At 42.7% G+C, this 144,179-nt stretch overlaps 3 protein-coding genes, 1 long non-coding RNA gene and 1 pseudogene across 17 annotated transcripts in view; 2 read left to right on the top strand and 3 right to left on the bottom strand.

Moving 5' to 3' along the window:
* The window catches only part of RLF (RLF zinc finger), a 75,660-nt gene extending 57,839 nt beyond the window's left edge, over positions 1 to 17,821 (bottom strand). Inside the window, exon 1 of the mRNA XM_032160403.2 lies at positions 17,572 to 17,821. Within this exon, the coding sequence (XP_032016294.1) occupies positions 17,572 to 17,808 (237 nt within the window). The 5' untranslated portion in view covers positions 17,809 to 17,821. The remainder of the gene's footprint in view (positions 1 to 17,571) is intronic.
* Positions 17,822 to 17,973: 152 nt separating this feature from the next.
* Positions 17,974 to 22,970, top strand: LOC131383962 (uncharacterized). Its single transcript, XR_009214377.1, has 3 exons — positions 17,974 to 18,127; positions 21,382 to 21,486; positions 22,856 to 22,970. It is a non-coding gene; the product is annotated as an uncharacterized LOC131383962 (long non-coding RNA).
* A 14,800-nt stretch (positions 22,971 to 37,770) lies between these two features.
* On the bottom strand, positions 37,771 to 41,051 carry LOC116472422 (ornithine decarboxylase antizyme 1-like; annotated as a pseudogene).
* Positions 41,052 to 77,443: 36,392 nt separating this feature from the next.
* PPT1 (palmitoyl-protein thioesterase 1) lies at positions 77,444 to 102,450 on the top strand. Its single transcript, XM_032160402.2, has 9 exons — positions 77,444 to 77,590; positions 82,215 to 82,324; positions 82,550 to 82,677; positions 83,327 to 83,397; positions 85,240 to 85,342; positions 94,323 to 94,413; positions 96,141 to 96,239; positions 97,906 to 97,977; positions 100,976 to 102,450. The coding sequence occupies exons 1-9, from the start codon at positions 77,467 to 77,469 to the stop codon at positions 101,096 to 101,098; spliced, it is 921 nt and encodes a 306-aa protein (XP_032016293.1). The 5' UTR covers positions 77,444 to 77,466; the 3' UTR covers positions 101,099 to 102,450.
* Positions 102,451 to 102,511: 61 nt separating this feature from the next.
* Positions 102,512 to 134,765, bottom strand: CAP1 (cyclase associated actin cytoskeleton regulatory protein 1). Of its 14 annotated transcripts, none has more exons than XM_032160397.2 (13): positions 134,513 to 134,765; positions 116,273 to 116,394; positions 115,561 to 115,664; positions 113,926 to 114,003; positions 111,395 to 111,538; positions 111,206 to 111,291; positions 109,451 to 109,556; positions 108,048 to 108,225; positions 105,592 to 105,776; positions 105,186 to 105,309; positions 104,955 to 105,037; positions 104,492 to 104,635; positions 102,512 to 103,708 (listed from the first exon to the last, which is right to left on the bottom strand). In XM_032160397.2, exons 2-13 carry the CDS (start codon positions 116,382 to 116,384, stop codon positions 103,625 to 103,627), a joined length of 1,428 nt encoding a protein of 475 aa, XP_032016288.1. In that variant the 5' UTR covers positions 116,385 to 116,394; positions 134,513 to 134,765; the 3' UTR covers positions 102,512 to 103,624. The 14 variants fall into 14 exon arrangements, with proteins under 14 accessions (XP_032016288.1, XP_032016286.1, XP_058298363.1 ...); XM_032160395.2 differs by having other exon boundaries at positions 116,273 to 116,397; positions 134,513 to 134,570; XM_058442380.1 differs by lacking the exon at positions 134,513 to 134,765 and adding an exon at positions 134,197 to 134,421 and having other exon boundaries at positions 116,273 to 116,397.
* Positions 134,766 to 144,179: the final 9,414 nt, after the last annotated feature.

Below are 144,179 nucleotides of genomic sequence, written 5' to 3'. Positions count from 1 at the left end.
CATCACTGTTGCAGTTCAAGAAAATTTTTCATATATTCCTTTAATAATCTAAGCACCTAATTACTACAGAGTTATCCATAAAAGACACACAGACCAATGGAATCTAACAGAAAGCCAAGAAATAAATCCTTGTATATGTGGTCAAATGAAAATGATTTTCACCTAGGGTGCGAAGACCACTCAAACGGAAAAAGACAGCATTTTCTTTTCTTTTTGAGATGGAGTCTTGCTCTGCTGCCCAGGCTGGAGTGCAACGGTGCCATCTCGGCTCAATGCAACCTCCACCTCCCAGGTTCAAGCGATTCTCCTGTCTCATTCTCCCAAGTACCTGGGCCTATAGGCACGAGCCACCACACCTGGCTAATTTTTGTATTTTTAGTAGAGATGGGGTTTTGCCATATTGGCCAGGCTGGTCTCAAACTCCTGACCTCAAGTAATCCATCCACCTTGGCCTCCCAAAGTGCTGGGATTACAGGCATGAGCCACTGCAGCTGGCCAAAGACAGCCTTTTCATTCAACAATGTTAGGAAAACCAAATATTCACATACAATAGACTGAAGCTGGACCTTACCTTACACCATATACATAAACCAACTTGAAATGGATCAAAGATCTAAACATATGAACTAAAATGATAAAACTTCAGGAGAAAACATAGATAAATAGCTTCATTACATTGGATTTGGCAATTATTTCTTGACTATGATACCAAAAGCACAAGCAACACAAATAAAAATACATAAACTGGACTTCATCAAAATTAAAAACTTCTGTGCATCAAAGGACACTATCAAGAGAGTAAAAAGGCAACCCGTAAAATGGGAGAAAATACAGCAAATCATCTATCTGTTGATGGATTAATATCTAAACAACACATAAAGACCTCCTAAAACTCAACAACACAAAACAAACAAGCCAATTAAAAATTGGGCAGAAGACTTGAAAAGACATTTCTCCAAGGAAGACGTACAAATGGCCAATAAGCACATGAAAAGATGTGAAACACCACTAATTAGGGAAATCCAAATCAAAACCACAATGACATACGACTTCACACCCATTAGGATGACTATTACCTAAAATAAAAGAGGTCAGGCCAAGTGGCTCACACCTGTAATCCCAGTACTTTGGGAAGCCAAGGCAGGTTGATCACTTGCGGTCAGGAGTTTGAGACCAGCCTGGCCAACGTGGTGAAACCCTGTCTCTACTGAAAAAAATACAAAAATTAGCCAGAAATGGTGGTAGGCGCCTATGATCCCAGCCACTCAGGAGGCTGAGGCAGGAAAATTGCTTGATTCCAGGAGGCAGAGGTTACAATGAGTCAAGATCATGCGACTGCACTCCAGCCTGGGTGACAGAGCAAGACCCTGTCTCAAAAAAAAAGGAAAGAAAAGTAAAGAACAGAACAAGTGTTGGCAAGGGTGTGGAGAAACAGGAACCCCTGTGCATTGCTGGTAGAAATGTAAAATGCTGCAGTGGTTTGGAAAATGGTATGGTGGTTCCTCCAAAAATTAAACAGAAATACCATATGATCCAACAATTTCATTTCAGTGTACACATCCCAAAGAAGTGACAGCAGATCTCGAAGAGTTATTTGTACACACGCGTTCACAGCAACATTATTTACAATAGCCAAAAGGAGGAAGAAACCCAGGTGTTCATGAACAGACGAACAAGTGATATATCCATAAAATGGAGTATTATTCAGTCTTAAAGGGGAAGAAAATTCTGACACATGATACATGATGTATCTTGAGGACACTATATTAAGTGAAATATGGCAGTCACAACAAGACAAATACTGTACAATTTCACTTATATGAGGTACCTAAGAATAGTCAAATTCATAGAGACAGATAGTAGAATGATGGTTGCCAGAAGGTGAAGAAAAAAGGGAATGCGGAGTTAGTATTTAATGGGTATATAGTTTCTCTTTGGGAAGATGACGAAGTTCTGGAGATGGATGGATGGATAGAGGTAATGGTTGCACAACAATGTGAATGTACTTAATGCCACTAAGCTGTACACTCAAAAATGGTTAAGATGGCAAATTCTATGTTATGTATACTTTACCACAATAAAAGTACTCAAAAAAAAAAAGGAGTTAACTTTAAGTCTAGAAATTTTAGATTAGAAATTTTCAAGAAACTAAAGTGGATGAGCATGCAAAGGGAAGACGACGGGGGCCGGGGGCAGGGAGGATAAATTCAAACTATCCTCCATTTCTGCATTAGCGAGCCATTATTACTAAAAGCACTGATTTACAATAGTTCTTAAAGTTGGAGATTGTAAAGTTCAAACTTTATCATGCTGGGTAAAAGTATTAGAATTCTGAGGTAGTTGTGTAACAACAGAGGGAAATAACAGGCATTCTGGCTACAGTTTCTTTTTTTTTTTTTTTTTTTTTTGAGACGGAGTCTCGCTCTGTCGCCCAGGCTGGAGTGCAGTGGCGCGCTCTCGGCTCACTGCAAGCTCCGCCTCCCGGGTTCACGCCATTCTCCTGCCTCAGCCTCTCCGAGTAGCTGGGACTACAGGCGCCCGCCACTACGCCCGGCTAATTTTTTTTTTTTGTATTTTTAGTAGAGACGGGGTTTCACCATGGTCTCGATCTCCTGACCTCGTGATCCGCCCGCCTCGGCCTCCCAAAGTGCTGGGATTACAAGCGTGAGCCACCGTGCCTGGCCAGTATTTATATAAAATTCTTAAAAACGCAATCTAATTTATAGAGACAGCAAATCAGTAGTTAAGTGAGGATGGGAGGGTATGTATACAAGAGGAGGGTAAGAAAGGGAATACAAAGCAGTAGGAAGAAACTTCTAGGGATGATGGATATAATCATAACCTTGATGGTTTCATGGATATTAAGATATGCCAAAGCTCACCAAATTGTACTTTTTTTTTTGAGACGGAGTCTTGTTCTGTCACCCAGGCTGGAGTGCAGTGGCACATTTCTGGTCACTGCAACCTCCACTTCCCGGGTTCAAGAGATTCTCCTGCCTCAGCCTCCCGAATAAAATGAGAACTATTATTATTTTTTGAGTCAGAGTCTCGCTCTGTCACCCAGGCTGGAGTGCAATGGCTCGATCTCAGCTCACTGCAACCTCCGCCTCCCGGGTTCAAGCAATTCTCCTGCCTCAGCCTCCCAAGCAGCCGGGATTACAGGCACCTGCCACCATGCCCAGCTAATTTTTGTATTTTTAGTAGAGACAGGGTTTCACCATACTGGCCAGGCTGGTCTCGAACTCCTGACCTCATGATCCGCCTGCCTAGGCCTCCCAAAGTGCTGGGATTACAGGCGTGAGCCACCGTGCCTGGCCAGAATGAGAATTTTAAGTGAAATCTTGTTAAGTTCAAATATACATATATGTTCTCCATTTCACATGACAGTAAAACACAAGATTGATCCAAATGTGATTTTTTTTTTTTTTTTTTTTTTTGAGACAGAGTCTTGCTCTGTCGCCCAGGCTGGAGTGTAGTGGCGCAATCTCGGCTCACTGCAAGCTCCGCCTCCCGGGTTCACGCCATTCTCCTGCCTCAGCCTCTCCGAGTAGCTGGGACTACAGGCGCCTGCCACCACGCCCGGCTAATTTTTTTGTATTTTTAGTAGAGACGGGGTTTCACCGTGGTCTCGATCTCCTGACCTCGTGATCCGCCCGCCTCGGCCTCCCAAAGTGCTGGGATTACAAGCGTGAGCCACCACGCCCAGCCCAAATGTGATGTTTTATGCACATTTACTGTTAGGACTTTAGGGGAACGTCTGGTCTAGATTTAACTCCCCCCCCCACCCCCACCATAACAGAACAGAGTCTTGGTTCTCCTGCTCAGGCTGGAATGCAGCGGCACAAACACAGCTCACTGTAACCTCAAACTCTTCAGCTTAAGGGATTTCCTGCCTCAGCCTCCCACATAGCTAGGACACCACAATGCCCAACCAACTTTTAAAAAGTTTTTGTAGAGACAGAGTCTCACTATGTTGCCCAGTCTTGGTCTCGAACTCCTAGCTTCAAGAGATCCTCCCGCCTTGGCCTCTCAAAGCACTGGGATTACAGGTGTGAGCCACTGTGCTTGGCCCCTTGATTTAACATTTTCACTGACAATGTCCTTTAAAGATCGAAATCAAGATTTCACTAAGAAGAAAAAACCAAATAAAGAGAGTGAGCATAACTAATGCAAATACTTCCAGTTCTAATCAGTAGTTTCCACTGGGATGGGCATTTATTCTGCAGGGGCAAATAATAATCCATCAGAGAGAAGGAATATGGTATTAATACTTATATTCAAATGAGTTTTTAAAAATTTCACCCCTTTTATGTATTTCTGTGTCTGTTTTATACAATACATAGGTATGGTACAAATAAAACATACTTTTAAAAGATTAATTTATTTTGATAATAATATACAAGACAAATATTTGGAGATGACTTAGAAAATAAATCTTCTATAGCAAACATTTTTCAATAGAGTTATATAATTTTGGAGCAGAATTAAACCTTAAAGAGCATCTCATTTAGGGAGCAATATGAGGCCCCCAAATAACAAGCTGACTTGCCCCAACGTCATACATCCATTTGGTGGCACTCTATTTGAAAACATATAAAGGTCACTTTTTTTTTTTTTTTTGAGACAGAGTCTCACTCTGACACCCAGGTTGGAATGCAGTGGTGCAATCTTGGCTCACTGCAACCTCTGTCACCCGGGTTCAAGCGATTCTCCTGCCTCAGCCTCCTGAGTAGCTGAGATTACAGGCGCCTGCCACTGCGCCTGGCTAATTTTTGTAGTTTTAGTAGAGATGGGGTTTTACCATCTTGGCCAGGCTGGTCTTAAACTCCTGACCTCATGATCCACCCGCCTCAGCCTCCCAAAGTGCTGGGATTACAGGCGTGAGCCATCGTGCCCGGCCAGGTCACAATATTTTTTAAAGTTAGCTAATAGAAAGCACTACAGTCTTTCCAGTTATTCAGCTATGACTTAGTCTTCCAGAGTTTAGAAGAATTGATTATAAGAGATCAATAAATGATCAATAAATGACTACACTGACAAACCTCTCACAGAGCCACCATCAATCACAAAAGTGTATCACACATTCCAATGACTTCAGGTTAGGCTATAGCTCTAATTATAATTCTTTGAACATGTTCTGCTTCATGAGCACTTCAAAGAGACCTAAAATCTCAAGATTACAGGATCAGCCTGGCACGGTGGCTCATGGCTTTAATCCCAGCACTTCCGAAGGCCAAGGTGGGCGGATCATTTGAGGCCAGAAGTTTGAGACCAGCCTGGCCAACATGGCGAAACCCCGTCTCTACTAAAAATACAAAAAATTAGCTGGGTGTGATGGCGCACACCTGTAATCCCAGCTACTCAGGAAGCTGAGGCATGAAAATCACCTGAATCCAGGAAGCAGAGGTTGCAGTAAGCTGAGATTGTAACACTACACTACAGCCTAAGCAACAGAACAACACTCTGTCTTAAAAAAAAAAAAAAAAGATTACATGATCATAATGATTGGACAAAATCTAGTTTTAATGACTTTTAACAACATTTTTAAATAGTCATAATATATGAAAAAGGTAAACCTCACAAGAAAAAAATTTAAATGTCTGATACATATAAAAATACCTGAATATAGGCCAGGCGCGGTGGCTCACGCCTGTAATCCCAGCACTTTGGGAGGCCAAGGCGGGAGAATCACCTGAGGTCAGGAGTTCGAGACCAGCCTGACCAACATGGAGAAACCCTGTCTCTACTAAAAATACAAAACTATCTGGGCGTGGTGGCACATGCCTGTAATCCCAGCTACTTGAGAAGCTAAGGCAGGGGAATCGCTTGAATCCGGGAGGCAGATATTGCAGGGAGCCGAGATCGCACCATTGCACTCCAGCCTGGGCAATAAGAGCAAAACTCTGCCTTAAAAAAAATAAAAAATAAAAAAAACCCTGAATGTTATTAAAATGCAAATTAGTGTAACAATCTGATAATTTTTTCCTATCAGATTGTCGAATATTAATAAGTTTAAAAATACAAGCATTGGCAAGGATTTAGCAAAACGGGGACTCCCAAACACTACTGGCGGAAGTACATATTCAACTTTTTGTAAGCAAGTATCCATCAAAACTTAAACATTCTCTCAATCCAGTAATTTATTTTTTTGAGTCGGTGTCTCGCTCTGTTGCCCAGGATAGAGTACAGGCAAGTATCCATCAAAACTTAAACATCCTCTTTAATCCAGTCATTTTTGTTTTGAGTCGGCATCTCACTCTGTTGCCCAGGATAGAGTGCAGTGATGCAATCTCGGCTCACTGTAACCTCTGCCTCCCGGGTTCAACCAATTCTCCTGCCTCAGCCTCCAGAGTAGCTGGGACTACCGGCTAATTTTTGTATTTTTAGTAGAGACAGAGTTTCACCATGTTGGCCAGGCTGGTCTCGAACTCCTGACCTCAGGTGATCCACCCGCCTCAGCCTCCCAAAGTGCTGGGATTACAGGTGTGAGCTGCCGCACCCGGCCTAATCCTATAATTTCAATTCCAGGAATTTATGTTATAGATAGAAATAACCAGCACTTAATATTTAAAGAAGTTCATAGGACACTGTTTATAATAACAAAATAACACAAATGTTTAAATTATGGTGCATGCTCCAAATGTACTGATAAAGGGTCAACATATCAAATTAAAAAGTAAATTACATAAGGACACACAAGACTGTTAACAGTCATTTCCGCTGGGAAGTGACTGGAAAGATTGAGGGCAGAAGGAAAGAGGCTTTTGCTTTTCCTTAAACCTTCTGTACTGTATTTTTTGCCACAAGAAGTGCTTTTATAGTTCAAAAAATTTTTTTTTTTAGTTAAGAGTGTTGAAGGTGTTGCTACCTGTAGAATTTAAAATCAATGCATGCCGGGCGCGGTGGCTCACGCCTGTAATCCCAGCACTTTGGGAGGCCGAGGCGGGCGGATCACGAGGTCAGGAGATCGAGACCATCCTGGCTAACACAGTGAAACCCCATCTCTACTAAAAATACAAAAAATTAGCCGGGCGAGATGGCGGGCGCCTGTAGTCCCAGCTACTCGGGAGGCTGAGGCAGGAGAATGGCGTGAACCCCGGGGGGCGGAGACTACAGTGAGCTGAGATCGCGCCACTGCACTCCAGCCTGGGCGACAGCGAGACTCTGTCTCAAAAAAAAAAGAAAAAAAATAAATAAATAAATAAAATAAAATCAATGCAATTTCTGATGGAATACCATGCATTTATTTCTTAAATACAGTAAGTCTACACATATTCAACGTGAAAAGATGTCTACAATAATAAGCAGGTTTTAGTATATAAGCTTGAAACCATTTTTTTTCTAAAAACAGTACATATATATGTACACATCATACAGAAAAATTATATAGATATGCATTCCTAAACTGTTAACAATGGTCTACCTAGGAAAAGGTAGTACTGGAGTACATAAGAGTGTATATGACAGGAGCTTTTACTTCTTATTCTCCCCTTTTATACTGTTCTAATTTTTAACAATTAAAATGTATGCATGAGTTGTTTGCACAATTAGAAATTGTAATTTATATAAACGCACATTCTATATGTATTTTTCCAAAAATCTGATAAATACACCAAGCTATTAAAAGTGAGTTTATATGGTACTTTCACTATCTAATTCATCTATTTGTAAATCTTGTTTTAAGTTTCTAGAATGAGCATCCACTAGTTTTGAGTCACAAAAACTAAAATATTTACGTCTGCTTTATTACTTTAGGATACCTTATAATTTTAAACATATCTGAAAAAAGCAAAGACAATAGAATCACAAAAATATGCCTATTTTATAAAATTATATATCATAAAAATGCAATTCCCAAGCAAGGATATACATTTTATCATATACAATAACAATTCTTATAACAAATGTCCACATTAATAAGAAATTGTGCTGGCTAATGTGACACATTCAGGTTATTTCCTTGGGAGTAAGAATACGAGAAATCAGGCTGGGAGTGGTGGCTCACGCCTCTAATCCCAGTGCCTTGGGAGGCTGAGGTGGGAGGATCACTTAAAGCCTCAAGTTTAAGACCAGCCTGGGCAATACAGTGAGACCCTGTCTCTATAAAAATTATTTTTAAATTACCTGGGCACTGTGGCATGCACCTGTAGTCCTAGATATTTGAGAGGCTGGGGTGGGAGGATCACTTGAGCCTAAGAGTTTGAGGTTACAGTAAGCTAAGATTGTACCACTGCATTCTAGCCTGAGCAAGGGAGTAAGATCCTGTCTCTAAATTAAAACAAACAAACAAACAAAAAAAACCACTATCAAATCAAATGTCAGCATCATAAGCTGCTGGATCCAAATAATACTAACAATAATAATAATAATGACAAGAATAGCACTCAAAAAGACAGTAATCAGACTTAGCACATAAGTGGGGAGAAATAAACAAATACATGAGTAATCCTGGCCTAGCTATGTTGCAGCAATATAGGTAAACCTGTAAGAATAAATCTTGACTCAAGATACATCTGAAATATAACTCATTCTCAACTTTCCCCAAATTATAATACACTAAAATATTTTTCATATGTAACAATACACATAATTTAATCCCTGCAAAACCTTTGGAGGAGAAATTTTTTCATAAAAAGCTCAGTCAGAGTCAGCCGGTTTTACAAATAAATTTTAGCAAGTAGGCTAATGCACAAATACAGTATCTGCAAATAGTGAGAACAAACTGTATATTCAAAGAACTGAAGGAAACATGCCTAAAGAATGAAAGGAGGCCAGGCAAGTTGGCAAACACCTGTAATCCCAGCACTTTGGGAGGCTACTTGAGCTCAGCAGTTTGAAACCAGCTTGGGCAACGTGGCGAAACCCTGTCTCTACAAAACACAAAAATTAGCAGGGCGTGGTGGCACGCGCCTGTGGTCCCAGCTACCAGAGAGGCTGGGTTGGGACAACTGCCTAAGCCTAGGAGGTTGAGGCTAACAAGGCTACAGTGAGCTGTGATTGCACCACTGCACTCCAGCCTGAGCGACACAGCAAGACTCTGTCTCAAAAAAATACAAAAAACAAAAAAATGCTCAGGATCTGAGGTGGGGGGAGGGGGGAGGGACAGCATTAGGAAATATACCTAATGCTAAATGACGAGTTAATGGGTGCAGCAAAACAACATGGCACATGGATACGTATGTAACAAACCTGCACATTGTGCACATGTACCCTAAAACCCAAAGTATAATAATAAAAAAATTTAAAAAATGCTCAGGATCATGTTTTAGGCTAAAACTAAATAATTAAAACTAGTGGCAGGCAGAAAGACAAGGCAAATCACCTCTGCACTTTATTATAGTGGAAAAAAAAAAGCATGTGACTCTTGAGCTAATAAAGGATTTAGAATATGGCAAAATGTTCTAGACCTGGTAAGTTTGGCAAATGCTGCACAATATGTAATGTCTCTCTTGGAAATTCACAAAGTATTTTAAAATTTAAAATGTTTATCCCATGGCCGGGCGCGGTGGCTCACGCCTGTAATCCCAGCACTTTGGGAGGGTGAGGCGGGTGGATCACCTGAGGTCAGGAGTTCAAGACCAGCCTGGCCAACCTGATGAAACCCCATCTCTATTAAAATACAAATAGCCGGGTGTGGTGGTGAGCACCTGTAATCCCAGCTACTTGGGAGGCTGAGGCAGGAGAATCACTTGAACCCAGGAGACGGAGGTTGCAGTGAGCCGAGATCACGCCACTGCACTCCAGCCTGGGCAACAAAAGCGAAACTTCATCTCAAAAAAAAAAAAAAAAAAAAAGTTTATCCCAACTTATATGAACATAGAAGCCTTATTTCAAGAAGCACTTATTAATAAATATATCATATGGAGTGAAGCACAGTTTAGGAAGTTCTGATATAAGAAAAAAGAACATAGGCTCTACAGTCTAAAGAACTCATCACCACATGCCAGCTGTGTGATCCTGGGAAAGTTACTTAACTTCTCTGGACCTCAGTGTTCTATCTGTAAAATGAAAAATCACACTACTCACCTGAGGGCTTGGCACACAAAAAGATCCTCAATAAATTATTCAGTCCCTCAAATTTTTCATATAATGGATTGTATGTTGGCCTTGTGCCAGGAATGAAAGTTTTATTATATAAATTTTTATTTATGTTAAAACATATATATATATATTTTTTGAGACGGAGTTTTGCCCTTGTTGCCCAGGATGGAGTGCAATGGCATGATTTCTGCTCATTGCAACCTCTGCCTCCCAAGTTCAAGTGATTCTCCTGCCTCAGCCTCCCGAGTAGCTAGGGTTACAGGTGCCTGCCATAACACTCGGCTAATTTTTTGTGTTTTTAGTAGAGATGGGTTTTCACCATGTTGGCCAGGCTGGTCTAGAACTCCTGACCTCAGGTGATCCATCTGCCTTGGCCTCCAAAGTGCTGGTATTACAGGGGAGAGCCACCATGCACGGCCAAAACATATTATTTATATAAAATTTAATGCATTTTATATGAAACATTTTATATTATATAATAAAAATGAAGTTCTACTCTTAGGTGATCAAGATACAAAGAACAATAAGGTGTGATCCCTGCTGGGAAGCAGGATAAACTAGTTGACAAAAAAATGTCTCTTTCTTTCTTGGCCAGGCGCAATGGCTCACGCCTGTATCCCAGCGCTTTGGGAGGCCGAGGTGGGCAGATCACTTGAGGCCAGAAGTTCGAGACCAGCCTGGCAAACATGGCGAAACCCCATCTCTACTAAAAATATAAAAATTAGCTGGCGTGGTGGCACACACCTGTAGTCCCAGCCACTCTAGAGGCTGAGGCACGAGAATTGCTTCAACCCAGGAGGCGGAGGTTGCAGTGGGCTGAGATCTTACCATTGCACTCTAGCCTCTGCAACAGAGAAAGACTCTGTCTCAAAAACAAACAAACAAAAAGTATCTTTCTATTTATTTATTTATTGAGACAAGGTCTCACTCTGTCGCCCAAGCTGGAGTACAGTGGTGTGAATACGGCTTACTGCAGCCTCAACCTCCTAAGCCCAAGTGATCCTCCTGCCTCGGCCTCCTGAGTAGCTGGGATCACAGGTATGCATTACCACACCTGGCTAATTTTAAAATTTTTTTGTAGAGAGTTGCCCAGGCTGGTCTTGAACTCCTGGGCTCAAGGGATCCTCTCGTCTTGGTCTCCCAAAGTGCTGGCTGGGATTACAGGCGTGAGCCACCACAGCTGGCTGGGATTACAGGCGTGAGCCACCACAGCTGGCCAAATGTCCCTATTTCTTGATAAAGACAGTTAAGACTTGCTTATTACTCTCAAAAATTCAAGTGGGAGATACAGGAAAGGGAGGAGATAAAGATCAACAAGCATTTAGTGAGTACCCATTAAGTTTTAGAGACTAGGCACTAGGTAAATAAAAGCCAACACCTTCATGGCACTTACATCCCAGTTGGGGAGACGGACATACAAGATTAGTAGTGATTTGAAGAAAAATAAAGCAGTACTTAAAGAGGTGAAAGGCAATGGCGAAGTGCTATTTTAGATAAGACAGTCAAGGAAGGTCACTGGGAAAGGTGACAAGTATCTAGACCTGAATGAAAATAAAACACGTTTTAGTCTTTGCAGTCTTGCAGTAAGTTGTACTTTCTATTCAGTTTTTGTCAACACTATTCAGAAGAGTATGATCCATGGAAGAAACAGAAACCACTAGAGGTCACATTACACAGTAAGAGACAAGATGGTACCACAGTAAATGACAGAACCCAAAGTTTTCACTGCTCCACGGGGCACATTTATACTATGTTTTTGTCATGTGCATTACAAAGCTAGCTTTTGCTATGATAACTACTTGTCATGTAGTTTCTATTTAGATATCGCTAAAAAGAAGGCAGCGCAAGAAGAGAAGCTAATGCATTAAAAACTTCTTGCAACATATGAAAGAGGTAAGGCTCAAGAGCCTTCATGGCCATCAACCTCAAGGTAAGGGGACCGATTATATCCATCTTGGCATCTCCAAACTATTGTCCTATTAGGTGACTAACTCTTCTTCAATACTAGGCCTCTCATTTTCTCTCTCTATCAATGCTATTCCTCACTGCACACACGTAAATGTGTACATTATTATATGAATGTAGGCTTAGATTGATAAATAATGTCTCCAAGAAATGGCCAAAAGCTCCTATCCTGTTACTTTATAGTAATTTCTTTTTTTTTTTTTTAATTATACTTTAAGTTCTAGGGTACATGTGCACAACATGCAGGTTTGTTACATATGCATACATGTGCCATGCTGGTGTGCTGCACCCATTAACTCGTCATTTACATTAGGTATATCTCCTAATGCTATCACTCCCCACTCCCCACACCCCACAACAGGCCCCGGTGTGTGATGTTCCCCACCCTGTGTCCAAGTGTTCTCACTGTTCAATTCCCACCTATGAGTGAGAACATGTGGTGTTTGGTTTTCTGTCCTTGGAATAGTTTGCTCAGAATGATGGTTTCCAGCTTCATCCATGTCCCTACAAAGGACATGAACTCATGCTTTTTTATGGCTGCATGGTATTCCATGGTGTATATGTGCCACATTTTCTTAATCCAGTCTATCATTGATGGACATTTGGGTTGGTTCCAAGTCTTTGCTATTGTGAATAGTGCCGCAATAAACATACGTGTGCATGTGTCTTTAAAGCAGCATGATTTATAATCCTTTGGGTATATACCCAGTAGTGGGATGGCTGGGTCAAATGGTATTTCTATATTTCTAGTTCCAGATCCTTGAGGAATCGCCACACTGTCTTCCACAATGGTTGAACTAGTTTACGGTCCCACCAACAGTGTAAAAGTGTTCCTATTTCTCCACAACCTCTCCCTTTATAGTAATTTCTTACAGTAAATTTGCTTTTTTACATACTAGATTTTACATTAGGGGTTCCCCCTAAAGTACTGTTTTAAGTGTCTATCTCATGTGCGTATAATGAACTCCCTACAATTGATTTAACAAATTAGTTTTGTGCCAGGCATCGTACTAATTGCTAGGTACTAAGTATACAAAAAAGAATAAACAAGATCCCTGCTCTTGTTGATTTACAAGTCAATACAAAAGACAAACATGGAAACAAATTATGTAGGCACCACGTTTATGTACTGGAAGCTAACAGAATGCATTGGAGAAAGAACCACCTAATTCTGCCTGCTGAAATCAGAAAAAGCTGAAAGACCGTAATATTAGAGCCAGGTCTTGAAGGATAAATAGGTAGATGGGGAAAGGAAGACCCTGGGTTATTCAGGCAGAGTGAGAAATGGACACAGTGGTGAAGGTGGGATCAAACCAACTTTTTTAATGAGGCTGAGAAAATGAGAGTTGGTGGTCCAGATTCTAAAAGGCTTTGTATACCAAGCTAATAAGTTTGAACTTTATCTTTCCTTTGCGGGGGGGAAAATTGAGGTATTTTAGGGAATAAAGTGACTAACAAGATTATATTTATAATTTAGAAAGAACACAAAGATGAACTGCAGATAATGTCAGTCAGAAAACAAGAGATTAGTGAAGAGGTTGCTACAATAGGAGAAAGCCTGAACGAAGACAGTGACAGCAATAAAATTAAGAGCTAAAACTACAGGTATGTACAAAGTGTCCAGAAAAAAAAAAATCCCAAACAAATAAGAGGAAACCTCTCTGGTGAATCAGGAAAAGCTTCATAGAAGGCATGACATTTATACTGGGCCCTAAAGAAGAAAAATCTCCCATGCAGAAAATGAGAGAACCACACAATGAAAGGGAAAGACACGGCCTGAGATCTTGTTAACATAGTTAATATGTCTATTGGATCTTGAAAAGTCAAATGAAAATTAAAATCATCTTTCCCAAAATTATGTGCTTGGAAACTTACAGACAAAATTTTAATCACAGGAATAACTGCAATCACATGTTGGTCCATGGACTGACTCTAAGTAAAGAACTCCTGAATAGGAGTAAACAAGTTGGATTCAGGTGATGGGACTGACAAGGGGAGGGCCGAAAAGCATGCTGAGACCAAGGTTGTGAAAACTTTTTACTACAAAGCTAAGAAATCTGGATAACACAGACAATTCTGGAGGCATTTTGAAAAATAGATATTTTCTTATTAAGTCCTTACAACAATGAATTTGCATACAAAACATAAGTACTATTATCCATTTGCAAAAGAATTAACGTTTAAAGAAAATAACATGCCCAAGGTCACACAACTATTTCAATAGTGAAGCCAATACATAGGCTATCTGACTCAGAGCCCTTGTACTCCCCATCACTAATCTAGGAAAAATGGAAATTTTAATGCAGTACTTAATTATTTTAGCCATCAAAAATCTACGAAGTCAGTTAGTCTTGAACCTAAAAGTGTCTCATATAAACATGGTTTACTCATAAAATTACTTTGCCTAGTATTCTCAAAGTGTAATCACATAATCACCCAATAATTTCAACTTTGATAATGAAGTTTACTAAAAAAAAGTCTTCAAAATTTGTTACAAATAGAAACACCAATTGTAAAACTTAAGGAATCTTGGTCCCCAAAATACAGCAAAAACTTGAGAAGACATCATCAATTTTTCAGGAAAACAAAGAAAGACTGTTTTCTAAAGTTAATCTTATCCACACTGTCTGGCAGTGGTTTCAGAAAAGGAACTGAAGGAAAGAGAAAAACAAACCACATCCCATAGTCACTTAATACAAATTTTCACTGAATACAGTTTGACCTAAGTATCATTTTCTTAGTAACTATTACTTTCAGTGTTTCATTTTATCATCTTCACAAACTTATGAAAATTGAAAATATGCCCAGAATGAGACAAGCTTCTCTATTCACTCATATGTTAGTTTATTTCTTGATTTGGTGCAATTCCAAAGATAGAGCCATTTCTTTTAAGTGCTGCAAGAGTTGGAGAGAATATGGTCCCAGGATGTTGCAAAAGGGATCTACTTGGTACAATCTAAGTCTCTAGGACATTTCTAACTAAATAACTGATGAAAATACATTTGTAGTATTAAGCATCCCATAAGCAGGGGTCAGACCTTTATGATAATGTAAAAATGCCTACTACCTATCTTTATATATTATGTGCTCCTCTCCTAGAGTCCGAGAAAACTGTCTTAACTAGGCTCCCATCTTCAGAACTGTCACACAATCAGTGTTCCTTAAGTAAATGAATGTATCTTATTCTTCTTTTCAAATGTGCAACCAAGAGCTATTCAACAAAATTTATTGATGGTGAAAATTCTCCTGCTTCTTCATACAATTTTTACTTTTTCTGTATCTGGTCATCAAGGACATAGTTGATCTTATCTGGACTACAGGGGAAAATGTGTCAAAAAATATGACAAATTTTGTGAAGACTTGTACACAAACTTTCTATTCTGATTGTATAAAGCATTATAAGGAGATAAAGGTCAGAAAATAAGATAGTTTTGCAGACATGGTTACCCAAGGTTATTAGCTAAGAAGTGGTAAAGACACAGTCAAGACCCAACTAACTCCCAATCCCATGTGCTTTCTATTACAATACAGTGTTACAGGAATACTTGTTCTTATTTCATTTATTAGTCTAAAAAACATTTTTTGGGAAAATTTTAGGTAAAAAAAAAACTTCATAGAAAAGACAAATTACACATGCTTTCTTTTAAAAATTCTTCTGGGCCATCACATCTCTGGTGTCACCAAGACTCAAGACATTAAAATATTACGTTAAATAAAACTGCAGTTGCAAGCACTAGACATAAAGCAGAATACATATATATGTGATCCTTTGACAAGCTTCAATGTGACTGGTTACATTCATTCTTGTCATCTTTCCAAGGAGACAACTCAAGCTTAGAAGCCTTACCCAAAACCCACAGTTATTTTCCTGCACCACCCCTCTCCTTCCATTAGTTTCCCCTCCTCCCATAGCATTCTGGGTCCTTACCAATCTCTACCTTTGGCACTGGGATGCTTTCCCCACCCCAGACCTTCACGTGACTCATTTTCATCCTTGCAGCCCATAGGGTCTTACTAACTAAAGTGGCCTCTCCCAGTTACTTCTTTCTAAGCACATATTACACTTTATAATTAACCTTTTTACTTATTTTTACTAGTTAATTGTCTTTCCCATCAGGATATCCCATGAGGGCTCTCTCCTCACCATTGTCTCTACAACACCTCCTTTTCCATCATTACCAAAACCGCACTGGAAATACTGTCATTCCTACCACCTCCCACCAACTGTAAGTTCATCAAGGCTAAGTGCTGTCTTACTCATGTTTCCCCAGCACTTGGTAAAGTCCCTGGCACTATCCTATGAAGTCAGTAACAATTTGTAAAATAAGTTAGCTTACTAAACAAGGATGATTACTACTAAGGAAGCAGAGAACAACACGCTAACATTTGATAGTACAGGGCAATGTTGCAGGTTGTACACACAAAAATTGGAGTGATACAATCCATGGAAAAGCCCATTAGTAAGGACAAAATTCCATTCAAAGAGATGAGGTGCTTCTGCCTCGGCAGAGAGAGTGAAGAAAAGCAATCAAGCAAGCTAGCTTTTATTCTACTCCGGACCAACAGAGCAAATTGCCCCCCCCAAAATTATTATTTTAGAACGCCGCAATTTATTCAGCATACTGGACTACTTATTAAGACTCCAAGTACCAACATACTACGATTATTTTGCATTTTCTAAGGTACAACAGATAAGGAGCCGAGGGATGCCTCTGAAACCTGACAGAACAAACACTGGAAGCAGAAATAATAATGGCCAATATTTATATTTGTAAAAGACTTGAAAACATACAGAAAAATCTCGGAGTGGTCATGGAGACTAAACTAAACACACCCATAAATATGTAATCATAGGTTAGGACCCACCACCACCATGGCACAGAAATGATGATACGACTGCCAAAAGAGGCCACACTCTACATCCCTCTTCCCATCCTCTTCTACTCAGAGTCAGCCTTACTCTCGGTAGCACAATCCTCTCAGAGAAGTACAGAAAAGACGAAAGAACGGCTTAAACGTAAAAAAAAAAAAAAAAACAAAAACCAAACAACCAACCGGCTCCGCAATCCCTAATCAGAAAGCCCTAGACGCCTTTCGAAGCCAACTGTCATACCTTTCAGGAACTCAGAAGATGTTAACTCCAAAAATAAGTCTCTGGCCCCAACACACCTCTCTGGATTATTCAGAAAAACCCGGGTTTACCAGTTCGAAGATCTGCACTCCACTCAAAAAAGGATCTCCTGGCAGGGACAAGCAATCAATCCCTCAGGGGGCAGTGGCGCTCCAACCACTCGGCCAGGACACAGGCAACGGCGACAGACCCGCCAGGGCCCTCCGGGATCTCAATAAGGCTCAGAGCAAAACGCCCCAGCGGTGGCCAAAGTCGGGCAGTGGCGCAGGGGGGCCAGCGGTCGAGCTTCCGAGCTGGGCCTTCCCGGCCCGGGGGCGCGGCGAGTCACAGAGGTGGCGCCTTTCAGTTCGGACCCAGCTGCTTGCAGAGGATCCAGGGCCTCTTTCCCTGACTTCCCCGCCCCGCCGCCCTCAGCCAGCCAGTCAGCCCCTCACCTGGCAGAAGCTCCGGCAGTAGTTCAAAGATGAGACCTCCGACACCTCTTGCTCCCTCAGCTCTGTTTCCAGCTGCCACAGACACGGTCGCAGTCCCGAGGCTCCCGGCGCTGGAGATACGGGGCGATGACCCCGAACTATGGACTCAGTCTCCGCTCCATCTCCGGCTCCCGCTACCGCCGGAGCCTCAGCCCCAGCCCCGGCGACAGCGGCGGCGTCTCCCTTTCCGTCCGCCATCTTCCCACGGCCCACCAGCGCGTAGGCAACCAAGCCACGTGACTCAGCCCTGGCCCTGCCCCCGGCCGCCCGCGCACGGTGACGCACTCCTTAGCGACGCGGGCGCCCGCCTGATTCCGTCACTCGGACTCCTGGTGCTCCCCCTCTCAGTGGCCTACGCATCGCCAGTCCTGACAACAGCCTAGCAACAACTGGCTAGAGGCTATGCCCACCTAGACCCCTTTGAGGTCACGGGAACACGGAGCCAGAAATGCCTGTAGAGCAATCTAGATTTGAGGGGGATGACATTTGAACTGCGATCTGAAGGGACAAGAGGAAGGTAGCCCTGAAAGGAACATAGCGAAAAGCATCCCTGGTAGAAAGAAAATAAGCAAAGATTGTGAGGCCGAAATGAAGAGTAACATCAAGGGAACTTGGTTTATGATAAAGAAGCATTACAAGTCAGTGGGCGAAAGGACGGACTCTTCAATAAATGGCGATGAGACATTTTTTCCAAAAGGGAAATAAATAGATTTCTACCTCAAACCGTATCCAAAAATAAGGCCGAGATGGATTAAAGACCTGAAAACATTTTTCAGAAAATAAAAATAGCTTTATAATGTCAAAAATAGGGAAGATTTTTTTTTTTTTTTTTATAGGGAGTCTTACCCTTGTTGCCCAGGCTGGAGTGCAATAGTGCTATCTCGGCTCACCGCAACCTCCGCCTCCTTGGTTCAAGCATTCTCCTGCCTCAGCTTCCCGAGTAGCTGGGATTACAGGCATGCGCCACCATGCCCGGCTAATTTTGTATTTTTAGTGGAGACGGGGTTTCTCCACGTTTGTCAGGCTGGTCTCGAACTCCTGACCCCAGGTGATAACGCCTGCCTCAGCCTCCCAAAGTGCTGGGATTACAGGCGTGAGCCACCGCGCCCGGCTAAGAATTTCTTAATAAGACCGGAAAAGCACAAACCATAAGGGAAAATATTTAGATTTGACTGTATTAAAATGCGTTACTTCTGTATAACAAGTTTAAAAAGATAGCACACAAAGACAAGCCACAGACTAGATGATATTCCCCATATATATAACCATTGTTTATTGTTGTTGTTTTTTGAGACAGGGTCTCACTCTGTCACCCAGCCTGGAGTGCAGTGGCACGATCTAGGCTCTCTGCAACCTCTGCCTCCCAGGTTTAAGTGATTCTCGTCCCTCAGCCCCCGAAAGTAGCTGGCACTATAAGTGTCCCTACCATGCCTGGCTAATGTTTGTATTTTTAGTAGAGGCGGGGTTTCACTGTGTTGGCCAGGCTGATCTCGAACTCCTGGCCTCAAGTGATCCGCCCGCCTTGGCCTTCCAAAGTGCTGGGATTACAGACGTGAGCCACCGCGCCCTGCCATAACCATTGTTTTGATTAGTATCCAAAACAGTTTCCCGGGCTGGGCGCGGTGGCTCACGCCTGTAATCCCAGCACTTTGGGAGGCCGAGGCGGGCAGATCACGAGGTCAGGAGATCAAGACTATCCTGGCTAACACGGTGAAACCCTGTCTCTACTAAAAATACAAAAAATTAGCCGGGCTAGGTGGCAGGCGCCTGTAGTCCCAGCTACTCGGGAGGCTGAGGCATGAGAATGGCGTGAACCTGAGAGGCGGAGGTTGCAGTGAGCCGAGATCACGCCACCGCATTCCAGCCTGGGTGACAGAGCAAGACTCCGTCTCAAAAAACAAACAAACAAATAGTTCCCAAAATCGAAAAAGGCAAACAATCCAATAGAAAAGTAAATTAAAAAACCAGACGTTTTGGCTCATGCCTGTAATCTCAGTACTTGGGAGCCCAAGGCGGGAGGATTGCTTGAGTTCAGGAGTTAGAGACCAGCCTGGGCAACATAGTGAGGCCTTGTGTCTACAAAAAATGAAAACAAAACTAGCCAGGTGTGGTGGCATGCGCCTCTAGTCCCAGCTACTTAGGAGGCTGAGGTGGGAGGATCGCTTGAGCTCTGGAAATCAAAGCTGTGGTGCAGTGACCCAAGGTGGCATCACTGCATTCCAGCCTGAGGGACACTAAAAAAAAAAAAAAAAGGAGAGAGAGAGAAAGAAAAGTAGGTAAAGAGGCAGTTCACCGAAAAAGAAAACTGAATGGCCAATAAACCCAAGAAAAAATGTATAACTTTGCTATAACTATCAAAGTACAAGTAAAACAACAATGAGATACAGTTTCATATCCATTAGATTGACAGGAATTTTAAATTAGTATAGGAAATAGGAAAATGGAACTTATATACCCCTGGTGGAAGCATAAATTGGCATATCACTTAGGAGAATAATGTGTAATATTTAATGAAATAGAAGATTTACATGTCCTGTAATTAAGCAATTCCTAATAATAAGGGTAATAATAATAATGGTCAATATTCATTGAGATTTAATATGTGCCAGGCACTTTTTGAAGTTCTTTATATGTATTAACTCATTTAATTCTACTAACAATATCATGAAAATTTATTGCCATCATTTTACAATTAAATAAACTAGAGCACAAAGAAGTAACTTGCTCAAAGTGACACAACTAGTGACGGTGCTGAAATTCAATCCTGGGTAGTCTGGCTCTAGAATCCACCCTCTTAACTGTCATGTTGCTCATATTCATTGCAGCACTATTTGGAATAACAACATATTTGAAACAACCTAAATGTTCAACAGTAAGAAATAGATAAACAAATTGTGGTATGTTCACACACTGAAATATACAGCCAAAAAACATATGAAAACTGCATATATCAACATAATAGGCATAAAGCATGATTTAAAAAAACAAATTGCAAGGGATATTTAATGTATTATTCCATACTGTAAATTTTGAAAACATAGAAAACAAATGCTCAAGTAACAAAATATTAAAACTAGGGATATTATAGGCATGGCATATATCACCTTTAGAATGGTAAGTGGTTCTTTTGGGGAAACAGGGAGGGAAGGAGGTATAAGGAGCATTCACTGTATCTGTAATGTTTTACTTATTTTTTAATGTGAAGCAAATATTCAATTATACCAGATGCATCGAGCATATATTATGTGTTAGGCACTTTTCCAGGTAATAGAGATTCAGAAGAGAACATGTAGTTTACATTTTAATGGTACATGTAGCTAAGTATTAATGTATTAGATCTGGGTGGTGGGTACATAATCTATAATATTATTATATAATATCTATAATATTATTCACTATTGGCTGGGCTCGGTAGCTCACTCCTGTAATCCCAGCACTTTGGGAGGCTGAGGCGGGCAGATCACGAGGTCAGGAGATCAAGACCATCCTGACTAACACGGTGAAACCCCGTCTCTACTAAAAAAATACAAAAAATTAGCCAGGCGTGCTGGCAGGCGCCTGTAGTCCCAGCTACTCGGGAGGCTGAGGCAGGAGAATGGCGTGAATCCGGGAGGCAGAGGTTGCAGTGAGCCGAGATCGCGCAACTGCACTCCAGCCTGGGCGACAAAGCGAGACTCTGTCTCAAAAAAAAAAAAAAAAAATATATATATATATATGTATATATAAATATTATTCTCTATTTTTTTATATATTTGTAATACAAATAATTAGGTTTAGGCCAGCATGTCTGGAGTATGGTGCAAGAGAGAGAAAGAGGTGAAGACGAGATTGGAGAAGGAGCAAAGAGCCAGATCATGTAGGACAGTATAGCTCAAGGTAAGCAGTGGGGATTTAAAGTGGACTGAGTAATCATTGTTTTACTGAGTAATCAAAGCTTTAAGTGGAGGTGTAACTTCGTCTGATTTGCACTCTTGCTGCCATACGAGAATAGGTGGTGAGAGGCGAGAATGAAAGCAGGGAACCTATTGTAGTACTCCAGATGATCAAGTTAGAGATGTATTTTGGAAGTAGAACTAACAGGCTGATGCACTGTTTGTGAGGAAAATGAAAGAATCTGGACTGGCTACGTGGCTTTTGGTTTGAATGGCGGGCAATGATGTTTACTGAGAAAAGGAAGGCTTAGGAAAGAACAGATTGGGGAGAGAGTGAGGGAGAATCAAGAGTTCTATTTGGAATAGGTTAAGTTTGATTTTCCTATGAGTTCCTATGAGACATTTAAATGGAGATGCCAGATAGGCACTTGGATGTGTGACTGTGGAGCTTCAGCTGAAGATGTAGGGCCATCAGCTGTTCCACCTCTATTAGGCAAAAAGAAAAATAAATCTCTGGTGACTCCCACCACATCTTCATCTAGCTTACATCCCACTTCTTTGCTTCCTTTTATAGAAAAACTTCTCTAAAGAGCTGGCCAGACCCTCTGTTTCTACTTACCCTCTTCTCATTCTTACTTGAACTCTTCTCAGTCAGGTTTTATCCCCACCACTCACTGAAACAACTCATTTTAACACCACCAGTGAGTTCTACTTTTTTGTGTGTCCAAAGGTGAATTCTCAGTCCTTGTTTAGTCAGTCTCTTAGCAGTATTTGGCATTGTCGATAATTCCCCAACATTTAATTTCACTTGGATTCCAAGTCTGCACATTCTCCTGGAGTTTTTTTTTTCTTGATTTCTTTTTTTTATTCTCTCTTTTCTTTGCGATTTCTAAGTGTCCCAGGCATAGTCTGTCAACTTCTTTTCTATCTACACTCACTGCTACACTCACCCAGTTCTAATACATGTATGTGCTTATGACGATACCACCCTAAGCCCAGGCAAGAAGGGCCCTGCCCTGGGTCCCACACTTTAGAGGACTACACAAACCTCTCTCTCTCTTTCTTACACACACACACACACACACACACACACACAGTAACTATAACTAAAGAACACATGGGCACCCCTATCATTTGAAATCCAGCACTCAGCACAAGTACAATCTTAAATATTTGCTTTCTTGAGGTAGGGTCTCACTCTGTCGCCCGTGCTGAAATTCAGTGGTATGATCACAGCTCACTGCAGCCTTGGCCTCCCTGGACTCAAGCAAGCCTCTCACGTCAGTCTCTTGAGTAGCTGAGACTACAGAAATGCACCAACAAGCCCAGCTTTTTTTCTTTTCTATTCTTTTCTTTCTTTCTTTCTTTTTTAGATGGAGTTTCCCCTCTGTCACCAGGCTGGAGTGCAGTGGGGTGATCTCAACTCACTGGAATTTCTGCCTCCTGGGTTCAAGAGATTCTTCTGCCTCAGTCTCCTGAGTAGCTGGGATTACAGGTGTGCACCACCACACCCAGATAAATATTTGCTTGCTTTACCACTACTGTTCAGGCTTTAGGGAGCCTTTTTATCACATCTCTTGCTCCATATATTCAAAGCTGAAAGGCACCAAAAGAATTGAAACCAGGCACGTGAACAAATATTTGTACATTTATGTTCACAACACTGTTATTCATAATAACCAAAAGATAAAAAAGGCCCAAATGTCCATGAATGAATGAATAAATAAATGAATGTGGTATAGACATGCAATGGAATGTTATTCAACCTTAAAGAGGAAAGAAATTCATTCCTGAAAAAGCAGGGGGAGGGAGGAAATTCTGACATGTGCTACAACATGGATAAATCTTGAAGATATTATGCTAAGTGAAACAAGCATCATAAAAAGACAAATGTTGTATGAGTCCACTTATATGAGGTATATAGGGTAGTCAAATTCATAGAGTAAGAAAGAATAATGGTGGTTGCCAGGAGTTGGGGGAGAGAGAGGCCGGCGGAGTTATTGTTTAATGGATATAGAATTTCAGTTTGGGAAGACGAAAAAGTTACAGCGATGGAGGGTGGTGATGCTTGCACAACAATGTGAATGTACTTAATGCCACTGAACTATACACTTAAAAATGGATAAAATGATAAGCTTTACCTTATGCATATTTTACCACCATTAAAAAAATGGAAGGCAACTGCCTCCTAATGTCTTGAAGGTTTTGGGTTGTGCTACTTAAGAGAAATAGGCACATTGTTTTTGAAATGCTACGTAGGGAGTGTTCGAGCTACAGAAGCACTTAGGTAAGAGAAAACACAAATTAGCTTGTCATACTCTTCCTCTTAGATAGCAGAAATGCAATTTTCTTGCATAACCATGTATTGTTTCTTGGTAGTGGCAGATGTTCCTTGTTTTAATTGTCTCCGTACACACATATGCGTATACACGGATATATACATGTATCTGTCTAGATGTAACATGAGTAGAGAGTGAGACTGAACATTTACATAATCATAAATAGACAATGAATATTAGCATTGGGAATAACTATTTGTACAAAAATATTTAATAAGACTGAATTGTTTCTTAAATGAAATTTACAATTCTAGCATTATTTACTTAATTTTAATTTAAAATTGTGAAAGAAAATAGTCAATTTTGGTCTTCTAAAAGTTGTTAGGCCCTAAGCAAGGTTGACTTTGGAGACTGAGTCAGAAAGCATGACCTCTTGTTTACTGGAATTTTTGTTTGTTTTTGTTTTTTTTGACACAAGGTCTTACTTTGTCACCCAGTCTGGAGTGCAGTGATCTCAGCTCACTGCAGCCTCAACTTCTGGGTTCAAGAGATCCTTCTGCCTCAGCCCCTCAAGTGGCTGGGACTACAGGCACACGCCACCACACCAAGCTAATTTTTGCATTTTTTATAGAGATGGGGTTGTTGGTCTCAAACTCCCGGACTCAAGTGATCTGTCTACCTCAGCCTTTCAAAGCCCTGGGATTACAAGCATGAGCCACTGTGCACGGCAGCCTTTTGTTATAGATTAACTTCCTTCCTTATTTTCTTTTACTTGGCTCAAACAAGAAAAAAAGACCCCTTGACTATTACATCCTTAATGTGAAATGTGAAGTATACCCTTCCCCCAAAAGAAACACGGCATATAATCAATCAAATTGCTGTATGTATGCATTAATCTTGTATGCAAAATGTTGAAATCCTGGTAAGCTTCCCCAGACTTTGCCTATTTAAGCGCCCTCAAACCTCTCCATTTCAGAGCACTGACCCCATCTTTTTGGAGTCTATATCCTCTCAGATGGCCACCCTCAAATTTACACTCGAATAAACTCAATATTTAATAATGTTGCCTGAATTTCATCATTAAGGTTGACATTTTGGCGACCATGAAGGGACCTAAGGCAAATCTTCTCTCCAGTGATTCCTGTCATTTCACTAACAGCCAAAATCTTGATACCAGCATGAACAACTTTTGTTCATCCACCCTCAAAGGAACTAATGGGGATCCCTGGTAAGGCTCCTCTCAGGTTGTAGTCCTCTTGGCTTTGATGAGGATTCAGACTTTATTCCAGCAATACACTCCTAACTGGAGGGAGTAAGAATTAAAGCTCTGCTGCAAGATAGGAGTTTCATTTGTTACTCTCTAGAGATTCTGCTGATCATAGATTTGTGACTTTCAGTCGGGTGCAGTGGCTCACACCTGTAATCTCAGCACTTTGGGAGGCCGAGGCAGGCGGATCACTTCAGGTCAGGAGTTCGAGACCAGCCTGGCCAACATGGTGAAACCCCGTTTCTACTAAAAACACAAAAATTAACTGGGTGTGGTGGCACATTCCTGTAGTGCCAGCTACTCAGGAGGCTGAGGCAGGAGAATCATTTAAAGCCAGGAGGCAGAGGTTGCAGTGAGCCGAGATCACACTACTGTATTCCAGCCTGGGTGACAGAGCAAGACTACGTCTCAAAAAAAAAAAAAAAAAGTGACTTTCACTTTTCTGTGAGGTTAAGACTTTTGTGTCGAATTACTCCTTAGAGTTTTTACAACTTTTTCTCTCATTCAAAATGTTGATAAGGTGAAAAACAGTTTATTTTTAAAAAGAGGAAGTAAATCTTTGTGGTTTAAGCAAAAATGTTATAATATTTAAAGCTAGCCATGTTCTGAGGCTTGGTTCAATTGACAGATTCAAACTTGCTTCTTGAGTGCCCAAAATTACGAAATACTCTGTATAAGGATGAAATAAGTCCTGAAGATAATAGACACTGTTTCTCCCAGCTAAAAGGCACCTTAAGCAACGAAGGTCTAGTGTATCTGAGTTAATCGCTCCTGATAAGTAACAGTCTCACAGGAAATCCCTTAAGTGGAACTTAAAGGAAACCTTGCTTAATCTGGTGAGCACACATAAAGGATTGATTACCCTGTATCTTAAGCATCCAAGTTTGTTGGTATCATTGAGATTTGTATGTGGGAAGAAGTGACTCAAGGGTGACACCTTGAGGAGTTATTTTCACAAGCAGCACACTTGATCTCAAAACAACTTTCCCTAAGTCTTTTGGTCTTAGGGATCTCAAAACAACTTTCTTGATCTCAAAACAACGTTCCCTAAGTCTTTTGATGCACTATGGGCAACTGTGCATCTAAAACTGAACCTTCCTCCTTAAAGAGAGACCCACTATTAGAAACTCCAGCTGGATTTATAGTTAACATATATGACGCCTTTTCAGGTAAGTATTTAGAAAATTGCTTATGAATAACTCACAATGACTCCAAATTATAATGGCCAAAATGGGGTGCCTTTGAAATGCCTAGTTTACTTATATGCTCAATTAGAATAAGCTGGCTCTAAAATAAAACAGAGCAATTGGAAAAGTTATTTTCAATGGCATTTAGAGTCTTCCAAAAGAGGTTTTGATAAAGTTCTTTTTTTACAGAAAGAAAACAAAAGATTCTCTGAAACAATTTCTGAAACAAAAAAGATGCTGAAATTTCTCCTCCTCCCTTAACTCCTCCTTCTCTTTATCTTTCATTATCTCAACTACTTTTTCTTCCTCCTCCCACTTCTACTCCCATTGTTCTGGCTCCATTTTGTGAGTAGCTGGTGTCTGGTAGGGGAGAACCTACCTTGGTTTATGAACCAAGGTGAAATCTAAAGGCATAGTTAAAGAATTCCCTGACTCTCACCTACTCATTTTACCAGAGAATTTGAATGGAATATTCAAGCTTATGATCCTGTTGTTTTTTTTTTCTAATTTATAATAACTAGCTCACATGTTAACATCAAAAAGTAAAGCTAAAGGCGGGGCTTGGCGGCTCATGCCTGTAAATCCCAGACCTTTGTGAGGCCAAGGTGGGTGGATCACATGAGGTCAGGAGCTCGAGACCAGCCCGACCAACATTACAGGCGTGAGCCACTGTGCCCGGCCTAAGGAGTCTTATATCTCAGTCAGGACTCAGTCAAGGAGATTTATATAGACTCAGTCAAGGAGTCTTATATCTCAGGTACCATCTGCGTCAGGTACAAGAAAATAAGAAAGGAAATTAATCTATAACAAAAAGTCAAGATTAAGAGGTCATGCTCCATGACTCGGTTTCCAAAGTCAATCTTCCACAAAACCTAAGCTTTTAGAAGCCCCAAATAGACAGACTATTCCTTTTCTTTCACATTTTCCCCTTTTCTTCAAGATCTTTGAAGAAAGCATTACAGAAGAAGCATTTGTTAGAGAGTAGTTATATCTCACATCACTAGGAAGTCTCATTCCTAGACAGTCATGTCCCACAGAGAGGGGAAATGTTTAATTCATAAGCGGAAAGCAGCTAAAGCCTAATTATAAACAACAGAAGGAAAGTATAATTTAGCGGTCTGATTCTGGTCGTGTGACTTATTTTCAATTAAGGCAACTTTTTAAGCAATTATTATTCTAGTTTTAGTCATTGATCACAAGCAAGCTGAAACACGAATCATGAGTAATTTGATAACTAGGAAAATGGTAACTATACTTATGATTATGATAACAATTACTTGAAGACCAGAATGAAAAAATGAACTTAGCCCTGAGGGTAACCAGCTAAACAAGTCATTTAGCATTTAGAGAATCCATTTTCTTTTCTTTCTTTCTTTCTTTTTTTTTTTGAGACAGAGTCTTACTCTGTCACCCAGGCGGGAGTGCAGTGGCATGATCTCGGCTCACTGCAACCTTCGCCTCCTGGGTTCAAGTGATTCTCCTGCCTCAGCCTCCTGAGTAGCTGGGACTACAGGGGTGTGCCACCATGACCAGCTAATTTCTGCATTTTTAGTAGAGATGGGGTCTTGCCACTTTGGCCAGACTGGTCTTGAACTCCTGGCCTCAGGTGATCCACCTACCTTGGCCTCCCAAAGTACTGGGATTACAGGCGTGAGCCACCACGCCAGCCTAGAGAATCCATTTTCTAACATCTTATAACCATTAGTCTTTTGAGTTTTATTTATTTATTTATTTTTGAGATGGAGTCTCGCTCTGTCTCCCAGGCTGGAGTGCAGTAGCGCAATCTTGGCTCACTGCAACATCTGCCCCATGGTTTCAACCACCAGTGCCTGGCTTTTTTTTTTTTTTTTTTATGGAGTCTTGCTCTGTTGCCCAAGTTGGAGTGCAATGGTACAATCTCGGCTCACTACAACCTCCGCCTCCCAGGCTCAAGTGATTCTCCTGCCTCAGCCTGTTGAGCAGCTGGGATTACAGGCGCCCACCACCATGCCCAGCTAATTCGTGTAGTTTTAGTAGAGATAGGGTTTCACCATGTTGGCCAGGCTGGTCTCAAACTCCTGACCTCAAGTGATGTGCTCACCTTGGCCTCCCAAAGTGCTAGGATTACAGGTGTGAGCCACCACACCCAACCAAGTTATTCTTTTAAATTGAGTCTGCACTTCTCTAGAGGTGTTAACATAGATACAACAAGTGATGTGTGCTACTGCACAGACACCTCCTTTTTCAGCCAATACATAGTCAAAGGCAATTCTGTTATCTAGTATTACCTGGGCTAAGGAGGTCAAACATTTTTGGTGAGCTGCAATGCTTCTTGCATTGTCTCCAGCTATCTGACCAATATGAGCTGATAGGTTTTTATTCATCTCTATTAATATGAACTCCTAGCACTCAGGATTAGTATTCCCAAATATGTAATTATACATTTAAATATTCATTTATTTGTTTAATTCTCCGCTAGACTGTAAACTTGCAGTATTCATGTCTATTTGCTCCCCACTCTATTTTTCAGTGCCTAGCACAGTGCAAAGATGTAAAAAACATGAATATTTGCTAAATGCATAAGTGATTGAATGGGTTATAGTGCATAGAACTCATGGTCTGTCATCAGCAAAATCCTATGTTTCTCGATCTCTTCTCTGCTTTAACTTAGACCTAGCTTTCCCCAAAGAACACCATTTCTCCCAAGTGACATCTTTTCTCTTTTGTTCACTTCATAGATTAGTGCCTGGCACAGAATAGGTGCTCTGCAATTATTTAATTGCTGTTTACTGGCTGTGTTCTTTTCCCTTTAAGCTAATGAATGGTTAGGAAGATAGCTCAACAGAATGAAAAGAAGCCATTCTGGAGGCAGACAGGCTGAGATTGAATCCTAGTCCTGCTGCTGACTAGCTGGTGATTTGACCAAGTTTGTTAACTTCTCTGAGCCACAGGGTTCATCTTTACGTGTAATAGAATTTTAACTTGGGCGGAGGTACTTTATTAGGTTGGCCCAATGAGTTGATTCATACTGCCCCCTAGAGGACTTCTGTTTCTAGGATAACAGACTCCAAACCTCAGGAATGTTCGAGGATCTTTGTGAGCTACTCAGACACACCTGAGGGAGAGGAGGGCTCCACATCAGCCCTGTGGGAGTTGGCCCCAAATCAGCCCTGCAGGGGTTGGCCCCAGATCAGCCCTGCAGGAGTTGACTCCAGATCAGCCCTGCAGGGGTTGGCCCCAGATCAGCCCTGCAGGAGTTGACTCCAGATCAGCCCTGAAGGAGTTGGGCCACAGACAAAAAGTTAAGTGGTCTTGGAGAAGGCAGCTCAGACATGGAGAAGGCAGCTCAGACATTGACAAGGTCAGCAGTCCTCGAGCAGCAGTGACAGTGGGAGTTTTAATGATTTCTGAGAATCAAGGAGGGGACTTGGTTTGCAAAGCCTACCTTTATTGCTACTTAAGCATGTGGTGGGTTATCCAGAGCTCAGAGATTTAGAATATTGCTAAAGGCGAGGTCCATTTGTGTTAACCATAGTTGAGGTCAGGGGTATTTCAGAGTCACATGTAAAATGGAGCATCCTTAATAATAAGTACCTGCCTTTCAGGACTGTTGTGAGGATCAAATGAGAAAAGAGTCATGTAACATGCTAATATGGTACCTGATACATAATAATTGCTCAATAAATGACAACTGCTATTATTGTTGAAGCCTCCCCACTTTCCTTTCCTACACTACATGCTAAATTTATTCTCTAATAATAAAGAGTCAGGAAAAAAATGGAACAAAAATGTGATCAAATATGCACTTTCTTGTAGGCAGTCTTTTGCTTTTTTTATTTCATAATAAAATTATCCTATTAATAAATTAAATGTGTATAGTTAAATCTATTTAAAATCCATTCATAAATGGTAAAGTAATTATTATGTGGTTGCCAGTGGCCAGAGTTAGAAATGAGGTAGAAATTGATGGAGAAAGGGCAAATGGAATCTTTTGGGGGTGAAAGAAATGTTCTATATCTTTTTTTTTTTTTTTTTGAGACAGAGTCTCTCTCTGTCGCCCAGGCTGGAGTGCAGTGGCACGATCTCGGCTCACTGCAACCTCCGCCTCCCAGGTTCAAGTGATTCTCCTGCGTTAGTCTCCTGAGTAGCTGGCACGCCACCATGCCCGGCTAATTTTTGTATTTTTAGTAGAGACGGGGTTTCACCATGTTGGCCAAGACGGTCTCAATCTCCTGACCTCGTGATCCACCCGCCTCGGCCTCCCAAAGTGCTGAGATTACAGGCGTGAGCCACCGCGCCCAGCCCATTTAATACATTTTAATTTAACTTGACTACTATCTGCAGTAGCAATGGAAATGAGTCAGTGGGGAAAGATAAGAGAGACAAAGAGCGTAAGCACCCACATTATAACTCTGACCTGGACACAGAGCTGGGCTCTTGGAATACAAACTGAAATAGACCTGGTTCCTGACCTCAAGCAGCAGCTGTCTTATGAGGAAGACACACACGTAAACATATAATTTCTCCTTAAAAAATTAAATATTCTTGAATAATTACAATATGTATTTGGTTTTGAAAAAATCTGTACAAATAATAGTAAAAATAAGTCTCCCTCCCACCCCTGTCTCTTGGTTGAAAGCAACCACTGAAAACAGTTTATTTTACAGCCATTCAGAGGCATTCTATTTACATACAAGCACAATTTTTATATGGTATGTGTATTTGTTAGCTTTGTATATGGTAGCTTTACTCTCTCTGCGTTTTCCTCCTTTAAACGAACAAACAAACAAACAAAGAAACAAACACTTAACATTCTACCCTGTAGATGAGTCCATAACAAAACCTATCAAACAGATGGTTTGCAATATAAGACAGTAAGAACAATGGGAAAGAAATGAAAAGAATGCTATGGTGTGGAGACTACTGGCATCTAGCAAGGGAAAGCTTCCTGGAGGATTGATGAGGCTGCCTTATCTCTTTTATGAGTATTCCAAGATAGAAATACAAGAGCTAATTAGTAAACCAAACGCTCTAGTTGTATAGTAAACTGTGTTGTCTACAACTCTGTTGTTTAGAGGGGAGCAAAAGCAGTTTGAGCAGGCCAGGGGTGGGGAAAAGGTATTGCACAGAAAGTGGGACTGCCGAAATATGAGGTAATAGGTCTTGGTACAGGAAGCACTGGGAACCCATTGTTTGCAGGGAGGTCTTTGGTTACAGACTTGAGTATAGTATTTCAGATGACCCAGGGACTGATTAGAAGGATTAAAGGATGCTTACTTGTAGTTCTTTTTTTTTTTTTTCGAGACGGAGTCTCGCTCTGTCGCCCAGGCTGGAATGCAGTGGCGCAATCTCAGCTCACTGCAACCTCTGCCTCCCGGGTTCAAGCAGTTCTTCCTGCCTCAGCCTCCTGAGTAGCTGAGATTACAGGCACCTGCCACCACGCCCAGCTAATTTTTGTATTTTTAGTGGAGACGGGATTTCACCATGTTGGCCAGGCTGGCCTTGAACTCCTGACCTCAGGTGATCTGCCCACCTCAGCCTCCTAAAGTGTTGGGATTACAGGCGTGAGCCACCATGCCTGGCCGCTTATTTGTAGTTCTAACTAGCATTGCCAGATTTAGCAAATAAAACCACAAGGCATCCAGTTAAGTTTGGAGTTACATAAACTATAAATAATTTTTAAATATAAGTATGTATGTCCCATATTCAACTTAACTGGGCATCCTGTATTTTATCTGGCAACCCTATCTTTAACCCAACCATGTGAAAAAATCAAATTGACCACTCAACATCAGGGAGTTAAAAACAATGACGAAGTGGGCGTTTTTAATTGGAAGAATAGACAAACAAGAAAATGTGTAGGGCTGGGGCCAAGATTTGTTTAAGTGAATTTAGGGCTGGTGGAGCCTGGGCCAAGGAGACAACTCTGGTGATCTGGGATGGCAGGTCTGGGGCTGAGGTAGTAGCTTACAAGGTCAGGACAACTAGGTTCAGAGCCAAATAAATGGTTCTCATGGTCAGGAATGGCAGGGTCATGGCAAAGGCAGCAGCTCAAGGTCAGGGTCAGTGAGAATGGGGCCAAGGAGATGGCCCATGTGGTCAGGAGATTGAGCAAATAAGAACATATATTGAGAATAGTGAGAGCCAGGTTTCTTACTCTTGGAGACAGTAAGTACGAAAAGGGGAAAGACTAGAACAAACCCTGTAATTAGAGTCAGAGGTGTGAGTCTATGGGGGGTGTGTGTGTGTGAATATTATATATTATATACAAAGAGAGACAGAAGGGTAGATGTGTGTGTTTATGATATATATAGTGGCTTTCTGATTTTTCAAAACACACTAATTTGTAGCATTTGCTGATTTCCATGGTGTAAATACTCCCAGCATGAAATAATACCAGTTTCACAGCCACCCGCAAAGTTCCTGAATATTTAACAAGCAGCTTTTGCAAGTCCATATGAGCCAACTCCACTACAGTACTTCGGAATGTACATCATATGTATGTTGTGTGTGTGTGTGTGTGTGTGTGTGTGTGTCCAGACGTATTTTTCCTAGTTGATATCTTGTTTCCTTGTCCTACTGAAAGGACTTGCAAGACCGACACGCCCGTAGCAATGAGTGCACCTAGCATCTACATCTTGACTTCCAAATATCATTCTTCACTAAAAAGAAACCGAAAGTTCTTAGAGAAATGGCTGATTTCGTGACTAGGGCAGTGAAAAATCTTACTGGTTCAGGAAGAAAGGAAGTATTCAAAGAATGAGGATGTAGTAAGCTGAGTGATGGCCCCTGAAGCTCTAATCTCTGGAATCTGTAAATATTATCATATACAGAAAAAGGATCTTTAGAGATATGATCAAGGAACTTGAGATGGGGAGATTGTCTTGGATTATTCAAGTGGACTCTAAATGCAAACACAAGTATCCTTGTAAGAGAGAGGCAGAGAGAGATTACGCAAAAGGAGAAGGCAGGAGGCAGAGACTGGAGTGGTGCAGCCACAAGCCAAGTGCCAGCTGGAAGCTGGGAGAGGCAAGGAACGAATTCTCCGCTAGAGCCCAGAGGAAGCATGGCCCTGTTAACGTTCCTGATTTTGGCCCGGTGAAGTTGATTTTGGATGTCTGGACTTCAGAACCATGAGAACTGCAGCTGTTTTAAGCCACCAAGTTTGTGGTACACTGTTACAGCAGGCATAGCAAACTAATACAGATGGGAAATGTCAAAAGAACACAGGAGCCAGTGTAAAGAGGCTCCCACTGGCCAAATCAGGGACAATCTAGTCATCAAAGTAAATTATGATTGTAAGGAATTATAACTTATTGAATAAACTGGGAATCCTTAAGCCCACACTAATATAAATAAAAAATTAATTAAAAAGGATACAGGAGGCCAGGCCCAGTGGCTCATGCCTGTACTCACAGCACTTTGGGAGGCCGAGGCAGGCAGATCACTTAAGGTCAGGAGTTTGAGACCAGCCTGGCCAGCATGGTGAAATCCCATTTCTACTAAAATTACAAAAATTAGCTGGGTGTGGCAGCGTGCATCTGTAGTCCCCAGCTACTCAGGAGACTGAGGCATGAGAATCTTTTGAACCTGGATGGCGGAGGTTGTAGTGAGCCGTGATCTCACCACTACACTGCAGCCTGGGCAACAGAGCAAGACTTGGTCTCAAAAAAAAAAAAAAAAAGGATACGGGAAAGGAAATGATACTTTACTATAGAATTCAAATAATAAATATAGAAGAAACAATGGACATAGGAAAATCTCTATTTGATGGCCATTATAGTAATAATCCAGGCAAAAATCATTAATGGATGCTGAAACTACTAGGTGTAAATTCGTGTATATTTATGTATATATATATATAGAAAGAGAGAGAGAGAAATAAAGAGATAAGGAGGCAAATATAACAAAATGCCTCTGGTGGAGATTCTTCAGGATTCTTTGTAGTAATCTTGCAAATCTTTTCTAAGTGTGAAATTATTCAAAACCATTTTTTAATTGTGACAAAATATACATAAAATAAAATTTACCAACCTGTCCGTTTTTAAGAATACAGTTCAATAGTGTTACGTACATCTGCACTGTTGTGCAACCAATCTCCAAAACTCTTATCTTGCAATCTAAAACTCTATACCCATTAAACAGCAACTCCCCATTTCCCTTCTCTCCAGCCCCTAACAACCACTATTCAACTTTCTGTCTCTATAAATTTGACTACTAAGTACCTGATATAAGTAGAATTATACAGTATTTGTCTTTTTGCGACTGGCTTAGCATAATGTTGTCAAGGTGCTACATCCATGGTATAGCATATGTCAGGATTTCCTTCCTTTTTAAGGTGGAATAATATTCCATTGTATGGATATATCATATTTTGCTTATCCATTCATCTGTTGATGGACATTTGGGTTGCTTCCATGTTTCAGCTATTGTGAATAATGCTGCTGTGAACATGGGTGTACAAATAACTCTTCAAGACCTTGCCTTCAATTCTTTTGGATATATACCCAGAAGTATCAGTGCTGGATCATATGAAAATTTTGTGTTTAATTTTTTGAGGAACTGCCATACTGTTTTCCATAGCAGCTGCACCATTTTTCTCTCTTTTCTTTTCCTTCTTTTTTTTTGAGACAGAGTTTTGCTCTTGTTGCCTAGGCTGGAGTACAATGGTGTGATGTTGGCTCACTGCAACCTCTGCCTCCCAGGTTCAAGCGATTCTCCTGCCTCAGCCTCCTGAGTAGCTGGGATTACAGGCACCCGCCACCACGGCCAGATAATTTTTGTATTTTTAGTAGAGATGGGGTTTCACCATGTTGACCAGGCTGGTTTCGAACTCCTGACCTCAGGTGATCCACCTGCCTTGGACTCCCAAAGTGCTGGAATTACAGGTGTGAGCCACCGTGCCCGGCCAACAGCTGCACCATTTTTCATTCCCATCAACAGTACACAAGGATTCTGATTTCTCCACATCCTTACCAAAACTTGTTATTTTCTTCATATTTTTGATAGTGGCCATCCTAATGCATATGAGGTTGTAGCTCGTTGTTTTGATTGGCGTTTCCCTAATGATTAGTGATGTCAAACATCTTTGCATGTGCTTTTTGGCCATGTGCATATCTTCTTTGGAGAAATAACTATTCAAGCTCTTTGCCCTTTTTGGGGTTTTTTTGTTTTTTTTTTTTTGAGACAGAGTCCTGCTCTGTCGCCCAGGCTGGAGTGCAGTGGCGCAATCTCAGCTCACTGCAACCTCCACCTCCCAGTTCAAGCAATTCTCCTGCCTCAGCCTCCCATGTAGCTGGGATTACAGGTGCACGCCACCACGCCTGGTTAATTTTTTTTGTATTTTTATTAGAGACAAAGTTTCACTGTGCTAGCCAGGATGGTCTCGATCTCCTGACCTCATGATCCTCCCGCCTCAACCTCCCAAAGTGCTGGAATTACAGGCGTGAGCCACTGTGCTCAGCTTCTTTGCCCAATTTTTAATTGGGTTGTTTGTTTTGCTGTAAGAACTCTCTGTATATTCTAGATATTAATCCCTTATCAGATATAGGATTGCAATTATTTTCTCTCATTCTGTGGGTTGCCTTTTCAACCTAATCAGGTCCTTTAGAGCATAGTTTGTTTGTTTGTGTGTTTGTTTTTTGAGACGGAGTTTCACTCTTGTTGCCCGGGCTGGAGTGCAATGGCACGATCTCAGCTCACTGCAACCTCTGCCTCCTAGGCTCAAGTGATTCTCCCATCTCAGCTTCCTGAGTAACTGGGATTACAAGTGCCCGCCACCACACCCGGCTAAATTTTGTATTTTTAGCAGAGACAGGGTTTCTGTATGTTGGTCAGGCTGCTCTTGAACTCCCGACCTCGGATGATCCGCCTGCCTTGGCCTCCCAAAGTTCTGGGATTACAGGCGTGAGCCACAGCGCCCGGCCTAGAGCATAGTTTTAAGTTTATCTATTTTTACTTTTGTTGCCTATGCTTTTGGTGTCATATTCAAGAAATCACTGCTAAATCCAACGTTATGAACAATCGTTATAAACAATGTTATGTTTTCTTTTAAAAGTTTTATAGTTTTAGCTCTTATTTGAGGTCTTTGATCTAATTATTTTAGGTCTTTGAATTCATTACTGTATATGGTATAAGGTAAGGTTTTAACTTTATTCATTTACATGTGGATATCCAGTTTTCCTAAAACTGTTTCTTGAAAAGACTGTCCTTTCCCAATTGAATATACTTGGCACCCTTGCCAAAAGTCATTTGATCATATATAGGAGGGTTTATTTCTGGGCTCTATTTCTACTCCATTAGTCTATATGTCTGTCTTTATGCCAGGAGCACACTGTTTTAGTGACTGTGGCTTCATTAAAAGTTTCAAAATCAGAAAATGTAAAACCTACAACTTTGTTTTTCTTTTTAAAGATTGTTTTGACCATTCAGGGTCTCTTGAAATTTCACATAAATTTTAGGCTGGATATTTCTATAAAACAAAAAGTTTTAAAAATGCTTTTCTGTAGAAGCAGATGGCACCACTACCTATTCTTATAATTCAGGGTGTCCTTAAAATAGTCATGACTGGCCACAGACATGAAATTAGGGGCACTTTTGAGATATGCCTTAATAGTACTGGAATTCTGTCCAGAGAAAGTTGAAAAGCCCAAGACAATGTTTTATGAGATTTTTTTCCTTCCCTGTTTGTGCCAATTAGAGCAGGCTCAGCAGCTTTCTAGTCTACCTCCCCCAAGGCTATTACATCAGAAAAGAGGGCTCATCTCTCACGGGTTTATTTGTTCCACAGGCCTTTTGGGGGTCATAAAGAGTTTAGTGGTTTTTGATAGGATTGCTGTATCTTATTCAAAGATAAAGATAAAATTTAACAAGTACTGCATAGTCACAACATCTTTTATGGCCATGTATCATTCAACAGAATAAAATGATCTTTGATTCATTTGCTCAATGTACTTGAAATCAAATCATTCAATATGACTCTTCTCTTTCTAAGATAAGAAAAATAATAATGTATATTTTTAAAATATATGTACACAGATGCTGGCTCTGTACTTACTAGGTAAGGCTGTTAAACTCTTTGTGTCTCAGATCTTTAAAATTGAAAACTAGTAGAAACTACATCATAGGGTTCCCTGAGGATCAAATGTGTTAATATATGCAAAATGTCTAGAACAATGTTATGTAAATATCAGCCATTATTATTCTCTTATTAGGTGTTGTGAGGATTAACGTAAATGAGATAACCCTTGTGAAGCTCATAGTACAGTGCCTGGTGCATACAAACTGCTAAATAAATATTGGCTATCATTATAAACAGATATTTCTGTGTTTTCTTGTGAAGCCCACACCTTCATTAGGTACATCTTACCTTTCTTTACAACTTGGATACATGGGGAATTTGTTATCACAGTAAGCATGGATTGAGTCTTCCTCTGTCATCCAGGCTGGAGTGCAGTGGTGCCATCATAGTTCATTGCAGCCTCAAACTCCTGGGCTCAAATGATTCTCCCACCCCAGCCTCCTGGATAGCTGGGACTACAGGTGCACACCACCGTGCCTGGCAAGCAACTCATTTTTCAGGCCCTGTGGTTGCGTTGTCCAATATGGTAACCTGTGGCCACATATAGCAATATGTCTGTCTTTATGCCAGTATCACAGTTTTAGTGAAATATGAGTAATACAAATTGAAATATGGCTAATACAAACTGAGAAGAGCTGGCCGGGCATGGTGGCTCACGCCTGTAATCCCAGCACTTTGGGAGGCCGAGGTGGGTGGATCACCTGAGGGGAGTTCGAGACCAGCCTGGCCAACATGGTGAAACCCCATCTCCACTAAAAATACAAAAATTAGCTGGGCCTGGTGGTGCACGCCTGTAATCCCAGCTACTCAGGAGGCTGAGGCAGGAGAATCACTTGAACCCAGAAGATGGAGGCTGCAGTGAGCTGAGACCACACCAGTGCACTGCAGCCTGGGTGGCAGAGTGAAACTCTGTCTCAAAAAAAAAAAAAGTAAAATACACACCAGATTTCAAAGACTTAGTACGAAGCGGGCATGGTGGCCTATACCTATAATCCCAGTGCTTTGGAAGTCCAAGGCAGGAGGATTGCTTGAGGCCAGGAGTTCAAGACTAGCCTAGGCAACATAGGGAGATTTTGTCTCTACAAAAAACATAAATATTAGCCAGGCATGTTGTTGTGCACCTGTAGTCTCAGGTACTCAGGAGGCTGAGGTGGGAGGATTGTTTGAGCCCAGGAGTTCAAGACTGCGGTAAGCTATGATTATGCCAGTATACTTCAGCCTGGGTGACAGAACAAGACCCTGTCAAAGAAGAAAAGAAGAAGGAAAAGGAGAAGGAGGCAGAGAAGGAGAAGGGGAAAGAGGAGGAGGAGGAGGAAGAGGAGGATGAGAAGGAGACCTAGTATGAGATTCAAGTGATTCTTAGTATGAGGAAGAAGAAGAGGAGGAGGAGGAGGAGGAGACCTAGTATGAGATTCAAGCGGTTCTTCTCCCTCAGCCTCCCGACTAGCTGGGATTACAGGCGGCTGCCACCACACTCAGCTAATTTTTGAATTTTTAGTAGACATGGGGTTTCACTGTGTTAGCCAGGATGGTCTCGATCTCCTGACCTCGTGATGTGCTTGCCTCAGCCTCCCAAAGTGCTGGGATTACAGGTGTGAACCACCGCCTCACATTTTTATTTCTATTGGACAGTGCTTCCTTATATGGTAATAATTGTGATTGTTTACTTAAGTCATGACCATAGCTCTAAGGTGGAACTTTCATAATATGACTTAATAAATAATATTCTCAAATGTTTATAAACATATATTGATAATTTACTTCTACATTGTAACTATATTTTAACCACATCTCATGTTAACATCTCTTTATTTTATATTATCCTAGATTCAGGGCGTATATATAGATTTAACTTGTTCCAGTTGATTATAGGCACTGATTTCCATATTCAACCTGTCATGGTTTGACTGTCTCTGGGTGTGAAAACTTTCTTCTCAAACCTTCCTGTTTGACTCCTGCAACCACCCTGTTTGCCTCCCCCAACATTATACTTGAAATCCCCAAAAAATTCCTCCTTCCCATCAGTAACAAAATGTATCAGGCATTTCTCTGCCTGGAGATTTGGCACTGGCCACTCTTTCTATGAAGGCTAACATGGAGGACTTAGGCACCAGGGCTGCAATGTATCATCTTCAGTGACCATAGGGTGTCAGTGGGGCCAAAAACAAAGCAAACATTTAACCATTTCATTGGCTGAATGAGACTTTTCAGAGTCATGGATTCAATTTAACTCTAATCTCATTATTTTTATCTTACTCTAATACAAATAATAATTCTAAATAAAATTAAAATTCTACATCAAAATCCTAATTATTTAACATTACAATCCTCCCTCTCCAACATTCCTGATCCCTCTTATTCTGCTCTATTTCATTAATGGCACTTATATCTTCCAACGTATCATGTCTCAATTTTCTTTTTTTTTTTTTGAGACGGAGTCTCGCTCTGTCGCCCAGGCTGGAGTGCAGTGGCGCAATCTCGGCTTACTGCAAGCTCCGCCTCCCAGGGTTCACGCCATTCTCCTGCCTCAGGCTCTCCGAGTAGCTGGGACTACAGGCGCCCGCCACCACGCCCGGCTAATTTTTTTTGTATTTTTAGTAGAGACGGGGTTTCACCGTAGTCTCGATCTCCTGACCTCATGATCCGCCCGCCTCGGCCTCCCAAAGTGTTGGGATTACAAGCGTGAGCCACCGCGCCCGGCCTCAATTTTCATTTCTTTTTTTTTCTTTTCTTTTTTTTCTTTTTTTTTCCTTTTTATTTTTTATTTTTATTTTTTGAGACGGAGTTTCACTCTTGTTGCCCAGTCTGGAGTGCAACGGCACAATCTTGGTTCACCACAACCTCCGCCTCCTGGGTTCAAGCAATTCTCCTGCCTCGGCCTCCCAAATAGCTGAAATTACAGGCATGCGCCACCACGCCCGGCTATTTTTTTTTTTTTTTTTTAAACATTCATTTGCAGTTACAACATGTGGACAAACCCAGGCGAGATGAGCTAGTCTACGTTCCCACCCACCCGGCAGACGCCGGGGCGGCCCCAGGAGCTCGACGCCCAGCCCCGCTGCGGCCGCTACCACTCCTCGCCCAAAGACTCTTCTGCCCGACGTGTGGGCCATGAAGCAAGCGTCGGGTCTCTTGGGGACAAGCGGGGGATGCCCCGGTCTCACAATCTCAAAGCCGCAAAAGCTGAAGGTCCGGAGCAAGGCGGCTCTGTCCTCGTGGTTCTTGTGCAAGCAAATGAAGACATGGTCGGTGCTCAGCTGCTCCTCGGCGAACTGCTGGAGAACTGCAAAGCTATCCTCGCTCCCCTGGGGCAGCGCACCACCAGGGATCTCCCATGCAGAGGCTGCCGCCGCTCAGCACGGCTCGCCAGTTAATGCGTTTGGCATCTGTGAGCCCGGAATGGACGTTGAGAATCCTCGTCTTGTCGTTGGACGTTAGAGTCTCTGCTACATTCAGCCGATCACAGGAGTAGAGTAAGTTAGCTGAAAGATTGTGATCCCTCTGACGATTCCCTCGCCCACCTGGAATCTTCGGGGGTGGGCGAGGGGCATCAGGGGTGCGCGAGGGGCATCAGGAGCACCACCGAGACCCCGGACCAGGTTACTACAGCAGCGGAGGGAGACCCTGGAACTCTTGCTGCTGCGGCCGCTGCGGCCGTGCAGGCTGAGGAGCGGCCTGGTGCGGCTGGCGTGGACGGTGGCGCTGGCTTTGATCCCCTTTCTTCTCTCTGGCAAAGCAGTGGCTTTTGAGGATTCGCTGCAGGGAGGAGTTCCCCATCCGGCCCCTGGGATCCGAAACCAGGAAAACCTCTGCTGCGCCTCTCTGCGCCGTGCACCCTTAAAGCACAAATTGAGACGTCCCATAAGTTATCGAATACCTTAAATTTATATTCATTGTTATAATAAATATAAATTTTATATTTATTGTTATTTATTTTTATAATAAATATAAATTTTATATTTATTATTTATTTTTATAATAAATATAAAATTATTTATTTTTATAATAAATATAAAATTTATATTTATTGTTATTTATTTTTATAAATAAATACCAAAATAAAATTTGAATTTATTCATCCCCCTTTGAATTTTTACATCCATTGACACTGGTTAAGTGATCTTGTAAAAAAAAATCTACTTTATTTCCTCTCAGTAGGGGAAAAATGGCTTCCTTTGCTCATATTTTGTCATAAACAGCTTTGACAATAATTTTAAAAAAACCCTAAGCAAGAAAGGAAATAAATTAATTTATATAAATTATAATTTATGGTTTGGCTTTGCTCTGCATAATTACATAGTCAATAGAAGTGGTCCCTGCTGATTTCAACTTGGAATCAGCTTATAGACAAAGCACAAAAGACTGAATGTAAATGTTTTCCATCTTGATCATGTAAAAGTGAAACTACACATGATAGAAGTTGGAGGGTGAACGTGGGGAAGAAAGCTGAAAGGAAAAGGAAAGCTTCTGATATTTGCATTTTAAAAAAACGAGGAGTCCGGCTGGGCGCGGTGGCTCATGCCTGTAATCCCAGCACTTTGGGAGGCCAAGCGGGCGGATCATCTGAGGTCAGAAGTTAGAGACCAGCCTGACCAACATGGTGAAACCCCGTCTCTACTAAAAATACAAAATTAGCCGGGCATGGCGGCACATGCCTGTAATCCCAGCTACTCAGGAGGTTGAGGCAAGAGAATCGCTTGATCCTGGGAGGCGAGGTTGCGGTGAGCCGAGATCGGGCCACTGCACTCCAGCCAGGGGGACAGAGCGAGACTCCATCTGAAAAAAAAAAAAAAAAAATGAGAGAGAGAGAGGATCTAAAACAGTCAGTCCTGTAACTGTATTGAGAGAAGAGGAGGATTGTGTTAGCTTAATCCAAAAATAGACAAATCAAGGAATGGTGGCATAGTATATTATTTAGAAATATGAAGGTAAGCACGAGAGAGAAAAAACGTCTTTCAATAGAGTTATTTTTAAAAAGCTTCCCATTGGGGAATGGGTCGGGGAAGAAGGTGAGGACGGGTAGAACAGAGCCTTGTCTCGGGCAGCTACAAGACAGTGGACACCTGCACCTGCCCTCCAGAAAATATCCTTTATATAGCAAGTTTTTTTTGGTAAAACGTGCAGTTAGTCATGTCTCAGACACTCTTGCAAAACTCATGACCACTGGGGAAGTTAGATAAGCATCTTTATGAGGGGTTATCTATGCTACAGGCATTGTTTCTCTGGGACTGCCTTGGTATGCAGGAGTCAAATATGGGTCATTATGTAGGCTTTGCTTGAAAATGGCATTACTCTTGCCATGCAACAGGCTGTTCTCCAAATGAAGAAAACAATTCCATGTACAATAACATCAAGAAATAATGTATTCAGGAATAAATGTAACAAAAGAAGTGCAAGACTTGTACAACGGAAACTATAGAATACCATTGAAAGAAATTAAAGCAGATCTAAATAAATGGAAAGGCCTCCTATGTTCATGGATCAGAAGACTTATTATTAAAATGGACATATTCCCCAAATTGATCTACAGATTCAATGCAATTCCTGCAAAAATCCTAGCTGGATTTTTTTTTTTTTTTTCAGAAATTGATGAGCTGATTCTAAAATTCATATGCAAATGTAAGGGAACTAGAATAGCCAAAACAATTCTGAAAAAGAAGAGCAAATTTTGGGACTCTCACTTCCTGATTTCAAAACCTACTACAAAGCTCCAATAATCAAAACAGTGTGGTGGTAGTGTAGGGATGACATATAGATCAATGGAATAGGAATGAGAGTTCAAAAATAAATTCTCCTATTACGACCAATTCATTTTTGACAAGGGTGCCAAAACAATTCAACCAGAAAGATAGTCTTTTCAACAAAAGGTGCTGTACAACTGGATATCTACATTCAAAAGAATGGAAATAGGGAGTGACTGACTGATAATGGGTCCAAGATTCTTTTGGGAGTGATTACAGCATTCTAAAATAGATTCTGGTGGTGGCTGCCTAACTATGTACACTAAAACCCATAGATTTTACCCTGTAGGTGAATTTTATGGTATATAATTATATATCAATAAAGTTGTTTTAAAGCATGTCAGATGTCACTCCTTTACTTACAATTCTCCAAAGGCTTTTGATATTATATAGGCTAGTTGTTCTTGACAAGGGTCAGAGGAGAGGAGGATTTTTCTGTAGGGGACATTTAACAATGTCTGGAGACATTTTTGGCTGTCACACTGGCAGAGGACTACTAGCATCAAGTAGGAAGAGGCCAAGGATGCTTCATTTTTTTTTTTCTTGAGTCAGAGTCTTGCCCTTGTCACCTAGGCTGGAGTGCAGTGGTGCAATCTTGGCTCACTGCAACCTCCACCTCCCAGGCTTGAGCAATTCTCATGCCTCAGCCACCTGAGTAGCTGGGATTACAGGTGTGTGCCACCATGTCTGGCTAATTTTTATATTTTTAGTAGAGACAGCGTTTCACCATGTTGGCCAGGCTTGTCTCGAACTCCTGACTTCAGATGATTCACCTGCCTCAGCCTCCCAAAGTGCTAGGATTACAGGCATAAACCACCAGGCCCAGCCCCAAGGATGCTTCTTAATATTTTACAATGTTTTGAGCTAGGCAATCCTCTACAAAAAAGGATTATCTATCCCAAAACGTCAATAGTGCTGAGACTGAGACACCTTGATCTAGAGAAAAAGCAAGGTCCTTACAATGGCCTATAAAGCTCTACCTACTCTGGCTCTGGCTGCCTCTATTGTCATCCCCCTCCACTCTCCTTATTGTTCACTCTTCTTCAGGCACACTGGCCTAGTCGCTGTTTCTCAAACACACCAGGCTCACTTTTTCCTTGGAGCCTTTGCATGTGTTATTCCTCTTGCTTAAGAGCCTCTTCCCCCATTGACCACATGGCTAAATCCCCTAACTTTTTCAAGTCTTTGAACAAATGTCCCTTCTCAATGAGACCTACCTTGACCATCCTATTTAAAATTACAACACTCCTGGCCGGGCGCGATGGCTCACACCTGTAATCCCAGCACTTTGGGAGGCCTAGGTGGGCGGATCACCTGAGGTCAGGAGTTCAAGACCAGCCTGGCCAACGTGGTGAAACCCCGTCTCTACTAAAAAATACAAAAATTAGCTGGGCGTGGTGGCAGGCATCTGTAATCCCAGCTACTTGGGAGGCTGAGGCAGGAGAATCACTTGAATCCGGGAGGCAGAGGTTGCGGTGAGCTGAGATCACGCAGCAGAGATCGCGCCATTGCACTCCAGCCTGGGGAACGAGGGAGAGACTTCATCTCAAAAAAAAAAAAAAAAAAAATTACAACACTCCTGTAGTCAGTAGCACTCCTTCCTGTCCTGTTCTATTTCTTTTTTTAAATTCCCTGTTACTTATTGCCTTAGAATCTACTGTTTACTTTGGTTATTTAGCATGTCTATTGCTATTGTCTGTCTTCCTTAAGCCTCACAAGGGTCCTCATCCATTTTGCTCACTGACCTGTCGCAGTGCTTGGGATATTGTAGCTGTCAATAAATATTTATCGAATAAGTTGAATGAATACACCTGATTATTTCCAAAGCCTTTAAAAACATTTAGGCATTCCCTATTCAATATCTATCCCAAATTTCCAAAAGTCATTTTAAAACCAAGTATTTATTAAAAATCTAAATTACATACTGTAAATTATACCTAATAGCACATTCTTTCTTTTTTTTTTTTTTTTTTTGAGACGGAGTCTTGCTCTGCCACCCAGGCTGGAACGCAGTGGTGAGATCTCGGCTCACTGCAACTCCCGCTTCCCAGGTTCAAGCGATTCTCCTGCCTCAGCCTCCCAAGTAGCTGGGATTACAGGCATGAAGCCACCACACCTGGCTAATTTTTGTATTTTTAGTAGAGGCAAGATTTCACCACGTTGGCCAGACTGGTCTCAAACTTCTGACCACAGATGATATGCCCACCTCGGCCTCCCAAACTGCTGGGATTACAGGTGTGAGCCACTGCACTCGGCCAATAATATACTCTTAACTCTAGATAAGACTTTTTGAAAATTCATAGATTATTCTCTTACACTCCTGACATCCTCCATCTCTGACTTTAGTTTTCAGTTTTTGGTTGAGACAGGTCTTGCTCTGTCACCCAACCTGTAGTGCAGTGGTGTGATCGTAGCTCATTACAGCCTCAAACTCTTTGGCTCAAGCAATCCTCCCGTCTCAGCCTCCAGAGTAGCTGAGACTACAGGCGTGTGCCACTATACCTGGCTTTTTCTTTTTTGGCGGGGAGCAGGGGTAGATACAGGGTCTTGCTTTGTTGCCCAGGCTGGTTCTCAACTCCTGGCCTCAAGCAATTCTCCCACCTCAGCCTTCCAAAGTGCTTGGATTATAGGTGTAAGCTGCCACACCTGTCCTCTTGAGTCTGAGAGGCAGAGGTTGCAGTGAGCAGAGATCACACCACTGCACTCCAGCCTGGGCAACAGAGTGAGACTCTGCTCAAAATAAATAAAGTAAGTAAGATAATTAAAGATTATTATTATTATTTTAGAGCAGGGTCTCACTATGTTGCCCAGGCTGGAGTTCAGTGGCTATTTACAGGCATAATCACAATATGTGACAGCCTCAAACTCCTGGGCATAAGTGATCCTCCCGCTTCAGCCTCTGGAGTAGCTGGGACTACAGGTGCACGCCACCACGCCCAGATATTCTACTGTTTTGCTCAATACATGGCTCCTAGTTAATACAACTAGTATGGCACATTTATATTGTCTTGAACTGAAATTTGAGTATTTTCTTTTCAGTATCTAAATATGGAGATGTTGCCTACAACTTTTAATTTAAATTCCCAGATATGGTACAATTTTCTTTCCTGTCCTTTTTAGTGGTATTCCTTTAAAAAAAAAAAAAGAAGCAGGGAACTATTAAGTTATATTGATAAATCTGACACCATAGAAGCACAGAATCTTGGAGCTGAAATAATTGCCAAAAAGAAGCAGGGAGTGGCGGCTCACACCTGTAATCCCAGGCCTTTGGGAGGCAAAGGTGAGCAGATCACTTGAGGCCAGGAGTTCGACATCAGCCTGGCCAACATGGTAAAACCCCATCTCTACTAAAAATACAAAAATTAGCTGGGCATGGTGGCATGCTTATAAGCTTATAATCTCAGCTGCTCTGGAGGCTGAGGCAGGAGAATTGCCTGAACCCGGGAGGGGAGGTTGCAGTGAGCCGAGAGCATGCCACTGCACTCCAGCCTAGGTGACAGAGCCAGACTCTGTCTCAAAAAAAAAAAAAAAAAAAGAATTGATAAAAATAATTTATTCCATCACTCCTTACCCCCATTTGTTGTTGTTGTTGTTTATTTTTGAGACTGAGTCTTACTCTGTTGCCCAGGCTAGAGTGCAGTGGTGCAATCTCGGCTCACTGCAACCTCTGCCTCCCAGGTTCAAGTGATTCTCCTGTCTCAGCCTCCCGAGTAGCTGGGATTACAGGTGCCTGCCACCACGCCCAGCTAATTTTTGTATTTTTAATAGGTGAGTCACCTCACCTGACCTAGACTTGTTTATTTATAAAACTGGGGGTATGGCCGTAATCCCAGCACTTTAGGAGGCCTAGCCAGACAGATTATGTGAGTCTAGGAGTTTGAGACCAACCTGGGCAACACGGCAAAGCCCTGTCTCAAAAAAAAAAAAAAAAAAGCTGGGCTCAGTGGCTCATGTCTGTAATCTCAGCACTTTGGGAGGCAGAGGACGGTAGATCACTTGAGGTCAGGGGTTTAAGACCAGCCTGGCCAACATGGTGAAACCCTCGTCTCTAGTAAAAATACAAAAATTAGCCAGGTGTGGTGGCACGTTCCTGTAATCCCAGCTACTGGGGAGGCTGAGGCAGGAGAATCGCTTGCACCTGGGAGATGGAGGTTGCCGTGAGTCGAGACCACACCACTGCACTCCAGCCTGGGCTACAGAGTGAGACTGTCTCAGCTAAAAAACGAAAAACTTATAAGATGATCTGGCTCCTACTCTTGGTCTCTTTATGCTGCACTCATTTCTCATAAGTAAAGATTTTTATGTCAATAATTTATGACTTATTAAATAGATTTATTTGTGTTCTAATTCATAAAAAACAAAGGTATTTGAAGCCACTTATGTCAAGAACACAAAAAATAAAGTAGAAATGAAGATGGGACATTATAGTCGTTGAGAAAACCAGGCACCCAGCTTTGGGTACAGAAATCTGCAGTCCTTGGACACCTTGACCTGATTTATCTTCTTTTTGTTTCTATGTTTCTTTGTTTTTCTTTCTGTAATATTATACAATCTCCTCTTTGCAGTATGGAGAATTGTTGGAAAACGTTCTCAGAATTTATTTTCTCTTGGTATATTGCTAAATATTGGGGAAGGAACAGCCTTGTTGTATGTGGTATCGGGTGTTCTTTTTATGTCTTTATTTTATTTTATTTTTTAAGAATATTTTTTAAAAATAAAAATAAAATTAGAGACGGAGTCTTGCTGTGTTACCCAAGCTGGTCTCGAACTCCTGGGCTCAAGTAATCCACCCACCTCAGCCTCCTAAAGTGCTAGGATTACAGGCATGAGCCACTGTACCCAGCTGGTATCAGGTATTTTTGAGTGTCCATCTGAGAGCATTACCAAGGCTTATGGGAAGATGCTACGTGTTGCATTCCAAGCAACATGTATTTGCTTGGAATGTTTGTTCCAAAACATTCCAAGCATCAAGATCTCACAAGAAGGTAAGGCAGCAAACACCTCTTAATTTGGACAAAATGTCTGCCTCTTCCCAGCTCTCTCAGTCAAAAATATCCTCCACCCACTACTGCTTATAAACTACTGATTATGGCACTTGATTGTGATGGAGGAGGGGCATTGGACTGGGATGGAATGGTTTAGTATGTGCAGGCTGAGGCTATTAAAATCCTCTGCAAAAGTTGATTCCTCAGAACTGTGTCTGACCCCGCGATGCCATTGTGCCTCATGAGCTCCTGAAGTCTCCTAAGACCTTGCAAGCTGTATGTAGCAGCCAGGTTAGGTTCTTTGGCTCTGTAGTCAGAATTACTGGCTTCAAATTCTGTTTCTTACTAGTTGTCTCACTTTGCCCTTAACTTCATGTCTTGGTTTCTATATTGAAAATTGAGGATGATTGAGCTCACTTCATAAGATGGTTGAATTTAATTAACTAATTAAATTAGTTAATTTCCATAACCTCTAAGAAAGTTCATGATTCCTAGTAAGTGCTCAATAAACGTTGGTAATAATTACTGGTCTTTTCTCCCTGGTAGGTATGGCTACTAACAAATACATAGCTTTCTGGTGGTTTTGATCTGATCCGCAGTGTTAAGAGCACCAACATGACAGGTAGATTCTACACTTACTCCTCCCACAGGGCCTCCTCCTTCTGCCTACAATACTCTCCTGTTCGTCTCCAATCCCAGTTGTGTAACCGCCCAAGGAGTTCACCTTGCCCACTGTCTAGACAGAGCCGATTCATCAAGACAGAGGAATTGCAATATAGAAAGAGTAATTCAAGCAGAGCCGGCTGTGCGGGAGAACAGAGTTTTATTATTACTCAAATCTGTCTCCCCGAGCAGTTTTTAAGGATAATTAGCTGGGAGTGGCGGTGGCTGCCTGTAATCCCAGCTACTCGGGAGGCTGAGGCAAGGAATTGCTTGAACCCGGGAGGCGGAGGTTGCAGTGAGCCGAGATCGCACCATTGCACTCTAGCCTGGGCGACAAGAGTGAAACTCTGTCTCGAAAAAAAAAAAAAAAAAGAAATTTATGACTCCCAAATAAAAGGCATATTTGAGACAAGCTACATTCTCTAAAAGTGTTCTGTTGTGTTATTTTTGCATAGGCTGATCAAACATTTAATGCACTTATCCAATTATTTCTTTTTCTTTTTTTTTTTTTGAGACGGAGTCTCGCTCTGTCGCCCAGGCTGGAGTGCAGTGGCGCGATCTCGGCTCACTGCAAGCTCCGCCTCCCGGGTTCACGCCATTCTCCTGCCTCAGCCTCTCCGAGTAGCTGGGACTACAGGCGCCCGCCACCACGCCCGGCTAATTTTTTGTATTTTTAGTAGAGACGGGGTTTCACCGTGGTCTCGATCTCCTGACCTCGTGATCCGCCCGCCTCGGCCTCCCAAAGTGCTGGGATTACAAGTGTGAGCCACCGCGCCCGGCCTTCCAATTCTTTCTTACCTGTGGATTTTTTTTTTCTCTGATGGCTGTAATCATATAATTTTACTAAGGGCCATTGATCATTGTAATTTAGCTTATCTGTTTATTACAAAATGCCATTTAACTATTACTAAGTCATCAAATTCTGGTAGCTGGCATAAAAATAACTCTGGGGCAGCCAGCAAGCAATCAGGAATTGCTGAGGCCTGTATAGTTCAATTACTTTGAGTAAAGTCTACACATTTCGATAATTGTTATAGTGAAATAATCTTGTGTGCATTTTTTATTTTATATGGAAATAAGAGTTTTCTTTTTTCTAAGTAAATAATGAACTGTGTCCGCTTGAATAGATTCTCTTTTATTCTGATGGCCTAGTGTTGCTAGCCAAAATGCAATAAAGCTGAGCTTCAGGATCTTAGTGCTTTTCAGGCCTGAATTGCTAGCATTTTATTTTGCTTCTCAGAAGAGAAGAGCACTCTCATCAAAGAGCATATTTATTAATACACTGGCATATTCCATTCCTGAGTGAGACAAGATAATTAAGGATAGAAGAATTTTCAGTTCTTTCAAATCCATCCACAGGAAACAATTGAATGGAGCCCTCCTAACATGAGGCTATTTTAAGAAGGGGAAGGATGCTTATTTATTGGGTACCGATAGACAAAGGAGTAAGCAATGACCCAACAGCCTCATTCTCCCTAATTGCCCATCCTTCTCCTAGCAGTGTTCTCCCTCATTCTCCCTAATTGCCCATCCTTCTCCTAGCAGTGTTCTCCCTCAGGATGGAGGTACCTGGAAGTGCTGCTAGTGGCCACTCCTGAACCACAGACTATCCTGGGTTAACGTCTTCAGTTGTATATTCAGAAGGAAAAAGCCAAGGAGTCATCTTTGGTCTCAGGGTACTATCTGAACAAGCAATATACATCCAGCGAAGAACACTCTGTCCCCTTAGACAGTTTCCAGTCCTTTCCCACATAAACAGACTAACACCTGTACTCTTTTCCTCATCTTCAGTGCATGTCTGTCACAAACAGAACTTTCAGAAATCCTTTATGAAGGTATAGACTTCAAACTCCTGTGAGTTTAGTTATTATGAGTCTACTCTTTGAGCCTAATCCTCTTTGGGCACACTGACAGAGCTCAGACCCTGGGCTAGGAAGTCCCTGTTTGGCCAGCTTGTCAGCCTCTATTGCTGTCATCTCTAGTTCACTTAAATGGAACTGCAAGAGTTACAACATTCTGTATATTTCAATTAACATTACTGTACTAGGGAAAGTAGTGATGCTTTCTTTCCAGTTGGAGATTTATTGTCTCTAAATTGGGGGTCTTCTCAATCCAAGTTCACCCTGTGAACATGTTGTGAAATTGTCGTCTGAAGCAGGCCCCTCAAATATGGTTGAGAAGCCTTGCATTTTCCCGAAGAGCAGAGGACACTGTTTATCTTGGCAGAATTCCAAGCCTAATCAGTAGATACGAAGAGCAAGAAGAAAGGAGCATGTGTTCAAAGCTTTTTCTTATCAAGTCTTTAGGGTGCAGGCCCTGGGAAAAATGCTGCAGGTACATTAGGATGGAAAGACTATGTTGGGAGAAGGCCCTTGGCTAATAAGAACATAGGTCTAGTAGAATATTGAGGAGCCCTTTAAGGAGAAAACAATTAGCTTTTTCGAAGCTTTCCTTTTAGAGACCAACTCACTATTATTAGTAAATTAGACATACTAAGAAATAGATTATTCAAGAAAAAGAACTTCAGCCACAGAAGTAAAATGGGCAGAGTTAGATCAAGAGAGAGTAAATATTCAATAGGAAGCAAAGAGTAAACAAAACATGCATTCATTGCCAGTAATAAGGTAAAAAATGCTAGCAATAAGGTAAAAAATGCAAGAGAAAGCACATTAAGGATTCTGTCTGACCTTTCTCAAATAAAGAAAACTGTATTTAAAATAGTAGCCCCCATTTCTGATGAGATTGTGACAAAATTGAGGTGAGAATAGGAATGAAAACAGGAATACCATTTGGGAAAACAAAATAGCCATAATTAGCAACAGGCTTTTATTGAGTGTATAGTTCAATGACTTTTAATATATTTGCAGAGTTGTACAACCATTACCACAATCTAGAAACAGTCTTGAAAATATTAATATCCTTGAAATTACTCCTGGATCAAGAATTAATAATAACAGCAGTTGTTATTCTGTATTGAGTACTAACTCAGAACCAAGCACTTTACATGTAATTTATTCATTTCAATTTTCACAACAATCCTATGAGGAAGGTGTTATTAGTGACCCTTCTTGATAAATGAAATACTGAGATATACAGAAGTTAAGAAATTTGCCCAAACTACCATGGACAGTGTTAAAAACCAGATCATCTCTTTCCAGAACCTATATTCATAACCAACCACTACACTATAAGGAAATAATACAACAAAAGTAAAAAGCTCCATGCAGGAAGAGTTAATTACAGAATTCTGTAAGATCCAATAATGGGCATAAGTTAAATGCTCTACAACCCAACAAAGAATAGGTTTAGTAGATTTTGATGTGTCTGCTACTCAGCCATAAAAAGGAAAATAGTAGACCCTGTAGAAATAAGGAAAATATTTATGAGATTCAATAGCAGAGTATAGTAGTTGTTGGATGAATGAATAAGCCAGCACAGACCTTGCCTTCTTCAATATCTGTCCTTCACAAATGATCATCAATTGCTGTATACCCAAGGCCAAGCCCAGTGTCTTCAATGCATGGGGCTCTCCAAGTGGCTGTGGGGTTGTAAGATCTCTTCACTGGGTGAGCCACAGGAAATGACTCCAAGAGTCAGGCTCCTTCTGAGCTGAGACCCGGCTGGGCATTGGAGATGTTCTCCAAGGACAAACGTATTTGTTTTTGTTTTTGTTTTTGTTTTTTGAGATGGAGTCTCTGTCACGCAGGCTGGAATGCAATGGCGCAGTCTTGGCTCACTGCAACCTCAACCTCCTGAGTTCAAGCGATTCTCCTGCCTCAGAGTAGCTGAGATTACAGGCACGCGCCACCACGCCTGGCTAATTTTTGTATTTTTAGTAGAGACAGAGTTTCACCATGTTGGCCAGGCTGGTCTCAAACTCCTGACCTCAAATGATCTGCCTGCCTTGGCCTCCCAAAGTGCTGGGATTACAGGCATGAGCCACCGCGCCCGGCCCCCAAGGACAAAGTTTCGATGGTGTCCTCTGTGTCTGCAAAATATTGAAAAGACACCTGCATGTGAGCAAAATCTGGAAGACAGTATGCAAAAAATTAAAACAGTTGCAATGTTTGCTGGAAGAACTGTAGGAGTTTACTTATTTTGAAAATTTTTTCTGCAATGCTGTTACACTATCTTTTTCAGCAAGGTTTTGAAGAAAAGGGATCTCCTTGATCTTCATCTTGATGTTCCTAAGACAAAAGCCAAATCAATGAATGACTCATTGCTGGCCACATCTGACCCCAACGTTAGACACTGACAAGACTCCATACTCCAAAGAATATCTTAGTTAGAAGTATTTAATTGTTTTAGGATCTGGAGATATGGCAAAGCATAAGTTTGAATCCCTGCTCTCTCAAAGCTTACATACTAGAACTGTGTTGTCCAATACAGTAGCCACTGGCCACATGTGGCTATTTAAATTTAAATCAGTTAAAATAAAATTAAATTAAATTAAAAATTCATTTACTCATTCATACTAGCCACATTTCAAGTGCAGAGGAGTCATATGGTAACTAGTGGTTACTGTATTGGACAGCTCAAATGTAACAATACTTCCATCATTGCAGAAAATTCTACTGGTTAGTCCTCTTTTAGAGAGAAGAGTTTGATAATAATCAAGTAAACAAAAATGGACAAGAGTAAACATTGCTCTGAAGAAAATAAAAAACAGTGCTGCCTTGTATTGTAGACTGATGGTCTTGGGAAGGCATCTCCGAGGGACTCACATTTGAGCTGAAAAACGAAAGACAAGAATGAGCCAGTCATGCAAAGATTTGGGTACAGAATGTCTTAGGAAGAAGGTGAGGCAACTGTAAATGCCATTGAGGTAGGAGGTGAAACTCATCTCTAGAGGCAGGGCTTGAACCTCGGACCAGATAGAGAAATAGCTAAAACAGGGAAGAGTCCAAAGCACCTCCCTGTAAGACACTCCCACTAGTGCACCATGTCAGTTTACCATTTCCATGGCAACACCTGAAGTTACTGCTCTTTCTTTTCTTTCTTTTTTCTTTTCTTTTTTTTTTTTTTTTTTTTTTTCTGAGACGGAGTCTCCCTCTGTTGCCTAGGCTGGAGTGCAGTGGCATGATCTTGGCTCACTGTAACCTCCTCTTCCCGGGTTCAAATGATTCTCCTGCCTCACCGTCCTGAGTAGCTGGAACTACAGGCACGTGCCACCATGCGTGGCTAATTTTTGTATTTTTAGTAGAAATGGGGTTTCACCATATTGGGCAGGCTGGTCTTGAACTCCTGACCTCGTGATCTGCCTGCCTCAGCCTCCCAAAGTGCTGGGATTACAGGTGTGAGCCACCACGCCTGGCCAGTTACCACCCTTTCCATGGCAATGACCTGACGACATTTTTTCTAGAAAATTCTGCATAATATTCCCCTTAATTTGCACATAATTAAAAGTCGGTATAACGATGACTCCAGAACTGCCACCGAGCTGCTACTGTGGGCACACTGCCTATGGTGTAGCCCTGCTCCTCAAGCAGCAATACTACTGCTGCTGCTGCAGCTGTACACGGCCACTTCAATAAAAGTTGCTAACATCACTAGCTCACCCTTGAATTCTTTCCTGGCAAAGCCAAAACCCTCCTGGGCTAAGCCCCAATTTTGGGGCTTGTCTGCCTTGCATCACCATGAAGTGGGAATAAGCCTGGGGTATTTGAGAAACAGAAGAAGATCATTTTGGCTAGAACTTTGTAAGCAAAGAGGAGAGGGGCCTGAGATGAGTTTGGAGAGTGATAGGTAGGAACAGACTCTGCAGGGCTTCCAAGGTCACAGTGTGGGGTTTGGAATCATCCTCTTTCTGTTTTCAGAGGGTGGTTAACCAGACGCTGTCTTGAGGTCTACAGATAAGTTTATACTTCTTGTTAGGTTTTTTGAGGCCATGAATTAGATATTCAGGCGCCTGAGACCCTGGGGCAGAGCAGAGTTGCAGAGCCTGACAAGGTTTTGGAATTGAGCAGAAGATGGTGTCAGAAAAGTTGGGCTTGCCAAAGACAAATAGGAAGAATTGGGGGATCAGCTAGCAGCATCCACAATCCCACTATTAGATAAGGCAATAGACTCACTCAGCCAAGTCAGTGCTTTCACAGGGTGACGGAGAGCTCCTCTGTGCTAGCTCCTAAAGGCGTGGTCAATACATGGTTATACCTATTTTGTTGGTCCCACCCTAAGAACGAACCTTTGAATATTAAAGGGACACAGCATGGTTTAGGCCAGCACTAAGCATAGGAGAAACTACGGGTGGGGAATGGGAGAGTAACATCCCCTCATCCTGGAATGTTCAAAAGCAGAGCCATCTTCCACCTTTATCTAAGACCCATCCATTCGATCATTTATTCCCTCAACAATTGTTGGTTGTGTGCTTCTGCTCTGAATTGTTTTAGTTGTCAGAAACATAGTATTAAACAAGACAAGTTCTTTATGTCACTTACAAAGCAGGTCATAAACAAATGGATATATAATATAATGTTAGGTGGAAAACGAAATGGTAAAGAGGATCAAGAGTGACAGGAGCGTATACAGCTGGCCCTCCATGTCTGCAGGTTCTCTGTCAGCAGATTCAACCAACCGGGGATGGAAAATATTTGGGGAAAAAAAGAAGGTGGTTGTGTCTGTACTGAATATGTATGGACTTTTTTTTTTCTTGTTATTATTCCCCAAACAATATAGTATAGCAACGATTTACACAGCATTTATATTATATCAGGTATTATAAGAAACCCAGAAATGATTTAAAGCATATGGGAGGATGTGTACAGGTCACATGCAAATACTATGCCATTTTATATAAGCGACTTCAGCTCCTTGGACTTTGGTATCAGAGGAGATCCTAGAACCAATTCCCCACGGATACTGAGGGATGACTATATATTTCTTGGGGAAAGCGCTAAGGAGGTGACCTTTGAACAGAGATCCGAATGAAGTGAGGGTGAAAAACATGCAAATACTTGGAGGAAGAGCAGTTCAGGCAGAAGGAACAGCAGATGTCTTGAGGTGGGAGTCGACCTGGTGGCCTCATAGAAGCCAGTGTGCTAGAGCTCAGTGAATGAGGGGTAGCGGGGTGAGGGATGCAACCAGAGGCATAAGGCTGGGGGTGTGGATGTAGTTAAGGAGTTAAGGGCCTTGAAGGTCATCCTAAAGATATTTGGTTTTCTTCTTTTTTTTTAGGAGTCTCACTCTGTCTCCTAGGCTGGAGTGCAGTGGCATGATCGTGGCTCACTGCAACCTCTGCCTCCTGGGTTCATGTGATTCTCCTGCCTCAGCCTCTCCAGTAGCTGGGATTCCAGGTGCCTGCCACCACGCCTGACTAATTTTTGTATTTTTAGTACAGATGGAATTTCACCATGTTGGCCAGGCTGGTCTCGAACTCCTGACCTCAGGTGATCTGCCTGCCTCTGCCTCCCAAAGTGCTGAAATTACAGGCGTGAGCCACCACTATTGTTTTTAAAGTCATGGCACCAGAGGACATTATCTAGGGAGTAAGTATAAACAGAGAAGAGACCGCAGGACTAAGGGGTGACACTCTAGAGGTTAGGAACAGGAGAAGCAAGTAGAACGAGAAGGCAGAATAATATTTCATTGTATGCATAGAATGCGTTTGTTAACCCATTCATTCTTCGATGAACACTTGGGTTGTTTCCACATTTTGGCTATTGTGAATAATACTGCTGTGAACATGGGTGTTCAAACATTTCTTCAAGACCCTGCTTTCAATTGTTTGAGTATATATCCAGAAATAGAAATGCAGATCATATAGTAATTCTATTTTTAATTTTCTGAGGAAGCACCATACTGTTTTATCCAGCGGCTATACCATTTTACATCCTCGCCAACAATGTACGAGGGTTACAGTTTATCCACATCCTCACCAACACTTGTTATTTTCTGTGTTGTTTTAATAGTAGCCATCTGTGAAATAATAATAAATAAAAACCATTAAGAAATAAGAAATATGTCTCTGCCCCAGTTCATGAGGCAGAGCTCCTAATACCCCTGCTGATAGGGGTGCCAGGAGAATCTTTTCTTCTAATATTCGGTCTTTAACTCAGTTCCTGACACAAATCTCCTTAGACTTTTGTAATTTCCAGAGTGATAGGAGTGTCTGACACAGAGTTCCTAAATTACTTGGAATTCCCTAGGGATGGGAGCACTGTTTGTTCTAACGAGGTGACTCTTGATAGACTTCTGTGTAAGGACTGGTCACCAGAAAGATCGAGATATGATTAGAAGCTTGGAACTTTCAGTCCCATCTGCATACCTCTAGAAGAGGAAAGGTCTGGAGATTAAGTCAATAGTTGACCATGCCTACGTGATGAAGCCTCCATAAAAAAATCCCTGAACTACGAGGTTCCAAGAGCTTCTGGATTGCTAACACGTATAAGTGCCTGGAAGGTGGCACATTAAGAGAGGACATGGAAGCTCCATGCCCCTTCCCAAAAGCCTTGCCCTGTGCATCTTTTCCATCTGGCTGTTCATCTGTATACCTCATAACATTCTTCATAATAAACTAGTACATGTAAGTACAGCACTTTCTTGAGTTCTGTGAGCTGCTCTTACAAATAATCAAACCCAAGGAGGGGATCAGGGGAATCCCCGGTTTACAGCCAGTACATCAGAAGTTCCAGAGGCCTAGACTTTTGACTGGCATCTGAAGTTGGGGGGCAGTCTTGTGGGGCTGAGCCCTTAGCCTGTGGGATCTAACTCCAGGTAGACAGTATCAGAATTTTTTTTTTTTTTTGAGACAGAGTGTCTGTCACCTAGGCTGGAGTGCAATGGCGTGATCTCAGCTCACTGCAACCTCCACCTCCTGGGTTCAAGCAATTCTCCTGCCTCAGCCTCCCAAGTAGCTGGGACTGCAGGCAGCTGCCACCACATCTGGCTAATTTTTGTATTTTTAGTAGAGACAGGGTTTCACCATGTTGGCCAGGCTGGTCTCGAACTTCTGACTTCAGGTGATCCACCCACCTCGGCCTCCCAAAGTGCTGGGATTACAGGCAACAGCCACCACACCTGGCCAGTGTCAGAATTGAATTGAATTATAGGACAATCAGTTGGTGTCTGCTGGAGAACTGATTTATGGGGGGTAGGAAAAAAACAACCCAATCCGGTGTCGGAAGCATTTTGTCCTGCATTGACTGTGAGATTAGGAAGAAAAATTTGTTTTTTTCTATGTCAAACACCATCCTAATAGGTGTCAGGTGGTACCTCATTGCGGTTTTGATTTGCATTTCCCTAAGGATTAGTGATGTTGAGCATCTTTTAATCTACTTATCTGCCGTTTGTATATCTTCTTTAGAGAAATGTCTATTCAAGCCCTTTGCCCATTTTTGAATTGCTTTGTTTGCTTATTTTGCTGAGTTTTAGAGATTCGCTATATATTCTGAATATTAATCCCTTATTAGATATATAATTTGCAAAAAGTTCTGCCATTCTGTAAGTTGCCTTTTTTACTCTGTTTATAGTGTCATTTGCTGTGCAAAATACTTTAATTTTCATGAAATCCAGTTTGTCTTTATTTTCTTTGGTTGCTTTTGTTTTTGGTGTCATATCCAAGAAATTATTGCCAAATCCAATGTTGTGAAGTTTTTTTTTTTTTTTTTTTTTGAGACGGAGTCTTTCTCTGTCCCCCAGGCTGGAGTGCAGTGGCGTGATCTCGGCTCACCGCAACCTCCACCTCCTGGGTTCACGCCATTCTCCTGCCTCAGCCTCCCGAGTAGCTGGGACTACAGGCGCCCGCCACCACGCCCGGCTAATTTTTTGTATTTTTAGTAGAGACGGGGTTTCACCGTGTTAGCCAGGATGGTCTCGATCTCCTGACCTCGTGATCCACCCGCCTCGGCCTCCCAAAGTGCTGGGATTACAGGCTTGAGCCACCGCGCCCAGCCTGTTGTGAAGTTTTGTCCTATGTTTTCTTCTAAGAATTCTATAATTTTAGGTATTACATTTGGGTCATAAATCCATTTTGAGTTAATTTTTGTATATAGTGTTAAATAAGGATCCAACTTCATTCTTTTGTGTGTGAATATTTAGTTTTCCTAGAACTATTTGTTGAAAACATTGTCTTTTCCCGGCCGGGCACGGTGGCTCACGCTTGTAATCCCAGCACTTTGGGAGGCCAAGGCGGGCGGATCATGAGGTCAGGAGATCGAGACCACGGTGAAACCCCGTCTCTACTAAAAATACAAAAAAATTAGCCGGGCGTGGTGGCGGGCGCCTGTAGTCCCAGCTACTCGGAGAGGCTGAGGCAGGAGAATGGCGTGAACCCGGGAGGCGGAGCTTGCAGTGAGCCGAGATCGCGCCACTGCACTCCAGCCTGGGCGACAGAGCGAGACTCCGTCTCAAAAAAAAAAAAAAAAAAAAAAAGAAAAGAAAAGATTGTGTTTTCCCCATTGAATGATCTTGGCACCTATGTAAAAAAATTATTTGAACATATATGCCCGGATTTGTTTCTAGATTTGCTATTCTACTCCATTGGTCTATAACTATCTTTTTAAAAACTAAATTATTATAAAATTTATGGAAATATCATAGTTGTACATATTTTATGTACATATACACAGATAGTTGTACACATATCTATCTTTATGCCAGTACCACTACACTGTTTTAATTACTGTAGCTTTGTAGTCAGTTTTGAAATCAGGAACTGTGAGTCTTCCAGCTTTGTTCTTCCGTTTCAGGATTGTCTTGGTTATCCAAGATCCTTTGAGATGCCATATGAGTTTTTTTATTTATGCAAAAAAGTCCTTGGCATTGTGATAGGAATTGCATTCAATCTGTTGATCTCTTTGGATAGTATTGACATCTTATAATATTAAATCTTTGGATTCATGAACAGGGGATGTCTTTTTATTTATGTCTTCTTCAATTATTTTCAGAAATGTTTTGTAGTTTTCATTGTCCAAGGCTTTAATCTCCTTGGATAAATTAATTTCTAAGTATTTTATTCTTTTTGATGCTATTATAAATGGGATCGTTTTCTTAATTTTTTTTCCAGATGGCTTATTTTTTTTTTTTTTTTTGAGACGGAGTCTCGCTGTCACCCAGGCTGGAGTGCAATGGCGCGATCTCGGCTCACTGCAAGCTCCGCCTCCCGAGTTCACGCCATTCTCCTGCCTCAGCCTCCTGAGTAGTTGGGACTACAGGCGCCCACCACCACGCCCGGCTAATTTTTGTATTTTTAGTAGAGACGGGGTGTCACCGAGTTAGCCAGGACGGTCTCGATCTCCTGACCTCGTGATCCGCCCGCCTCGGCCTCCCAAAGTGCTGGGATTACAGGCGTGAGCCACTGCTCCAGGCCCCAGATGGCTTATTGTTAGTGTATCAAAATGCAACTGATTTTTGTGTGCTAACTTTGTATCTTGCTACTTTGCTGAATTCACGTATTCGTTCTAACAGGTTTTTTTTCTTGTTTAATCTTTTTTTGATGTTTAACATCAGAGGGTACATGTACAGATTTGTTACAAAGACATTTTGCATGATTCTGAGGTTTGGAGTATGAATGAATCTGTCACCCAGATAGTGAGCATAGTACCCAATAGGTAGCTTTTCAACCCTTGCTCCACTCCCACACTTCCTGCTCTTGTATTTTTGTTTTTCCCAGTGAACAGTATTTCCCATTGTTCCCATCTTTATGTCCAAGTTTACCCAATGTTTAGTTCCCACTTATAAGTGAAAACATGAGATATTTGGTTTTCTGTTTCTGCATTAGTTTGCTTAGGATAATGGCCTCCAACCACACCCACATTGCTGCAAAAGACATGATTTTATTCTTTTTAATGGCTGCATAGTATTCCATAGCATATATGTACCACATTTTTTAAATCCAATCCACATTGATAGGCACTTGGGTTGATTCAATGTCTTTGCTATTGTGAACAGCACTGTAATGGACATAGATGTGCATGTGTCTTTTTGGTAGAATTATTTATTTTCCTTTGGGCACATACCCAGTAATGGAATTGCTGGGTTGAATGATAGTTCAAATATTAGTTCATTAAGAAATCTCCAGGCTGGGCATGCTGGCTCATGCCAGCATAATCCCAGCACTTTGGGAGGCCGAGGTGGTTGGATCACTTGAGGTCAGGAGTTTGAGACCAGCCTGGCCAACATGGCAAAACCCTGTCTCTACTAAAAATACAAAAATTAGCCAGGCATGGTGGTGTGCACTTGTAGTCCCAGTTACTCTGGAGGCTGAGGCATGAGAATCGCTTGAACCTGGGAGGTGGAGGTTGCAGTGAGCCAAGATTGCACCACTGCACTCCAGCCTGGGCAACAGAGCAAGACTCTGTCTCAAAAAAAAAAAAAAAAAAAAAGAAATCTCCAAACTGCTCTCCACAGTGGCTGAGCTAATTTACATTCCCACCAACACTGTATGAGTTCCCTTTTCTTTGCAGCCTCACCAACATCTATTATTTTTTGACTTTTTAACAAAAGCCATTCTGACTAGTTGAGATGGTATTTCATTGTGGTTTTGATTGACATTTCTCTGATGGTTAGTGATGATGAGCATTTTTTCATATGTTCATTGGCCATTTGTAAGTCTTTTTTTGAGAAGTCTGTTCATGTCCTTTGCCTACTTTTTAATGGAGTTATTTGTTTTTGCCTATTGATTTAAGTTCCTTATACATTTTGGATATTAGACCTTTGTTGAATTCATAGTTTGTGAATATTTTCTCCCATTCTGTAGGTTGTCTGTTTACCCCTTTGATAGTTTCTCTTGCTATGCAGAAGCTCTTTTGTTGAATTAGGCCTCACTTGTCAATTTTTGCTCTTGTTGCAATTGCTTTTGAGAACCTAGCCATAAATTATTTGCCAAGGCCAATATCAAGAAGGGTATTTCCTAGGTTTTCTTCCAGGATTTTTATAGTTTTAGGTTTTACATTTAAGTCCTTGATCCATCTTGAGTTAATTTTTATATATGGTGACAGGTAGGGGTTCAATTTCCTTCTTCTGCATACAGATAGCCAGTTATCCCACCACCATTTATTAAATAGGGAATCTTTTCCCCATTGCCTTTTTATTTTTATTTTTTTATTTTATTTTTATTTTTTTTTGAGACAGAGTCTCGCTCTGTCTCCCAGGCTGGAGTGCAGTGGCGCAATCTCGGCTCACTGCAAGCTCCGCCTCCCGGGTTCACGCCATTCTCCTGCCTCAGCCTCTCCGAGTAGCTGGGACTACAGGCGCCCGCCACCACGCCCGGCTAATTTTTTGTATTTTTAGTAGAGACGGGGTTTCACCGTGGTCTCGATCTCCTGACCTCGTGATCCGCCCGCCTCGGCCTCCCAAAGTGCTGGGATTACAAGCGTGAGCCACCGCGCCCGGCCCCCCATTGCCTTTTTAGTTGTTGTTGTTAGATAGGACCTCACTCTGTCACCCAGGCTGCAGCGCAGTGGCATGATCACAGCTTACTGCAGCCTCTTCCTCCTGAGCTCAAGAAATTCTTCACCTCAGCCTCCTGGGCGGCTGGGACTACAGGTGTGTGCCCCCACGCCTGGATAATTTTTGTATTTTTTCTAGAGATGGGGTTTCACCATGTTGCCCAGGCTGGTCTTGAACTCCTGGGCTCAAGAAATTCTCCTCGCCTCAGCCTCTTCAAGTGCTGGGATTATGGGCTTGAGCCGCTGCGCTTGGCCCCATTGCTTATTTTTGTCGATTTTGTCCAAGATCAGATAGTTGTACATGTGTGGTTTAATTTTTGAGTTCTCTGTTCTGTTTCCTTGGTTTATGTGACTGTATCTGTACCCATACCATGCTATTTTGGTTACTGTAGCCTTGTAGCATAAGTTCGAAGTTGTCTAATGAGATGTCTCTGACGTTTTTATTTTTGCTAAGGATTGCTTTGGTGATTCTGGCTCTTTTTTGATTCCACGTGCATTTTAGAATAGTTTTTTCCAATTCTGTGAGAAATGATGTTGGTGGTTTGAAAGGAATAGTATTGAACTTGTAGATTGCTTTGGGCAGTATTGCCATTTTAATGATGTCGATTCTTCCAGTTCATGAGCAGGAATATTTTCCCCTTTATATGTATCATATCTAATCTCTTTCAGCAGTATTTTGTAGTTCTCCTTGTAGAGATCTTTCACCTCCTTGGTTAGGTATATTCCTAGGTATTTGATTCTTTTTGTGGCTATTATAAATGGGATTGTGTTCTTGATTTGGCTCTCAGCTTGAATGTTATTGGTGTATATATATGCTACTGATTTTTGTATCCTGAAACTTTACTGAAGTCGTTTATCAGTTCTAGGGGTCATTTGGCAGAGTCTTTAAGGTTTTCAAGGCATAGAATCATATTGTCAGTGAAGAGATAGTTTGACTTCTTCTTTCCATATTTTGATGCCTTTTATTTCTTTCTCTTACCTGATTGTTCTTCCTAGGACATTCCTGTCTTCCAGGACATAGTGGACATCCTTTGGATATCCTTGTCTTCTTCCAGTTCTCAAGGGGAATACTTCAGCTTTTGCTGGCTCAGTATGATGTTAGCTGTGGGTTTGTCATGGATGGCTCTTACCATTTTGACATATGTTCCTTTGATGCCTAGTTTGGTGAGAATTTTATCATGAATAGATGTTAGATTTCATCAAAAATTTTCCTGCATCTATTGAGATGATTGCATTCTTTTTGTTTTTAATTCTGTTTATGTGGTGAACCACATTCATTGATTTGCATATGTTGAACCAACCTTGCGTCCCAGAAATGAAGTCTACTAGATCACAGTGGATTAACTTTTTGATGTGCTGCTGGATTTGGTTTGCCAATATTTTGTTGAGGATTTTTGCATCTATGTTCATCAGGGATATTGGCCTGAAGATTTTCTTTTCTTCTTTCTTCCTTTTTTTTTTTTTTTGAGACAGAGTTTCATCCTTGTTGCCCAGGCTGGAGTGCAATGGCACGATCTTGGCTCTCTGTAACCTCTGCTTCCTGGGTTCAAGCGATTCTCCTGCCTCAGCCTCCTGAGTAACTGGGATTATAGGCATACATCACCACGCCCCGAAAATTTTTGTATTTTTAGTAGAGACAGGGCTTCATCATGTTGGCCAGGCTGCTCTTGAATTCCTGTCCTCAGGTGACCCACTCGCCTTGGCCTCCCAAACTGCTGGGATTACAGGCATGAGCCACCGTACCCGGCCGTTTTGGTTTTTTTTGTTTTTTTCATTATGTCTCTGTAAGATCTTGGTATCAGGATGATACTGACTTCATAGAACGAGTTAGGGAGGAGTCGCTCCTCCTCGATTTTCTGGAATTGTTTCAGTAGGATTGGTACCAGCTCTTCTTTGTGCATCTGGTAGAATTGGGTTGTCAATCCATCTGGTCCAGGGCTTTTGTTGTTGTTGTTGAAGTTTTGCTCTTGTCTCCCAGGCTGGAGTGCAGTGGCAAAATCTTGGCTTACTGCAACCTCCACCTCCCAGGTTCAAGTGATTCTCCTGCCTCGGCCTCCCAAGTAGCTGGGATTACAGGTGCCTGCCACCATGGCTGGCTAATTTTTGTATTTTTAGTAGAGACGAGGTTTTGTCATGTTGGCCAGGCTGGTCTCGAACTCCTGACCTCAGCCTCAGCCTCCCAAAGTGCTGGGATTACAGGCATAAACCACCATGCCTGGCCCCAGGGCTTTTTTTGATTGGTAGGTTTTATGTTACTGATTTAATTTCAGAACTCCTTATTGGTCTGTTCAGGTTCTCGGTTTCTTCCTGGTTCAGTCTTGGGAGGTGTATGTTTCTAGGAATTTATCCATTTCCTCTGGAGTTCTTTACTTATGTGCATAGAGGTGTTCATAATAGTTTCTGAAGCTCTTTTGTATTTCTGTGGGATTAGTTGTATTGTCATCTTTGTTATTTCTGATTGTGCTTATTTGGATCTTCTCTCGTTTTTCTTTGTTAATCTAGCTAGTGGTGCATTACATTGATCTAGTTTCATATGTTGAATCATCCTTGCATTCCAGGAATAAATCCTACTTGGTCATGATGTATAATGTTTTTAATATGCTGCTGAATTTGGTTTGCTAGTATTTTGTTGAGGAGTTTTGCATCAATGTTCTTAAAAAACATTGTTCTGTAGCTTTCTTTTTTTAATCTGGCTTTTAAAATTAGGGTAATTCTGTCCTTATAGAGTGAGTTAGGAAGTGTTCCCTCCTCTTCCAGGTTTTGGAAAAGTTTGAGAAGGATTGGTGCTCGTTCTTTAAATATTAGGTAGAATTTATTGGTAAAGCCATCACGTCCAGGGATTTTCTTTGTTAGGAGACAATGTCAGGGTTTTTTTTTTTTTTTTTTTAGACAGAGTCTTGCTGTCACCCAAGCTCTGGAGTGCAGTGGTGTGATCTTGGCTCACTGCTACCTCCACTTCCTGGGTTCAAATGATTCTCCTACCTCAGCCACCTAAGTAGCTTGGATGACTGGCATGCACCAACACACCTGGCTAATTTTTTGATATTTTTAGTAGAGATGGGGCTTCACCATGTTGGCCAGGCTGGTCCCGAACTCCTGACCTTGTGATCCACCTACCTTGGCCTCCCAAAGTGCTAGGATTACAGGCTTGAGCCACTGCGCCCAGCCAAGATTTTTTATTACTGATTCAACCTCTTTATTAGTTATAGCTCTGTTCAGATTTTTTTTTTTTTTTTGAGACAAGGTCCCATTCTGTCCCCCAGGCTGGAGTGCAGTGGTATGATTATAGCTCACTCACTGCAGCCTCAAACTCCAGGGCTCAAACGATCCTCCTGCCTTAGCCTCCCGAGTAGCTGGGACTACAGGCATGTACCACCATGCCCACCTAATTTTTATTTTTTTGTAGAGACAGGACCTCACTATGTTGCCCAAGCTGGTGATTTGCATTTTTTAAACTTTAACCTGTCTAGTGCCTATGCCCAACTTTCTTCCTGTGCCAGAGGCTACAGAGCTTCAGCCTGGGCTTCTTCAGTAGCTGCAGATGGGTAGACTGCAGGCTCCCTAGATCCTCCTTCCATGGTTTCCTTAGACTAGATTCTGGAACTGTTGTCCTTTGAAGGATTTGTGTATTTGCAATGTCTGCCTTTGGTGCTCATTCAATTATTAAACAGGAACTTGTCGAGCACTAAACTTGTGCGAGATCCTCTGAACACCAAGTGAATTAGACCTAGCCTCTGCTGTTGAAAACTTGCTAGTCTAAAGGTGAGACAATGAGGTAAATAGATGGGTGCAGACACTCTGAATAAGTTGAGGACGGAGTGGGTAAGAGAGAACACAGGAGTAGGTATCTAGGAAAGAAATCACGCTTGAGATGAGGATTAGAGGACATGAGCAGTTCTTTTCAGAATCAACAAATTTTAGACAATCAAAAGTGAGATTTAAGTTAATTATCAGGTAATTTATTCAAGTGTTACATTAAAAACAATTTAAGAAACCAATTGGTACAAATGAGTCTTTATTCTTCCACCCTTACAAAGGTACCTGGTACTGGTACCTTTTGCTCTAATGCTAAAGTATGAGAATGTCTCTCTAAAAAAGTAGTGATTTGCCTGGGGAGGACTCCTTGAGAGAACATTTAGCTTGAGAGAAAGTAGATCAGACTTGCATAAAAAGAAGGATGGGATAAAAAGAAAAAAGTGGCAGCTTCACTTAGGAGTAATTCATGTAATGCACTTCACCCTCATGGTGGAGTCAGTTTTGGGGTCATCAGACTGCCTGACTACTCCCCACCCATGCATTCTACAAAGCAGCCTCCCTGATCATGTGGTTCTCCTGCTCACATAGAGCCCATGATTAAGGAATGGATCTAGAGGAAAAATACACATGTAGAAGAAATTCATGCCTCTCTCTATATAGGAATCTGAGTGGGCAGCCAAACATTCAAAGAGAAAAAACAAACAAACAAACAAAAATAAAATAGGTTCCCTAAAAAGCAGTAAGACTTACCATCATTAAAAATAAATGTTTGGCCGGGCATGGCAACTCACACCTGTAATTCCAGCAGTTTGGGAGGCCGAGGTGGGTGGATAACCTGAGGTCAGGAATTCGAGACCAGCCTGATCAATATGATGAAACCCTGTCCCTACTAAAAATACAAAAATTAGCCAGCATAATGGCATGCACCTGTAATCCCAGCTACTTGGGAGGCTGAGGCAGGAGAATCGCTTGAACTCTGGAGGCGGAGGTTATAGTGAGCCGAAATCGCACTATTACACTCCAGCCTGGGCAACAAGAGCAAAACTCCATCTAAAAAAAAAATACAATAAATGTCTTCAAAATTGGCTGGGCGAGGTGGCTCATGCCTGTAATCCCAGCACTTTGGGAGGCTGAGGTGGGTGGATCACCTGAGGTCAGGAGTTCAAGACCAGCCTGGCCAATATGGTGAAACACTGTTTCTACTAAAAATACAAAAATTTAGCTGGGCATGGTGGTGGACTCCTGTAATCCCAGCTACTCAGGAGGCTGAGGCAAGAGAATCGCTTGAACCCAGAAGGCAGAGGTTCAGTGAGCTGAGGTTGCGCCACTGCAGTCCAGCCTGGGCAACAAGGGCGAAATTCCGTCTCAAAAAAAAAAAAAAAGTCTTCAAAATTGTAAAGGAAAAAGAATAGGACCCTAGAATTGTTGCAGAGAAACAGAGCCAGACACCAGTTAAAGGTAGTAAAGACCAAAGATAGACTTTAGCAAGATGAAAATGGAATCTAACAAAGAGGACCCTATGGGATATAAGTAATAGAGGTATATGACCCAACAAAGTGAACAAAAGTTGGGGGGAAAATATAAAAGATCTATTAGATCTTTTTTTTTTTTTTTTGAGATGGAGTCTCATTCTGTTGCCCAGGCTGGAGTGCAGTGGCTCAATCTTGCCTCACTGCAACCTCCACCTCCTGGGTTCAAGAGATTCTCTTTCCTCAGCCTCCTGTGTAGCTGAGATTATAGGTGCACATCACCACGCCTGGCTAATTTTTGGATTTTTAGTAGAGACAGGGTTTCACTATGTTGGCCAGGCTGGTCTCGAACTCCTGACTTCAGGTGATCTGCCCACCTCAGTCTCCCAAAGTACTGGGATTACAGGCATGAGCCACTGTGCCCGGCAATCCATTAGATCTTGATGTGTGGAAGGCTCCCTTCTGAGTTACAAAGTCTTAGTGACCACAGTAATATATTTCCATTACTAAGGGTTTAACCACACCTGTTGGCTCTACAGCAAATATATAGAGGATTATAATATGGTAAATTCTGGGTTTGAGTTTTTAATTTTTGTCCATCTGTATACAAATCACAAAATATTTTATTTAGTCCCAGAAAATAATACAAACATTACACTTTTTTCCCCCCACTGACATGGGGTTTTGCTCTGTGGCCCAGGGTGGAATGCAGTGGCAGGATCTTGGCTCACTGCAACCCCTGCCTCCCAGGTTCAAGCAATTCTCCTGCCTCAGCCTCCTGAGTAGCTGGGATTACAGGTATGCACCATCATGCTCAGCTAATTTTTGTATTATTAGTAGAGACAGGGTTTCACCATGTTGGCCAGGCTGGTCTCGGACTCCTGACCTCAAGTGATCCACCCGTCTCAGCCTCCCAAAGTGCTGGGATTACAGGCATGAGCCACCACGCCTGGCCAACATTACACATTTTTATAATATTAACAAAAATTTAGAGATGGAAAGGAGAGGTGGAAAGAAAGATAAGTTTTCTCATTTCTGTATCTTTCACTATGGGGAGATACAGTTTAAAGGTGGTAAATCAATAAATAATTAAATTAATTGAATCAAATTAAAATAATTATATTAATGATAAACATTAGGAAAACTAAAAAGCAGAAATTGTTAACAGAATTGCCTCTGGGGTGTAAGACTTAATAAGAAATGTGTAGAAAACAAAACAAAACAAAACAAAAATAAATGTGGAGGAAAAGAGACTTTATTTTCTCTTCATAAAATGTTAATATTGCATGTGTGTATGTATATACCTGGTAAAAATTTTTGAAAACTTTAAAAGTTGTCTTAATGCTAAGAAAAAAAAATATTCTTTTCCATTGGGCAAGAAAATAGATGAAAGCAGCCAGTCCTGGTGGCTCATGCCTGTAATCCAAGCACTTTGGGAGGCCGAGGTGGGCAGATCACCTGAGGTCAGGAGTTCGAGACCAGCCTGGCCAAAATAGTGAAACCCCATCTCTACTAAAAATACAAAAATTAGCTGGGCGTGGTGGTGTGCACCTGTAGTCCCAGCTACTCAGGAGGCTGAGGCAGGAGAATCTCTTGAACCCAGGAGGTGGAGTTTGCAGTGAGCCGAGATTGAGTCACTGCACTCCACCCTGGGCGACAGAGTGAGACTCTGTCTCAAAAATAAAAAATAAAATAAAAATAAAAAAGAAAGAAAGAAGAAAGAAAAGATATATAAAAGCATTTTCTCAGAAGCTTTTACTATAGATGGCATGTCTAATATAATTTACCCACTTTTATGATCAGTTTTGTAGCCCTGAACAGTTAACAAACCAAGAAGTCTTTTTTTTTTTTTTTTTTTTTTTTTGAGACGGAGTCTCGCTCTGTCACTCAGGCTGGAGTGCAGTGGCGCAATCTCGGCTCACTGCAAGCTCCGCCTCCCGGGTTCACGCCATTCTCCTGCCTCAGCCTCTCCGAGTAGCTGGGACTACAGGCGCCCGCCACCACGCCCGGCTAATTTTTTGTATTTTTAGTAGAGACGGGGTTTCACCGTGGTCTCGATCTCCTGACCTCGTGATCCGCCCGCCTCGGCCTCCCAAAGTGCTGGGATTACAAGCGTGAGCCACCGCGCCTGGCCAACAAACCAAGAAGTCTTAATGTTGCTTTTACCCATTGCTGCCACTAGGTAACGGCACCATAGGATAATAGAAGTAGGTTGTTTTTCAGTCCAAAAGTATTTAGTATTAATATATTTAGTCACTTGGTGAAATTTCTGCTCATTTCATTGAAAAGCCAGTAAGTCTCTAGATCTTGCTTATTCATAAGTATGCTTTTTAATAGCAAGCAACTTTATTAAAAATTTTAATCTGTAAAAAGTGTTTTCATTTCTCATGTCAAAAAAGAAAACTGAAACAGATGAGCATTCAGATACTTCTCTATGTTCCCATTGTTCCTTGAATTATAGTCTATTCAGGGAACTGATATGCATCTTATTAACTTTCAGTACTAGTTAGGTCGAAATTCAGGCTTTGCAATTTCTCACTTCTTATTACTATATTAATAAGCTTCAGGGGCTGCTTAATAAAATAACAGTCAAGAATTGACTTACACTGAGAGAACTTATTTGTCTCCCACTAAATGGTTCCTCTTTAAACCAAATCCAGAGGAAGTAGGAACTCTGTAGGTATTTTTCTACATGGATACTTTTAACTATTTGATTTGAAAATGTTGTGGGGCTCTGGGAGGTCAATGGAAGAGATGGATCAGGACTTGCGCTTTGTGGGGTGGGTTGCATTTGTTTAATACAGATAAAGATGGCAAGCCTGTTCCAGATGGCAAAATGATTTGGGCAAAGGAACAGCAGCAAGAATTTTCAGGGAAAACTCTTTATATTAATAGATTAATTGCGTTATTATTAAATGTGGGAAGTAAGTTTGGGAAGATAGTTTGGGTTCTTATTTTGAATACAAAAGCTTGAACTACATCCTGAAGACTAGGGAGAAGTGTTGAAGGTTTGCTTTACGCTTTATTTTAAGAAAAATCAACTTATTGTTCCTGTGAAAATAATATGTTTTCACTGCAAATCATTTAAGCAATGCAAAAGAAAAAGAAAAAACTCCCTGAAATCTCATTATCTGATAATTATACCTCAATAAAGCTGGGGGAAAATATTTTTTTAAAAAAACAACTCCTAAGTCCCACCATCTAAAAGTAGTCATTATTAACATTTGATTAACATCATTCTAAATATCTTTTTATGCTTTTATATGGATAGAATGATAGCTAAATAGGTATATAGACATAGGTACTTTAAAAAATTGTATCATAAGGTGTGTTATTAAAAAATAAAAAGTATTAAATTCAAGTTTACTTGAAATTAACAGAATTGAGTTCAAGTTAATTGAATTCTGTTAATCCTGAATTCTAATTTAAGTTAATTGAGTTAAAGTTTCAAAAATTCAAGTTTACTTGAATTAAATAAACTAAAAGGAATAAAAAGGAAAAAAGGAACAAGTATAAAAAGAAACTGTTAAAATCTGGACTTCAAATAAGGGTTAGGAAAAGTGATTTTGACATTATGTTGTTTTGTTTATTTGAAGATAATTTAATTTAATTTTAATTTTAATTTTAATTTATGAGACAGGGTCGTGTTCTGTCACCCAGACAGCAATGCAGTGGCATTGCAGCCTTAAACTCCTCCCACCTCAGCCTCCCAAGTAGCTGGGACCACAGGTATGTGCCACTACACCCAGCTAATTTTTTAATTTTTATTTTTTAGGAATGGGGTCTTGCAATATTGCCCATGCTGGTCTTGAACTCCTGAGCTCAAGCAAATCCTCCTGCTACAGCTTCCCTAGTTGCTGGGATTACAGGCCTGAGCAACTGCCCAGCTCTGGTTTTTTAAGATTCAAGCATTTTCTCAAGAAGAATTTGAGAGAGCTTTTTTTTGAGATGGAGTTTCACTCTTGTTGCCCAGGCTGGAGTGCAAAGGCGTGATCTTGGCTCACCACAACCTCCGCCTCCCGGGTTCAAGTGATTCTCCTGCCTCAGCCTCCCGAGTATCTGGGATCACAGGCATGTGTCACCATGCCCGGCTAATTTTGTATTTTTAGTAGAGACGGGGTTTCTCCATGTTGGTCAGGCTGGTCTCAAACTCCCAACCTCAAGCGATCCGCCTGCCTCGTCCTCCCAAAGTGCTGGGATTACAGGCGTGAGCCACCATGCCCGGCCAAAGAGAGCTCTTTCCTGTGCATTCTTTTGTATTTGTGGGACTCTGCCTAGTATCTTTATTTCCAAATGACATCTTGGCTGGGTATAATATTCTTGGATCATACTTTTGTTCTTTCAGAATTCTGTAGCCAGCGCTCCACTGGCTTCTGTCTCTGGAATGTTACTGTTGAGTAATGTAAGGATAGCCTGAGTTTTTCTCCTTATAGGCATTCTACTTTTTCTGCCTGGTTATCTGAAGTTCAATAAGTTAATTGCAATATTTTTCAGGACAGAATATTCTGTATCAAAGTGCTTTCTGTCTTGACCTTTCAAGCTGTAGATTTGTACTTCATTTTGGGGCAAACTTTTGTTTTTATATTTTTGAGTACTTCTGTTCCATTTAATGAGTTCTCAATTTGAGGGACACCAATAACTTCTGTCTTCCATATCTATTGATTTCTATCTGATTGTTTTAGTATCTTTGTGTTTTCATCTACCATTATTTTGATTATTTAAAACCATTTTCCATACCAATAATTCCATTTCTAGGGGTGTAAAAGTCTTTAAAAAAGAAAAGAAAAAACTAATTCCACTTCTAGCCATGTCTATTTGGTTCCTTGTTTTGAGGTATTTATTAGTCTTTGGATTCTCAAATGTGCAATTTCCCTATTCATCTCCTTCAGTTGTTTTATTATCTTGGTTTTGAGTTCTTATTCTATTGAGTTCATTTTCTTCTCTTTTTTTTTTTTTAGAGACAAGGTCTTGCTCTGTTGCCCAGGCTGGAGTACAGTGGCACAATCATAACTCACTGTAACCTTGAACTCCTGGGTTCAAGAAATTCTCCTGCCTCAGGGTCCCAAGTAGCTAGGATTACAGGTGCCCACCACCATGCCTGGCTAAATTTTTTATTCTTGTAGAGACGAGGTGTTGCTATGTTGCCCAGACTGGTCTTAAACTCCTGGCCTCAAGCAATCCGTTCACCTTGACCTCACAAAGCACTAGGATTATGTAGGTGTTAGCCACCACACCTGGCCTGAGGTTATTTTCTTAATAAATTGTTCTACAACTCAAAGCACTTGGGCTGAAGTTTTTCTGTTTTTCTATTTGTCTCCAGAATTGCTTTCCACTTTATCTGAAACTTGTTTTTTTTTCTACTGAACTGCAGTCAGAAGGGTTTTATTTTATGCAGTATGCAGTTTTTCTACGATTTTTATGCTTGTCTGAAGAGGGGAGAGGGCTGCTTGTGTGCAGCCTTTGTTAGAATACCTAAGTTCTGCAATCACTTCTGAGGTTTTTTTAAGTGTCTATTCCAAAGTTCACCCCACTAATGGCTGGTGTAGTCCATTTCCATGGAAAAGATAGCTTCACTTTTTGGAACTTCTCCAGTTCAGCATGTTTTCCTGAGTCTTTACTGCCACTTTAAAGATTTGGTCTATTCCAAACTTCCCATTTCAAGTTTTTCTCCCCAGTAGCCATTTTCAATTTTCCAGAGATGGGAGGGGAAAGAGAAGGAAAGTGTTTACTTTTCTTCTCTCTTGTAATGTATGTGTGTATGTTTGTGTTAATTGTCAGGATTTTGTGGATCTAATTGTATGAGTTTTGATGGAATGAAGGCAGGACTGGAAGCCTTGACATGCTCTAGCCCAGAATCTTCTATTTACTTCCTTGACCACCACTTATTGACATTTAAGATACTGACCCTTTTTTTGACGTGGATACAATTTTAACTTTTTAAACTTCCCCAGATATTGGTCAAAACAGAGTCTGTGAGATAGTTTTTTCCATTTTCTTAATCTAGAAGTCTAATAATTTTTAATGTGTGTATATTTTCAATTTTTATTATAAAAATTGTATATCCTGGCTGTAAAATTTCAAACCATACACAAGTATATAAAGTAAAAAGTGAAAGTTCCTTGTAATACTGCCCTCAAGAATATTACTTTTAACAGTCTCCAGATCTTTTTAAATATTTATTTTCTTTCTTTTTTCTTTTCTTTTTTTTTTTTTTTAAGATGGAGTCTCGCTCTGTCACCCAGGCTGGAGTGTAGTGGCTCGATCTTGGCTCACTGCAACCTCCGCTTCCCAGGCTCATGCCATTCTCCTGCCTCAGCCTCCCGAGTAGCTGGGACTACAGGCGCCCGCCACCACGCCCGGCTAATTTTTTGTATTTTTTAGTAGAGACGGGGTTTCACCATGTTAGCCAGGATGGTCTCGATCTCCTGACCTCGTGATCCACCCGCCTCGGCCTCCCAAAGTGCTGAGATTACAGGCGTGAGCCACCGCGCCCAGCCTCTTTTTTCTTGACAATGCTTTGACCTTTCAGTGAGAATGTACAAATATATAAATACATAGATGTCTTCTTTAAAAAAAGAACAGCTTTATTGAAATATATTCCACATGCCATAAAAGTCACTCATTTTATGTCTACAAACCAATGATTTTTAGTAAATTTATAGAGTTGTACAGCCATCATATATGTATGTACATAAATACATAGTTATTTCCTTAGGCCCTATTTAACTTACTCTCCCAGTTCTAAAATGTGCTTACCTACTTACCTATGCCCACAGCATGCCCACATGGCTAGAGGCTGCTTTTCAGAACTCTTGGGTAGCTCTGTTCCTGTCAATTGAGCTACTGGCTTACTAAATGCGTTTGGGCTTATTTTATTTATTTATTAATATATCAGTGATATTTGCTATCATAATTTGTTAAATTTTTGAAAACATGAAATATGAGCATACAGAGAAAAGAGATGTTTCTATGAAAACCAAGTTGAATGCATTGGAAAGGCTTGTTAAAGGCAAGTTGTTAAAAAAAATTGTTAAAGTAACTCTCGGTCAGAAATCTGAGAGTGGAAATTCTTCCATCTAGAATAATTTCACATCCAAACACTGTGGCTCACACCTGTAATCCTAGCACTTTGAGAGGCTGAGGCGGGAGGATCCCTTGAGCCCAGGAGTTCCAGGCTGCAGTAAGCTATGTTTGTGTCACCGCACTCCAACTTGGGGAATAGAGCAAGACCCTGTTGCAAAAAAAAAAAAAAAGTCATCATAGCACTATTCATAACAGCAAAGACATGGAATGAACCTAAGTGTCCATCAACAGTAGACTGAATAAAGAAAATGTGGTAGGTATACACCATAGAATACTACACAGCCACAAAAGAAATGAGGTAATGTCCTTTGCAGCAACATAGATGGAACTGGAGGTCATTATCCTAAGCAAACTAATGCAGGAAAACAAAACCAAATACCACATGTTCTCACTTATAAGTGGGAGCTAAACATTAAGTACACATGGACACAAAGAAGGGAACAACAGACACTGGGGCCTACATGAGGGTGGAAGTGGAAAGAGAGAGAGGATCAAAAAGTCACCTATTGGGTACTATGTTCATTACGGCGGTGACAAAATAAAATGTACACCCAACCTCCTTGACATACAATTTACCTATATAGCAAATTTGCATATGTGACCCTGAATCAAAAATAAAAAACAAAAAGAATTTTGGCCTGGCACAGTCGCTCATACCTGTAATCCTAGAACTTTGGGAGGCTGAGGGGGGCGGATTGCCTGAGCTCAGGAGTTCGAGACCAGCCTGGGCAACATGGCAAAACCCTGTCTCTACTAAAAACACAAAAAATTAGCAGGGCATGGTGGTGGCATGCCTGTAATCCCAGCTACTCAGGAGGCAGAGGCACGAGAATTGCTTGAACCCAGGAGGTGGAGGTTACAGTGAGCCAAGATCACGCCACTGCACCTCAGCCTGGGGGACAGAGCAAGACTCCGTCTCAAAAAAAAAAAAATTGCATTCGATTGCTTCACAACTGTCTTTCAGTTATTGCTCCAGTTTAAAGAAACCTTTAAAGAAATCATAAATAGTTCATTAAAGGCAGGAAACTTCATTGAGAGGGCTATATTCACGGAAAAATCCTGAAACTACTTCAATTTGTAAGTCTTAAGTTAAAATAAAATGCTTATACAATAAGCTTATTTTTCTTAAAACAAAACTCTATACTGTACTGTATAATGCTTTATGATTCTGCATTTTTTTGTCTTTGAGACAGAGTTTCGCTCTTGTTGCCCAGGATGGAGTGCAGTGGCTCGATCTTGGCTCACTGCAACCTCTGCCTCCTGGGTTCAAGTGATTCTCCTGCCTCAGCCTCCTGAGTAGCTGGGATTACAGGCACCCACCACCACGCCCGGCTAATTTTTTGTATTTTTAGTAGAGATGGGGTTTCATCATGTTGGCCAGGCTGGTCTCGAACTCCCAACCTCAGGTGATGCACCTGCCTCGGCCTCCCAAACTGCTGGAATTACAGGTGTGAGTCACTGCACCCAGTGGATTCTGCACTTTAATCGACTTTTCAACTAACAACTTACCTCTAGTCCCAACGGTATCTAATAGAAGAGTTTCCCATGGGTTTGTAATCAACTTTTCTTTTACAACATATTAAGGGCATTTTTCATGTCACTTTATGTAAATTTACCTCATTTTTCTTTTTTGAGAAAGACTGGGTCTCACTGTGTTGCCCAAGGGGTAGTGCAATGGCGAGATCATAGCTCAATGCAGCCTTGAACTCCTGGGCTCAAGTGATCCTCCCACCTCAGCCTGCCCAATATCTAGGATTACAGGAACATACCACCACCCCTGGCTAATTTAAAAAAAAAATTTTTTTTTTTGTAGAGATGGGGTGCTATGTTGCCTGGGCTGTACTCACTTTTTATTTATTGTTTATTTTTTAGACAGAGTTTTGCCCTTGTTGCCCAGGCTGGAGTACAATGGCTCAGCTCACCGCAACCTCTGCCTCCTGGGTTCAAGCGATTCTCCTGCTTCAGCCTCCTGAGTAGCTGGGATTACATGCGCCACCACACCCGGCTAATTTTGTATTTTTAGTAGAGACGGGATTTCTCCATGTTGGTCAGGCCGGTCTCGAACTCGCTACCTCAGGTGATCTGCCTGCCTTGGCCTCCCAAAGTGCTGGGATTACAGGAGTGAGCCACCGCGCCCGGCCCTATACTCACTTTTTATGAAACTGGCCTCATATTATTCCATTGTATAGTGGATACACTCTAATTTCTTTACAAATTCTTTATTTAAACTATTTTTTGATGTTCTGTTGAAAAAAACTTGAGCAGGGAACTGAGATTATGAAGGTGGATTGAGGGATGAATCTGGCAATAGAGCATAAAATGGATTAAAGAGGAGAGAATGGAAAAGGAAATGGTTGATGAGAGACCCTTGAAATAATCCAGCTGAGATTAGGCCAGTTAGTGGCCGTGGGTTTTCCCCTCACTCTTATACATCCAACATATGCTTTCGTCCCTCTTGAAGTCCCGACATTTCTAGAAAACACAGCTGTCTTTCTCGTCTCTACCTTAGCTCATTTCAGTCCTTCTGAATTTCATCTTTGCTTGTTGAAATCCTACCTCTCCTTCAATATGTAGAACAAACCCCACACCTTGCCATGATTGGTCCTGGCTGGAAATTGTCCCTCCTTTCTTCCTTCCTCGATGCATGTTTCTTCCAAACGCAGTACAGGGCAGTGGTGAATAGCAACGACTTTGGAACCACCAATTTGCTATCTCTGTGACCTTGGGCACCTTACTCAGTGCCAATTCTCAGTGCCTCAGTGTCCTCACCTGTCAGGGGGAGAAGTGCATAGAGCATTGTTATGATGAGTGAATTAGTTAAAGGTTGTAAGAATAGTGCCTGATAGCATCTGATCAGCGCTGAATAAATGTTAGCAATTATTTTGATTCACCGCAGAGGGCGGTCTACGAGAGCGCAGAGCCCCACTCGGCCAGCGGGACCTCGCTGGGGACCTGTTGCGCTGAAAGCTCCAGGGTAGGGCCGACGCCCATCAGGCTGGGCATCCCTTCCGGGATGCGCAGGTTACCGTCTGCAACCGGCGGCGCCACGCCCAGGCGGGCGGAGCGCGGTTCCCGGAGTCTCGCGCCCGCGGTCATGTGACACACTGAAGATGGCGTCGCCCCGCTGCCTGTGGCTCTTGGCTGTCGCTCTCCTGCCATGGACCTGCGCTTCTCGGGCGCTGCAGCATCTGGACCCGCCGGCGCCGCTGCCGTTGGTGATCTGGCATGGGATGGGTGAGTGAGTGAGAAGTTTAAAAGGGTTTGGCGATTCTCTCTCCTCCTAGCCTGGGTTCGCATCTGCAAAATGCGGGTGTAGAGGGCAAGGACCTGGTCCCACAGCACGCGGCTGCCTCGACATTTTAGGATTTGAAGGATTTGAAGGATCTCCATTGGAAAGAGAGAAGGGGAAGGAGCCATCCCCTTCACTGGAAAGAGAGAAGGGGAAGGAAAGAGAGAGCCGCGCACGGCGTTGAAGTTTCACATGCTGTCCTTGATTAATCCTTACAGTAGTGGCGTCAGGATGCAGCATCTCGCACTTGGTCAGGCTAGGTGAGCGGCGGCTGGCTATATGACTGGCGCATCTACCCTTTTATTTATTCCTTCACACATTGAACAGAGATTTGTTGGGCACCTACAGTTCGTTTACAAGTTGAGTAACCCTTATCTGAAATGCTTGGGACTGGGAAGCATTTCGGATTTTTAAAAAATATTTGCATATATACAAGATATCTGGGGGGTGGGACCCACAGGAAATTCATTTATTTTTCATACACATCTTATACACGTAGCTGGAAGGTAATTTTATGCAATATTTTAAATAATTTTGTGCAACCCATCACATGAGGTCAGGTGTGGAATTTTCCACTTGTGGCATCATGACTGCGCTGAAAGCTTTCAGATTTTGGATTTCGCATTTTCAGATTAGGATGCTCAACCTATATTCATTTAACACAGTTATTGAGCACCTACTAGGTGCTGAGGATACAGTAGGGAACTAAACAGACTAAATTCTTTGTTCTTTTGGAACCTACTCTCCAGTAGGAGAAGCAGATTGTAAAGAAATTAACAAGTAAAACATAACATATCAAATGGTGATAAGTGCAATGGAGAAAAATAGAGTAGGGTGTAGGATAAAGACGGGAGGTGGGAGCTTGCACTTTTAATAAAGCAAAATTGGGAAAGAATTCTTGAAAAAGTGACATCTGAGTACAAAACTGAGGTGGATGAGGACGGTTGCCATTTGGCTCTCTGGTAGAAGGAACAGTAAATGGGAAAGCCCTGATGTGGAAGTATGTCTGGTGTGTTCAAGGGACAGCATTCAGATCAGCATGGCTGGAAATGAGTAAGCAAGGGGTAGAAGTTAGGAGTTTAGTTTGGAAGGGAGGGGCAGGTACAGAAGTTATTGGGCCTAGTAAGACTAATGCAGAGACTTTGGCTAGAGTGTCATGGGGAACTTTTTGAGCAGATGAGTGACATGATCTGACACATTTTTAAAGAATCACTTTAGTTGCTGTATTGAGAATAGATCATAGGGGGTCATGGATAGTCACAGGGAGACAGGTTAGAAAATTATTGCAATAATTTAAGCAAGAGATGATGATGACTTGGAACTGTAGAGTAACAGTAGAGATGTTGAGAAGTGGTCAAAGTTTGGATAGATTTTGAAGGTGGATTGCTAACAAATCAGACTTGGAATAAGAGAGAAAGAAAGGAGCCAAAGATTACTCCACAGGTTTTGGCCTGGACAATTGGAAGGGTGAAGTTTTCACTTTACCAAGATGGGGAAGCCTGTAGGACAAGCTGACTTAGGGTGGGGGAAAGATCAAGAGTCTACTTTTGGGCTGACTAAACTTGAGATCCTCAGGAGACACCCAGGAGATGTCGTACAGGCATTTGGAGCGTGGAGTCTAGGACAGAGATGCGGGCTGGAGATTTAAGTGGAGAGTCTGGCATACAGCTAGTAGTTAAAGGCTAGGGCCTGGGTGAGACCACCTAGGAAATGAGTGTACACAGAGGACTGAGCCCTGAGGCACTCCATTCAATTGGAGGTGGAGGAAATGAGGAGAAACTAGCAAAGGAGACTGTAACCGAATAGCCAGTGAAAGTGGAGGGGTCAAGAAAGTGCAGTGTCCTTGAAGCCAAGTGAAGAAAATGTTTCAGGAAGAAGGGCATGATCAACTGCATCAAATGTCGATAGGTCATGATCAACTGTATCAAATGTTAATGGGTCAAGGAAGATAAAGGCTGACAACTGATTGTTGGATTTAGCAATATAAAGATGATTAATCCTGAGAAAAGCAGTTTTGGGAGAGTCGTGATAGTGAGAGCTTTATTGGGATGGGTTACAGAAAAATATTCAGAGTAATTAGAGTCAGCAAATACAAACACTTTCAAGGTTCTGCACCAGGCCCTGGGGCTACTACAGTGGGGTCAAAAGAGGACACAGTTACAAGGGAGGCAGAGGCAGTTAAGTAACCTACAATTACAGCTCAGTGTGGAGAACGTTGTTTTCAGAGAAATAAAAGGAATAGACGATTCTCCAGGCAATAGCCTTTTCTTCTTCTAAAATTGGTGCTTAAGCTTTCTCGCAGGTTGAAAATGGAATGAGTAAGTACAAAATGGGAAATGATCTCAGTCCACTTCTCCTACTCAGTAGCCAGTTTGCTTCCTGTTCCTACTTCTGGTTCCTTGAAATAGAAGAAACAAGTCTGGGACTAGGACAAGATGAAGAGGCTCCTGAAGTGCAAATTTAAGGAGGCACTCACTCTCAAATTCAGGGTCAGCACTTACATAAACCTGAGAATGAGTGCCTCCTTAAATTTTGTGCCCTAGAGTAGGGGTCCCAAACTCCCTGGGTCTGTGACCTGTTAGGAACTAGGCCACACAGCAGGAGGTGAGTGAGCCTGGAGCCTTACTGCCATGAGCTCTACCTCCTGTCAGATCAGCAGTGGCATTAGATTCTCATATAAGCTCAAATGCTGTTGCGAACTGCACATGTGAAGGATCTGGGTTGTGTGCTGCTTATGAGAATCTAACGAATGCCTGATGATCTGAGGTGGAACAGTTTTGAAAAATTGTCTTCCACAAACCTGGTCCCTGGTGCCAAAAAGGTTGAGGACCGCTGCCCTAGATGCTTAATTTGCCTCACCCTAGTCCTGGCCCTGAAGAGAAAACTTTGCATCTGTTCACCCCAAATATCCCCTGTGATAGGGAAAGGGAATGTGTACCTCTGCTTATTTTTCATTTGTAAATTTGGTGTCTTAATTATCCTATATGGGCTTTTTGGTTTTTTTGAGACAGGGTCTCATTATGTTGCCCAAACTGGTCTCAAACCCTTGGCCTCAAGCAATCCTCCTGCCTCACCTTACCAAAGCGCTGGGATGATCAAGGTATGAACCACCGTGCTTGGCCTATATGGATGTTTTTTTTTTGTTTTGTTTTGTTCTGTTTTTTTTTTTTTTTTTTTTGAGATGGAGCCTTGCTGTGTTGCCCAGGCTGGAGTGCAGCGGCATGATCTTGGCTCACTGAAACCTCCACCTTTCAGATTCAAGCAATTCTCCTACCTCAGCCCCTCAAGTAGCTGAGACTACAGACATGTGCCACCACACCCGGCTAATTTTTGTATATTTAGTAGAAATGGGGTTTCACCGTGTTGCCCAGGCTGGTCTCAAGCTCCTGACCTCGTGATCCACCCGCCTCGGCCTCCCAAACTGCTGGGATTACAGATGTGAGCCATGACACCCAGCTCCTGTATGGACTTTTGAAGCTTATTACTACTTGATAAACAGGAGCTAAGCAAAAAATGTTCTTTCTTCTATTTTTTAAAATTGAGGTAAAAATTCATATAAAGTTAACCATTTAAAATTGTACAATTCAGTGGCAGTTAGTGTATTTGCAATGTTGTGCAACTAACACGTCTCTCCTTTTCAACGCCCCAGAAAAACACACATAGCCATTAAGCAATCACTCCCTATTCCCCCTCCTACTGCTTCTTGATAATCTCCAGCTTGGTTTTCTGTATCTCAGTGGATTTGCCTATTCTTTATTTATCCTGTGAAAGGAATCATGCATTATGTGGCCTTTTGAGTCTGGCTTATTTCACTTAGTATAATGTTTCTGAGGTTCATTCAAGTTGTAACATGTGTCAGCACTTTGTTCCTTTTTTATAACTCAGTAATATTCCATTGTGTGAATATACCACATTTTGTTCATTCATTCATTGATGGACTGCTGGATTGTTTCTCCCTTTTGACTATTACAAATACTGCTGCTGTTAACATCTATATGCAAGTTTCTGCATGGACATGTGTTTTTATTTCTTTGGGGTGTATAACTGGGAGTTGAATTGCTGAGTCATTTAGTAATTGTATGTTTAACTTTTTGAGAAACCACCAAACTGTTTTTCACAGTGGCTGCTTATTACATTCCCACCAGCAATGTCCGAGGGGTCCCATTTTTCTACATCCTTGACAATACTTGTTATTTTCTATTAAAAAATTATTATTAAAGACATCCTAGTCTGTGTGAAATGGTATCTCATTGTGGTTTTGGTTTGCATTTCACATGCTTTTCACATGCCAGTTGTTAGCCATTTGTATATCTTCTTTGGAAAAATATCTGTTTAATTTCTTTTCCCGTTTTTAAATTAGGTTATGTTTTTGTTGAGTTGTAAGTAAGTTATAAATTCCTTGTATATTCTGGGTATTAAGCCCTTATCGGATAACTGTTTTGCAAATATTTTCTTCTATTCTATACATTGTTTTCACGTTCTTGATAATGCTCTTTGAGGCCTCAAAGTTTTTAAACAATAAATAATATTTTGACTCATGAGTTTCCATCATTGTTTTTTGTTGGCTAGGAGACAGCTGTTGCAATCCCTTAAGCATGGGTGCTGTTAAAAAAATGGTTGAGAAGAAAATACCTGGAATTTACGTCTTATCTTTAGAGATTGGGAAGACCCTGATGGAGGTAAGGTACTTCACAGCTGTTCCTTTGAAGGGTTGCTTACTGATTTCATAGCATATACTGTTAAAATGCTTTGCCTTGTGTTTTTAGCAGCAAATCATACAATGATACTTTCACCCTTGAGTGGCTCATGTGAGGATACCAACCTAAATGAGTTTACCTCTTAGAGAAGATGTCAGTGGTTGTTTTCACTCCCATCCTCTCACTTCTCTCTGGCTTCTTTTTTAGGACGTGGAGAACAGCTTCTTCTTGAATGTCAATTCCCAAGTAACAACAGTGTGTCAGATACTTGCTAAGGATCCTAAATTGCAGCAAGGCTACAATGCTATGGGATTCTCCCAGGGAGGCCAATTTCTGTAAGTTCCTTTTTGTTATATTGTACCACTTATATGGAATTGATTTTTTTTTTCTTTTATTCAGATAAATCCACTCCTCCAATTCAAGATTGTCACCTATCTTGGAAGGGAAATTTCCTAAAATGTTCCTGTGTAAGAAGCTTTATGGAACTTAATTTCTTTTCTTTCTTTTTTTTTTTTTTGGAGACGGAGGTTCTCTCTTGTTGCCCAGGCTGGAGTGCAGTGGCGCGATCTTGGCTCACTGCAACCTCCACGTCCCAGGTTCAAGCAATTCTTCTGCCTCAGCCTCCCGAGTAGCTGGGACTACAGGTGCTCACCACCACACCTAGCTAATTTTTTGTATTTTTAGTAGAGATGGGGTTTTACCATGTTGTCTAGGCTGGTCTCGAACTCCTGACCTCAGGTGGTCCACCCACCTCAGCCTCCCAAAGTGCTGAGATTACAGGTGTGAGCCACCGTGCCCGGCCCTCGCTTAATTTATTTTCTATGAAAGTTGAAAGAAATATTTGCATTTGCCCATATCAGGAAAATCCTGAAACTCTGCGGTTTTGGGGAGTCACAGAGGATGACTAGCTTAATCTGTGATGCTGATTGTGGATGATGCATTTCCATCTGACAGTCGGAGCTAAAACTCCCTTTTATTCCGTAGGAGGGCAGTGGCTCAGAGATGCCCTTCACCTCCCATGATCAATCTGATCTCGGTTGGGGGACAACATCAAGGTAACTTTGCCTCTTTGCTTTCTTTTTTCTCTATTCTAACCCACATGACCACCTGATTTTTAAAAAATCTAGGAACTGTATTTGCACAAGACATCAACCATCCTTGCAAAATCCTGTTTCTCTAGCTTTTAACAAACTAGCCAGCATTGCTGGAGACATAGGAAGATACTTAGGATTCCAGAGGCCTGGATCGCTAGGTTGGCATCTACTTCTCTCCAATTTCACTGACACGATTGCATGGAAGTGAGATGGTTATAGCCATGTGGCAGGTGGTGGTTGAGGAGTTAGGAAAATTGAGTGACCTTTTCTGTTCTCTGACTTGGTGGTATCCTCTTGAATTTAGGCTTAGGCAAAGAATAGTGTGTAAGCTCTTGTGTCTATAAATTTAAACTCTTTGAGAAACAGCAGGTTTTCTATTTAGACAGAATTCCATACTATTGGGGAAGGATGTGTCATTAGAATGGAATTTCATCTCTGTTGTGATGGGTATAGCTATTAGCTGGTATAATGTGGGAACAGAATGATTCTCCGTCTAATCAGGAAGCCTGGACTCACTCAATTAACTATTACTCCTAGGCAAGTAATTTGGTATCTTAGGTTCCACTCACAGATGGAGGAAACCAAAATATGGCCCTGCCTGTCCTATGGGAATTTTTCAGAGGATAAATAATAGGTAGGAAAATACTTTTTAAAAGTATAAGGATTATACAAATGCAAGTTGGTAAGAACAGCTTTATTATTTATTCATTTAACAAATATTTTTTGAAAACCTATTATATGCCAGGAACAAGACAGACAAGGTTCTTGCATTCATGAAATACACACACACACACACACACACACGTGCACATATATACACATACATACTTAGACATATATATACACATACATACATACATAGATATATATATACACATATGCACCTATATACACACACACATATATATACACACATATATGCACTTATATACACATATATACACACACACACACATATATATATATATATATACACGATAAGATGGAGGATATCTGGGCACTTGATGGTGTATACCTGTAGTCCCTGCTACTTGGGAGGCTGAGGCTGGAGGATCATTTGAAGCCAGGAGTTCAAGGCACTGTGACGTGCTATAATTGAGCCTGTGAATAGCCATTGCACTTTAGGCAACATAGCAAGACCCAATCTCTTGGAAAAAAACAACAAGAACAACAGGATACTGTTTGAAGGACACACTAGTAGTTGTAGTGCTTAAAGGAGTGGGCTCTGGGGCCAAACTGCCTGTGTGTGAATCCTGGCTTATCCCTTATTGTCTAACCTTGGACAAGGTATTTAACTTCTCAGTTTTACAGTTTTCTATCTGTGATATAGGGCAAATAATGATATCTACTCCACAGGGCGGTTGTGAGGATTAAATTAATTGTTGCCAATATTTTGCTTAGAACTATTCGTGGTACTCAAAACAATGTTATTGATGAGGATGCTAAGGATGAAGTATAACTGGGGGAGGGGAAGGAAATGGGGGTGGGTACTATTTGAGATATGGTGGTCAGATATGACTTGCCTAGGACCAAGACCTGAGAGCTGAAAATGGGTCCAGCCATGTGATGCAGCACATCCTCCAGGGATGAGCAGGTAAAAAGATCATTAGGCGGGAAAGAGTGTAGCAGCACCAGGAGGAAGCTGGTGATAGTATTGGTTCTCTGCGCTTTATTTTCATGAGGAGTAAGTGAATGAAATCAGAGTTTGGTCCTGTTCATTTTGTTTCTCACAGTGCCTTGTGCATAGTGGGTATTCGATACATGATTATTGAAGGAATGGATATTTGTCATGTACCACTGTAGGTGTTTTTGGACTCCCTCGATGCCCAGGAGAGAGCTCTCACATCTGTGACTTCATCAGAAAAACACTGAACGCTGGGGCGTACTCCAAAGTTGTTCAGGAACGGTATGTATGGTTAGCTGAAAAGATTACAGACCTGTCATCATGTGAAAATATCATGCTGACTTTCATGCTCACAGTGATTCCAGCAGTAGTTCCTTATGATATTCTAATGAGATTTTTTTTTTGTTTTTTGAGACGGAGTTTTGCTCTTGTTGCCCAGGCCGGAGTGCAGTGGCGTGATCTTGTCTCACCACAACCTCTGCCTCCCAGATTCAAGCGAGTCTCCTGCCTCAGCCTCCAAATAGCTGGGATTACAGGCATGTGCCACCACGCCCGGCTAATTTTGTATTTTTCAGAAGAGACAGGGTTTCTCCATGTTGGTTAGGCTGGTCTCCAACTTCCTGACCTCAGGTGACCCACCCGCCTTGGCCTCCCAAAGTGCTGGGATTACAGGCGTGAGCCACTGCACCCGGCCTTCAAATGAGATCTTTTTGTACTATCTGCTCAATTTTATTGTAAACCTAAACTTGCTCCAAAAAGTCTATTAATTAAAAAGCAAAGAAAGAAAAACAAGGGCATTTTTCTACGTAAGAAGAATGTAATTATAACAATAAATCTCCATCCTTAAAAAACAAACAGAAAGCCTTTAGAAAGTACTAAGCTCAAGGAATTATTGTTGGTATTTAGAGGACAGATTCTTTATGATGTTAGCTACTCCCTACGTCACTGTCCCTGACTACTCAAATGTATTTGGATGTTTAGCATGGCCAGCCTGGCATAATGGCTCACACTTGTCATCCCCGCTCTGTGAGAGGCCAAGGCAGGAGGATTGCTTGAAGCCAGAAGTCCACAACCAGTCTGAACAACATAGTGAGACCCCTGTCTCTATTAAAATCTATTTAAAAAAAAAAAAAAAGATGCAGAATTACTTTTGTAGTGTGTGCTTGTTCAATTGTTTCCAAACTTGATCGTATATCAGAACCACAGGGAAATTCATTAAAAATGGATTCCCAGGCTCTATCCTTAGAAGTTGTGAGCCAGGCGCGGTGGCTCACGCCTGTAATCCCAGCACTTTGGGAGGTGGAGGCAGGTGGATCATGAGGTCAGGAGTTCAAGACCAGCCTAACCAACATGGTGAAACCCCATCTCTACTAAAAATACAAAAATTAGCTGGGCGTGGTGGCGTGTGCCTGTAATCTCAGCTACTCAGGAGGCTGAGGCAGGAGAATCGCTTAAAAAACCCAGGAGGCGGAGCTTGCAGTGAGCCGAGATTGCGCCATTGCACTCTAGCCTGGGCAACAGAGGGAGACTCCGTCTCAAAAAAAAACAAAAAAAAGTTTTGATGGTAGGTCTGACGTGCTCTTGATGATAGCTGGAGTTTGGGATCAACTAATACCCTGTGGGTTTTCCAAGTGTCTCATTCTTGTCAAATAACAACTTTTTATTACAGTATATTCTTGAAGCCATTTTCCAGGATACAGCCTTGTGACTGACTCATGTTGGAACCACCTACAGCTAATAGCTGTCTTTTCTCTTCCCACGCGTTGGCTACACAAATAGCCACAAAGCTGTTTTGGGTCAGCAGTACCACCTGATGGTTATTATAGAAAACTAAGATACTCTGTACCTCTATCTCCTTTTTTTACCCTCAGGCTACACCAGGCTTTCCCCTTTGCCTGGTTTGATTGGCTGTGGCTAATTACAGCTTAATTATTTATATTCTACATATTCTCTGTTCTCGTGGATTTGCATGGTGTTTAAACTTCATTCTTCCTCCTTTACTCTTTATTCTCACTGTTGCCCAGTTGCCTCCAAAAAGCCTATACTTTTCTTTCTTTGTGTGAACCAAAACAATCCTTGGCGATCAGAATTCTGTTAGTGATGCTAAGTGAGCAGTCTGCCTGGGGGTGACAAGTGACACCTAAATACTGATTAAGCCGGGGTGCGGTGGCTCATGCCTGTTATCCCAGCACTTTGGGAGGCCTTGGTAGGCAGATCACTTGAGGCCTGGAGTTCAAGACCAGCCTGGCCAAAATGGCAAAACCCCATCTCTACTAAAAATACAAAAATTAGCCAGGCGTGATGGCGCACACCTGTAGTCTCAGCTACTCCAGAGGCTGAGGCTAGAGAATTGCTTGCACCCAGGAGGGGGAGGTTGCAGTAAGCTGAGATCGTGCCACTACACCCCAACCTAGGTGACAGAGTGAGACTGTGTCTCAAAAAATAAAAATAAAAAATACTGATTAAAAGCGATAGATTGATGTGTTTATCTTCACTTCCTCCTTAAACTTTAATGAAGTGGTAGCAGAAGAATAAAAAGTGATAAACCCACAAGGGCAGAGAGAACAGGGAGAGAGGAGGTAAGAGATCGTAAAAAGTGGCAACATGTTTTTGAAAGCAAGCAAGCAGATGAATGAGTGTGAGAACTGTTTTAGCAGAGCAGATGGTGAAGGCTTAAAGTAATAAAGAGAAATCATTTTGTCTTTGTGATACTGTCCCAGGTTGCCCCTGGTATTAGGGAGGATTAATTCTGGTTGCAAGAAGAAACCCATATCAAGCCAAAGTAAATTTTAAAAGAAAGTCATACTCTGTCGGTGCCTAAGGCCTCATAGGGCCTAGAATCAAGAATTGGGAGCCATGAGGAGCCAGGGTATTCTTCTCCAGTGCCACTGTTGCTTCTGTCTGTGTCGCTGCTGCTTTCTCTCCTTGCAGACCAGCTTCCCCTGCCACTCACATGATGGAAGGTGGCCTCACACGGCTTCCAAATGTTTAATCTTCTGTTAGGAGATTGTCTCAGTCTGAGGCTAGAATCTCTTTGTCCCGATTCAGATTCTTCAGGAAGGGACCATGCCCCAGCTCAGGTCAGGTCTCCACCTCTGCTCTCATTAGCTGTGGCCAGAGAAGTGGGACAGTGCATACTAACCATACCCACCTCCCTGTAAACCAGTAGGCGGGGCAGGAAGAGTGCAAGAGTGACTTAGGCAGAGACCCCAAAAGATGTCTTCCACATTCTTCAGATAACTTAACCTTAGCAAAGCAAACGTGATATCCTAATATGCACAGTAACTGGTGAAGAAGCCCCCAGCTTGGCATGGTGAGGGCAACAAGGAATGGTGTAATAGTTCTCTCTCTCCTTCCTGGATGTAAAACTACCCTCTAGTTCCCTTTTGCCTTTGCAGATGCTGTCAGCCCTTCCTAGCCTTCTCCTTCCTCCAGTTTGCTCCCTGCCATCCCCTGCCCCATGCTCTACCCTCCCACCTCTACACTCCCTGCCACAAGGAATACTTCAGTGTTGCCCTGGCCTTGGCCTTGGCCTCGGCCTCCGTCTTCCCCTGTACCAGCTCAGGGGAAGCTAGAGCTTTACATATCCTGTTTAATTTTCATAGCAACTTGCCCTCCCCGGGTCTGCTCTGGGCCCTGCTCCCAGTTTGCACCCCACCCTCAGTGGATCTCAGAGTGCTTTTCCTCAATTGTCCAGTTTTCCCCATGTCTTTGCCCTCAGCTGATGAACTTGCAACTTGGTTTTCTGGAAATATTGAGGCATCTACTCAGGCTCTCAGAGACTTTTCAGCCATTCAAAAAAGTTAGAGAGTAATGTAACGAACTACAGGCATACCTCAGAGATACTGAGGATTCGGTTCTAGACCACCACAATAAAGCAAATATTGCAATACAGCAAGTCACACAAAGTTGGTGGTTTCCCAGTGCATATAAAAGCTATGTTTATACTATACTGAAGTCTATTAAGTGTGCAGTAGCATTATGCCTAAAAAAAGTACATGCCTTAATTAGAAAATACTTTATTGCTAAAAAATGCTGATCATCTGAGTCTTCAGCGAGTCATCTTCTTGCTGGTGGAGGCTCTTGCCCCGATGTTGATGGCTGCTGACTGATCAGGGTGGTGGTTGCTGAAGGTTGGGGTGTAGGGTCCAGCCCCACAGGGTCGGTAGGTTTTTCTCCCTGTGTGCGGAGACGAGAGAGTGTAGAAATAAAGACACAAGACAAAGAGATAAAAGAAAAGACAGCTGGGCCCAGGGGACCACTGCCACCAAGACGTGGAGACTGGTAGCGGCCCCGAATGCCAGGCTGCGCTGATATTTATTGGATACCAGACAAGGGTAAGGAGCGTGAGCCATCTCCCATGATAGGTAAGGTCCTGTGGGTTACGTGTCCACTGGACAGGGGGCCCTTCCCTGTTTGGCAGCTGAGGCGGGGAGAGAGAGAGAGAGAGACAGCTTTCGCCATTATTTCTGCTTATCAGAGACTTTTAGTACTTTCACTAGTTTGCTACTGCTATCTAAAAGGCAGAGCCAGGTGTACAGGGTGGAACATGAAAGCAGACTAGGAACGTGACCACTGAAGCACAGCATCACAGGGAGACGGTTAGGCCTCCGGATAACTGCAGGTGGGCCTGACTGATGTCAGGCCCTCCACAAAAGGTGGAGGAGTAGAGTCTTCTCTAAACTTCCCCGGGGAAAGGGAGACTCCCTTTCCCAGTCCGCTAAGTAGCGGGTGTTTTTCCTTGACACTGACGCTACCGCTAGACCATGGTCCGCTTGGCAACGGGAATCTTCCCAGACGCTGGCATTACCGCTAGACCAAGGAGCCCTCTAGTGGCCCTGTCCGGGCATGACACAGGGCTCACACTATTGCCTTCTGGTCACTTCTCAACATGTCTCTTCAGCTCCTATCTCTGTATGGCCTGGTTTTTCCTAGGTTATGATTGTAGGGCAAGGATTATTATAATATTGGAATAAAGAATAATTGCTACAAACTAATGATTAATGATATTCATATATAGTCATATTTATGATCTAGATCTAGGATAACTCTTGTTGTTTTATGTATTTTATTGTACTGGAAGAGCTCATGCCCTCGGTCTCTTGCCTCAGCACCTGGGTGGCTTGCAGCCCACGTTGGGGTGGCTGTGCTAATTTCTTAAAGTGAGACAATGATGAACTTTGTATCAATTGGCTCTTCCTTTCATGAAAGATTTCTTTGTAGCATGCAATGCTATTTCGTAGCATTTTGGCCACAATAGAACATCTTTCAAAACTAGAGTCAGTCCTCAAACCCTCCTGCTGCTTTTATGTAAGCTTATGTAATATTTATTCTAAATCCTTTGTTGTCGTTTCATCAGTGTTCACAGCACCTTCACCAGGAGTAGATTCCATCTCAAGAAGCCACTTTTTTGCTCATCCGTAAGAAGCAATTCCTTATCTGTTTTATGAGATTGCAACAATTCAGTCACATCGTCAGGTTCCACTTCTAATTCTAGTTCTCTTGCTATTTCCACATCTGCAGTTACTTCCTTCATTGAAGTCTTGAATCCCTCAGCCATTCATGAGGGTTGGAATCAACTTCTTTTAAATTCCTGTTAATATTGATATTTTGACCCTCTTCCCGTGAATCATGAAGTTTTCTTTGTTTGCTTTTGAGACAGTCTCACTCTGTCACCCAAGGTGGAGTGTGGTGGTGCCATTACAGCTTACTGCACCCCAGCCTCAACCTCCCAGGCTCAAGCGATCCTCCCACCTCAGCGTCCTGAACAGCTGGGACTAAAGGTGTGAGCCACTACACCCCACTAATTTTTTAATTTTTTGTAGAGATGGGATCTCATTTATGTGGCCCAGGCTAGTCTCACACTCCTGGGCTCCACTGGTTTTCCCTCCTCACCCTCCCAAAGTGCATGATACCCAGCTCGTTAATGTTCTTAATGGCATCTAGAATGATAAATCCTTTCCATCAGGTTTTCCATTTACTTTGCCCAGATGCATCAAAGGAATCACTGTCTATGCAGCTACAACCTTGTAAATGTATTTCTTAAATAATAAGACTTGAAAATTGAAATGACTGCTTGATCCGTGGGCTGTAGAATGGATGCTTGGCAAGCGTGAAGACCGCATTGGTCTCTTTGTGCGTCTCCATCCGAGCTCTTGGGTAACCAGGTGCTTTTTAATGAGCTGTAATATTTGTTTGTTTTTTAAGTTTGTTTTTAAACTTTTTTTAATTAAAAAAAATAGTTTTCGAGACAGGGTTGTGCTCTGTTGCCCAGACTAGAGTGCAGTGGTGTGATCACAGCTCATTGCAGCCTTCACCTCCTGGACTCAAGGCATCCTCCCACTTCAGCCTCCTGAGTAGCTAGGACTACAGGCATGCACCACCATGCTCGGCTAATTTTAAAAAGAGTTTTCTTTTGTAGAGATGGGGTCTTGCTATGTTGCCCAAGCTAGTCTTGAACTCCTGGCCTCAAACGGTCCTCCTACCTTGGCCTCCCAAAGTGCTGGCATTATAGGTATGAGCCACCACGCCCAGCTGCGTGGTAATGTTTTGAAAGGAATCCTTTTTTCTGAGCAATAGGTCTCAATAGTGGGCTTAAAGTAGTCAGCAAACCACACTGTAAACAGATCTGCTGTCATCCAGGCTTTGTGTTCCATTTATAGAGCGCAGGCAGAGTAATTTAGCGTAGTTCTTAAGGGCCCTAGGATTTAAAAAATGGTAACCGAGCGTTGGCTTCAACTTAAAGTCATCAGCTCCATGAGGCACTCACAAGAGAGTCAGCCTGTCCTTTGAAGTTTTGAAGCCAGGCATTGACTTCTCCTCTATAGCTGTGAAAGTCCTAGATGGCATCTTCTTCCAATATAAGACTGTTTCATCTACACTGAAAATTTGTTGTTTATGGTCACCACCTTCATTAGGTATCTTAGCTGGATCTCCTGGATAACTTACTGCAGCTTCTACATCAGCACTTGCTGCCCCATCTTGCGCTCTTGTGTTATGGAGATGGTTTCTTTCCTTGAACCTTACAAACCAACCTCTGCTAGCTTCACACTTTTTTTCTGCAGCTTCCTCACCTCTCTTAGCCTTCATTGAATTGAAGAGAGTTAGGACATTGTTCTGGATTAGGCTTTGGCTTAAGGGAATGTTGTGGCTGGTTTGGCCTTCTGTCTAGACCACTCAGATTTTCTCCGTATCAGCAATGAGACTGTTTTGCTTCCTTATTATTTGTGTGTTCACTGAAGTAACACTTCTAATTTTCCTCAAGAACTTTTTTCTTTTTTCTTTTTTTTTGCATTCTATAAATGTTCAGAGTTCTAAACCTTTAAAAGGTTTCAAATACATGTATAAACACATTCTAGAATGTCAGTCTGACTGTTGCTTCCTTTAACTTCAGTCTCATCTGCTCCTGGGAGGGTGAGCTCCATCTCTGACGTAGCTGGCTCTGTTGGGCTTTAGCGCCAGCCTGCTCCACTGAGTGGGGTTTTCAGGACCCACTGCCTCTGCCCAGTGGTCCTCAACCCACTCTGGCTGCCTCTGGGCAGCTCTTCCACTCTGGCTGCGGAGCTTATGTTGTAGAAATTTTGATTTCTCTCCCTGCCAAACCTGGGATAGAGTTTGTTCGAATTTCCCCATGTGAGGCCTTGTGGTAACTGTGGCCATTTTGAGGAGGTGGGGGCTGGAAGGGAAAGGGAAGTGGAGAGAGATTGGAAAGAAAGTATAAAGAGTCTCCTTTGCTCCAGTTCCCAGCAAGTTCCTCATCCCCATCTGAGACCACCTCAGCCTGGACCTTATTGTCTATATCACTATCAGGCTTTTGGTCAAAGCCATTCAACAAGTCTCTAGAAAGTTCCAAGCTTTCCCACATTTTCCTGTCTTCTTCTGAGGACTCCAAACTGTGCCAACCTCTGCCTGTTACCCAGTTCCAAAGTCACTTCCACATTTTTGGGTAACTTTTCAGCATTTTCAGCAGCACCCCACTCTACTGGTACTTATTTACTGTATTAGTCTGTTTTCACGCTACTGATAAAGAGATACCCGAGACTGGGCAAATAGAGGTTTATAATGGACTTACAGTTCCATGTGGCTGGAGAAGCCTCACAATCATGGCGGAAGGTGAAAGGCATGTCTTACATGACGGCAGACAAAAGAAGAGAGCTTGGGCAGGGAAACTCCCCTCTTAATTTTATTTTTTATTTATTTATTTATTTATTTGAAATGGATTCTCGCTCTGTCTCCCAGGCTGGAGTGCAATGGCGTGATCTTGACTCACTGCAACCTCAGCTTCCCAGGTTCAAGCGATTCTCCCTCCCTCCGCCTCCCGAGTAGCTGGGATTACCGGCACGTGCCACCACGCCTGGCTCATTTTTGTATTTTTAGTAGAGACGGGGTTTCCTTATGTTGGCCAGGTTGGTCTCGAACTCGTGACCTCAGGGGATCTGCCCGCCTTGGCCTCCCAAAGTGCTGGGATTATAAGCATGAGCCACGGAACCTGGCCCAACTCCCCTCTTTGAAACCATCAGATCTCATGAGACTTATTCACTGTCATGAGAGCAGCACAGGAAAGACCCACCCCCATAATTCAGTCACCTCCCATGACATATGGGTATTGTGGGAGTTACAATTCAAGATGAGATTTGGGTGAGGACACAGCCAAACCATGTCAGCATGTGAAGTATGATAAACCCCGGTGTCATAGGAGAAGCAAATATTGATGAGTCCTTTGCCTGAATCTTTTATAATTTCTGTGCTATGCTGAATAGTCCTTGTCTCAACAAGGTGTCTTGTTGACAGACCGTTTCATAGGTGCAAGTCTTGTCTTCTGTATTAAAGGGTAAGGCCTGGGACTTGAGGGCTTTGGCCTTTTGTCCTTGTTTTTTGAGATGGAGTCTCACACTGTCGCCCAGGCTGAAGTGCAGTGCTGCAGTCTCAGCTCACTGCAACCTCCGCCGCCGGGATTCTAGCAGTTCTCCTGCCTCAGCCTCCCAAGTAGCTAGGATTACAGGCGCCTGCCACCACGCCTGGCTAATTTTTGTAGTTTTAGTAGAGACGGGGTTTCACCGTCTTGGCCCGGCTAGTCTTGAACTCCTGACCTCATGATCCACCTGCCTCAGCCTCCCAAAGTGCTGGGATTACAGGCATGAGCCACTGTGCCTGGCCAGCCTTTTGTCCTTTTAAAGTCTCTTGGTGGCCTTTGCACTGAGCATGCCCTAGGCATACTGACTGACCTGTAGCTTGATCACCTTATTCCTTTGTTTTCCTACAGCCTCGTGCAAGCCGAATACTGGCATGACCCCATAAAGGAGGATGTGTATCGCAACCACAGCATCTTCTTGGCAGATATAAATCAGGAGCGGGTAAGCACCCAAACCGGGCTCCCATAGATGTGCGTTCTTTTCCTGTTTAGGTTTTCATAAACAAATCAGCAGTGACTGTTTCTGTCCTGGGCAGACCCTAGGAAACAGAAGTGTTGTTTTTCTGGGAGGCAGGGCCTTTGAGATTCAGTTCCCTTTAGGGAGGTTGAAATTCATTTGCCTTTCTTCCCTTAAGTTCTTTCCCTCTCCTGGTGTTGAAACACACAGGATAAGCTCGGTAGGTTGCTGACTGGGCGAGGTGGAAATTCACAGCTGCTGTCTTAATGAGGGAAGCTTTCCTGATGGATCAGTCTGGGGGTGGATTTTTCTCTAGAGATTTACCTAAACGAGAGATACAGTAGGCACTGAGTATGCCCCAGACACAAACATGGTTTGGTAGGTTCTGGTAAACTAGATGGCTCAGTTTATATTAGACTCATCTGGAGAGTCTTTTGGTTTTTTGTTTTTAAACAGAAAGTTTGAAGGGAAAAACAAACCAAACAAAAAACAACACAGAATAGCATATACCAGAACCCGGAATTTGCAGTTTCTTATTTTGTCTTGGCTTTCTCTGACTAGAAGCCTCTCACCTATGTGATGGACACCTATGGAGTGTGGTGTAAACTCATAGTTGTACCTGTATGCCATGGTCGGTGGCATGTCAGTCAGATAGGATGGTAAGAAAAGCTTGTATAAGGCCGGGCGTGGTGGCTCGCGCCTGTAATCCCAGCACTTTGGGAGGCCAAGGTGGGCAGATCACTTGAGGTCAGGAGTTCGCGACCAGCCTGGCCAACATAGTGAAACCCTATCTCTACTAAAAATACAAAATTAGGTGGACGTGATGGCAACCACCTGTAATCCCAGCTACTCGGGAGGCTGAGGCAGGAGAATCGCTTGAACCCGGGAGGCAGAGGTTACAGTGAGCTGAGATGGCGCCACTGCACTCCGGCCTGGGTGACAGAGCAAGACTCCATCTCAAAAAAAAAAAAAAGAAAGAAAAGAAAAAGCTGTATAAGCAATCCCATGACTGGGTATATACCCAAAGGAAAACAAATTGTCCTGCCAAAAAGACACTTGCACTCGTGTTTATTGCAGCACTGTTCACCATAGGAAAGACATGAAATCAACCTAGGTGCCCATCAGCGGTGGACTGGATAGAGAAAATGTGGTACATATACGCCATGGAATATTACACAGTCATAAAAAAGAATGAAATCCTGTTCTTTGCAGCAACATGGATGCAGCTGGAGGCCATCATCCTAAACAAATGAACACAGAAACAGAAGACCAAATATCACATGTTCTCACTTACAAGTGGGAGCTAAACACTAGGTACACATGGATATGAAGATGGGAACAATAGACACTGGAGACTCCAAAAGCTGGGAGGGAGGGGCTAGGGCTGAAAAACTTCCTGTTGGGCACTGTGTTCACTATCTGGGTGAAAGGATCAACAGAACCCCAAACCTCAGCATCACACAATATACCCTTATAACAAAACTGCACATGTACCCCCCTGAATCTAAAATAAAATATTTTGTTTTGTTTTTTAGGAAAAAAAAAAAAAAAAGCTGTACAGGTATATCCTGGTCAGGAAGCTGGAAAACAGCCCATACCCGTGGGGAAGAAACAGTGGCACAGGGTCAGGGAGACCAGAGAACTGGAAGGCTTTACTCCCTCTGCTGGTATCTGATAGTAATGACCTTAGGTGTTGCTGGCCTTTCTTTCAGGGTATCAATGAGTCCTACAAGAAAAACCTGATGGCCCTGAAGAAGTTTGTGATGGTGAAATTCCTCAATGATTCCATTGTGGACCCTGTAGATTCGGAGGTGAGACACTACTTAGGCCACATGCCAGGAGAGTAAATGGCATTAAAATAGGGCGGCTGCCAGCTGGGCACAGTGGCTCATGCCTGTAATCCCAGCACTCTGGGAGACCAAGGCGGGTGGATCACCTGAGGTCAAGAGTTCAAGACCAGCCTGGCCAACTTGGTGAAACCCCATCGCTACTCAAAATACAAAAAGAAATTAGCCGGGTGTGGTGGCAGCCACCTGTAATCCCAGCTGCTCAGGAAGCTGAGGCAGGAGAATTACTTGAACCCAGGAGGCAGAGCTTGCAGTGAGCCAAGATCGTGCCACTGCACCCCAGCCTGGGTGACAGAGTGAGACTCTGTCTCAAAAAGAACCTAAAATGAAATTGAAATGAAATGAAATAAATGAAATGAAATGAAATGAAATGAAAAAATACAGCTGCCTGCTGGGGAAAAAAACCTTCAGTCCCTTCCACCAACTTTTGTGTAGAACAGTTCTTCACTTGAGGTCCATAAATGGGACACTCTACACCCCCAACCCCAAAATTCTATGCAAAATTATGTAATTGTATTCTCTGGGGAAGGATCTATAATTTTAATCCATTTTCCAGAGATCAGAGACCCAAAAAAGGTTCAGAATCACTAGCCCAAAATATATAAATTCCTAAGCTTGGCCTCCAAGGTCTGCCTTGATCTGGCTTCACCCTGTTTTCCAGCCTAATCTTCCTTGTCTGCACGCTTCATACACTCTTGATCAAGCCATACTGTACTACTTATGCTTTTTTCTCTCGTATGCCTTTGTTCATATTTTTCTGTCTCTAGAATGCCCTTCCTTGGCTTCTCCACCTGACAATTTCTATTCGTCTGTCAAGGCCAGGATGCCATCCCCATTCCAAGCAGAATGTGATCCCTTTTGTAGAATCATCAGCCTCCGTTAGAACACTCATCACATTGTGTCACACCACCAGGGATTGGCCGATTGTGGCCCACAGGCCCAGTCCATCCTGCTACCCGTTTTGGTGTTACCCACGAGTAACACCAAACACTAACATAAAAGAATGTTTTTTACATTTTTTAATGGTTGGGGGAAAGAATTGGACATACAAAGATTATGTACAATTTATTTAGACATATAAAGTATTTGAACATATAAAGATTATGTAAAATTTAAATTTCAGTGTCCTCATTGGAACAGTTTTAGTTACTTTTTACATACTGTCTGTGGCTGCATTTGTTACAGTGGCAGCAATGAGTAGTTGCAACCATATGGCCCTTAAAGCCTAAAATATTTTGTATCTGGCCTTTACAAAAACGTTTGCTGACCTCTGTGCTCAACAGTCAATTGTTTCTGTGCCTTGCAAGACTGGGAGCTTTTTGGAAACAGATTATGTATTCATTCTTGAATGTCTAGAGCTCAGCACAGGAATTTTTCACATTTATTGCTTAATAAATGTAGGAAGCAGAAATTCTGGGGAAGTGGAAAGCAGCCTCTCAGAAAGATTAACTCATCCCTCGGGCTCCACCCTTAAGAGATGACTCAGATGCACCCTACCCATTTTTCCTTCTTCCTACAGCTTTGTGATGTTCACTTTGTGGGCAGTTTTAGCTTCTAACCCGTCTCAAATTATTTTGGCAGTATGTGCTGTGTGTCATATCTGAGCTTATTTCTTTTGCTTCTTCTGCAGTGGTTTGGATTTTACAGAAGTGGCCAAGCCAAGGAAACCATTCCCTTACAGGAGACCTCCCTGTACACACAGGTAACTGGCAGGGAGTCTATCTTGGGAGGTTGGTGCTTTTTCAGCTCCCAGTTCCTGAAGCTGCTAGGTTCTTTGGTGCTGGAGCCCTTTCCTGTACACCTCAGAGCACTAGGTACTCCTGAAACACCTGACTCGTGTCCAATATGGGTGAAGTTTGTTAGGCTCTTGATTATTTGCTCTAGCTTATTAGGCACTGGGTTACAGAAATCCACTACATCCTGAAACCTTATGGTTTCCAAACAAGAACAAGAGAAACCTCATGTCTGATTCCCTTCTTTTGATAAAAAGGTTTTAAAACTAGCTGCCTTTGCTGAGGTACAGTCTGCTACAAATCCAGGAAGCCTCCATGCATGATGAGGGGCATTCCTTTTTTTTTTTTTTTTTTCCCGAGACGGAGTCTCACTCTGTCGCCCAGGCTGGAGTGCAGTGGAGCAATCTTGGCTCACTGCAACCCCTGCCTCCCAGGTTCAAGCAACTCTTCTGCCTCAGCCCCCTTAGTAGCTGGGATTACAGGTGTGTGCCATCATACCCAGCTAATTTTTGTATTTTTAGGAGAGATGGAGTTTCACCATGTTGGCCAGGCTGGTCTCGAACTCCTGACCTCAGGTGATCCACCCACCTCAGCCTCCCAAAGTGCTGGGATTACAGGTGTGAGCCAGTGCGCCTGGCCAAGGGACATTACTTTTAAACATTAATAGATGTGAAATCAGGCCAGGCGCGGTGGCTCAAGCCTGTAATCCCAGCACTTTGGGAGGCCAAGGCGGGCGGATCATAAGGTCAGGAGATCGAGACCATCCTGGCTAACATGGTGAAACCCCGTCTCTACTAAAAATACAAAAAATTAGCCGGGCGTGATGGCGGGCGCCTGTAGTCCCAGCCGCGCGGGAGGCTGAGGCAGGAGAATGGCGTGAACCTGGGAGGCAGAGCTTGCAGTGAGCCAAGATCGTGCCACTGCACTCCAGCCTGGGCGACAGAGCAAGACACCGTCTCAAAAAACAAACAAAAAAAAATAGATGTGAAATCCTGTTTCTGAATTATGCACTGACAAGGGAAGCTCCTGCAGGAGGTTGAGTGGGACTAGAGTTTCGAATTTTGTTTAGCAGTAGGTCCTGTATCTTAAGCAGAACTTGCAGTAATTTACCACCTCCAGTTCTGGGGCCTTCTACACTTTTTAAGGATTTTTTTTTTTTTTTTTTTTGAGACAGTCTTGCTTTGTCCCCCAGGCTGGAGTGCAATGGTGTGATCTCAGCTCACTGCAGCCTCCACCTCCTGGGTTCAAGCGATTATCCTGCCTCAGCCTCACTAGTAGCTGGGACTACAGTCACACGCCACCATGCCTAATATTTTGTTAGTAGAGGCGGGTTTCACCATGTTGGCCAGGCTGGTCTTCAACTCCTGACCTCAGGTGATCCACCTGCCTCAGCCTCCAAGAGTGCTGGGATTACAGGCGTGAGCCACCACGCCCAGCCCTAAGGATTTTTATATTGGAGACAGACTCTCCAAAATGCGTTAAGTACTACATCTGAACCAATCACCTTCTACTAGAATTCCTCCATGTTATTTCAGAGGTCATTTGTCTCCTCTTGGCTTTTCTTTTGTATTGGGTGCCTCAACTTGGGTGGTGAGGTAAAAAGGGAAGCTAGAATCTGATTTGAAAAAAAAAAAAGGCTTGAGAAATTACAGCTAAGAACTTCCTTATTGTGAAAACTCAAAATGATGTTGGCCACGGCAGAAGCACCATTCTGGCACTGTCGTAACTGCTTATCTTCCCCACCGGAGGTTGTTCTCCAGCACCTAGCCTATGGGTAATGACATTTTCAACTCCAGAATATGAAAGTGTCCATGGTTTGTTACCTAAGGGTTGGATATGGTTTTTTTGTTCTTTTGAGACAGTTTTGCTCTTGTTGCCCAGGCTGGAGTGCAATGGCATGATCTCAGCTCATTGCAACCTCCCGCCTCCCAGGTTCAAGCGAATTCTCCTGTCTCAGCCTCCCAAGTAGCTAGGATTACAGGTGCCCGCCACCATGCCCAGCTAATTTTTGCATTTTTAGTAGAGACAAGGTTTCATCATATTGGTCAGGCTGGTCTTGAACTCCCGACCGCAGGTGACCCACCTGCCTTGGCCATCCAAAGTGCTGGGATTACAGGCGTGAGCCACCGCGCCTGTCCTGGGTTGGATGTTTTTTAAGTTACCTAGTTAATGTTCTGTCTTTGGCTCAGTCCCACTTACCTATGGCATTCTGAGGCAGTGTCGTCTATGGCTTGCCCACCTATAGGTAGTTCTCTGACTCTACGCTTTTCAAAAATCAGAATCTACAACTCTGTATAGAGTAATCTCAATTGCATATCCATTTTTAATACTTAGAAAAAACTGGCCGGGTGTGGGGGGCTCATGCCTGTAATCCCAGCACTTTGGGAGGCCGAGGCACGTGGATCACCTGAGGTCAGGAGATCAAGACCATCCTAGCTAACACGGTGAAACCCCATCTTTACTAAAAATACAAGAAATTACCCAGGCATGGTGGCATGCGCCTGTAATTCCAGCTACTCACGAGGCAGAGGCAGGAGAATCGCTCCAGCCAGAGAAGTGGAGGTTGCAGTGAGCCGAGATTGCGCCACTGCACTCCAGCCTGGGTGACCGAGCAAGACTCCGTCTCAAAAGAAAGAAAGAGAGAAAGAGACAGGGAGAGAGAGAGAGAGAGAGAGAGAGAGAGAGAGGGAGGGGGGAGGGGGAGGGGGAGGGGGAGGAGAGAAGAAAAAGGGAGAGAAAGAAAGAAGAAAGAAAGAGAAAAGAAAGGAAAGAGAAAGAAAAAGAGAAAGGAAGGAAAGAAAGAAAAATAACTAGGAGATATTCTTTTTGGCATTTTTGAAAATACACCTCAAGTTTAATACTCAGGACAAACTGCATTTTGACAATATATCTCAAGTTAACGTACTTACCATTTTACTCCAAAACTTCATTAAGCTTTTTGATTAATTATGGCCTTTCCTTCTGCAGGACCGCCTGGGGTTAAAGGAAATGGACAATGCAGGACAGCTAGTGTTTCTGGCTACAGAAGGTGACCATCTTCAGTTGTCTGAAGAATGGTTTTATGCCCACATCATACCATTCCTTGGATGAAACCCGTACAGTTCACAATAGAGCTCAGGGAGCCCCTAACTCTTCCAAACCACGTGGGAGAGTTTCCTTCATGCCCAAGCCTGAGCTCAGATCCAGCTTGCAACTAATCCTTCTATCATCATCTAACATGCCCTACTTGGAAAGATCTAAGATCTAAATCTTATCCTTTGCCATCTTCTATCACCATATGGTGTTGAATGCAAGTTTAATTACCATGGAGATTGTTTTACAAACTTTTGATGTGGTCAGGTTCAGTTTTAGAAAAGGGAGTCTGTTCCAGATCAGTGCCAGAACTGTGCCCAGGCCCAAAGGAGACAACTAATTAAAGCAGTGAGATAGATTCTAAGGGCAAACGTTTTTCCAAGTCTTGCCATATTTCAAGCAAAGAGGTACCCAGGCCTGAGGTACTCACATAAACGCTTTGTTTTGCTGGTGATTTAACCAGTGCTTGGAAAAATCTTGCTTGGCTATTTCTGCATAATTTCTTAAGGCTGCCTTCCTCTCTGAGTACGTTGCCCTCTGTGCTATCATCTTATCAATTATTAGACAAATCCCACTGGCCTACAGTCTTGCTTCTGCGGCACCCACTTTGTCTCCTCAGGTAGTGATGAATTAGTTGCTGTCACAAAAGGAGGGAAGTAGCAACCAATTAAGTTGCTTAAGAGAGGAAATGTACATCTTGTATAACTTAGGGAGTGAAGAAAATGTAGGCACGAAAGTGAAAAGTGAGGCAGCTAGTTCTTCCTATTCCATTCTTGACCAACCTGCCCTTTCTTAATGTGACTAGTGGTCTTGATGCTAGAGTCAACTTACTCTGTTGCTGGCTTCAGCAGAGAATAGGAGGACCCATATGAAAAAGATCAGACTTTCTGACTTCCATCCCCAGAACACATTTACCAGCACACTCCAAACTGTTTCTGATGTGTTCCATAAGAAAAGGATTGTTTGCTCAAAAAGCTTGGAAAATACTACACACTCCCTTTCTCCTTCTGGAGATCAACCCACATTAGAGTGTCTAAGGACTCTGAGAATTCCTGTTACAGTAAACAAAACTAACGTAATCTACTGTTTCCTACACTGTTTGTTTGAGCATGGAAATCACAGTCCCCACTCTGTGAAAACCTAATGCATTTTGGAAGACATTTCTGTAGCATGTCAGTTTGGAGAAATGATGAGCTACGCCTTGATGAAAGAACCGTGTCGGTGCTGCTAAGTTTAGCCATTATGGTTTTTCCTTTGTCTCTCTTAAGCCTTATTCTTCAATTAAAAGATGAGGATTAAGAGCAAGAAGTTGGGGGGGGATGTGAAAATAATTTTATGAGGTTGTCTAAAATAAAGAGTAGTTTCTTATCCTTGGTGTTTTCAGTATTTTTTACATTTCTGTACAGCAAATATCACAGGTAAACAACTAAGCAAGTTTGGTATTAACTTTATTCTATTTTCTGTATAACTTTAAGTACATAAAGGTTTATTTCCACAGGCCTCAGGAAATGGGTAGAAATCACAGGACAATCTCTCTTCCCGCCAAAAAAAAGTTGCATATTTTGGTAAGTGTTTGTCCTAGATGGGAAAAACTGAAATTTACATTAGCAGTGCTGTGCAAGATTCTTACATAATTCAAGACCTAAAACCAGCAGTAGAGGTTTTAGTTCTGTTCAGGTGCTTGGACAGAAGCCATAAGCTGATGAGCATGACAGGGAAAAGGAGGCAGTGAAGACAGGTGACAGGCACCTGGCAGGGAAGGAGGATTCAGGAATGCCAGACTCCTTGAAATGGTGTGTGTGGGTTTTTGTTTTTTTTTTTTTTTCCTTTTAAAGTCATCTCTGTAGGAAGGTGCTGGGCAGGGATCCCAGAGAAAGGGTCCAAGACTCCATTAACTGCCCTGGATGAAGGGCACTGCTACAGCAGCTAGTACCAGAGACTCTCCTATCTCATGGCTGAGGCAGACCCAGGATAGAATAGAGAATAAAAGGAATGCTTATAGGAAACAATTTTGCATGGAATGCTAGATGGCCAAGCCTTAGCCTTTGGTCCAGTGCAACCCTTGCCTCGCTTGTCAACAGTGAAAAATTAGTTTGGTTAGAAGAACCATCTGGAAACACACCAGCTTCTGCTACCTTCAGGCTCATTGTTAAAAAAAGATTAACCAGTGTGAACATTCTGATCTGCTAATTCCTGGGACTGTTTCCTTTCCAATAGACTGTTTGTTTGTTGGTAGAATAACCCCCAAAAGCTCAAAGCTAAAATGCATCAGAAGTCCTAGTCGGCAGCTCCTTAAGAATGGACTGGCGGCGTGGCTGAGCTGATATGGAAAAGCTGCACCTTCCTGCAGAAGATCAACTGACCTGCTATCCCACCCCAAATTTCAGCCTGAGGTATATTTCAGTGAAGGCAGGTAGCTGTGCTTCTCAGAGCAGAGAAGCAGTTTTAAGAGCAGAAAGGTAGAGGAAATCTAGAAAAGAACCGTCTTGATACAGATTTATCCCATGGTGTGAAGGGAGGGCAAAGAACCCAGTGGCACTTCGCTTATCCAGCAATTTCTGTCACTGTGGTGACCAACTTCTGCCCATTCCATAGGGTCTTGAACTGCTCAGGAACTGGGAATTCATTCTGCAAATAAAGAGACAACAGGTTTAAATCTGAGCTAAAGAGGAGCTGGGGCTAAATCTCACACATTTCTCCCAATGCTTGCTTCCACTTAACCCCAGGAGCACGGTAGGATGTAGCAAGAGACAAACCCACAGAGCCATGCTGTGTTCTAGTGTTCAGCAATCCTGGACAGACTATTAGGTCTATGAGGTGTAAATAACACTACATATGGCTTTACAGCACCAGCTTGACAAGGTGCCATGGCTCATCCCCATTCTTTTTTGCCACCTTGAGCTCCATTTAGGCAGAAAGCACCTTCCTTTGGGGCTCCACTACACTGGACTACCTCATTTCTGTGTGCTTTTGCTGTGCATTATTGGGGTTTTTTTTTGTTTTTTTTTTTTTTTTTTTTTTTTTTTGAGACGGAGTCTCGCTCTGTCACCCAGGCTGGAGTGCAGTGGCGCAATCTCGGCTCACTGCAAGCTCCGCCTCCCGGGTTCACGCCATTCTCCTGCCTCAGCCTCTCCGAGTAGCTGGGACTACAGGCGCCCGCCACTACGCCCGGCTAATTTTTGTATTTTTAGTAGAGACGGGGTTTCACTGTGGTCTCGATCTCCTGACCTCGTGATCCGCCCGCCTCGGCCTCCCAAAGTGCTGGGATTACAAGCGTGAGCCACCGCGCCCGGCCATTATTGGGTTTTTACCTGCTCAGTGCAGAATGTTCGTAAAATAGCTTTCTCCAATGCAAGAAATCTTCAGTCCCTTCTGTTTTTAACATCATACTAAAGAGATCAAGAAACTTACAAAGTCACCGCCTTCTGTAGGAATGAGGACGTTCATCTCGGAAGATTTGGCACTGACTATTTCACAATCCAGGGAATTCTTGCTCAGGTAAGCATGGCAGCCATCTGTTTTGTTGATGGATATGGTTGGCACTTTACCCATTACCTGCAGAGTAAACAAAGAGGACTGAGTCCCAGCAGTTGGGGAGGACAACAGTAAGTCGCAGGAAAAGCTTTCCTGTTTCACGTGACTCAGCAACTACATGAAAAGCTCACAGATGCGCAAGACACTGGATACTCGGTGGGTTGGGATGGGTCCTGAAAAGAACTCGCTTGAAGAGCCAACCCTTCTGCCACGTCCAAAGCAGCTCAGCTTACAGACTTTGTAGAATCAGATTCCCACCAAAGCAACATCTGTGGGTCTACCATGTCTCTTTCAATTAATTCCTCAGGGACAAAAGGAAGGAACCAAAATATCGAGTTACCTGAACTTTGACATCCTTACTGTTGATTATCTCCACAATGCCCACCACGTCATCGAATACCAGACCAAGTTTCTTACAGTTATCTAGGAGAAGAAAGGGAGTGTGTCAACAGTAGAACTTTAAAGGAAAGCAATATACATTTAGGAATCTTTAAGAATAGGGTAGGTAAGATGGTATTAGCCTTCTCGGGCTCTGGGACGGGGCTTGCATGGGACAGCGACAAAGACTCACCTACTGTAATGGAGTTAATTTTGCCCTTGATTTGCAATGTTGTGTTGACACACTTGTATATGTAAGCCACCTGTTTCAGCTCTGTGTCCTCAATCACCAGGTTGGAAACATTTTCCTGATTTTCCTATTAGAGAGAGATCCCAGGATTCTCATCACAAAGCACACACCGAACAAAAAAAAACCAGGCTATCCCAAGCTTTTTGTTCTTGCAATTGAAGCCAGAACTCTGCCCTCATCTAGCTAAGATCCATTTAACCTCCTGTTCCTACTCCTTTTCCCCGGGAGGCAGAGGTTGCAGTGAGCCGAAATTGCGCCACTGCACTCCAGCCTGGGCGACAAAGTGAGATTCCATCTCAAAAAAATAATAATAAAAATACCTGCCCCCATCTAGGTATTTTTAACTCACCACTCTCCACTTCTTGCCCTCCAGTTCAAGCACAGCTGGCTCCTTCTTTGTGGCTGGTTTGGGGGATGGGCTGGTTTGGGGTTTAGGTGCAGAGAATGGTTTGGGGCCACTGCGTACTGGACCACTCTGAGCCTTCAGGGCAGGGTTCTTGTGAGTCTTCATGTCATCAGATACATGTTTCAGGGCTGTAAGAACAACAGCTACCTTGTTCCTGTCCTTCATACCAGACCTTTGAGCTGCTATCATCATGTTAAACATCCTTAACAGAAAATTCAAAGCCAAAAACTAGAGCCTTTGAGATGTTCTCTTGCAAGCAGTTTTGGAAAAGTACTTTGATCATTTCTCTTCTCTCCAAGATTAAATTATATGGTTCCATTAACAACAACAACATGGAATGTGTGTATATTGTGGGTGGGGATAAGGATATGTAAATGCACAGAAAAAGATCTAGAAAGACATATCAAATATATATGCACAAATATGTAGTTTTTAAAGCAATAAAGAAAAATAAGTGGTAGTGAAGAAAATTTGGTAAAAGGAAAAAAAAAATACCCTCACTCCCCACAGCTAACCCTACTTCCCCCACCTCCTCAGTCAGTGTTAGCATTTGCGACTCTGCAATATTGTTTTCTACATATATTTGGTTTTGTTGGTTATAATCATACAGATTGTTAACAAATTTAGTTCAACTATTGACACTTAAAAACTTTCCCATGTTAACCTGTAGTTTAGTATCTTTCTAGGCCAGGCGCTGTGGCTCATGCCTGTAATCCCAGCACTCTGGGAGGCCAAGGCAGGTGGATCACCTGAAGTTAGGAGTTCAAAACCAGCCTGGCTACCATGGTGTATTTTTAGTCTCTACTAAAAGTACAAAAAAATTAGCTGGGTGTGGTGGCGGATGTCTGTAGTCCCAGCTACGTAGGAGGCTGAGGCAGGAGAACTGCTTGAACCTGGGAGGCAGAGATTGCAGTGAGCCAAGATCACGCCACTGCACTCCAGCCTGAGCAACAAAGTGAGACTCCATCTCAAAAATAAAAAATAAAAAAGTAAGGCCGGGCGCGGTGGCTCACGCTTGTAATCCCAGCACTTTGGGAGGCCGAGGCGGGCGGATCACGAGGTCAGGAGATCGAGACCACGGTGAAACCCCGTCTCTACTAAAAATACAAAAAATTAGCCGGGCGTGGTGGCGGGCGCCTGTAGTCCCAGCTATTCGGAGAGGCTGAGGCAGGAGAATGGCGTGAACCCGGGAGGCGGAGCTTGCAGTGAGCCGAGATTGCGCCACTGCACTCCAGCCTGGGCGACAGAGCGAGACTCCGTCTCAAAAAAAAAAAAATAAATAAAAAAATAAAAAAGTAAAAATATATTTCATGTTTTAAGGGAAAAATAATTCATCATCTCCCACAGCAGGCTGACACACGCCTCGCTTTGAACATGGCCTGATCTATGTTAACTGTGTAACAAATACTGAATGGCATTTTTATCTCCACCATTCCTTGTGGTTGTAATTTACATACTAGATTTTTTTTTCTTAAACATTACATGGTTCACTGTAGAAAAACATGTAATGGTGGCATAACATTTCATCAAGAGGCCGGGCGCGGTGGCTCACGCCTGTAATCCTAGCACTTTGGGAAGCCGAGAGGGGCGGATCACCTGAGGTCAGGAGTTCGAGACCCAGCTGACCAACATGGAGAAACCCCATCTCCACTAAAAATACAAAAAAAAAAAAAAAATTAGCCAGGCGTTGTGGCACATGGCTGTAATCCCAGCTACTCGTGAGGCTGAGGCAGGAGAACTGCTTGAACCTGGGAGGCGGAGGTTGCGGTGAGCCGAGATCACGCCATTGCACTCCAGCCTGGGAAACAAGAGCAAAACTCCGTCTCAAAAAGAATAAATAAATAAAAAACATTTCATCAAGAGGACATGTGGTAGTTAACCATTTCTCTTACTGTTGGATTTAGGTTGTTACACCATTTTTAGCTACTATGATTGTAGATTCCTAGAAGTGGCTGGACAACTCAGACTTCCACCAGCTGTGTTAAGGGTATCTACTTTCTCTATACCAACATTAGGTCACTCTCATGCAAATTTTCCATGTAACCAGTATGCATCTTCTGAGGAAGTTAACTCCCTAACACAATGCCTTCCCAGAGGCCATGTGGTGCCACGGAAAAAGCTCTGGGGAAAACCGCCAGCTCTGTGCCTTGGCACAAGAGGGTCCTCTATATACGCTACCTAATATTAAGTCACTTTCCCATGGGGCAGAGGGCTTCCTCCAACTGTGATCATCATTTTCAATTTCCATTTAAGCCAGCTTTGCTGTCCCTTAAAGGAACAGGACACACCAAACGAGTCCCCACCACACAAGCCAGGGTTGTAGTTTACAGACGGTTCTGGCTGGTGGGGTCTGGCCCACACCACTTGTACCTACTGTTCGTGTCCAAGTGCTCACTCACCATGTGTGATGCTCTCCCCCTGATTAATCTGCGCGAACAGTGCTGAGCGGGAAGCGGACTCATCTGAGCCTGAACTGGTAGAGACTGGGGGAGGAGGGGGGCCTGGTGGAGGGGGAGGAGGACCTGATCCGGCAGAGGGTCCAGAGGGCAGTCCACTCAATTCTTTTGCCACAGGCCCCTGGAACAATAAGTGCAGGTAACATCATCATCCTCTCTCCTCCCCTCTGTACCATTCCCAGTAGCGCCCTACATGTGACCAGTGCACATGGGGTCCCCACTGCAGCCTTTGAGGCAATGATTAATGTGTCCTACCCATATCCAACTTGACTTCATGCCTTCTCACCCTTTCCCAAGGATCCAGCTCTCAATTCTATTCTTGACCATCACATTTTGCCTTTGACCTCACCTGATTCCAGCTCTAAAAACTATTTCCACAAATCTACTTGACATCTTCCTTAGTGTGTTACCAGTACCTCAGATTCAACAAGTTCAAAACTGATTTCATCATTTCCTGCCTGCTCCCCTCCCTGTATAATCATCCCCTTGTCCCTATTTCAGTGAAAGATGTTACCATCCAAGACTGACTATTCAATCTTCTTTGAGGATTCCAACTTCTTCGACCTTATCAAATCTCTTTCTATTACCTTGGTGCTATCTCCTGCAAATGTTTTTCTACTATCCCCCAAACACCATGACCACTTTCATAATCTGAGCATGAGCCCTTATCCCTAACCTATACACTGAGACTCTTTTAAAGACAAATTGAATCATTATCACTCCCTTGCTCAAATACCTCATCCCAAAGTCTCGCCTACCTTTCTTTCCAGCCTTTTCTCCTAAAAATCTGACCATTTCCCCTTATTGAAGCCAGAGAAGACCAATCTCTACATTTACTCTGCATTTATTTTGTTTAAGCTGTGCCTTTTGTAGTATCCCACTTCTCACTGCCCTATACTTCTTTCAAGTCTCATAGAAGAGTATATACCTTCAAAGTACAATATCTTCTAGTGAGAAGCACTCTTCTCTTCCTCATACTCTAGAGTCTGTATCTTTATTATAGCATTTGGCTTGGTGATTTGTATTGGGGTTTTGCATTCTTATTTTTAAGCTCCTTAAAGGCTGGGATAGTGTAACTCATTTGTGTGTGTCTCCCGCTCCAGCACCAATCACTGTCCCTGACATGTTTATTGAAATTGAATACCACTGAATATTCCTTCTCCTTTGATCCTTGCTTCCTTTACTCTTTTTACCCTTTCTTTCTCCTCCTTTTCTTCCTCCCTTCCACTGAAAAAACTAGCATTCCCTCACAGACTTTGGTAGTGCTGAAGTCTGAGAAACCTGTGGACCCCACGCTGGAAAGAGAAAGTGGGAGGGAGGGAGGGAGGGAGGGAGGATTCACTAACCGTTTTGCTCCAGGCCAGGCCGGTGGTATGGAACTCCTTAATGTAAGCCTGCAGCTCTGTCCATATACTTAAATAAGCTTTGACCCAGTCTACATGCTTCTTATCCCTGGGAGGATTAAAGAAGAACTCATCACAGGTGGTCCGGGTACGTAACAGTGGTGATTCCAGAACCCTTCTTTCCTGTGAGCTCACATTCTCCTACCTGTGGTGTTTCTTAGGCTCTGCTCAGTGGCAGCTTTTCTATCATCACCAAGCTTCTATGTATATACAACCTAGTCTATTACCCTCATCAGACCAAACTCCACTAAGATAGAGACTCTGGATTCTATCTCTATCTCTCATAGCAATGTTTCTCAAACTGTTTTAAGTACCAAAACTTTTTTTTCTTTTGACCACTTGCTGGTTATTGAACTTTTTTCAAAGTAGACCTTAAATGCAATCTAATATGTAAAACTGATAAAGCAGACATTCTGTGCATAAAACCATGGTAGAGAGGAGAGCTCTTAAGTATCACTGTGGAATTCTAAGACTAAGAAACTTAACTGCCTTATGAGACAATGCCTTATGTCAAAATATGCCCACCCCGACCAAAAGCAAACTTAAAAACTTTCCCTTAGGGGGAAACGATCAGCATTAAATTATAGCAATAGCATTGTACCTGCGGTTCAGGTCCCCTCTCTTCTTGTGCATTAGCTGGGAAGGTTATTTAGCCTAAGACCTAGTTTCCTCAAATGTAAAGTGATGGGATAATGGTGGGATATATCAAAACACTGTCACGCTTAATTCCATGTTGCTAGAAGGATAAAGAAGTGCCTGTTGTTCTGGGACACATTTCACTCACAGGAAGGTGTAGTTTTCCTTAAAAAGAGTAGTTAATAAATGTTTGTTGATTGATGAAGGATGGAAGAAAGGAAAGGTTTGTGTAGATATGCAACTTAATAAATTTTGCCTGCAATCATTCCAGCTCAAAACCAGCAATGGAGAAGTCAGAACTGGTAGATGTATGTGGTTAGACATGCAATGACTGCCCTACGTAATACCTGCATTGGCTAGGCAGCCTTACTCTCACTTTAACTGACTGCACAAAAAATTTCTATTAAGTCCTATTGAACCCTTTGCCATTGGGCCAGTAACAAATTCTCAACAAAGGAACAAAATCTTATATAAAGGGCATTGGTCCATGTTACTGCCAGCAAAACTTCCTTCTGATCCTAAGGATCAGAAGACTAAAAGGGCCTCTACCAACAAAGGAGAGAAAGCAGAAGTGGAAGCAGAAACATTTCCTGCTTGCAAATGCAGCTGTGAGACAATATCTGTAAAGCTCTCCAGAAAGCAGGCCTGAGATAAAACCAGCACAGTGGCTAAGGGCAGCCTTCAGTAACTCCAAAGTGCTACTCCAGCAAGTAACCAAATGGGTTTATCCTTTACCCCTTGAGAAAAGGCTGAACTTGGCTGGGCACAGTGGCTTACACCTGTAATCGCAGCACTTTGGGAGGCCAAGGCAGGAGAATCATTAGAGACCAGCCTGGGAAACAGTGAGACCTCATCTCTACGAAAAAATTAGAAAATTAGCCAGGCATGGTGGAGCGTGCCTGAAGTCCCAGCTACTTGGGGGACTGAGGTGGGAGGATTGTTTGAGCTGGGAGGTTGAGGCTGCAGTGAGCTGTGATTGTGCCACTGTACTTCAGCCTGGGTGACAACGCAAGACACTGTCTCAGAAAAGAAAAAAAGAAAGAAAGAAAAGGCTGAACTTACACATCTTTGTACTCTTTGAGGACTCGGTTTGTATAAAACATGGCAGCATCATTCATTTCTTTCACGTAAGGGCCAGGCTTGGGAGCCTAGAGGGAGACAAGCTGTCAGTGACTCAGGACCTCTCCAACTATATTGCCTTCCCTCTTACAATCTATACCCACCCCCAGCCCTGGAATCTGCGCTGCTCACCATAGCCACCCAGCCCAGGGCCTGGATACTTTCACTGACAGCTGACAGGTGATTAAACAACTTGCTGCCTCGGTTCTTCTCTCGAAAGGTTATCACTTCTTTGATCTGCTCTGAAATGGGTGCCAACAAATCAGAAAGCTTATTCTAGGAAAAGATACAAGAAAAGATTCAGGTTAACATCTTTCCACAAAGGTGTCTGTGCCTTCTGATCCTGAAGGCAAGAATTCTCTATGGACTCTAGTGAGCACCCAAATAAACTGCATTAGTCCTGTCCTGATTCCTAAGGCTAAAATACTGCTCATCATCTCACTCTCCTCCTAGAGTTACAACTCCTCAGGCTGCACCTGATGGTTCTTCATGATCAGGACCCATACTTCAGCTACACCACAGTACCTCCATTTCAGCCACCTGTTTCTTTTCTGTTCCACTCAGAGGACATACACTCAGGACATCATTCCTGTGCCTTACTCATGATGTTCTCTTCTTTTTCCATGAATCCAAATTTTCCTCATGCTTCATAAGGGCCCTCCAACCCAGCCACACCAGCCTCCTACAGCATTTGTTGTCAGCATAACCAATTTTGGCATTTTATCACTCACCAATACAAACTATTAATGGACCCATGTGAATATGTTTTACTTTCTCATTAATTCTTCAAAGACGAGCTCTTTTATCATCATTAAAGCCCCCAGTGCATTGCCAGCCATATAGTAGCTGCTGAGTAAAGAACTGATGAATCAAATGCAATTAGGCTAGTCTGGGCGTGGTGACCCACACCTGTAATCCCAGCACTTTGGTAGGCCCAAGGCAGGAGAACTGCTTGAGACCAGGAGTTCAAGACAGACTGGACAACACAGCAAAACTTTGTCTCTACAAACAATAAAAATAATTAGGGCCAGGCATGGTGGCTCATGCCTGTAATCCCAGCACTTTGGGAGGCCAAGGTGGACAGATCGCTTGAGTCCAAGAGTTCAAGATCAGCCTGGGCAACATGGCAAAACCCCATCTCTATAAAAATACAAAAATCATCTGGACATGGTGGTGCATGCCTGTAGTCCCAGCTATTCAGGAGGCTGAGGTGGGAGAATCACTTGAGCCTGGGAGGTGGAGGTTTCAGTGAGCCGAGATCCTGCCACTGCACTCCAGCCTGGGCGACAGAGAGAGACTCCATCTCAAAAATAAATAAATAAGTAAATAAGCAAGCCAGGCGTGGTGGTGCACACTGTAGTCAAGGCTACTCAGGAGGCTGAGGTGGGAGGATCATTTACACCTGGGAGGTCAAGGCTTCAGTGACCTGTGATTGCACCACTACCCTCCAGTGTGGGTGACAAAACAACACCTTGTCTCAAAAAAAAAATTTTTTTTTAAAAACATAAATAAGAAACAATTAGGGGCTTAGCATTCAAGTAGGCACCTTGGCAAAATGGATGAATTTTGTTTGTGTTTGCACCCTTCCTCCAAAGCTCCATTTCCTGAACATCTCAATTCTCAGATCTTAATCATTCAGGACAGATTAAGAATTAGAATTAGATGGCATCTATACACACACACACACACACACACACACACACACACATTGTTTTTTGAGAGAAGGTCTTGCTCGATCGCCCAGGCTGGAGTGCAGTGATGTGTTCATGGCTCACTGCAGCCTCAAACTTTCAGGCCCAAATCTTCCTCCCATTTCAGCCTCTCAAGTAGCTGGGACTATACGCATGCACCACCTTGCCTGGCTACTTTTATTTTTTTTTTTAATTTTTAGTAGAGACGAGGTCTTGCTATGTTGCCCAGGCTGGTCTCAAACTCCTGGCCTCAAGTGATCCTCCTGCCTCAGCCTCCCAAAGTGCTGGGATTACAGGAATGAGCCAGCATGCTTAACCAGAATCTAATATATTTGACATTATCTTGCACTATTTTTATATATCGAGGCATGCTGAGGGTCAAGGGTTTTAATACAGCATTTAGAACAACTTGCTTTATTATTCCTCTGTAACTAGGAAAACCAAATGCAAAATAAGGAAACCTATATTCTTTGACTCCAAGGGAAATCTAAATTTTCTCTAATTCAAGTTTTCACATCTTGCACCATAAAATTTTGAGGTGGGAGTAAAATTAAAGGGAGATTCTCCCAACCACTGAAGGATGAGGAAAGAAGCAATACTGTAGGAGTTTTAAGATCTCCACAGGAGCACTATTAAAGCCCATCCACAGTGAAGCAAGAGAATCATCTTTAAAGGGCTTTGGAGACACTATGATGAATGTGGACTCAGCAAAGAGGCAGGCAAGCAAAGTCCCAGGGATAACCACAGTCCTATGCAAAATGACAGAGGAAAAGCCAGTAGAGACCATTAAGTACCCAATAGTACCTTCCCATTAAGGCACTTGAAGTATGGCTCGACCTCTGGGACTTGGTATGAACATGTATTACCAAAAGCCTAGTACGTCTGTTTTAAAATGTTATAATAGCTTGACAGAAATCTCTCAACTTGTCCTGAGCATCAAACCAAAATGAAACCAGCTAGTAGTGAACTTACATCTGCTGGCTGTTGACACTGAGAAGCTGTAACCAACAGAGCTCGTTCCAACTTCAAACCTGTGTGGACCATCTCCGCCTGCCAGAAAGAAGAATCAGCTATTGATGACACATTATAACTAGAGAAGTCTTGATAAGAATAACCTGAAACCTCTACTTCCATGTACTCTGATAGCAACCCAGGCACTTCATGTTATCCTCCTCATGTATTCCAGATTCCAGGGACTGATAGCAGAATTACATACACTACTGTTCCTATTGGAACTCGTCAGGGATATATATCCGGAGTTGGAAGTGAAGTTAATTGGATAATCACCTAGCTTACATGAAGCCATGTTAGCACCTTACACATGCATTGTGATACTGTGCACTGAAAAATCCTTCCTATTTCACATCAGCAAAATAAAACAAACAGCAACCAAAAAAACACCTTTCTTTTCTCAAAAATTGGAGACAGGAGTAAAGGCAAAGGCCTAAATTTATGCTGAAAATTCTCAAGGTATTTACTCCTTTAGTTTAAAGCTATCTCTCAAATGCCAGATACCATGACCCATTAATAAATAATTAAATCAATTTAGTGAGCTTAATAGAACAAACGTATGAGTGCAGTGCACCAACTTCAAGTTATTTCCAAATAAAAAGTTAAAAAGTACAGCAGAAGTAGCATAAATATCATTTTGTGAAACTTTTATCTCAGTTACGAATACGTTCTTTATTTCTAAGGGTCATTCGCAGTCAAAAGAATTTAAGAAACATGAGACTATAAGCACTATTAAAATACAAAAATTCAAAGAAAGCAATCTATTTTTTTCTGGATTTGCATTTTTAAAATACAAATGATAAATGTTTTAAAGTTTTTTCAAATGTTACAGAACTGTATTAAGTAAAAATGCAAGCCTCCACACCCTTATTAAAGTCCCGGTCCCACTCTCTAGAGCTAAAACCATTGGCAACAGATGGTATTTGAGAGGCTCAAAATAGATTTTCCAAAAGCCAAGCAACCAGTCTTGGAGAAAGGTTTAGGTGAAGAAGATCCCAAGCATGGTTACTGTTTATAATTCGGTGAGCTAGCAGGAAGGTTTTTGGGTCCCAAAAATAGAGGTAGAATGTATACGTGAGTGTGGGGTGGGGGTGGGGGGGGGTGGTGATGACGTAGGAGGCACAAAGGAAGGTGGGAGGAAAGGCACCTGTCATTGCCTACTTCATATTCTTGCTGTGGGTTAAGTGTGAAAATAACCCACATTAGCATAACTAATAACTATCAAGCACAGTTTTATAAATGCTAAGTCATGATAATGACTCCTTTAAATAAGCCACTGTAGGTTTGATTATATAATATGTTGGGATCAAACTGGTGCATATTCTTCACTACAAAGATGAATAGAACCATATTTTATGTACCAAGCAAGCTTTCTGTATAAATACGCGATAAAAGCAAGGGGCCTAGAAAAAAATGAGGAATCGTTTCTGTGGCTGGACTGAACTCCTCAGTACAGGTAAAAGAAAAAGAACATGTGTAATGCCCCAAACCAAGAGGAACTTCTCAAGGAGCTCTTAAACCAAGGATGAGGACCTTGGCTGACTCAAGAAAGCTGTTAGTCCTTAAAAGAAGGGGAAAAAGGCAAAACATCCTTACATGTTTCTGCACGTCTCCCCCAATCTCTTTACTGATCTTCAAGTACTCCGCCACAGGACCAGCAAGCAGCGAGTCAAATGCCTGTACATATGGAGCTGCTCCTGCTAAAGACAAACACGCCACAAACCATCAGCCACGCATCAGAAGGAGGCTTCTTTAAAACGTGCTTCTATATGAAAGTGGGGAGGCAAGGTAATACAGTCAACAGGATACGGAACACGAGTAAGGAGACCTGGGTTCTAGGTCCAGTATCACCACTAACTGGTTGTGTGACCCTGACTAAATTCCTTTTCCTCTCTGAGCTTAATTTTCTTTATCTATAAAATGAAAATAAATAAAATGATCCTCCAAGGTTTCTTTTAGTGCTAACATTCTATGTTTCAATTGGTGCATGTGCAAAATGTCCAATTTGCCAATTGTTTGGAGAGAGGAATTTTATTATCACTTGTCATTTGACTTACATTGGAGTCATTCTGCTAAAGAAAGAACAGGAAATATCACACAAGCAGGAAGTTCTTGTGTTAAAATAACTTAACCACAGGCCTCCCCGTACAAGTCATTTCCTCTCTTATCTGTTCACAGCAATACAAATTACAAAAGATAAACTTTCTAGATTAAGTTTTGGGAAGTTAGCTCCAAAGGAGAGAATAATAGAAAATTTTCAGGCCAAGACGCTCAAAGAAAGCATTCTGCTGGGCTGTGGACTGCTTACCTTTTGAAGGACTGTCTCCATACCCACGGTGCATGTCAGAGGTATGAGATACTGCCTCCAGGCGGCCCACTGCCCTCTCCAATCTTTCTACCAGATTTTGCATGTCAGCCATAATGGACCACCTGCTGAAACAGATCAAATGTCATTTGTTATTTAAATATTAAATAGCACCTACAGAGAAAAAAACAGAAAATTCCTGGTCATCCCCAGGTGGAGGAAGAGGATGCCAATTCTCAGGAACAGAATAATTTAATAAAATTAGATGTCATCTGCAAAATGGAACAATACAAAAAAAAAAATCAGATAAAAAAGTAGTCTAAAGTATTTACAAAATCAAAAGACCTCATTAAGCAAGAGAACTGCTCAGGAAAAGGTGTTCACTAAAGTAAATGCTTACTCATTCAAATACTCAATATTTACTACGATACTGTGTGTAGAAAGTTAAAATTTGCAAAGGATGGTCACATACATTATCTCAGTTTGAGCCTCCCAACAACTATTCAGGAATAGAAGGATGATTACTACACGCTTAGAAATAGAAAACTTAGTTTCAGTGAAGTTAAATGACTTGCCTAGTCACACGGCCAGTGAATAGAGCAGCCAGTACTCCATCATATCCTTATCTGATCCTTCTGGTTCTAAGTTCAGTGTGTTTTTTTCCCACAACATCCTGCTGCCTGCATGTGAAATATCCCAAACCAGATGAATAGGATATTTACTCTTCCCTCAATAATTTTTTTTTTTTTTTTCAGACAAGGTCTCACTCAGGATGGAGTGCAGTGGCAGGATCTCAGCTCACTGCAAGCTCCACCCCGCTGGGTTCAAGGGATTCTCCTGCCTCAGCCTCCCAAGTAGCTAGGGTTATAAGTGTGCGCCACCATGCCCAGCTAATTGTTTGTAGTTTTAGTAGCGACAGGGTTTCACTATGTTGGCTAGGCTGGTCTCGAACTCTTGACCTCAAGTAATCCACCCGCCTTGGCCTCCCAAAGTGCTGGGATTACAGGCGTGAGCCACTGTGCCCGGCCTGCCCTCAGTAATTTATAGTCTAATGGGGAGACTTAACACATGCACTAACAACTATGAAACAAATAGAAAAAAATGTTAAAGTGACATAAGAAAGTTGCTGATAGGCATGAGATTTCAAAGAGGGGAGTAATATATCAGCTGGAAGGATCAGATAAGGATATGATGGAGAAGCTGCCATTTGAGCCAGCCTTCAAATGAAGATGAGAAAGATCTGGACATGCAGTAGGGAAGGGCACTAGACCCATCCAAAAGAATTTGTTATAGATCTTTCACAAGTACAATCTTATCTGAACTAGCCTAATTCAATGTCTAATATCCCAAAGAAAGTAAGCTCCAACAGAGAAAGGACCTTATATAGCTTGTTCCTTACTGTATACTCTACCATCTAGACTACTACCTGGCAGGTAGTAGATGTTCAATAAATATTTATGAAGTTATAAACCTCACAAATAGCATTCCAAAACTCCAGAGGGACAAGGGTGCTAAAAGTTGCCCATAAGTCACACGTAAGTGTAAAATATGATCAATGCACCTCTACATAAAGTATTTGAGACCCTAAGTGATCTCATAAAAACCAGTCAGTGAAATTTCAATCCAAGCTTTGACTTGGAAAGATTCCATTTCATGAAAGCGTCAATTCAGGTAACTGAATTCAGTTCATGTAACTGAAGCTGAATGAACTCAACTCCCTTGAAGCTGCCTAAAATGACAACAGCAATTATGATTCCCCCAAAGATGACAGCATGCCAGAATTATCTCAGTTTAACACATTGTCCTCCCTGTGGAAGAGATAAGCAGCTCACAAGATAAAGTTAGGAAGACAATATAATCTCTGTCCGTTCTCTGTGTACAGGCTCTGGTCTCTGTGGGCCCAATCACTTGTCAGAGAGTGTTGTTTAAAAGAGAAGCAAAGAAAAAAAATGAGAATGAGAACCAAACAAACCTTTCCATTACCTGGCCTGCAGCAGCAGCAGAAGCCTTCAGGTCTATGTCCTACTCTCAAATAGAGCAGACCATAAGCAGTCAACATACTTGCCCTAATGTTATGACACTATCAACTGATATCTGAATTCCTGCCCTGTTCCATTATGCATACTGATCAAGAGACAGACTCACATACATAGATACAATCCACCACACTATAAATCCAGGGGAAAAGGCAAGGAATGCAATAAACTCCTAAGCTACCTTCCATGAACAGATACCACTCAGTTCTGTTATAAAACATGTTCCTTCATACATGGATGCTTCAGGTTGAGACTACTGTTAACATGAAGACACAGTACATACGTTGCTAGAGGCTGCCAGAGTTTGTGAACATTTACCAATCTTAAATGCTTAATAATAGAGCTTCATGGGACTTTGGCTCCCTTTTTCCATATTTCATTTGTATTTATAGGCTTTCACTGCTAAACAAGCTACAGTTCCACTGTCTGACTTAAGCAGAATGAAAAGGGACAATACAGCTACCATTTATAACTAATCTCATTCTACCATTAACCAAATACAAAAGAACAGAAACTGCTTTTTGTTCTTGGTGGGAGTAAGATGAGATTTGAGATGTTATGGAAAATAATGTCCAGAATTTAAGCATGACATTGTATGTGTGTGTAGAGAATGAGATTCCGTTGTGTGAAAGACACACCTTTTCTTATTCTCTACACACACGTACATTCTTCCGGTGGTCATGTACACTCCTAAGCCTCTGACTACCCTTGTTGTAGTAACACCCAGCCTATTTGCCAGGTGGTACCACCATAACCACCTATAGACTAAAGACTACCAGAGCAGCACATCCATCTAGCTCAGGCCATTCATCTAGGATTAAATTTTAGATTCAGGCCAAGTACTGTGGCTCACAACTACAATCCCAGCACTCTGGAATGCCAAGATGGGAGGAAGTGTTTGAGCTCAGGAGTTCACGACCAGCCTGGACAACATGGCAAAATTCCATCTCTACAAAAAATAAAAAAATTAGCCGGGCATGATGGTACACACCTGTAGTCCCAGCTAGCCAGGAGGCTGAGGCGGGAGGATTACCTGAGCCCAGGAGGTCGAGGATGCAATGACTAGTTACAGTAATAAACTTTGTTCATCCATTCTCCTTATTATAGTCAGAGTGATCTATCTCAACACTTCCCAGAGTCCTGAATGGTATTAAAGAAATATTTATAATTATATTTTCATTTGAGATACGATATTAGAGTTGCATTTGACACATACCCCAGAGCGTTCAGGGTAAAGTCCAGACAAGGGTTTCTCTAATCTAGTCCTGCTTAATCTTCTACCACTCCTGTTTTATCTCTTGCTACACCTTTCCTTAGCACACTACAGCAACCCGGGACTATTTGCATTTTGCAGAAAGAGCCATGCTTTCTCTCACTTCTGAGCCTTTATAATGCTATCCACTCTGCTTAGATGTTTTCCCTTTTCCATCTGCCCCTCTAGAACTCCTATTGTCCTTTAAGTCTCAGCTAAGTTATCACCTCCTGGGGAAGTATTTCTAGTATGTGCTACCACGACACTGTGCACTTATCTCTGTCACAGCACCGCACACACTGGTTTAAAATCATTTATTTGGCCGGGCATGGTGGCTCACGACTGTAATCCCAGCACTTTGGGAGGGCAACACAGGCAATCACTTGAGGCCAGGAGTTCGAGATCAGCCTGGCCAACATGGCAAAACCCCGTCTCTACTAAATCCCGTCTCTACTAAACATACAAAAATTACCTGGGCATGGTGGCGTGTGCTATGATCTCAGCTACTACAGAGGCTGAAGCACAAGAATGGCTTGAACCTCGGAAGTGGAGGTTGCAGTGAGCCGAGATAGTACCACTGCACTCCAGCCTGGGTGACAGAGCAAGATTCTGTCTCAAAACATTAATAATAATAAAATAAAATAAAATAATTTTTTTAACAGTCTTCAGAGTCTAAGAGTTTATGGTCATAATCCCCTGAATGCATCTGATCTCCTCTAACAGTCAACAGGTAACTAGCCCCCCTAAGGCAAGGACCATGTCTTGCCACTGTAATTCCAGTACTATAAACATAGGAGGCATTAAAAACACTGTACATTGGCTCACGCCTGTAATCCTAGCACTTTGGGAGGCCGAGACGGGTGGATTGCCTGAGCTCAGGAGTTCGAGACCAGCTAGGAAGCATGGTGAAACCTCGTCTCTACTTAGCCAGGCGTGGTGGTATGCACCTGTAGTCCCAGCTACTTGGGAGGCTGAGGCATGAGAATTGCTTGAACCTGAGAGGTGGAGGTTGCACTCCAGCTTGGACACTGCACTCCAGCTTGGACAACACAGCGAGATTATGTTTCAAAAAAAAAAAAAAAAAAAGAACAGTGGGCTAATAAAGGTGTTTGAGTAAGAAAATAAACAAAGGCTCTTACTCACTCTCCCCTCAACACAGTGTGGCTATCTTCTCTATCGAATCCATGGAGAAGTGTTTTGTTTTAATTTTTTGCTTATCTGCTTTTGCAGGACCTTACAAACCCTCGTCTTTCAAATAAATGTTGCCTTCTCAGGCACGAATCACACTGATATAGAGATCTTCAAACTAAGTACCATAAGGAAAGTACTCTTCTTAGAATATATAATATCAATTAAATATAATAATTCTTTATAGTTGTAAATGCTTAACATTATTAATCTGTTGATTCTTTTGAGACTTAAAATAATTCTGCAAGGTATGTTATATAGACGTTGATCCCTATTTTTAGAATGAAGAAACTGAACTGACATTCACAGCAGTTAAAAGCTTGCCAGACGGCCAGGCACGGTGGCTCACACCTGTAATCACAGCATTTTGGGAGGCTGAGGTGGGTGAATCACCTGAGGTCAGGAGTTCGAGACCAGCCTAACCAACATGGAGAAACCCCGTCTCTACTAAAAATACAAAATTAGCCTGGAGTACTGGCGCATGCCTGTAATCCCAGCTGCTCGGGAAGCTAAGGCAGAATTGCTGGAACCTGGGAGGTGGAGATTGCAATGAGCCGAGTTTGTGCCATTATACTCCAGCCTGGGCAACAAGAGCAAAACTCCGTCTCAAAAAAAAAAAAAAAAAAAAAAAACTTGCCAGAGATCAAACAACCAGTGAGTAAAGACCCCAGGCCTAGAGTACAACTATTCTGAATCCTACTCTGCAGCTCTTCTTGCTACTCCACAATGGCTTTTAAGAAATTAAGTGACTATATGGTTAATCACAGTATCCAGCCCCGACTTGTTTGCGCAGCACTATGGGCTCAAGGTCTCTTTATGGTATCTTTAATTACATTATTATCATCTTCCATTTTTCTTTTTTTTTGAGATGGAGTCTCCCTCTGTCACCCAGGCTGGAGTACAGTGGCACGATCTCGGATCACTGCAACCTCCTCCTCCCACGTTCAAGCAATTCTCCTGCCTCGGCTTCCCCAGTAGCTGGGACTACAGGTACCTGCCACCACGCCCAGTTAATTTTTTGTATTTTTATTTTTTTTGAGACGGAGTCTCACTCTGTCACCCAGGCTGCAGTGCACTGGTGCAATCTCAGCTCACTGCAAGCTCCACCTCGCGGGTTCATGCCATTCTCCTGCTTCAGCCTCCTGAGCAGCTAGGACTACAGGCGCCTGCCACCACGCCTGGCTAATTTTTTGTATTTTTAGTAGAGACGGGGTTTCACCATGTTGGCCAGGATGGTCTCGATCTCCTGACCTCGTGATCTGCCTGCCTCGGCCTCCCAAAGTGCTGGGATTATAGGCGTGAGCCACTAAGCCCGGCCAATTTTTTGTATTTTTATTAGAGACAGGGTTTCACCGTGTTAGCCAGGATGGTCTCAATCTCCTGACCTGGTGATCCGCCTGCCTCGGCCTCCCAAAGTGCTGGGATTACAGGCGTGAGCCACCGCACCTGGCCAGCATCTTCCATTTTTCTGCTTTCAATTTTCTCCACGGAGGCCAACTTTTTTTCAATCACATTCAGGATAGATGAGACATATTTGGAAAGGAAGTTTAAAATAAGGCTTCTCAGGCCAGGCATGATAGCTTACACCCATAATCCTAGCACTTTGGGAGGCCGAGGCAGGAGGATGGCTTAAGGCCAGTTCAAGACCAGCCTGGGCAACATAGCAAAATCTCGTCTCTTTTATTTAAATAAATAAATAAATAAGGCTTCTCCCAAACACAGAAGTATCAGAGCAGAGAATTGTAAGTCTGCCTAATCTTGCTCCTTGCCATTTCTAATTGTCAACAACCAAGAACTATATGTAAACCTCCACAAATGAATGTCCGGATTCCCAACTACTTAAGCATTCATTATAAAAGCTTCAGAAACAGAGGTGGTAAAAATTACACAAGTCCAAATAAAATTAGAAGACTGAGGCCTCAGTCCCACGCTATACATACTAACTGTGTAACTTCACACAGTCACATAATGAATTATAATCCTCATCTAGCATACATAGATATAAGGATCAAAGGAGGTGATTTCATAGATACGAATAATCACTTCAGAAGCCTTAAAATGCAATTCAAATGTAAAATGTTAGCACTACATATTATGTACTGGAATATAGGCTTAAGAAGGATGGGAATTTATCCATTCTACCTCCCGCACTCACTCTATCTCCCAGCACCTAGAAAAACTAGGCACACAGAAGATGCTAATAAAATCAAAGTGCTTAGCATTGTGGGCCTACTGAAGAAATAGAAGACACATGGTCCCTCCCCTCCAGAAGCATTCATATTGGTTAGGACAACAAAATAAAATGTGAATGGAATAAACACTGTAGATTATATTTGTTAAAGTTTTTTGGCTTTTATTTAAAAAACAAAACAAACAAAAAAAAAACAGGCTAGGCGCGGTGGCTCACACCTGTAATCCCAGCACTTTGGGAGGCCAAGGCAGGCGGATCACGAGGTCAGGAGATCGAGACCATCCTAGCTAACACTATGAAACCCCGTCTCTAATAAAAAAAAAAAAAATTAGCCAGGCGTGGTGGCAGGAGCCTGTAGTCCCAGCTACTCAGGAGGCTGAGGCAGGAGAATGGCATGAACCCAGGAAGCGGAGCTTGCGGTGAGCCAAGATCGCGCCACTGCATTCCAACCTGGGCAACAGAGCGAGACTCCATCTCAAAAAACAAAACAAACAAAAAAAAACAGGGTCTGGCTCTATTGACCAGGCTGGAGGGCAATGGTGTGTTCACAGCTCACTACAGCCTTGACCTCCTGGCTTCAGCCTCCTGAGTAGCTGGGCCTACTGGGACTATAACTACATGCCACCATGCCTGGCTTTTTTTTGTGTGTGTATGTGTGTGATAGAGACAGAGTCTCACTATGTTGCTCAGGCTAGTCTCAAACTCCTGGGCTCAAACAGTCCTCTTGCCTCAGCCTCCCAAAATGCTGGGATTACAGATGTGAACCATGACAGCCAGCCTATATTTTTAAAAGTTTTATTATGGGAATATCCAGTTGGATTAGGGAAAGTTAAATTATCAGCCTATTCTTGCAGATTTTTCTTCACAGAATGTTGTTGCTATGGTTCTGAATTACATAAATTATTACATGCTCTGAGAGTTCAGAGGAAATCAATGAGGACTGGTGGTAGTTTGGTTTCAGGAGGGAAGTGAGGCATCTTGAAGAAGCAAGAGAAAAAAGGGAAGCCATTCCAGAGCAAGTTAAAAGCAAAAAAGGAGACCAAGCAGGCTATGCACAGAAAATGTGAGTGGGTTAGCCTACATAGAACATGGAGTATTATAGGGAACAAGGATGCATGAGCAAGCTGGGCCAGATTATGGAGGGCACTGAAAGGCAGGGAAAATTTAAATTTGATGTTGTGATCAATGTGAAGCCATTCAAGGGTTTTGAGTGAAAGAATAATATGATGAAAGCGAAGAGCTTACAAGTACTGTCTGATAAACAGAACGGGATGTGGAGACAAGTGATGATATTAGGGTCTAGAAAGTTAGGTTAAAAGCTATTATTCATCTAGCTGTAAAATAAGGCTACTACAAAAGATATTTGTATTTATTTATTATTATTGTTATTTTTTGAGATGGAGTCTCACTCTGTTGCCCAGGCTGGAGTGCGATGGCATGATCTCAGCTCACTACAACCTCCACCTCCCAGGTTCAAGCGATTCTCCTGCCTCAGCCTCCCGAGTAGCTGGAACTACAGGCATGCACCACCACACCCTGCGAATTTTTGTATTTTTAGTAGAGACAGGGTTTCACCATGTTGGCCTGGCTGGTCTCGAACTTCTGATCTCAGGTGATCCACCCGCCTTGGTCTCCCCAAAGTGCTGGGATTACAGGCATGAGCCACCGTGCCCAATCTACAGAAGATATTTCAAAGGAAAAAAATCCACAATATTTGGTATTTAACCAAATATTGGAACAAAATGAAAAGAATCAATTAACCTGTAAATAATCATCTTTAGGCAATTAAGAGACCAGCACCTGAATTAAGTGCTGTACAGAATATAAAAGAAAGGTAAAATAGTTTATCTGTCCTAAGGGAGTCTAGCAGGAGAGACAAAGCTACCTTCTACTGACTCACTGGCTCTCAGGATTAGAGGGATTCTAGAAATCATCTTGTAAAAACACCACCTTATGCCAGAACAGTCCTTTCAATTAGCAACTAGGCAGCCTCTGCTCAAACACCTTCAGTGATGGAGAACCCGAGACTTCTGGAGGCAGTCCATTCCATTCAAACAGCTCAAAGTATTAAAAAGTTCTTCCTTATATGGAGGCAAATCTGCCTCCCTGCAACTTCCACCCACGAATCTTGGTTCTGCCCTAGGAGGTCACATGAAACAAGTGTGCATTAAACTGAGAACAAGTACTAACTGTATGGTACTGACTGTGAGCACAGTAGCATTCAGAGAAGGGAGGCAAAGATGACTCCAGATTTGCAAATATGGGGGCCTTAAGAGAATAATGACATTATAGGCAGAAATGGGTTGTGGCATGTTCTAGTTAGGGCAACAAGATGAGGTCAGTTTTGGATATGCTGAGTTTGAAAAGAAGACAAAGCTTCTAAGTGGGAATGACTAGTGAGTATTTAGAAATAAAGCCTGGGAAAGAATCAAGACTGGAGATAATGTTTGCAAATCATTGGCAAAGAACTGTCATGAAGTCATGAGAATAGACAAGTTTCTGGAGGGATATCGTGCAGAGTAAAAACAGACTATGAGCTTGATTCTCCAGCAATGTCTATTGTGGTTTGAAACCAAAAAAACCAGGCCGGGCGCAGTGGCTCAGGCCTGTAATCCCAGCACTTTGGGAGGCTGAGGCAGGTGGATAACCTGAGGTCAAGAGTTCGAGACCAACCTGGCTAAAATGGCGAAACCTCGCCTCTACTAAAAATACAAAAATTAGCCAGGCATGGTGGTGCATGCCTGTAATCCAACAAATCATCTTGTAAAAACACCACCTTCTGCCAGAACTGAGGCACAAGAATCTCTTGAATCCAGCAGGCGGAGGTTGCAGTGAGCTGAGATCGCGCCACTGCACTCCAGCCCAGATGACAGAGAGACACTCTGTCTCAAAAAAAAAAAAAAAAAATCAGAAATGGCTAGTGATTCCTGCCAAAGCTGCTTCATACTCTCATACTTCTAACAACTTAACCCAATTCCTTCTGCCTATTCAAGGAAGTCATTCAGAAGTAAATGGAACCAGGTTATGCGTGCAGTTCTTGTTGCATCCCACCAGGCAATTAAGACAGTAGCATGAATTTCTACTTGAGTAGGAAGTTGCTATGCTTGAAATGTTTTCTACTTTGTCCCATAGTTGTTTTTCTAAGTCATCATCCTTAAGTAAAATTGAAAATAAAGCCCCCATACAAATCAGCCTGTCTACTATGGTAGCCCAATTGATTTGCTTCAAAATGCTTCTCTTGCCTTAATTTTGTAATCCTGTTCCTGAGGTTTTATCCTAAGAAAGTAAATCATAATGTGAGAAAAGTGATAAGCATGGAGATGTTTGCTGCAATGTTAGATCTACTGCTCTATCTGTATCTAACTTGGACTTCTAATTACAGGGGAATAGCTAAATGCAGTGTGGAAAAAAACTTGAACACAAAATTTACAATATTTATCACATTTGGGTGATGGGGTTTTTGACAATTTCTACCTGTTTTCCAAACTTTAACATATAAACTTTTATAATAATAATAAAAACCTCTACTTGAGTATCTCTTCTAAATTACCACTAAACTATGTAGTAGTTAGTTCTACTTCTAATAAATTCTTATCACGAGGTTTTAACATGTCACAAAGTAAAACCTACACATGCTACCAGAAGATACAAGTTGGCTTGTTTAACACAGAAACCAAATAACAGGCACCACTTTGCCCCAGTAAAGATGCCATCTAGGCCGGGTGCAATGGCTCATGCCTGTAATCCCAGCGCTTTGGGAGGCTGAGAAGGGCAGATCACCTGAGGTCAGGAGTTCAAGACCAGCCTGGCCAACATGGCAAAACCCCGTCTCTACTAAAAATACAAAAACAAAAAAATTAGCCAGGCGTGATGGTGGGCGGGTGCAATGGCTCATGCCTGTAATCCCAGCTACTCAAGAGGCTGAGGCAGGAGAATTGCTTGAACTCGGGAGGTGGAGGTTACGGTGAGCCAAGACAGAGCAAGACACCATCTCAAAAAAAAAAAAAAAAAAAAATGCCATCTAAATCTAACCCAAATCAGGAGCCACTGTTCTTCTCTAAGCATTTGGTTTCACTGATTAAACCAATGACATTTAGTGCCTGAGTCACTGCCACCTGAGGTTTAGATTTAAAAAGGCCTTCTTCTAGGGAGGGAAGGAATCCAACCCAACATCAACACCTGTCTCCTGTTCCCTCCTTACACATGTCCTCTATCTGAAACTCCAGGAGTGAGTAAAGTTAGTGTATTAAGTGAAATTAGACTTGGAAACCAGCTGTTTCAATGTCTGGAGCAAACAGGTAACTTTGTGTGGTCATGGGTTCTCTTCTCTCGTATGTTCAAAGAATATTATAAAGACTAATTCCACAGGGCATTCAGCAGTCCCTTTCTACTTCTACATGTTTTATAGCGTGTAAGGGAAAACCGCATTGGCTGATTTCAGCCTGAATAGTTGCTTTAATAAAACAGCATTTCCCACTCTAATATATAAAGATGGATTCAAGGATGACGTTTGTCCTTAGACATGATTCATCTACAAGTAGAAATATGGAAAGACTGTAAGTCTATAATTAACTAAAGTATAGGAATTTCAATGCACTCTGGAGGAAAAAAACAAAACAAAACAAAGCAAGTCTGCTCCTTCCATTAAACATTTCAACTATTTTCCAGCCAAATGGAAAAGTTTGGCACAAAAGGTCTGGTAATACAAGGCAAACAAAGCAGCACTGTAGCTGAGGCATATTTTTAGAACTTTGTTTTTATCAGGTTAACATATAGTACATCAAGAAGAAATAATTTCATGGTGAATGCTGTAGCTGCATTAATTTAAAGTTATGAAACTATAGTCATGCATTACATAATGACATTTTGGTCAATGATGGACCACAAAATCAACAGTGGTCCCATAAGATTATAATACTCTATTTTTACTGTACTTTAAAAATGTGGCCAGGCACGGTGGCTCATGCCTGTAATCCCAGCACTTTGGGAGGCCGAGGCTGGCGGAACACAAGGTCAGGAGTTTGAGACCAGCCTGGCCAATACAGTTAAACCCCATCTCTTCTAAAAATACAAAAATTAGCTGGGCATGGTGGTGCACACCTGTAGTACCAGCTACTCGGGAGGCTGAGGCAGAAGAATTGCTTGAACCCAGGAGGCAGAGGTTGCAGTGAGCCAAGATCGTGCCACTGCACTCCAGCCTGGGCGACAGAGTGAGACTCCGTTTCAAAAAAAAAAAAAAAGTTTAAATAAACAAATACACTGTGTTACAAACTGCCTACAGTATTAGATACAGTAACGTACTCTACAGGTTTGTAGCCCAGGAGCAATAAGTTACACCATGTGCAGTATCATCTAAATTTGTGCAAGTACACTCTATGATGTTCCCACAATGATGAAATCACCTAATGACAGATTTCTCAGAATGTATCCCTGTCATTAAGCAACACATGACTGTATAATTTTATCAACTAAAATGTGAATAACTCCATAAACTATATGCAACTTTAGTGTTTGTTTTTTTGTGTTTTTTTTTTGAGACGGAGTCTTGCTCTGTCACCCCGGCTGGCGCAGATCATGCAGTGGCGCGATCTTAGCTCACTGCAACCTCCGCCTCCCCGGGTTCAAGTGATTCTCCTGCCTCAGCCTCCCTAGTAGTTGGGATTACAGATACATGCCACCACACCCAGCAAATTTTTGTATTTTTAGTAGGGACGGGGTTTCACCGTGTTGGCCAGGCTGGTCTCAAACTCCTGACCTCAGGTGATCCACCCGCCTTGGCCTCCCAAAATGCTGGGATTACAGGCGTGAATCACCACGCCCAGCCTATATGCAACTTTAAAATAAATGATAGTCCCTGTCCACTAAAACCAAGCACTCTAAATACAAGGAACACGAACAAAACAGGAATTTACATAATTTTCAATACAGAGAGGGAAATCTGCTGACTTACACTGTCAACAAGAAGCTTGCTTCTAGTACTTAAATCAATGGCATTTCTCTTAAGATCACATCTGCCAGGTGTGGTAGCTCATGCCTGTAATCCCAGTGACTCAGGAGACTGAGGCCAGAGAATCACCTGAGGCCAGGGGTTTGAGACCAGCCCAGGCAACACGGTGAGACCCTGTCTCTGAAAAAAATCAAACATTTGGCCGAGTGCGTGGTGGCTCATGCCTGTAGTCCCAGCACTTTGAGAGGCTGAGGTGGGTGGTTCCCTCGAGGAGTTCGAGACCAGCCTGGCCAACGTGGCAAAACCCTGTCCATGCCAAAAATATAAAAATTAGCTGAGTATGGTGGTGTGTGCCTCTAGTCCCAGCTACTCAGGAGGCTGAGGCAGGAGAACTGCTTGAACCCAGGAGGTGGACATTGCGGTGAGCCAAGATCACGCCACTGCACTCCAGCCTGGGCAACAGAGAGAAACTCCATCTCAAAAAAACAAAAAACAAAAGAAAGAAAAAGAACTGTAGTCCCAGCTACTCAGGAGGCCGAGGCGAGAAGATTACTTGAGCCCAGAAGTTTGAGGTTGCAATGAGCCATGATTGCACCACTGTACTGCAACCTGCACACCCAGAAGTTCCTTGAAGGAACAGTAATTTCTTGAAGCTTCAACAGAAACAAATGATTTTCATTCATTGCAGGATACTGAGTGCTTATCATGTACCATCAACTGTGCTAAGTATGGCTATGGGGCCTGCCCTCACAGAATTTAGTTGGGACATTGTACAATCATAGCTATGATACTTTCTAATGCAGCAATTCTCAACCAGGGGCAATTTTGTCCTCCAGGAGACATATGGCAATGTCTGAAGACATTTTTGGCTGTCACAACTGAGGAAGTCTTACTGGCATCTACTGGGTAGAGACAGATGCTGCTTAACATCCTACAATGCACAGGACAACTCCATAATAAAGAATTATATGGCCCAAAACGTCAATTGTGCCAACGTTGAGAAACCCTGTTCTAATTTAATAGGGAGCACAGGGAGGTGCAAAAGGTTAAGTAAAATGCTAGTTCAGGACTTTCTAAATTAGAAAGTCAACCTGTACCATCTAATAAAAATTAAGATAAGGGTCTAAACTGTAGAGAATTCTGTAAGATGGAAAAAAGAGTTCAGAATTTATTCTTTGTAAATAGGAAGTCAGTGAAGAGTAACAAGATGAAAAATGCTTCTTCTTAGAGAACTTTAAAAAGATTAGTCTGGTTGTCATAGAGAAGCTGAAGTACAGCTCATGAAAGCCAGGTTAGCACAAATAAAGAAAGAAACTGATGGCAACATTTCAAAGGAATAATCACTAGGACTGGGTAAGATACCGCTCAAGAACTCTCAGATTTCAAATCTCAGCATTAAATTTCAAACCAGAGGTTCAGCTTCCAGTGACACTTTGCATTTGCTTAAGTAAAAAAAAATTTGATTCACAATGCTTCACAAAAAACTGAAAGGAGGAAGTCACCTTTTTTTTTTTCCTGTAGAGACAGGGGCCTCACTATGTTGACCAGGCTAGTCTCTAACTCAGCCTCAAGAAAGACACTTTTTAAAAGCTAAAAAAATAACTGCAACCAGGAAAAAGGGTAAGAATAAAAGATCATCCGTAGGTTGGAAACAAAACATTTTACAGACTCAATAGCTAACCTCCAAAGCAAAAATATATTCACTGAATCTTAAGAATATCACCACTTTTGGTTTGCACATCAGGCTGTATTCTACAAAGTACTTTCACTGCTACCATTTTATTTAAACTTCTCTGAGATATCAATTATGCCCGCCCAATTGAGGACGTATTTCTGGAAAAAGCGAGAAATTTTCTTTTTTCTTTTTTCCCTTTTTTTTTTTTTTTTTGAGACAGGGTCTCACTGTCACCAAGGCTGGAGTGCAGCAGTGCAATCTCAGCTCACTGCAACCTCCGCCTCCCAAGTTTAAGCGATTCTCCTGCCTCAGCCTCCCAAGTAGCTGGGACTACAGGCGTGAGCAACCATGCCCAGCTACTTTTTGTATTTTTAGTAGAGATGGTGTTTCACCATGTTGGCTAGGATGGTCTTGAACTCCTGATCTCAAGTGATTTGCCCACCTCAGCCTCCCAAAGTGCCAGGATTACAGCAGGCGTGAGTCACTGTGCCCGGCCCAGAAATTTCTTTATGCTGGACCTGGGCAAATCAATTAGCAAACTGCCAACCACAAAATCAAATCCAAACAAATTCAACAAGGCATTAAAAGCCCTTCACCCCGGGTGCGGTGACTCACACCTGTAATCACAACACTTTGGGAGGCCGAGGCAGGCGGATCACGAGGTCAGAAGTTCGAGACCAGCCTGGCCAGCATGGTAAAACCCCGTCTCCACTAAAAATACAAAAATTAGCCAGGCATGGTGGCGCGCTCCTGTAATCTCAGTTTCTCGGGAGGCTAAGGCAGGAGAATTGCTTGAACCCGGGAGGTGGAGGTTTCAGTGAGCCGAGATTGTGCCACTGCACACCAGCCTGGGCAACAGAGCAAGACTCCGTCTCAAAACAAACAAACAAACAAACAAACAAAAAGCCCTTCACAACTTGGCCGACATCTAACCTTTTTTGCAGTCTGGTCTTCTGCAAAACTCAGGCCCCAGTATGTCACTGGACAATTTAGGCCCTCTCCTGCCTCCGTATCTTTACTCTTGCTGTTTCCTTTAGCTGACCCACCTTATTAGACATCTTTGCCTGGATGTGCTACGAACATCTCAAACTAAAAACATTCAAAATGCATTTTTTCCCATGTCACTTCCCTAACTTACCTCTCATACTCTTTATCTGAATGGTACTACCCATTCAGTTCCCTAAGCCAGAAAGCCAGGCAATCGCGCTATTCTTACCTCTTCATTCCCATAATCAGCCTCCAATTCTACGGATTCTATCTTCTTAATATTGCCCACATCTGATCCCTCCTCTCCATTCCCATTTCCACTGTCTTAGTTCAGGCCACGTCTACAGCAAGCTTCCAAACACTGTTTTACTTCCCCATAGGGCTGGTCCCCTCCTACTTGACAGAATGAACTTTCTGAAATATAAATCTGACGACATCATTTTCCTGCACAAAACCCTTCAAAGCATCTCTATAGCTTTCAGGGTAAAAATCCAAATTCCTTAGCATGACTTACAATGTCCTCCACGTATGACTGACCTGACCACATCTCACTTCCTCCACTTCCCCAACCATTACTAGAATTCCAGTCACACTGAACTCGTCGTGTCTTTCAGCTGTCCGGTTCTCCAGGTACTTGCACCTGTAGCAGTCTCTGCCTGGAAATCCCTTTTCCGGATTCCCTATGTCGCTAAATAAATATTTCAAGAGTTAGCCTCCCATTTCCTCCCGGAATCCTGGACACCTGGCTCAGGTATTTCTCCACTATGCTCTTGCAGCCCTGTGCTATGCACTATGACACTGTAAGCCATCCCTCATTTACTTGTCTATTTCCTCTCCCACTGTAAACTCCAGAAGAACAACTGTATTCTTTGCCACAAAGGCTGTCTCATTAAAATGTGCCTCATACATATTAAGGTCTTAATAAACGTCTGGTGGGGCCAGGCACAGTGGCTCACGCCCATAATCCCAGCACTTTGGGAAGCTGAGGCGGGGGGGATCACCTGAGGTCAGGAGTTCCAGAGCAGCCTGGCCTTCATGGCGAAACCCCATCTCTACTAAAAATACAAATAAATAAATTAATTAAATAAAAGTCTGGTAAATGATAAATGTGCTGATATGCCACCGGATTTTCACTTGAAGAGAGAGCCCCACAAAGAGCTTCAACTGACACAGTTCTGATGCTAACCTGTCTCAAATGTTCTCATTCCCCTCTTCGAACACATTCCTATTTATCCTTCAAAATTCATCTTAAAAACTCTGCTTCTTCAGAAGGGCTTTTCCTGAACCCCTTGTTACATACTTTCAGAGCACCCTGTTCTTTCCTAACACTCATCAACATTTATAATTACTTCTTAAACATCCCTGCAAACACTGCTAGCTCCACGCGGGCAGGATCTACATTGTTTTGTTTTAAAGCTGCATTCCCCGCATCTGGGAAAATGCTGGCACAGAATAAACACAATTTGTTACGCTGAATTTAATCCTGTGGGGTCAGCAGAGATCTCCACTTAAAAGATGAACAAAAGGAGGCTCAAAGAAGTTTAAGGCACCTGTGGCCACAGACACTTAGCACCGAGGCCAGACCAAACCTGAGCCGTCTGATTTCAGGTCCAGAAGTACACACCTTCAATGTCAGCCTGGCTTTTCAAAATGAGAGCAGCAGCCGAGGAGGAAAAGGAGAATATCTGCCTGTAAATACAAGGATTTGCCCGCCTTTCTTTTAAAAACTCCCTAGGCATTTCAAACGGCTCCATTTGGGAGGAGGGAAAAAGAAAAAGTTCCACGCAGCGGTGGCCTTTAACCTGCAGCAGCCTGCGGGGCAACACCAACCAGAAGACCATCCCAAGTTAGAGAGGTTCCAAGCAACATGGGAAGAACTGAGGCTGGTTATCTAAGGAACCAGGATCATGATTCCGATTCTTTTCCTCACTCGCTATATATCTCAGACTAGCCTCTTCTCCAGGGATCAATTTACCTATCAGTGCAATGGGAGCATCAAGAGGAGACAGGGAAGACTCTCCGATCTCAGAGGTTCCTTCCAGTCAGAGCACCTCAGGAATCAGGCCTCCGCTGAAGCTGATGAGCAGCGCTGCGAAATCGGGCAGAGGCGCCTCCCCGGGGCAACCGGACTCAGCTGCTCACCCCGGCCCCACCTCAAGAGACCGCGCCCAGGAGTCCGGGTCGGCCTGAGGGCCTCAGCTCCGGCCCTCCCGGCAGGGTTCACGACACGCGTGTAGGCCAGAAGGGCCATTAACAACACCAGGGGCCGATGGGCCCCGGAAGGGACCCCAATCCCTACCAAGCTGCACACCCTCACCTCAGAGTTCCGCCTCACCTCCGGACTGCGATCAGCCGCTCTCCGCTTCCGGCAAGAACCGCCCAGCAATCTCCGCGCGACCCACTTCCGGGCCCTCACTGGGCGCGGCGCCCCCACCGGAAATGAGCCGCCGGCTGAAGCGCTAGGCTGGCCCCCGACTGGGCAGGAAGTCTCACCGCCCCGCTCGTGACTCCGCCCCTCTTCGCCACGCCCCGGAGAGAGCGGCCCGGCTCGCAGAGAGGGCACTTGGGAAAGAGCCCCGCCCTCAAGGCGGGAGCGACGCGAGGAGGGCTGGCTCACAAGAGAGGCCACGCCCTCGTTCCGCTTTACCTACCCGGAATCGCCCCCGAGGCCCGGGCCCAGGAAGGGCAGAAGTCCCTGGCTAAGCTCCTCTCTGGAAAGAACACGAGAGTGACCAGTTCCTCTATCAGTTTGGTCTCAATGGCAGAGGCCCGTTCCTTTAAGCTGTCCGTAAAGGGTCTTGGAACGACTGGGGGGCCAGATTCTCTAAGGGCGGGAATCCGGGCGGCCGTCAGCTCTCGGTGGGGATCGAGGCCAAGCTCCGCCTGTCTCTGGGCGTGCATACCTCGGTTTCCCCGTTTGTGACATGGGAAGGCAATTAGTCTGGACATTGTTGTGGGAGGACTTACGGAGACTGGGCGCAGGGCGTGGGGGTCAGTGAGGGCGCGGTGGGTCAGCCCCAGCCCGGCTGGCAGTCGCGGGGCTGGGAAGGTAGGAAACCTTCCGCTCTCACCCCACTTCCTGTTTGGTCGGTGTGTTCTGTGACCATAGATGGTCAGGTCTGGGGCCGCGCGGAAGCCTCCGCCCTGTGGTTTTGGAGCCCTTCCTCCCGGCGCGCAGGGTGCGGTCCCCGAGAATAAGATGAGCAGAATTAAAGCAGATCCTGCACCCACTCTGCTGAAATCCGGCTTCTGAGGCAGCCTCGCCCTGGGCTGGGTGGGTTCAGGCGGTTGCTACTCGGTTCAGGAGAGGTTACGCACGGTGGCTGCCGCGCGCAGGGGAGGCTTCGCTTCCGTGCTCCTTGGGCCGGGAGATCCGATCTTTGTTCCCTGAAGACTCACACTCTCCAAGTGGTCATTATCCTCCCACAAAGATTTATTTCTAGAAAAAATTGGCGAGTGCCACAGTTCCCGCCCCTTCGGCTGAACGACTGTGACAGCTCCGTGTTTCAAGTTGAATGCAGGCGTTATGTGCCAGAGTCAATCATTCAACAAATAAAGTTCTTATAATAACAGCTACCATTTACTGCACGCTGACTACTTGCCAGGCCCATGCTGAGTTCTTCAAGCGTATTTTCATTTACTCCTAATAGCAACTCTCGGTGGTAGGTACCATTATGCCCTCTGGTTTTCAAATGAGGAAGCTGAATAACTTGCCAAGGTCAGAAAGTAACTGTTGAAACTTTGAAGGAAACACATCTGACTCTAAATCCCATGAGCTTAATTAGCCCCTGTGATAGACCATACTGCAGTCATTTGAGGCAGTTTTGAGGCGGTGAATGCCTCTGGATCTGAAGACACTGGGTTCCAGTGCTGGCATAGGCCCTCTACTAGGGGTCAGACTTTGGTCAGGTTACTTTGGACGGGTTACTGGGCCTCTTCCTAACTATATGGCTCCCGGCATGTTTAAAAGAACATGACAACATGAAAACATATGGTATAAAAGTCATAGTATATTTTAAATATTGACATTTAACTAAAAACACTCTCACACACACACAAACTCTAACTTTATTTGGACATAATCTTTGACTCTGCATTTAGTTCTTCTAAATCTCTTTCTGGATTAGAGACAGAAGGAACATAGACCATACATGCATTCTAGAGGAAGAGGAGAGAGAAGAGGAAGCAGGAAGGAGAAGGAAGAAAGTTTCCTCATCAGATGGGGAATATTCGTGGGGCTGTAATGAGAAACAGAAGCAGTAATGTATATGAAACCACTTTGTAAAATGCTTCATTATAAAGAATGCACACATGACTTAAGTTACAACCCCTGCCCTAAGGAATGTCCAGTCTTTTAAGAAGTCTAGGCCGGGCGCGGTGGCTCACGCTTGTAATCCCAGCACTTTGGGAGGCCGAGGCGGGCGGATCACGAGGTCAGGAGATCGAGACCATCCTGGCTAACACAGTGAAACCCCGTCTCTACTAAAAATACAAAAAATTAGCCGGGCGAGGTGGCGGGCGCCTGTAGTCCCAGCTACTCGGGAGGCTGAGGCAGGAGAATGGCGTGAACCCCGGGGGGCGGAGCCTGTAGTGAGCCGAGATCGCGCCACTGCACTCCAGCCTGGGCGACAGCGAGACTCTGCCTCAAAAAAAAAAAAAAAAAAAAAAAAAAAAATACAAAAATTAGCTGGGCATGGTGGCACGCACCTGTAGTCCCAGCTATTTGGGAGGCGGAGGCAGGAGAATCGTTTGAACCCGGGAGGCGGAGGTTGCAGTGAGCTGAGATCACGCCACTGCATTCCAGCCTGGGTGACACAGCAAGACTCTGTCTCAAAAAAAAAAAAAAAGAAAGAAAAAGAAAGAAATTTGTATTATTTATAAATTACCCAGTCTAGGTATTTTGTTATAGCAACAGGAATGAATTAAGACACCATGTATACATTCTCATTCAATACTGCTTTTCCTTCCTGGCAGGTATTACAATCCTCGTTCATTATTTGTGCAATTATCTTTTAATATCTTCCTCTCCTATAAGTTGCTTCCTCCCAATAAGTCCTTGTTTGTCTGGCACAAAATTGATAATAAGTATTTCTAGTAAAAATTGACTAAATGAAAAAGGTGAGAGGGGCCAAGGTGGCTCTCAGACTTGGCATGTGGGGAAATGGAAGGTGTAAAAAGGATTGGATCTGGGTTTGGGGGTTTTGAGCCTCAGTCCTCAAAATCCAGCCTAGGAAGAGAAAGAGAAGAAGGAATTCAATTAATCAATTTACAAGCAAGAATTGCCAGCAGAGAGTTGATTGATTCTCACACATTCCCCCTCTTCATGTATTATTGCCACTTTCTTATGGCCTGGATTTCAGCACATTCTGAACCTGCAGAATCACTTTGTTTCTGAGGGAGCCACCCAAGTTTCCTCTTTATCTCTCAGGGTTTCAGACACAGAAGTCTGGCGGTTCATCTGGAGCCTTTCCCAGCCTGACTCAGAGGACTGCCTGCATCTGTGCAACCTGGCTCAGAGCCTGTCTACGTTTGGGCAGAGCCTATATCCCCCTGCCAAATGGGCTAATGACAGACAACAGTCTGTGTGACCCTATCTTTCTTCCCCTCCAAGGGTATGGCCCCAGATTTCAGCCTCAGATAGGGGATCAGGCCCAAAAATTAGGATTTCGCAAAAGAAATAGCCGCAATATAGAAATATGATTAAGATCTGGCTTCGGGGTCACTCTGAAACTGAATCCCAACTCTGCCAACTGTGTGATCTTGGAGTTATCCTCATTTAACCTCAGAGAAGATATTAATACTCATCTTATATGGTTGGTAGGAATTAGGACAGAAAACTAATAAAACACTTGGCTCACAGTAAACACTCAATAAGTGGTAACAATTATTATTAAGTATAGAGAATCTCTTGTCTGTTTCCCTGGCAAATGCCTTCAGAAAGCAAAATAAGGTCTAAAGTGTCAACATACTGGATAGTGCCACCAGAACTACTACTACTGTCCCCATCCCCAGAAAGTTTTCCCACAGTCCCTGCTTCTTTGTATTGCTTTTTTTTCCTTTTTTTTTTTTTTTTGAAACAGAGTCTCACTCTGTCGCCCAGACTGGAGTGCAGTGGCATGATCTCAGCTCACTGCAACCTCCACCTCCCAGGTTCAAGCGATTCTCCTGCCTCAGCCTCCAGAGTAGCTGGGATTATAGGCACACACCACCATGCCCGGCTAATTTTTGTATTTTTAGTGAAGGGTGGGTTTCACCACGTTGGTCAGGCTGGTCTCAAACTCCTGACTTTGTGATCCGCCTGCCTCAGCCTCCCAAAGTGCTGGGATTACAGGTGTGAGCCACCATACCTGGCCTTTTTTTTTTTTTTTTTTTTTTTTAGTAGACAGAATCTTGCTCTGTTACCCAGGCTGGAGTGCAGTGGTGTAATCATAACTCACTGCAGCCTTGAACTTCTGGATTCAAGTGATCCTCCCACCTCACCCTCCGGAGGAGTACCTGGGACTACAGGTGCATGCCACCGTGCCCAGCTACTTTTTGTATTTTTTGTAGAGCTGGAATCTTGCTATGTTGCCCAGGCTGGTCAGGAACTCCCAGCTTCAAGCAATCCTCCTGCCTTGGCCTCCCAAAGTGCTGGGATTACAGGCATGAGCCACGGCACCTGGCCTGTATTGTGACCTTTGGACTCAAAGTTAGGCCAGGTGCCGTGGCTCATGCCTGTATTCCCAGCATTCTGGGAGGCTGGGGCGGTAGGACACTTGAGCCCAAGAGTTCAAGACCAGCCTAAGCAACATAGTGAGACGTCATCCCAAGGAAAAAAAAAATTAAATAAAAAAACCCACAAAAGCGAAATTGGGCCTGTGCCCTTGGCTGTAAATGAGACCAAATAAATCAGTTAGGAATGTGAATGCTTTTGCCCACAGATAACAGAAAACTTGACTGTAGTCACTTTTTTAAAGTCAGTTTTTCTCACATACAAGAAAAATGAAGGTAGGCAGTTTTACTGGCTTAGTAATGTCAGAGCTGATATTTCTGCGATTCACTTCACCTTACCCTTGTGGTTGCAAGTTGGCTGTTGCAGCCCTAGCACCATCAAATCATGTTTAAGGGACAAGAAAAGAGGAAGGGGAACGTGCAGCGTTTGAAATGGGAAAGCTGACATTTTCTAAGGAACCCACAAAGCATACCCTGCTTCCTGTCTCATAGCCAGATCTAACAGCAAATACTTCAGCTTTTTTGCCCGAGAGGAACACATCTGAGACGCATTTCACGGTGTTTTTGAGGGACCCCAGCGGGCCTAGCCCAGTTGTCCATAGCAGTAACCACTCATTAACAAACCCAAGTTAGCTTTTCTCCTTTCCCTAACTTACTTGTGTTAGGGAATCCAAATTAAAGAGAATGGAATTGGCTGAGTCTGCTACATGCGGAAAGTGACAGTGAGCGTTGCCAGCTTTGATAGCGTAAGGTGCATGCTCACTCTCTGTCTCTCTCTCTCTCCGTCTCTGTCTCTTATGTTTGGGATATTGTCCAAACATACAAAGGGGTTACAGATTCTGAGTGTACAATAAGAATGGTAGGTGTCCACTATAATAAACCCTTGTGACTGCCTGACATCGAAATAACCCTTCTTTCTCTACTCACACTTCAAAAAACAAAACAAAACTCCAAACTGAAACAACCCTCCCTTTTATAACCTAAATTGTGCTTACTATACTCACCTTGTACCCCCCAAAAAGAAATTATCTCAAATTCTCATCAGTAACCATCCAGTAACAAGTCCAGGATCTCTGAATAATGTTCATTCTTTCTCCAGTTCATAATAATCCTGCCTCAATAGTCTGTATGGACTGAACTTTATTTATTTATTTGTTTGTTTGTTTATTTATTGAGATGGTGTCTCACTCTGTCGCCCAGGCTGGAGTGCTATGGCTTGATTTCACCTCACTGCAACCTCCGCCTCCTGGGTTCAAGTGATTCTCCTGCTCAGCCTCCCAAGTAGCTGGAATTACAGGCGTGCGCCACCATGTGGACTGGACTTTAAAGTTAACCACTATAACATGCCACACCCTATATATATTCGTGGGAGAAAGGGAAATGAAAGGAGAAAAAAATTTGATACAACATGTAGATATTTAACTGGCTTGGCGAAAAACTTTCTGTAACTGATCATAAAGCCTTGGTGATCTTTGACTTCATATATCCACTACCCATTCTATATCCTCTTTGTCTTCAGCCAGCACCTCAGTTCACTAGGGTCATAGAGATGGAAAGAGAAAGAGGCATGAAGAAGGCATGCCACTGTCCTAAACGTCCTGATCCAGAAATGGGAAATATTAATTTCACTTACATTTCATTGACTAGAACTTAATCATATAGCTTCTGTTTGGGGCTATAACTGAGTTTCTATAGGTGACCAAACCCTCTTTCTTGTGGGATTGGAGACCTTGGTGGTCCAACCTGTATAATATTTTCAGAATTTTCCATTAATTTTTATCGCTGGATTTAGAAGAAGTAGGAGGTACCCCTAGTATTCTCTGGGTTATATGCATAATCCTACAAGCTATTTTATAGTGACATTTCTCTTTTACCTTGAAAATAGACCCATTTACCTGAGCTAACCATCATAACCGGTGCAGGTTAAGTTTAACATCAGGCTGTCCATGGGAGATAGCCCTGATTTGTAGCAATTGGCAATTTTTGTGGTGTAAATACTCTCACTACAATCAATTGTAAGCTACCAAGGTTATGTCACTGAATGTAGAGTTGAGAAAAATGCACTGTGGTATGCAGAACTATGGTGCTCCAAAGATGTGCACATCCTAATCTTTGGGACCTGTGACTATCTTACCATAAATGGGAAAGGGGACTTTGCAAATGTGGTTAAATTAAGTATCTTGAGATGAGGAGATTATCCTAGATTATCCAGGTAGGCCCAGTGTGATCACATGGATCCTTATAAGGGAAAGAGGGAAACAGGAAAGTCAGAGTCAAGAAGCTCAGAAGTCAGACAAAGCTCAGACGAAGTAATATTACAATGAAAGCGGAGGTCACAGTGATGTGACCAAGGCCACATTTTCCCCTAGATCCTCCAGAAGGGGCACTGTTGAGCTGTGGCATGGGGGCAATGGTATTAAAAGGATTATGGTTTCGGCTGGATTTGTTAATAGCTTCTGAAGTCTTGAAAAAAGAAGTAAGATCTGGCTGGGAGAGGTGGCTCACTCCTGTAAACCTAGCACTTTGGGAGGCCGAGGTGGGCGGATTGCCTGAGGCCCGGAGTTTGAGACTAGCCAGGCCAACATGGCAAAACCCCATCTCTACTAAAAATACAAAAATTAGCTGGGCATAGTAGCACATGCCTGTAATCCCAGCTACTTGGGAGGCTGAGGCAGGAGAATCTCTTGAACCCAGGAGGCAGAGGTCGCAGTGAGCCGAGATCACACTACTGCACCCCAACCTGGGTGACATAGCGAGACCCCATCTCAAAAAAACAGAAGTAAGATCATGTTAATTATCAACTCCAGTATGGAAGTAAACTCTGGCTGGAGCGACACACTGCACGATTATATATTTATTTGCTTCTCCTTCATCAGCCACTTCTTTCTGTCGCTTTCCCTGACTTCTCTGCTGCATATGCCAGTTCCTAAAGGTCCAGTCTTAGTTATTATCTTTATTCCAATGCCTCTCTGGTATGTCTGCTATCCTTTTATGTAGCTTTAGTTTCTAGAACATCTTGCTTCAACTCCGCTCAGTGACATTGGACAATGTGCCGGTGAGTCACCACAAGATGGCAGCCTTGCTAATTTTGGCTGCACTGAATTCAGTTATTCATTCCTTCAAGTTGGAGGGGTAGGGGAGGTTCTGAATAAGACTTTAATCTTACTTATTTAACATTTCTTGAGAACTTGCTCAATAATGGGTCTTTTAACATATTAGTGTTGTTGTCTTTTAATGGTGAAAGCTAGGATTATCCCCTTTGCCGATTAGAAAACTGAAGTTGAAAATGATTAACTTGTTCAAAGTCAGGACCTAGATTTGAAACCAGAGTTTTCTGAGTCCAGAGCCAGTGCTCTTTCTATTACATAACTGAATCATAAGCTGCAACAGTATTGTTTGAGGTTTTTTTAAAAATTATAAGTAACAAGCTGGGTGTGGTGGCTCATGCCTGTAATCCCAGCACATTGGGAGGCTGAGGCTGGCAGATCACTTGAGGTCAGGAGTTCGAGACCAGCCTGGCCAGCAAGGTGAAACCCTGTCTCTACCAAAAGATACAAAAAATTAGCCAGGCATGGTGGCACACACCTGTAGTCCCAGCTACTCAGGAGGCTGAGGTGGGAGGGGAATTGCTTGAACCTGGGAGGTGGAGGTTGAAGTGTAGTAAGCCAAGATCATGCCACTGCACTCCAGCCTGGGTGACAGAGTGAGACCCTGTCTCAAAAACAAGACAAAATAAAATTACAAGTAACAGAAAACCAGCTTGAGCCAGTTTAACAGCAACAACACAACAAAGTACTTGCAGTACCTCATGGAAACTTAGGATAGAAATGATGCCCTGGCTTTAAAAGACAGAACAGAGATAGGGATTGGAAAGCCTTCGAGGTGTGGGGGGAAGAAAGACAGAAACATGGGGAAAGGAAAAGGAAAGGAAAAGCTGGGGAGGCCCAAGAGATTAAGTTCTGTCCCATCCCCCATTCAACTAGACTGGCTTCATTTTAATGCATTTTACGCATCAGGGCCCCATGCAATGTATCACCTGAAAATTAAGGATTCACTACATTATTATTATTATTATTGAGACAGAGTCTTGCTCTTTCACCCAGGCTGGAGTGCAGTGCTGCTATCTTGGCTCACTACAACCTCCATCTCCCGGGTTTAAATGATTCTCATGCCCCAGCCTTCCAAGTAGCTGGAACTACAGGCATGCACCACCATGCCTGGAGAATTTTTGTATGTTTTATAGAGATGGGGTTTTGCCATGTTGGCCAGGCTGGTCTCGAACTCTTGGCCTCAAGTGATCCACTTGCCTCAGCCTCCCAAAGTGCTGGGATTATAGGCATAAGCCACTGCCCCCAGCCTAAGGATTCACTATATTAAACAATACTTTGAAAAAACCACATATATTAAGGCATTCCCCCAATGTTGGACATTTAAGGTTGTTTGTTTTGAGATGGAGTCTCACTCTGCCACCCAGGTCAGAGTGCAGTGGCACTATCTCGGCTCACTGCAACCTCCACCTTCTGGGTTTAAGCCATTCTCCTGCCTCAGCTTCCCAAGCAGCTGGGATTACAGGCACATGCCACCATGCCTGGCTAATTTTTTTGTATTTTTACTGGAGACGGGGTTTCTCCATGTTGGCCAGGCTTGTCTCAAACCCCTGACCTCAGGTGATCCACCTGCCTCGGCCACCCAAAGTGCTGGGATTACGGGCGTGAGCCACCATGCCCAGCCCTAGGGATTTTTTTCTTAATTGTTCACTCTAATAAGTAAAATTATAATGAATATGTTATCATGTTGCCATAGGCAGTACATGAAATCATAAAATAATTCCATTTCCCCTGACTCTTACAAGTTTTCTTAGGGGAGCAGGGGGGTGTGTGTAGTCACAGACAGTTCTAGCCTGTGGCCAAAGTCCAGTGCTACTTAAGTCTTTCCTCGCTGGGCCCTAAGACTGCAAATATTTAGTAAGCATCTAACTGCATGCCAGGCACTGATGAAAACTGTGGATACAATGGTGAATAAAATAGGCACAGTCTGTCATCTTGGAGCTAGCAATCTAGTGTCAAAGACAGACACCAAACAGATACTGTACTAAATAATTACAAGAATCACAAGCACAGTGCTGCCAAACAGAAGTTCAGAAGTATAAGGAAACACATAACAGGGTGAGCTGATTTAATCTGGAAGGATTAGGGCAGGATGCCCTGAGGAAATGCTATTTAATATGAGATCTGATGGATGAGTATGAATTAGCCAAACAATAGAATACAGCAGAGAGAAAAAGTATGAAGTCCCAAAGGTGAGAGACAGCATAGTAGGTTCAAGGAATTGAGAAAAGATTAGTGTGGTTGAGCACAGAGAATAAAGGGAAATGAGAGGAGACTGAGGCAAAATAAATAGCAGGGTCCAGATCATGCACGACCTTGTGTGTTATATTAAAGATTTTGGAATCTATTCCAAGGGAAGTCACTGAAGGACTTTAAACTGAGAACATGCACGGTCCTATTTGTGTTTGAACAAGAACATTCTAGCCATAGCATGAAGAAGGGCCAAAGTGAATGCAAGGAGGCCAGAGAAGTTAGCTATTAAAGAAGTCCAGGCAAGAGATGATGATGGCTTGGACTGCAGCGGCAGCAGTAGGGATGAAAAGAAGTGGACACATTTGGCCGGGTGCGGTGGCTCACGCCTGTAATCCCAGCACTTTGGGAGGCTGAGGTGGGCGAATCACCTGAGGTCGGGAGATCGAGACCAGCTTTATCCACAAGGAGAAACTCCGTCTCTACCAAAAATACAAAAATTAGCTGGGCATGGTGGTGCATGCCTGTCATCCCAGCTACTCGGGAGGCTGAGGCAGGAGAATCACTTGAACCTGGGAGGCGGAGGTTGTGCTGAGCCAAGATTGTCCATTGCACTCCAGCCTGGG

Source organism: Hylobates moloch, unplaced genomic scaffold (genome assembly GCF_009828535.3).
Source record: "Hylobates moloch isolate HMO894 unplaced genomic scaffold, HMol_V3 SCAFFOLD_8, whole genome shotgun sequence".
Classification (NCBI taxonomy): Eukaryota; Metazoa; Chordata; class Mammalia; order Primates; family Hylobatidae; genus Hylobates; species Hylobates moloch.
This window is presented reverse-complemented; position numbering and strand designations above follow the sequence as displayed.

Coding starts and splice junctions, on each gene's coding strand:
- PPT1 (XM_032160402.2), top strand. CDS start 77,467: ATGGCGTCGCCCCGCTGCCTGTGGCTCTTGGCTGTCGCTCTCCTGCCA. Junction 77,591..82,214: donor GGTGATCTGGCATGGGATGG/GTGAGTGAGTGA, acceptor TTTGTTGGCTAG/GAGACAGCTGTTGCAATCCC. Junction 83,398..85,239: donor GGTTGGGGGACAACATCAAG/GTAACTTTGCCT, acceptor GTACCACTGTAG/GTGTTTTTGGACTCCCTCGA.
- CAP1 (XM_032160397.2), bottom strand. CDS start 116,384: ATGGCTGACATGCAAAATCTGGTAGAAAGATTGGAGAGGGCAGTGGGC. Junction 111,539..113,925: donor AGTGTCAACAGCCAGCAGAT/GTAAGTTCACTA, acceptor ATCTTTTCCTAG/AATAAGCTTTCTGATTTGTT. Junction 105,038..105,185: donor AATTAACTCCATTACAGTAG/GTGAGTCTTTGT, acceptor TTCTTCTCCTAG/ATAACTGTAAGAAACTTGGT.